The sequence below is a fragment of the Cuculus canorus genome, chromosome 4, assembly GCF_017976375.1.
Source record: "Cuculus canorus isolate bCucCan1 chromosome 4, bCucCan1.pri, whole genome shotgun sequence".
NCBI classification, from domain to species: domain Eukaryota; kingdom Metazoa; phylum Chordata; class Aves; order Cuculiformes; family Cuculidae; genus Cuculus; species Cuculus canorus.
Genome location: NC_071404.1, coordinates 74,033,012 through 74,177,190, shown reverse-complemented (window position 1 = coordinate 74,177,190; position 144,179 = coordinate 74,033,012). Strand labels below are relative to the sequence as shown.

At 42.1% G+C, this 144,179-nt stretch overlaps 2 protein-coding genes and 1 long non-coding RNA gene across 16 annotated transcripts; 1 reads left to right on the top strand and 2 right to left on the bottom strand.

The window, feature by feature from the left end:
- Positions 1 to 1,620: 1,620 nt before the first annotated feature.
- NDNF (neuron derived neurotrophic factor) lies at positions 1,621 to 45,650 on the bottom strand. 7 transcript variants are annotated; one of them, XM_054065224.1, is made up of 12 exons: positions 44,636 to 45,650; positions 43,419 to 43,505; positions 42,969 to 43,116; positions 41,847 to 41,911; positions 37,052 to 37,168; positions 34,152 to 34,216; positions 29,751 to 30,005; positions 26,037 to 26,191; positions 9,172 to 9,315; positions 5,964 to 6,152; positions 4,820 to 4,944; positions 1,621 to 3,729 (listed from the first exon to the last, which is right to left on the bottom strand). In XM_054065224.1, the coding sequence occupies exons 10-12, from the start codon at positions 6,149 to 6,151 to the stop codon at positions 2,336 to 2,338; spliced, it is 1,707 nt and encodes a 568-aa protein (XP_053921199.1). In that variant the 5' UTR covers position 6,152; positions 9,172 to 9,315; positions 26,037 to 26,191; positions 29,751 to 30,005; positions 34,152 to 34,216; positions 37,052 to 37,168; positions 41,847 to 41,911; positions 42,969 to 43,116; positions 43,419 to 43,505; positions 44,636 to 45,650; the 3' UTR covers positions 1,621 to 2,335. The 7 variants fall into 7 exon arrangements, with proteins under 7 accessions (XP_053921199.1, XP_053921196.1, XP_053921197.1 ...); XM_054065222.1 differs by lacking the exon at positions 9,172 to 9,315 and having other exon boundaries at positions 1,622 to 3,729; XM_054065223.1 differs by lacking the exons at positions 9,172 to 9,315; positions 34,152 to 34,216 and having other exon boundaries at positions 1,622 to 3,729.
- Positions 45,651 to 65,769: 20,119 nt separating this feature from the next.
- LOC128852017 (uncharacterized) lies at positions 65,770 to 78,061 on the top strand. The gene is made up of 3 exons (XR_008449628.1): positions 65,770 to 66,611; positions 67,431 to 67,593; positions 76,881 to 78,061. It is a non-coding gene; the product is annotated as an uncharacterized LOC128852017 (long non-coding RNA).
- Positions 71,913 to 142,465, bottom strand: QRFPR (pyroglutamylated RFamide peptide receptor). 8 transcript variants are annotated; one of them, XM_054065232.1, is made up of 13 exons: positions 141,978 to 142,436; positions 129,864 to 130,022; positions 129,226 to 129,287; positions 128,227 to 128,462; positions 126,563 to 126,660; positions 121,935 to 124,747; positions 121,428 to 121,520; positions 120,653 to 120,829; positions 119,418 to 119,607; positions 117,046 to 117,156; positions 109,359 to 109,502; positions 91,601 to 91,686; positions 71,924 to 71,958 (listed from the first exon to the last, which is right to left on the bottom strand). In XM_054065232.1, exons 1-6 carry the CDS (start codon positions 142,315 to 142,317, stop codon positions 124,344 to 124,346), a joined length of 1,299 nt encoding a protein of 432 aa, XP_053921207.1. In that variant the 5' UTR covers positions 142,318 to 142,436; the 3' UTR covers positions 71,924 to 71,958; positions 91,601 to 91,686; positions 109,359 to 109,502; positions 117,046 to 117,156; positions 119,418 to 119,607; positions 120,653 to 120,829; positions 121,428 to 121,520; positions 121,935 to 124,343. The 8 variants fall into 8 exon arrangements, with proteins under 8 accessions (XP_053921208.1, XP_053921206.1, XP_053921204.1 ...); XM_054065233.1 differs by adding an exon at positions 119,189 to 119,319 and having other exon boundaries at positions 71,913 to 71,958; positions 120,653 to 124,747; XM_054065230.1 differs by having other exon boundaries at positions 71,922 to 71,958; positions 121,428 to 124,747.
- Positions 142,466 to 144,179: the final 1,714 nt, after the last annotated feature.

The window sequence follows — 144,179 nt, the reverse complement described above, 5'->3', positions numbered from 1 at the left end:
AGAGCAATCTAGCTACAAGGAATAAATAGAGCTGGAATGGTGATGAAACATATGTTTTCAAGTAAACATCATAGTAGGCCAATGAAAGGCATACTATTCCCCCCCCAAAAATGGTAGCAGTGAGCAGAGAAATGTTTAAGAAATACAAGTGCTGCCTTTCACTGAAGGATTTCGTAGGTTTTTTGGACAGTGAAATGTAGGAAAAGTATGTCCCTGGCAACCTAATATTGCTACCACAGTCTCATTCTTGAGGGATTCCCAGCTGTAGTCATTCACTGCTCACCTGTGCCCTGGCATAGTAATCTAGCAGGTGTGTTACTGAAACCATTCACTTTAAGAAATCAGAGAGATGTTTTCAAATGAAGAGAAGAGATCATATCTGGGGAAATCTACATTTCAATTATTTGGTTTATTTTATAATGACATAAAAAAAGCAGGCATCTTCTGATCAGCCTTCATATGGTATCTGTCTCTTTCTTGGACAACGGTCATGGCAAACTCAGCATGTGGAATGGTGTAGGAGCTCACACAGCCACAACACCCTGCTGCCACCCACCAGTCTACAAACTGGAACTTGCTGGGGGCAGCAGAAAGGACAACCTGAAGAGCTCAGCACTACAGAGCCAAGGAAGACTAGAGCTCACCCCTGCAGGGATGGAGAGTTCTTGTTTGCCCTGTGAGGGGCATGTGCTTTTGGCCTTTATGCAGATTTTGGTCCCCATCTTCAGAGCCCTGAGGGGGCTGCAAGTACAAGAGTCACAGCAGTGAGACATTTTGTGGACAGTCACCTAAGGAAGAGACAAAGACTGTCCTTTGAATAAGGCCTGACATCTGCTGCCTGACTGATAAATATGATGGGACCAACAAAAAAAGGTCTCAATTACCTGTCCTCAGGCCCTGACCCATACTATAAGATTGGGACTGAGGCAGTAGGTATCCTGCTCTTAGCTACTTGAAATGGTCTAGTTGCATCTCAGAAGTGTGTTTTCCATTAAGCAGCTCTGTATGAGTTTTTGAGTCAATGAAGCTGACATGAAAAAACCAAATAATTTAGAAAATATGAGATCCAGACATTTGATATTTTAAAGAAATAGACACAATGGAAATAACTGCAATTTAAATGCAAGTATACTTTTTTCCTTAGCACTACCATTCTTGTCGAGGGAAAAAAATAATCCTCTCAGCTTATTTTTACTGCGGTCAAAACCAGCAGCATCCAGAAAGCAAATGTTTTCAATGATAATCTAACAAAAATAAGAAGTGATGCTCTGGTGTGTTATTTGTTTGAATTGTCTGGTCTCTCTAACTCAGACTGCAACCTACTTATGAAGTTCTGGCAGCACTCAAATCCACGATGAAACAGGATCCACTATCACATGGGACAACTGAAGCTCCTCTGTGCTTGTCCTGCTCCTTTAGCACTTGGATTACTGCACACCCAGAGTACGCCACAAATACGCCTCCTTCAATGGCCTGCGCTCCCTTGTGGATTTTAACTGACTCAGTAACAGTAGAGGCTCTCCTACACTCCAGGCATCTCACCTAAAAAGATCAAGAACAACAAAAGAGAAGCATGTCCTAGCTGAATTCAGTTCAAGTTTCAGCATGCCTCTTCTGTCCCCAAGCCTGTTTGCTCTATTAGCATGTCAAGAAAAAAGAAACAATATAGAATCTAATATTTTTAATTTTATATACAGGGATATAACATTATGGCAACTTTGTACATGAAATACATACAGTATTTAAACATGAAAATCATCTAGGTAAGAATTTACATTAGCAATGAAACTGCTTCGTGTGCAGCCCAGTTAATATTTAGTTTAGATCTGTATTTTACTGGGGAGAGTATTTAATAGTTTACAATCATAGAAACATAAACGTTTAAAACAAGACTCTATAAAATAATTTACAGAAACCCTACCGCCTACACTGAGAGAAAGGGTGTACGTCTGTGAGTTTTCTGCATGAATAACAAGGTGGAAGAATGATGTATCTCAGCCTTTTAGGTATAAAATAATTTAGAAGCAGTTCATGCAATATGGAAGCAAAGGAGTGCCAGTTCCTTCAAGGTTTCCTGCTACCTTGCACATCTACTGAGCATCACATGTGGGTCACCGGACACAAGATAATACTGTTGGCCAGATGCTGCCAGAGAGCACCAGCCGCAGTTCCTTCAAACAATTACTTATGTAAACATAAATATACAAGTCGATATCTTTTCTACACAGTACAAATACAGGCCACAACTTCTCAGCTGTGCAAGTAGTCAATCTGTATACTGGGAAGCAGGATAATTTTCAGACCGGAGTTCCATATATTTCTATGTACAGGGGCACTAACAGAACCTCCTTGTTTTCACTAATTTGCTCTGATATTTCACAGAATGCCCACCGTGCCCTATCACATAAACGTCCAGCAGGTAGGACTTGCCAGGCTGCAGGCCTTTGATTGTCTCTGTGGTCACTGCTTTCTGGATGTTCTGGCTGTGGAAGTATTTACAGAGAACCTTTTCTGACTTCTTCCTCGTATCTGGACCCAAGCACTGGTTCTGCTCTCTTTTCTTCTGCTCTTCATTGTAGTTATCATCCACTTCCCTTTTGTAGATGCAGAATTTGTTTCTCTCCTGTGTACCCAGCCATGCCACAGTGACTGAAGAACACGTGCGGAGCTTGTCAAAGGCTTTAATTCGTGTGTCTTCAGGAAGAGAAGGAAATGACTGCTTGTTAGGCCTTGTTGTAGCCAGGATCTTCAGCATAGAAGCACCTTTTTTGCTTCCTTTCAGCCTGATGAGATATTTAGCTTTTGCTTTTCCCCTAAGCTGGAACTGCCGCACACCTTCCACGTTTTGAGACAAGAGAAGTTTTCCGTCTCTTCTAACTTGGATCTGAACAGCATCCAGGCATGAATGAACAGAGAAGGTGACCTTCTGGTGAGATGAAACAGGAGCAAAACGTAGAAATTTGGCTCCCCTTCTCTTGATGAATACATCTGTAACTTTGCCATCCTTCAGTTCCACTGTTTTCTGTTTAGCCTCCTCCTTTGTTCTGGCAAAGGTGCCAACATATGCGGTGCTCATGTTAGTGTTGGTATTTACTGCAAACATATCAAAATAGTACTGTGTATCAGGCTTCAGGTCTGACACTGTGAAGATGTTCTTGTTCCCAATACAAACTTTATGCAGGTCAACTCTTGGCTTTGATGATTGCTGGCGCCCAAACTTTGATGATGATTTTAAGAAACCACGTTCTCTGCCAGAGTTGTTATCCGAGGGAAAGCCAAAAAGGGCAAAGTCAAATGGACTGAAATCCAGACCTGGTTTTGGAGCCATCATGAAGGCATCATCAGAACTGAGCTTGGCTTCAACAGCACAGAGGCTTTTGAAATTGTGTTCCTTATTGATGACTATGCAATACTGAATTGGCTGTTTCAGTAAGGAGGCGGTGGGGCTTGGTTTCCATGCCAGTGTCACTGTTGTACGTCCCAGAGAAGTGACATCGATTCTGGGATCATAAGGTAATTCAGGATAAGGTTGGTCTGATTCTGGAGTAGTGGTTGCATACACTTTAAAATGTGTATCTTTCTCTGTCGACAGCAGATCTAGTTGGTACAAACCAGAGGGAGAACTAGAGGACACAAAGTACTCGACATCGTTGCCTTTGTAAGAGAACAGCTCTGTGCCTTCCTCATTAGTGATCTGCTGTTTCTGTTGCTCAAGAGGTTCTGGTTCACCTAGGTTATAAGCAAAGAAAAACATTTGTATAAACACAATCTGTGAATATGAGACAATTCTTAACAGACACTTCTACATCAAATTCAAAAGTGATATTAGGAGGAAATGTTTTCCTGTGAGGGTGGCGAGGCCCTGGCACAGGTTGCCCAGAGAAGTTCTGGATGCTCCCTCCCTGGAGGTGTTCCAGGCCAGGATGGATGAGGCTTTGAGCAACCTGATCCAATGGGAGGTGTCCCTGGCCAGGGAAGAAGGGCTGAAACTGGATGATCTTTAAGGTCCTTTCCAATCCAAACCATTCTATGATTCTAAGATCTTCTGAGGAAAATAATTCTGTCAAGTCAGAGAGGAAACTGGTCCAGCGCTCAGGTTAAAAACAAATGCAAAAGGAATTGCACCTGACCAGTACTCACAGAGTCTTGTGAATGGTAGCTTTCATTTGCTTACTTCAGGCACCCAACTTAGAGATGCCATACAGCGCCCCAGGGGGAACTGTCTTTGCTGCCTGGTTTTGGGCTTGGGCCCTTAGCTTTGGTCCTCTGACTCATGCTCTGACTTTGTGCCTAAACCCGGTAGGGGCCAAAGGGGTGTGTGCCCTACATGCAATGTAACATTTAGCACTCGTGTGAGCAGCTCTGGAAGCCAGAGGCCCTTTCTCTTCTCAGTAGCAGTTACATGTTTAACTGCAAATAAACTCCATGCCTACAGATGAGTCCTCTCAAAAGGACAAGCTCAGCCCTGCTGCAATGCCAGCCCTGTCTCTCCAGTTCTTATCTTGTGTACACAGCTCAGAGCAAAGCCCTCGTGAATCCCAGTTACTCTAAGCAAACACACTTTGTTGTGGCAGCATTCGGTGCACTCTGTAACTATAACCTCAGCTTTTACATTTTTACAGCCCTTTTCCCTGTCACGCTCTCCCCACTGCCAGTTTCCTGCACAACAGCAGGACTGAGGCTGAAGATCCAAACAGCAGACCATAAAGATGGCCCTGCTGCAAGACTCAGCGTCACACTGGGACTGGTCTGAGTGGTTTTGAATCCATAAGAAATGCAGGTCACTGAGGTACAAGGGAAGTCGTTGGTCATTCGTTACCTGAACCTTCTCCGCTGGCTTCTTCTGGGAGCTCTTGTACGCTCAGTTTCCACTCCAGAGGGGCATCGCATGGTGTCACTGTCACTGCCAAGGGAGTGTTGTCCTCTTCAACCACAAAGAAATACCTAGAGAAGGTTAACAGACCCATACATAAATAAATCCTGATGGCAGCCAATCACCTTGGGACCGACTTGACATGATCAAGGTTTATCTTGGTGAGGCAACAGAGACAGAAGTGGTACTTACAAGCAAACGTGCAGAGGGAATATGGAAAGGCCAGTAGGCAAGAGCTAAGGAGGTGAGGGGAGTCTCCCACTAACACAGAGCTGCAGAGATCACACTTTACTTGTCGAGACACAGAAAGGGGGCATCCGGCCTTCTGCCCTCCCCTCATCAGCTTCACTTTTTTACCCTTACACTAACTCTGCACAGTATAAATGGTCACAAAGGATTAAACAAGGGAAATAGGATCTTTCCTAGAATTTAGGGATATGCTCTTCAAAGCAGGACACGAACTTTATGCTCTGTCCAGGCAACAGCCCTAGAAGCACACACAGACACATACACCTTCCGCTGCCCTCCCACACCCCAACAAGCACCACGTCATTTATCATAAAATGTTTCTCATCGCTGAAGCCTTAAGGAGGGCTGCGATATGAGGAGGAAAGTGGCAATGCCAGTCTTCCCTGAACTCTTTGGAGCCTCAGGTTCTTCCCCAGCCTAACCTTAGTATTTTCTGACTCGTGGTTGAGGTTGGGAAGTGAGGAGTTCAGATCAGAATGGCTTACGCTGCTTCTTTAAAGCACAAGATGAAATAACAGAGACAAGTGTGGTGGGGTGAGCCTGTAGTTTCTAATTTCCTTCCCACTCCCTTCGCCTCCAGACATTGTTAGTGGCCCCACTTCAAGGAACTTCTGTAGTCTGTGGGAGCTCTGGGCTTGTCCCAAAAATCAAATAAACTGGGATAGACCCTCAGTGGGGAGGCCAGCTTGGGATAGAAACTCTCATAGCTACTTACTTCACCAGACAGAACACTGGAATTTGTATTTTTCTGGTTTGGATCCAATTTTTATTTCAAAAGAGCCAGCAAATAAAGCTACTATCTTCAAAGTACAACTTCCTTGCTTGAACTTGGCAGAAATACCTTTTCGGGGTGTCCCGGAAGAGGTAGCTGCTAATTTCGGCTCCATCTGGGATGACTGATGAATCATGAAAAAATGCTTTGTCCCGGATCTGCATTTGGAAGAGCTCCTCATCTCTGGTAGGGAACTTCTGGGGCCTGGAGCTGAGCGGCAGCAGCAGCAGCAGCAGCGGGCAGCGCAGCAGGAGCATCCTAGAGCAATGAGAGGGAGTTCCACCTGAGGAGGGCTGCACCACAGGCAGCAGGAGCTGCCATCAGCTTGTCCCATGCTGGTGGGCAAGACCATGGTGAAGCACCACTTTATTAGTGACCTGCAGTCATTGTCTTGGCTAACTGCAAACTTGTGTGGCTCTTATGGACTGATTTAGTGCTGAAATGCAGACATACCTGTAGAAACATCGCCTACGCTTTATGCTTTCATAGCATCGTTAAGGTTGGAAAAGACTTCTAAGATCATCAAGTCCAACCTTCAGCCCAACACCACTGTGCCTACTAGACTCAAAGTGCCCTGTCTACACGTTTTTTGAACACCTTCAGGGATGGAGTCTCCACCACCACCCCAGGCAGCCTGTGCCAGTGCTTCACCACTCTTTCAGTAAAGAAATGCTTCCTAATATCCAATCTAAACCTCCCCTGGTGCAACTTGAGGCCATTTCCTCTCGTCCTATCATTAGTTACTTGGGAGAAGAGACCAGCACCCACCTCACTACTGCCTCCTTTCAGGGAGTTATGGCTTTGCTGGTACCTTCACTGTGCTGCCATACAAACATTAGGAATATATATTGTAAAGACTAAGCTTGTATCATCACAGCACTTGGATTAAGTATGCAAATAAGATTTTTCCTTCTTAAATTGCAATCAAAACACAAGCCTGTGCACTGGTTGCAAATTGATTTCTCTCCCTCTCATTAACAAAGAGCAAAATCCTTCCACATATTTTGGTAGAGCTACAGTCTGATGCTTTGCCATAGTGGAACAGCGCTCACTGGACATGGGAGCTCATGTAAGCACAGAGCAGATGGAGGGTGCATCGACTTTTCTGGTTGAGATTCCAAAAATCCTTTGAAAAGTAAATATTTCCAGTGAAATTGTTCTTCATAAAAACAGTGAATTAGGAAAACATGTGATATAAATCCACACATATTCAAAGCACATTGGTATTAGCATGCAATTCAGCAGGGCTTAATCCTTAAGCCTGATGGGAACTGCAAAACACAAAAGCAGTGAATCCCTTACAAATTAGGCATAATAATTCATAATCTCAGCCTTTCATTATTATGTCTACAACTAGGTCAGTAATGATTACCCTAACATATACAGCAGGGCAGGCTGGAAATCTCCTTTCAGTACAGTAGATGATCTCATATGTAACAGCTCTGGTATGGGAGGGTGGTAGGGGGGGAAACAAAGCCCATTTCTGGTGCAAGTATAAGGAGTTTTAATTGCTAAATGATAGCATTTTTAAAAATTAGAAGAAGAAGTTTAGACCATTTCCTAAACTGTGTTAGCCATTGGTTTTGGGGAGAAGCATGATAAAAAGCTGAGCTGGCAGGAACAGTTTTATCTGCTTGTTACTTATCTGAATGTGTGCTCATGCACCACTCTTTGTCATGCATTGTAAATTAGCTGCAGCTTTATAACAAACTCTTTTTACCTTTAAGATCAAATCTGCTGTTAAGATGTTTTTTTTCCCACTCCACTTGACCTTGCCTTAATCTTTTATGTAAAAATAGCAAACATAAAGCTTCTCAAGAAGCAGCATGATGTAGTCTTAGCCATAATAAAATTGCTCTTCCCCCTTCAAGCTCTTCATGAAAATACAAACAGATGCCCCTGAGGGAAGCCCCAGCAGCCTCCTCCCTCCCCCTCCCATGTCTTTACCTTCCAAAAACCCTAAAGGAGCCACTGGAGTGCAGTGCGGTCACGACACAGGACCCTCCCACTTGCACCAGGCCCATCTCCTCCAGACCTTTGGAAGCTTTCAAGTCCCACTCCCTGACAGCCCCAAAATCCCCACATTTCCCTTCCCGATCTGCTTTTCATGAAAGCAAGCAGCCAGCAGCCTGCCAACCTCTGTCCCTCTCTGTATCACATCCCTGCCAAAGCTCCCACAGGTGGGTGCTGGCATCCCAAATGTGGGAATTTGCACAGGCAGCATGGGGTCTTGTCCTCTTTTTCACCTCCAAATCTTCCCAAATCCTCCCTCCCTGCTGCCTCTAGCTCCCCTTCCACATGAGCAGAGAGGAGGCTGTGGCATCCGCCTTTGCTCTGGTGCATCCTGCTCCCAGGATAGTGAAACACAGCAGGACACGTGCAGGACAGCAGGTGTCCTGACAGCAGCAAGGCTCGCAGAGGGCTATTTTCACCCTTATATTGCTTCCTTTGCCTCTAACGTTATTGTCATTTAATTGCTCCTTCACCAATGGCACAGGTCCTCTGTGCTCACACCCCCTGTGCTTCCTCTCCACTGTCCCAGGCCCCACTACCTCAGCTCATTCCTGCACTGCTTTCTACTGTTTTCTCCAACCTGTGCTGTCCATCTCAGTCCTGCCCTTCATCTCTCTATTTTTCTCACTGAAACCAGCCATGCAAGAGGGAAGAGAAATATGTAGCGAATCCCAAAGTAACCCTATAAGCCACAAGTGACACACGCTGAAAACCTCCTTACCAGAATGCAATTTTATCTTTGCCTCCTTTTGCTCGTGCAGCATTCTCCTTCCCTGGCCCACCACATAGTCCTACATTTACAGCTAGATCCTCCCTTTCTGAGGTGGAAAACCACAGGAAAGATGAAAGCAAATGCTTGAGGCTCACCTGGCAGAGTTTCCTAGGTGGGCATGGAGACTGGAGAGGAGCCTCATGCCCCCTGTGAGCGAGCAGCAAGCCCAGTGGAGAGCCCTGTGGCGAGCTTGCTGGTCGATGGCCGCGCCACCCTGTGGGGAAGCCCTGCCTGAGCCAAAGCTGCCAAAAGTTATTTTGCAGTTGGAGAAGGCTTTGCCCTTATTTATTCAGTGATAACCTGGTGATAGCAACACAGGGCCATGGTCCCCCTTTGCAGGGCTTGTAACACTTCATGCCCGGTGCTCACAGGTCTTGAATTGTGCACTTTGTTATTGTTTGAGATGTTTAAATAACAGTTTGCTGCAGTGCTCTGCCCTACAGAAGGCGACGGAGTAAAGGGCTTTACCTAAGACACAGAATTGATACTTACAGTTAAATCCTGATTTAGGTCAACCAGCATCTGTCAAAGTTTATCCCAAACAGGTCCTGACTTCACTTTTGATGACAACAGACATATTTCCTCCAATTCAGACTGAAGTGTTGATACTTATCAGCAAAGTGAGTGACATTTGACCTTTTGGAGCAAAGATCGTAAGTCAAAATGCTTGCTGGCTTGAGTCACCAAAGTCAGCAGAAACCTCCTCTTGCACAAAGCAGGATGAGTTCCGTGTGCTCTAACACGCTGTTTATTGATTTTTCAGCTATTATCATTGGCCAACAGGGAAGAAATTCTTTCCAACTTAATCACAACAGTTACCACAGATTATTTGGTTAGGTAAGAAACTCTGACACTTTCTGCAGACAGCGTCCTCCACGTGAACCCCTTGAAATTTCAGTCCTGTATATTCCCATACTCAGTTCCAGAGCAATGTAACCTCTATTAAAATAAACCATTCGTGATTATAGGACTACCCAGGCTAAGCTTCACTTCTTAAATAATTTCACTAGCTAATTCACTTTAAAAACTCTTGTGGGTATTGTTTCTGTCCCTGTTAACCATGACAGTGTAGCAACAACCTACAGATTTGTCTCTGATTTCTTTATCTAATTCTAAAGACATTTTGGCTTAAAAATAACTACAAAAGACATATTAAGGTTAGTTCTGTGATCGCTGCCCAACTTCGGCAGGCAGCACTGGCCTGTCCAACACATAAAATAGCTTGCAAAGTTGTCAACTGCTCCTGAGAAAGAAAAGCGTTCCAATCTTTGTTCCTTTAGAACGGAGTATGGTTTTGAGTGCTTTCACTTTCACTCATCCACCTCAGAGGCTAAAAATGGGCCTGATTTTCACGCATGACACATTCAGAAGCGGGACACCCCAGCAGCAAAGAGGCATCCAAAACTCACTTCTCAGTTTTTGGAACCGTGCTGTTGGTGTTATACCACCTTTTCACACCAGTTAATAAACTGATTTCAGTTCTTGCAGTTCACTCACAATACTTCGGCAGAGATGTAAGCTAAATCCTCTATAACTTGTGCAAAACATCAAGAGGGAAGCAAAAAACCCATTTATTCATCTCATGTTTCCGGGCAAGTTCACCGCTGGGCAATGACTGTGACAGAGCCCTGCAGAAAATGCACTTGCTAGATGTGAGCACTTGAATTCCTGCTCTCCCACCCAGCCCTCAGAAACTTTCAACAAACAATTCTCTTGTCTGGCTGTGCCATGCTCTGAGCCAGTTTCATTTTCAGCAGCCAGGTACGAGCTGAAGCCTAAGTGCTGCACCGTAAAGCCATACAAATTATGTTAAATATGTCTTGTGATTTCTTTTTCTCCAGCCTGTACCACCTCTTGAATGCCTTTTATTCCCTTTTCTAAAAGTTTGTCTTGTTTTCTTTTCTTTTAAACTCTGAGTCAATATTTTATTGATATATTTCTGCTGACTGGAGGGATTTGCCTGCTGTTTATCACTGCATTTAAGAGAGCGCCAAAATAAACAGTCCTAAGTGAAATAATAAGCACTGGTTTCCTTCTCCAGGATTGCAAAAGTGCCCTCTAATGGCCCATCTTTACCTTTCACTTTTTCCCCCAAACTTTCTTGACACTGAGCCTTAAAACCAGAGTGCAAAGATGAAAACTCCCATCCTGCATCTCCCATCTCATACCTCTCGTCCTCCCTGGAGAGGCTGATGCCAGCGGCTCTAGACCAGAAACAACAGCACCACTGAAAACATCCTTGAGAAAACATGACTTGATTCTATATTCCTTCCTTTTCAAAGGACAGTGGGGGAAAATGTTTTCTTTTTTCTCCCTTTTCTCTTTCTTTCCCCCTTTCTTTCTTCCCTCTTGCAGACTGACCCACTTGAGGGAGCAGGAGCATCTAGGGAGGCCCCCATCACCTTCCAGCTAGATGGGGACGCCCAGTTTTGCCTGCCAAGACACCGAGCCCAGGTAGGCTGAGCAATGCCAGGGCATTGTTGGTCAGCACTTCCTTCTATTTTAACCTGGAAGGTAGTCACCAGGCTGCTCACCTGGTCCTGTCCCCAGGTGAGCAGCTCCTGGGCTGAATTACAATTCATTCCAATCTTTTTAATGATTTCCATTCCATGAGTCTCACCCAAGCTTTGCAAAATTCCATGTACACAAGCCCTCTATCTGGCCTCTAAGACCCTTGTGTAACAAACTTCATCTATATGGAAGGCCTGCAAATACCCAATTATCTGCAATTATAAGCAGAAACTGAGAGGATAACGCAATTTGCAACTGGCTTAGGTGCCAAGCTGGGGGACAAATTAGCTGGAGCTGTGGCAGCCCCTCTTCCTGCAGGCTGTGGAATTGATGGGGTCGGCACATCCTCAATCAAAGCCAGAAACAGATGGCCTCGAGGGTAGATAAAATCACCCCATTTTTATTTCACTGATAAAGCCTCTGGTATGTTCTGTCTGCCCTAAGCAAGCCGCTTTTTTTCCCAGCAAAATAAAGTGGTTGTGCAGGGTGTATGTACCCCACGAGGCATCAGGGGCTCCCCACTTACACCCCATCACAGAAATCCCACCCTGTGAACCGAGAACTTATTCTCTTTGGCTGTTTGGGATCAAAGCAGTTGCGTATTCCTGTTTGGGCTTCACTGCAGATGTATTTCATGCACAGACACTCACAGGAAGGCTCAATGTCACCGACTACACCTACACTCCGTAACAAGGGAGCACAAGTATTGGATTCACCACGTGCAACGCCTATTCACTAGTGATCTTCAAACGCCTTGATCTATGGAAATCATGCGCTTTGTCTCTGCAGGTCACAGAGACCTGTAAAGGATTTACAGTAACAAAACAAAACAGATCCGGGTTTACCTGAAGCAAATAAATCTGGAATAAATAAACCCCAATGTTTAATTACAGGGAGGGAAAAGTGTTTGACTGCCATTTAATAAGGACAATTTCAAGGCCCAGCCTGCTACGGTGTTTTGTGTTCCATTTCTTCTCTTTTTATTTTATGGCTACTTAACTTTTTTCCCCTCCTTACGTCCTATTTTTAAACTCCGGTGTGCTGGGTTTTCTTTTTTTTTTTGTTTACATTACCCATGCTGCATCTCATAATAACTCTGTAGATTTATTGACATGAGTTAAGTCCAGCTTTGGAAATAAAAGGGCACTGTATGACTTCTTTGAGTTATTATAGGAATGCTGCAAATAAAGAGGCTGTGAGCTTTTCTATTATACACTTCATTTCCAGAGATACAGAACACAACTAGATCCACCTCAACATACAGAGTTAGCATCTCAGTAACAGAGAGGTTGAAAAGCACCTACCAATTTCAATTGCAACACAATTAATTATTTTTAATGTGAAAAAGAGGGAAAATAGTCCCTTTGAAATTTTAAGTATTTACTGGGAGTTGCTCAGTTTGTTTGTTTAGGGGAGACGGGAAGGGAAAAGTGAAGGCCTGCCATTTAATACTCACTGTTCCCTAAAGGATCTGGAAACTGTTTGGTGTGCTTTTTGTTTGGGTTTTTTGTTTTAAAAAGAGAAGCACGCCTGAAAACTTGCTGTCTGGTCCTGCCTGTGGAAAAGCACGAACCATGCAGGGCTGGGGGAGCCTTGCCAGGAGCCCCTGCCAGCCTCTCTGCCGGAGATCTGCACCAGCCCAAAACCTTATCCTACGGGACCAGGCAGGATGAGGAAGACAACCCCGACAGGGACGCAGGGGTGTAGTGCTGACTGTGGATCATAAAGAGAAATATTTGTGTGTAGCACTGCAGCCGCCTCGACGTGGCGGCTCCTGTTGGCAGGACCAGCTGTAACTGGGAGGGCGGGAGCATTTACAAACCTGTAATCCATGGATTAAAGCTCCCTAAGTACGCACAGACACGATGGACTATAATGGTGCCTTTGAAGCATTTAGGGTCCACTGTGTCAATAATCTGTGGATTACCCGACCGCCTCTCACAATTGCAATTCAACCCACGATTTTCCATTGCTGAGTATTGTTTTAGCAAAGCAAATCACAGTAGTATGAGGAAGAAAATCCAACTAGGTAAAATTAAGAAGGTATGGAAATAAGGGTACATTTCCACCAAATCTTAATGAACAACAGTGGTAATAAACTACAACTTAGGGGAGAGGTTAACTCCAAAGGGGTAACATTGTAAAATGTGGAGCTGGCTCAAATTAAAGACGTTGAAAAGCAAACATACTCAGGGAGATATGGTATCAAAAAATCAAATTTTACATGGACTGTTTTGTTTCTAAACTGAGCCTTATTTATTTTTCCACTTTTAGTGGAAACAGATTCAACTCTCATTACATCGAAACGGTCATCCTGGAGCTGGTGGTAGCTGGATGCTTCAAAAAGCAGCTGAGCCAGGAGATGCCATTTGGGACACTTGAGGAAATGCCTAGTAGTTTTTCTTTTTCTAATCAGAGGCCACATACCAGCGCTTCTCTCCTTCACAGCCACCTCGACCCATGCGACTGCGCGGTGAGTGTCAAACCCAAACAAACAGCGAGTCCCCAGTGACCTTTGTTACAATGCTCAGTTGTTCTCTTATAGCTCCCCTTGAGAGGGGATACCAGCAGCACGGGAAGAAATGATGGGCTGAAGCACTGGGTGGGAGCCAGCTCCACTGCTCCTGGCCACTCCGACACAGGCTGGCCTATGTCCTTACCAGCATATCTGCTCATCCTCCCAAGCACATCCAAAATTCCCAGGAGGTTGGATGTCGCTCACGGAGAGGGCAAGCATCACAGAATGGGTGACTGGTACTAGCTTTTCCAGAGGAAAATCTCCTTTCAGATGCCCCGCTTGGATAGGGGGAATTTTTTCCATAGTCTCAGCGGGGTTTGAGCCCCAGGAGGAGAAATAAGATAAGGCAGAGAAATCTTAGTTTGCACAACTCGAGGCCATTTAATATAACCAACCCTGAATGCCACGCAGCTCTACCACCAATCTTTCATCGCAAGAACTGGAGGTGTTTTATAACAGAGAGTAATTATTATCCCCTTGTTACAAGCAATAAAAGTGGGGCAGCGACTTGCCTTGTTCAAGGAAATCCCAATATAATCCCTTCCTTTAATCATAAAACAATAGCTACTTTCCTCAGCCAAGTCATTCTGCCTTCAGCACAGCTCTCCGAGTCGACATTTCTGTCTCTCCATAATGAATTTCAGCAAGGGGATTAGTGGGGAGGAACACATATGAACAATTACAAATTACAACCAACACAAACATGTTGGTATTTGGTACAGAGTTTCCCACTGTTCCTCTGGAATACTTCTGAATGCATTATGAGCAAGTGCCCTTGCCAAAACCCACGAGGGACAGGGATGACTGAAATGTCAGGGCATGATAAACAGCAGGAGCAGAACCAGGGTCCGTGCATCCTGCCGTCACATCCTCAAACTGACAAGGCTTACGGCTGGAGGTCAGAAAGCTTCGGAAAGCACTAGAACATCAAACCAGTCATTAACTGCATTAACTACCTAAGGAGTTAAAGTTGCTTGAGCAATTCCTAGGCCCTGGGGAATACCGCTCGCCTGGCAGCTGCCCACAGCCAACAAGGGGTTTGTGAAAGGGGAAAAAACAAGTGGCTTGCACAGGGCAGGGAGCTGTGGGAGAGGCAGCGACAGGCAAGGAGCTGCAGGTCACTGGTGCGACTTGCAAGGCAGGAGCACGGACAAGCTGAGCCTCTGGCAGCTCCAGCAACAACTGCAGTAATTACACTTTATGGAAAGCTGTGCTGTAAGCACACTGAAATTGGTTGTGTGCTTCTTTCCTTCTACTTTTTGGTACATGATTAGAAAAGGGAAAATTGCTGACTATTTTGAAACACTTTTAAGTGCACAGAGGCTGATCCCCTTGACCTTTATCAGACACACAGTTTTCTGCCGTGTCAGAATCACCACCACAAATGTACATAGGGTTACAAAACCACAGCCAGCCCAAGTACGTTAGTATTCCTGCCCGATCCCGTACCTCTACATGCAGAGTCTTCCTGCAACAGCCACTCAGAAATTATCATTTGCAATTTTACCCCATTTTCCTTTTCACTGCCTAGGGTTTCTTGGTGCTTCCAGGCTAAACAGTAGCAACCCGTAATGCCTGCAATAGCACAGAGAGGGACAGCAGCAGCTTTCCAGAAAGCTCTCTGGCAGCTGGAAGCAGGACAGCAGCTCCAGTAACAACTCACTACAGTGCTCCTGCCCATGAGGTGACTCTCCAACCCCCAAGGATGCAACTGCATCCACGTGTTGCTGCCAGGACGGTGTCCTGCACTGGTTTGCAGGGGCAATGGATATCCTGGAGCAAAGACACAGCAACAGGAACTCAAATGGAAACTGTAGTGGGCACCAAATGCAGTTGAAAGGTTGGATTCTAGGTTTTTCAATCCAGTAACACTCATAGTTAACCAAATATGGGACGAGGAGAAAGTACAATTCATACGACTGGAGAAAAAGTTATTTTTATTTTATCTGTGCTTTCCTGCATTTTTCAACCATATCCCTGTTTCACTTTTAGTTACACCTGAACCATGTAAGCCAGATCCTCACGGGACTTCAAAGAAACTATGACTTTTTCTACCACATCAAGATTCTAGCCCATATTACTATGCTTAAGACCACAGTAATACACGTTATGCTGATAGGTGATCCCCCAAATTTCTAATTCCTTAATTATCATCAGAATCCTTACTGAATTTACTGTCCAAAATTGGATTCAGTTTTAATATTATCTCTCTTCAGCTCTAAAGGTATGCAAAGGAAATCTTGGACCCTCCAAGTCCTTAATGAACCCTTAAGGTGCTCCCTCATAATGATTTGTTGCGTATCGCAGTAATTCACAGATGCTGTGTCTCATTTTCCCGAGTTGGAAAAGGGTCACTGAAAATATGCAAACATTTGTCAAGTGTTTGAAAATGGAAAGTATCAAACAGTAGTGCTAAAGAAATTGATATTTACATATTTCTACCAGTGTGCTCAGCGTTCGAGCAGGCAGACCTCAGCCACAGTTAGAGCAGCAAAGACTTTCCAAGACCCAGCATGGCTATCACCCCCTATGCTGACCCCCACCATCCCTAGAAAGCAGCACACACAATTTCTTAGTCACACCATTAGCTCTGGTGCCTTGTTCAGAGGCTGCAGTGGCTGAAAGCACAGGATGGCCCATCGCAAGTGAACCCCATCGCAGGGAGGACCATCAGCCTCACCACTTACACTGTGTCCTTCAGAAAATTACCTCTTTTACACACCCACTCTATACACTAGGGATGAGAAAAAGCAGGAATGCTCATGCAGGCTGAATTTTGCCTACCAGCATTTATTTCCTTAGCATCTAGCTTTAAAAAAGACAGAGACTCCTATAGAATAGAACTCAGAAAATTGGTGAAAATTACTAGTGAAGGACTTCAGAGACTTCACTTTGTCTCCAGAGAAAATCCAAACTTCTGCTTCTTACAACAGCCTGGCCTTTGCACGGCGAGGTGGGTGAGATTCATCCTGATCAGACCCATGTGTGGAGGCTCCAGTCCCCAGTTCCTAATCTTGCCACCAGTCACTGTGACAAATAGCATCAGTTCCCAATGTTCACAAGTGACCAAGGACGCTGGCAGGTGGAAAGTGCCTGTATGGTACAAGGTGGCTCCCAAGGTTACTCAAGGCTGCTGCAGCCGCTGAGAAGGGGAAGAAAGTTTCAGGACAAGCATGGCCAGGCACCAGAGGAGCTACAGACTGCCTGCGTGCCTGCCCTGAACCACTCAGCAGGCACTGAGGGGCACTGCTCAACCAACATCACTAAATGTCTCCAGAGCTAGTTGTGATGGAGAAAGGATTTGCCTCCAGAGGGCAAAATAAACGCCCAGAGAGACAGTGAAACACCACCATGGAGATTGCTGGCACGCTCATCTGTCTGAAGACATTACAAGACACTGCCAGTCCAACCACAGCCATCAGCCCGTCATACCAAAGCAAGGCAGGAGCGTGTTAGGGAGCTGCCAGTCTCTAGGCGGCTTTCTTGTACTTCTTGGGTTTTCTAAGTGCTGGACTTCTGCATGACCAGACTGACAAGTCTTTCCCAAGCGCAAAAAAGACAGGCACTCTGAAGGAACGTGCTGGAAAAGTTTCAAACCTACCAGGGTCAACTGCAGAGCTGTGATAAGGGATCTCAAAAACCAGATTATTGAAGGAGTCGGTTTCAGCTTCACTCTACTGCTGGGCCAGTGTTTATTTGTCCAGGCTGGCAGGCAAAAGGTTAGTCCTTTATCTAGTTACTGCGAACAAAAGCAGAGGGAACACATACGGGCAGACAGGTCAGACTGTCATGGGTGAGTGAACATCCAAACAACTCCAAAACCTTCAGGCCTTCTTATGGTAACCATACATCCTAGCTTGACAGCAGGGAATGGAAGGGAAAGGAAGGGAATGGAAGGGAAGGAAAAGGAAAGGTATTCCTGCATTCAGAGGTGGCTGAAATGCATGCCAAGGACATTTCCTTTCCCAAAGAGGGAAGACATGGTGAGAGCTGTGGTGGAACCCAGAACTGCTTTCTAGGGTTGCTGCAAGATGCTTGCATGAGAGTTACTGCTAAAGGACAAAGTGCCATTTCAATATCACCGGTAATATTGCATTGTAAGCCACAAAAAGCTGTAAATTCAGGACAGTATTGGCGCTTTGTCCCCTTGAGGCATTTCAGCAGGCCCAAGAGGTTTGGGCTGGAGCTGGGCGGGGGGTGCTGGGATGATGCCCTTGGGTCCCACATGCACATTTCACAGAGGACTGCAAGTCGGGGTCCATGCAGTCCCCACACCGAGCTCGCAGCGCTGAGTGGAGACTGCCACGAATCCAGTGAGCAAAAGGCTAAGCCAGAAGCACATTTTTGGACTATTGGTAGTATGTCTCACTGACGTGTATGAATTTTGCATGTTCTAGTTAAAGCCCCAATTGCCTGGATTTTTCTTATAAACACTTTGCAACTGCTCTTTCTTAAATAAGTGGGAATTAGAACACACTCCGTAAATTAACACAGCACATTTCCTTCCCTGAGTCTGCCATCCTGCTATCACACACTTGCCAGAGATGCCTTATACTCTTGCTTTTAAAATACCTACTTAATTCAAATGTTAAATTAAGACAGATTCACATGATACAAAAGGGTCTTAACACCTACTTATTCTTCCCAGCATGAATTTTTTTTCAACTATTGTATTATAACAGGATTATAAAAGTTTTAATTGACTGATGTTAAATCTTCCCTGCAAAATCGTTAACTTTAATAACCCCTAGGACTATTAGATTTTTATTCGTTATTTCTTATTACTGAAAAATCAGTTTGAGAGTGCCTCTAGAGTCTTCCCCAAATAGGGGTAAGATCTTATCAGTCCTACAAATCATACTCAAGTAAGTAATTCTTTCCCAGGAGAAAAAGCCCACAGGGAATTAAATGCAGATTTAGTAGCCAAAGGAAGAGAGAGAATGGGGACTAGAAACTGTTAACGCTGCTCACTGATGTTCTCCTTCAAATCCAGAGAACAGTTGGCAGCTCTGAGAGACTTGGCTTTCCCGCACCATCATCATCCCGATCTGTAAACTGCTTAATTTGCACCAGGTTTCTGGATTTCAAAATGCTGAGACACGTTTAGGCAGTTTGACTATAAAGAAATTAGCGGTAAATTTGCTGCACCTAACCAAAGTAGCGAGAGAGAGAGAGAGAGAGAGAGAGAGAGAGAGTGCTAGCTCATGTCTTCACGATATTCTGGTTGCTTTGTAAAAACTATCTACCCTTTTAATAATCCCTGCAGACACGTGCAAAGAACCTGTGATCCCATCGCGCCTCCCGCCTGCCTTCCCCAGCCTTTGCAGCGGGAGCTGGTCTAGCGCTGCTCTATTTTGGTACTGAGCAAGTTAAAAGTGAGAAAGATGAAAAGCATCATTTTTCTCACGCTCTTAATAAAGTTTCAACCCCTTTAAAGTTACTTTTCCTTATACTAAAAAAAAAAAATAAAATATGCTCAATTAGGTGAACAATGCTTTTCCCCCATAAATCACCGGGGAGGTGTTGGTCTCCGTGGTGTGTCACGTTGTGAGCGCGCGAGGGTCACGCTGGAGGGGCACTCATATCCGGACCCGAGGAGGGGGGAATGAAGCAGGAAAGATAAATTATTGCCTTTTGTTTTTTCAAATTTCCAGGTGCTTGCAGTAAGGACCCACTGCTTCTTATCTCAGCTGTCATGCAAGCAACAAACATCGCTCCAACTACTGAATTTAATTACCCTAAAACAGAACGGGCCCAATTTGGGCCAAAACCCAAACAACCCCATCTGCTCTTGAGCCATCTGTGAGAAATGCAGACAACGTGGCGTTCACCTGAGCCCTTGCCCCTGCCCGGGTGGCAAAACACAGCCCAGCCCAGCTCAGCTCAGCACAGGACTCACCTGCATCCCTCTCATAACTCATACTTGTGCCTATCAAAGTTGTGGACTGGTGGCTAGGTTCTCAGGTCATCGTGTTGCTGATTACTTGAACAGTATTTAAAACCCATCCTGTCAAATGCCCCTGAGAAGATCACCACGTCTTTGGTGAAGTTACAGTATCAGCTGTCTCGCATGTGAACTGAAAAAGACAATACTTCGCCTGCCTCTGATGTATCCCACGCGACCGATGTGCTCCCCCTGGGTGCAATCAAAGCCATCTACGCAGCCACGAGACTTTCGGCTGGTTCCTGTTACAGCTCTGTGTTAACATTTATCTTCCACCCCTTCAGTGGGTGTCCTTGCATACTGCAAATTAGAAAATTAATTCCAAAAGAGCAAACTTCTTTTTAATATTTACTCTCTCTCCTATCATTTCCAGCTTAAAGCACGTTCTCCTGGAGTTATGATTTATTACCCTGACCTATTTCCCGATCTAAGGGCAAATGCTTCCTCTCCTAATGACATCTTGTTAAAGTTTTCAAACATAACATCTCCTCAACCTTCAAAGCTCCTTCCATCCATCCGTAAGCATTAGCTTATTTGAGTTGTTTTCTCAGGCAGAAACTACTCTTGTTTGATCCGATAAAGATTTTTGTTATAGAAGTGGGATATTCTTAGTCACGATGCAAAACACAGTGAGGAACACAACTTCTTTACTCTGCCTTTTCTCCGAGGCCATGCTCCCTCACTGCACTGCTTGTTACTCAGCAGTGCTCAAGCAGCACTGGAGACCCTCCTGTCTCTTACCTAAGAAACTCTCTTTCCTTTAACATAACTCTGACTTATTCTCCTTTCACTTCTGCCCGTACAGTCAGTGACAGCAAAATACAGAGCTCTCCAGCATTCGGTATCGCTCTGGGCTCTCTGTAAGCAAGGTAAACATCGCTCTCCTGGGCTGTCTACACACTCTCACCCAAGCCTTTTATTCCAAACATGTATTTCTTTATACATAATTAGCGGAGGTTATCATCCTCGCTGCTGAGCATTCTCACCAGTATGCGCACCCTTTTGTAAGGACTTGCAAACTTATTTTCTTCCACGAAAGGAAGCCCTTCTCTCCTTCCCTCAGGTCTAACCTTCTTCCCTGCATTTTATAATCAAACAGAAAAAGAAAGCATAACGTTCCCCTGTTATTTTACCTCTCAGGAGCGGCTAAACTGGTAGCCCAGAGCAGCAATACAGTCTTCCACATTAATAACATCAGCCCCATTGCATGCGCTGACTCAGAAACGTGCAGTTTTCATTAGGCTGCCCTTAATGCAGAAAACGTGCGCGTTCGGCAGGGTTGAATGGAAACCTGCCATCCCTGGTGTGTCCATCGGTACAAATTAGTAAATCTGCCTCCTGCGAAAGCAAGCTGGGCTCTGAAAAGATAAATACCCACTTAGTGAAACAAAATAAAACCAGCTCTAGAAAGACGCAAGACCCTGAAGGAGGATCGAAATAGCCCCTTGAAAATAGTGAAGTAATAGGCTTACAGTTTTATTATCCGTATAAAGTTTAGTGACTTCAAAATGAACGCGAAGCCAAACAAGACTTGTTATCCCACTAAAATCTGTGCTGTAACTGAAGCCAGTACCCAGATGTTCTGTGGTAAAATTCGCTGCTTCGCTGCATAAAAGCACCACAAACCCTGACATACAGTCCTGGATTGCCTTTATCCAAACCTACTTAGATTCTGGATTATTTTTCTAGCAATCTTTTAAACTGCCATGGGAAGCATAAAAGGTGGTCTCCTACAAAACCATTTGGTACCAGCTTGAAACATAACCACTTGCAGAAATAAATCAGGATTTCTTTTTAATAAACTGTTTATTACCAGCCTTACAGAACATAACTCGCAGAAGAAAAAGCAGCGTCTGAGTTTAATAAACATCTCATCTTTATATATATATATAAAGGCAGAAGACCCTGACACACTTCAGAGCAAAACATCGGGCAGGCAGGCTCCATCCAGCCCTACTGAAGACACAGGACAGGGAGTGGAAGGCCACCGTGCAGCTGGAAGATCAAAATCACTTTGTGCAGCCAAGGTGAGCCTCTGCTCCGACGGCACCACTAACCCACCCATAGCCTCCAGGAAAGGGTTTATCCCTTCATTTTTAGGAGACTTTTAAGTTGGAGAAACCTTCAGAGGACAAACTTCCTAAGAAGGACAAACTTTAGGTGGACAAACGAGACTTGAAGACACCATTTCTGCCCCTACATGCAGATTTAGTGTAGGAGACAGGATGTTTGCAGGCAGCCCAGGCTCTTGCTGAGCCATCTGAGAGCAGCATGGCACCAACGGAGACCTGGGGCGCCAGTGGGTCGTGGCACAAACAGACCCTGCAGGAGGAGAAGAGGGCACGTCAGATGAACATCGCGTATGTAGTGAAGGCATTTGAGCCAAACAGGGAAGGCAGCACAGGCGTTACGTGATTTTGAACAGCTTGCTTGACAGTTTGCACCATATTGTATTTATAAACATCGGGGAAATCTAAATGCTTTGCCTTGGCATTCAGGAGTCATCCACAACAAAACAGCCATCCTAACCAGCTCTGCCTCACCTCCGTGACACCCTTCTTAAAGAACTTGATCTCCGTAGGATGAGCATCCCACACAGCATTCAAATTCCCTCTCGAACTGCACATCTAACCACCAAACCCGAGCTCCCCCAAGGGGGTTGGGGTGTGAGGGAACTTGCCGGCTGATGACATCAGTGGCACATCACACGTGTGCCACCGCCTGCCAGGTGTGGCTCGCACCAGGTCACAGCTGGCTGCTCCAGCAGGCGCTGCGGAGCACAGCGCTTCCCCAGGACACGTGCATTGTGTCGCCCCATGGGCAGGGCAGCACTGACATGCCGCAGTACCCACCCTCCACAGCAGAAAATCCATGGGTTTTCACTCCGGGACTGTGCAGAAATAGAGACAGTGTGATGTAGCCCCTATCCTCATCATGGAAATGTGACAGGGCCGAGCGACATTTCAAATCATAAAGCTTTCTCAAATTAAGAGGAGCTCATTATCTGCCAACACAGAAATTCCACAAGGAACAGGTATCATTCTCCTCACAACAGGATGGAACACAGGCACAGGATCCCAAATCCATCCATAAGGTACCCACATGTGATGCACTACTGCACTTTTTTACTTACTCACATTTTAAATGGTGGAACTAGAACACAAAAATCTCTCAGTGTTTTAGAAAAGTCCTCTCCTCCTTCAAATATTAACAAGTTTTAAACTGCAGTCGTTGCTCTAAGAGGTCACAGAGACTTTCAGCAGTACTAGAAAGCTGACCTCGGCAGCTCTCCTCTTGCAGGTATGCATTTTGCTACGAGATAGGAGAGTGAGAGCATGAGGATGAGGCATTCCTGACAAGGAACAATCCAAAATGCCATTCCTAAAATAGCAAAGAATCAGCGATTTTCAAAGTAGGCTGAACAGAATCACAAAGTTTTTCTCCCTGCTCTCTCATAGCACAGCTGAGGATGCTGATGATGTCTAACACCTAAGTGCCGTTTTTACAGAAACCAGGTTATGGCTAAGCTAGCGGTGCTCTGCCAGGGTCACAAGTGTATAAATCACTCACTGCCAACTACCCAAGGAGGAATTCACCCTCACGTTGCTCTCACCTCTCCTGCTTTTACACAGATACAACTCCACCAGCTCAACCAAGCATGAAATCGGTGCACCGAGGCCGGTTGCCCATCCTAAGACAGTGCTGGAAGGGGGTTGCCTATGCAGCCTGACTGTAGGATGCTCCGCTGCAGAGACAGTACCACGTTTGTGTCACTGAACATCGCCTGCTATCTGCTCACAAACAGCCAGCCAGGCCTGGGAGAGCTGCGTATTTACCCTGGGGATCCTGCCTCCCCTCTGAGCTCGCCTCAGGACCAGCGGTACCGTTTAAGCGCTTCAATTACAGCTCACAACTAGATGCTAACCATCTTCTTTGGTGGGGAGGGAAAGTCCAAGGGACGCTACAAGCTTCACAACCTGCTGTCTGAAAGCAGCTTGACAGAGGCTGCCTCGCTCATGTAGGTGCCCACCGGGATGATTCCCAGGGCAGCCCTGGGCAGCGCGGCACAGGCGAGATCACGCTTATCCCTGCCAGCCTGGAATCAGGGCACGTTACCACTCAAGTGTTAAATACATACAGAACAAAAAATGGCTCGGAGAACCACTGCAATTCAAATATCTGCGCCAGCCTTTAACTGTGAAGGTTTAAATCCATAAAAGTTCTATCTGCAAGTGATTAAACAACGCTTTGTAGCCATTGTCTCTGTGCTGTCGGAATGAAAACACGATCCAAGCTGCACCCATGTAGCGAATCTCAGCACTTGCAACCCATCGGTGAGTTTTCCATCTACTTTTTTTAGTAGCCACTTCTTCTCCCCCCCCTCTTTTTTTCACTCAAAAAAACCCGGTACGATGCTAGGGAAGAAGGAGCCGCTGCCTGCCTGGCACCCACCCACCCGGGGGGACAAACGAGGGCTCCCGGCGGGGAGGGAAAATGCAAAAACGGGAGGAAAAATGCAAAAACGGGAGGAAAAATGCAAAAACGGGAGGAAAAATGCAAAAACGGGAAGGAAAAGCACCAGGAATGTTAAAGGGTGAGGGATTCGAGCGGGCAGCATCCCGGGAGCGATGCCGCAGCCGGAGGGACCGCAGGGTGCCGAGCATCCCCCGCACCGCTGCCCCCGCGGGGTCCCGCAGCCGGGGAGGGGGCACCGCGACCCCGACAGCGATCCCGGAGGGGGCGAAGCTCCACGGGCGGCCCCGCTCTCCCCTCCCCAGCGCTTACCTTGCGGCGTCGCGTCCCGTCCCGTCCTGTCCCTGCCGGGAATGAAGAGGGGGGGAGGAGGAGGGCTGGTTTTTAGGGGGGTGGCTTTTCCCTTACCCCTCCAGCTCCAGCGGGAACAAGGCTGCAGCGGGGACTGTGTCACGCACGTCCCTTTATAGCCTTTCCCCACCCCTCCCCGCGGGTAAAAAAAAACCCAAAAAACAAAACAAACCAGAAAAAATAAAAAGAGGAAAACAATAAAAAAAAACCCCAACAGAGAAAAGCAGCCGGGAGCCCCGCAGGGCAGCCCGGGGCGAGGGCACAGCCCCTGTGTGGCCTCCTGGGAAGAAGGAGAGCTCGGAAAAGTTTGCCGGAGCGCAGCGGAGCGGCAGCAGCGTCTCCCGCAGGCTGCGGGCGGGCAGGGATGCCCCGGGGCCGCCCCGCCCCGCGCCGCCCCCGCCGCCCCCCGCAGCCCACCCCGAGCAGCCCCGGGCGCTCCGGCGAGGAGGGGGCTGCGGGGCATCCCGGCCCCGCGGGAGAGCTGGGAGTTGGAAAAGCCTCCTGCGATTTAGGAAGCGGGTCTGGAAGCTGCCTGTGCAGCCTCTCGCCTTCTGCAGCGGTTGGTTTTGATCAGAGGCACCTTTCAGGTTCGGGGAGAGAAGGACACTCATAGAATCAATCATAGAATCATAGAATCAATCATAGAATCCCCAGGCTGGAAAAGATCTTTGAGATCATCCGGCCCAACCCTACCTGTCCACTGCTAAACCGTATCCCTGAGCATCTACCTGTCTTTTAAATACCTCCAGAGACTCGTCTTACTCCAGAGATTTGTCTTATTACCTGGGAGCTGCAAGGAACAGGCAGAAAGTATACTTTGCCATTTAAAAACAAACCCCTCTCTCTTTTTTTTTTTTTGTTTCTTTTTCGGTACATCAGTGATAAAAACGTCAAGTGCTACATAAACATGAAACAAGTTATTACCGATAGCAGCTGACGGGCAATTTCCCTGAAGGTAAATGTTCCCTACTTAACAGATTTTGGGATTAAAATCATTATATCACAGAATGGTTTGGGTTGGAAAGGACCTTAAAGATCATCCAGTTCACCCCCCCTGCCATGGGCAGGGACACCTCCCACTGGAAAAATAAAGCCTCCTTTTTTGAAAGACTGCTGAGCAAATCCGACAGCGAAGCCTCAGCGGAGGGATGCAAATTATCATATTGTGCAAGGTGACAATCAGCTTTGCTCTGCAAAGACACAACCCCCAAAAGAGCTTCTGTCTTCAGGGACACGTAACTGTCCAGACCTCTGCTAATTGCCATTAATTACTGCCACTTACCTCTCACTCTGTCAACACACAGAGTAGCCGAGTGGCTTGCTCTGCCCCAGGGTCTGCTCACAAATATAACTTCGCCAAAAGAAACCCAGGATTAAGAAAAAGAGCCCCATGGGAGCCCCCATCCAGTTATCTGTCTGTTTTCTCGTCCCTGTTTTTACGTATTTCCCAGTTGTATTTATTGTTTTCAAGTAGGTTCAAGGATAGGAGTTTGGGGAAGGGAGAAAAGCCACAGAAGTTTAGAATTAATCTATGCACGTTTAAGGAGAACCTAAAAATACCTGGTATTCACACACAGGATCCTGACTTCTTCCTTTCTAGAGGATCGTTTGCCTCCAACTGCAACAGCTCAAGTAAAACAGATCTCAGCAAACTACACGTGCTCCTCTTCCGCTGCAGAAGACGTGGAGATTCAATCATCCAAAAATGGGAGAAGCTGATTAAATAAGAAAGCCAACATTAGTTAAGTAAACCCAGTGCAACCTCACTATTTTCCCCCACAAGTGTTTGGAGTGGGCAGGAGCCAGCAGAGAAGGATGTGCTCACGTGAAGGCAGGCAGCTGCCTTCGGTTATGCTTCGTGGCACCACAGTGTTCTGTATACCCTGCAAAAAATGGCTGGCTCTGGTTTGTGGTCATCAGAGGTAAAATATTGCTACCCAGGCAAAGAGCTCTTGAGACTCTGTGCTTCACACACACAGGCAAACCGATTATTTTTAACCCGAGGACAGTTTTAGTGCTATTGTTCTTAGAGGGTATTACTGGTTGAGATTTCAGGGGAAGCAAGATGACATCCCTGGGATATTATTTACTGAGGTATGCGAATACTGACTCCTCTGCGCGTAGATAACTCTTGTTTTGGATGCTTGCAGTTCTCCTTCTATCACAACTGTAAATCTCTACTGTGATTTAAAGCACAGCACAGAGTGACTCCCAACCAGAGGAACCGTTAAAGCATGCTCAGAACAAGATTCGCCGCTCTCAAAATTTTCGAAGTACAAATATATTGAACACAAATCAGGAAGGCAGATTTGAGATTTAAATGCTGAATATGACACGGACACCTGGGCAGTACTAGGACAGCCAGCGAGATAGAAACTAAACAATGAAAGCCCCAAATATGGAAAATTCTTGTGGGTAGGTGATTCCTTTAAAATCCATTAAACAGTCCCAGATACTACCCCAGCGCTTAGGGAAATGGTATTGAAATGCTGCCCCTTGAATCCAGAGATGATTCATGTTTGTACATCTTTCCAGGAGCAGGTGCCAGGCATGGCAGTGTACGACACCCAGCCTGAGAAGGCTATGGCTGTAAAGCGGCGTTCTTTATGCCAGTGCAGCAAATCCAAGAAACTAAATGGGGAGAACATCAGCAAATCCCCAAAATAACTTGGCTTTGGGCACCCATATTGTCCTTCCTGCCTCTCAAAGGCTTCCAGAGAACTGAGTTTTACCAGCAATAATGGGTGCAAGAAGGAATTTGAAGCTAAATACTGAGGAGAACCAAATTATTCATTCACATGCAGTCACAAGCTGTCTGTAGCCGTGGATCATTTACTCGAGGGCTGAAACTATTTTTACTCAAGTGAGCAAATAAATATCCAAAATTTGGAACATCTGTAGTTGGTTCACAAAGGCGACTGTAAACTGTCTGGGTAACTATTGCGCTTTTTCACGGTTTTACCACGCTGGGAAACCCTAGGAGAGCAGCTGGATAGGTGCTACCAGAAAATAAGATGCATGTGATATATTACACAGAAAAAGGGGAGGAAATGTTTAATAAGCTATCCAGTGAATACATCTGAATAATAAATCTTTCCGAAACAAAAATGGAAACGGGCAATTGGATATTCTAGGAGGAGAGAACGAGGGATAATTCATCATATAAATAATTCATTGCAAATTTTAGCACTCAGTGGTGCTGTGCATTTGGTATGGGGGACAGATGACACTGTGTGTGTTTGCATGTGTGTGTTTAATTGCACGTATATATAATATTTCTTACCCAATTACGTGGTTCTTATTGTGATGCAGATCTGAAGATCCGTTATCATTAATCTATCAATTAACATTTGTTGCTAGGAGGGTATTGTTATTTATTAACCTCAGAAACTGAGATGCTAAACTGGACTTATCAATTATGCCTCATAGGCCATGATGGGTTTTAGTTATGCAGCATCACACAGTGCTCACTCTCTCAGAAGAGGAATGGGCTGCGTAGCAGGAGCCTCCAGAGGCACCGAGGAAGCATCTGGCTCCGTAGCTGCCGCTGCCTTCCCCAGCGGAGCAACACATGAGTGCCCAGGTGGACTCCAAGCAGCGACAGTGAGCAGGTAAGCGATAAAACAGAAATCACTTGCTGTAAGCACAGAGATGATGCTCCTACTTTCAGTAGAAATGCTAGTGCTGCTTCCTGGGTTTCGCTTGCCTGAGCCACAGGTTTCATCTGAGTAAGAGGTCAAGTTTTTCTTCTTCCCACCAGGCGGCAAGCAGGTGATCTGTGTGAGAAGCAATGGCCTTTCAGGAATGGCCAAAACATCAGCATGTAAGAATGTCTTCCCCTGGTGCAGTGCTGCTTCACCAAGCAGAGCCCAGGCCGGTAGGCAAGAAGCAGGGCACGCAGCATGCTTCCACCAGAAACCCGGAGCAGCAAGAGGTGTGAGCATCCTGCCGGCTCCCTTCTCACCTCAATTATGGTTTCTTGTTTCAATAAGAGACGTTTTCTTTACCCTATCTTGAGAAAAATCAAAAACATGTGCAGCAGTTGGCGTGCAGGTTGCAATTTAACTCAGTATTTTTCCTGCTTCATTGAAAAGTGCTGATGGGAGAAGGAGAAAGCGAGACTCCTCAACAGCACAGCGTGGTTAACACAATTTCACGACACCCTGTTATGTGCCCTCTAGGTTTTACCCAGCTGTGGTGTAAACTGATGCATTGCCGCTGATCCCAAGAAATTACACATTTGGGCTGCCCTTAACTCATTACTTGCCTATTTTATCCAATTATGTTTTAAGTATTAAGTTAATCTTTAACATCTCTCGGTGTTGACTGTTTTACATCTCCAGTGCATTCTTATTAATCTTACTGTTTTGTGGACTGATTAACAAGATTTTTTTGCTCCAACAACATAAAAAAAACCCACAAATCTAAAATATGGTCTGAGTTGCCAGCACTGCCACTTCCCATATTTTCATTGGAAAAGACCTGCTGTTAGACACCACTGTGGCACTCATTTTATTTTGCCCAATTTGATAGAATATTGTAAGTGAAGACTAAAGATGAATGATTTTACTGTAAAATCCCAAATCTGCATGTGAAAAAAAATGACAAACAGAGCTCTTGTGCTCCAAATGTTATTTTACTCACAACTTTGTTCTGAGAAAAGAAAAATGATGTTATTTCATAGAATTTAAATAATCTAATCTACTTTCCAGATAAAATTGTTAACAAAGCATTGATTTAATCTCAAGTGCCCAATAGACTCCTTAAATTCTTATGCCAAATACCCATTCCTCTAATTAAAACAAATGAATTTAATAAAGAGGAAAAACATGATAATTAAACATATTCTGAAGCATAGGCTACTTTGATCTAGAACACTCACCTTTAATTTTTATGATTAAGTATTCTCACTACAGACACAGCCCAGACCTGAATTTGTGTTCTATTCCTGCCTTCAAAGAATAATTGTTTTAGACGTGTCACCGCAAAGTGTTTATTCAAGCCATTATTTTCAATCACAGCATCACACACTCGCACAATGGAGCGACAGATTTTTTCCTTGGCAACAAGAATCAATTGTTAATATATGGTACTTAAAACCAAACGCTAAGAGTTTGTTTGGCATTTAATGCTTCATGTGTCCTAAACTTCAGCTGTCCAAAGAGCTTCTGCATGAATGTGGACAAATAAGACATTCTGCTCATCAGAAAACCTCAGTGTAAAAGTAGTAATTGCAATTTTTAGGGCAAATTTGAGGACCCAGTAAGTGCTTACCTGAAATAAAAAGACTGCAACTTCTGTGGCAGAAAAATAGAACAGAGTTGAAGAACCGATTTGGGGTTTATCAGGTGACACTTGATAGGATTTGCCTTCACACAGGGCAGTCAAGGGGAGCCTGTAGTGTCCCAATTCCTTCCAGGCCACTGAAAAATACATGGCATCAACCTCCTCTTCTCCTTCCTTCCTCCCTCAAGATGGAAACCAGCCATCAATTTCCTCATCTCCCATTTCAAGACTGCATCTTCCCTTCTGTTTAGCCAATGACAAGAAGAAAAAAAATTACAAACTCAGCAGAAATACCCTAATCACCCTCTTTTTTTTCCCTTTGGGCTTTGCTAAGAGATTCCGAGGTGAGTGTAACATGAACATGCTCAGAATTCTTAGCATATTTGTATATTTACAGCACCTAATGTTGCTGTGCGCAGTAAAGTCTGGTTCTCTCTTGATCGAATAGCCCTGAATAAGCGTTGGCCCATGCCACTGGGTGTACGTAAACAGCAGACACCCATGATTCCTAGGAAATGCGAGTATGCTATTTACTTAATAGAGAACATGAGAATCAAAGAGCAAAAGGGAAATTGTCAGTCATTGACCAGATGATGCTGTGGCTGGGAGAATTCGGAATATATCGGAGCTAAGATTTGATTCTCCTTAATTACTGATAAGGACCAATGAAGAAACAAACTCTTGACCTTTCTCCTCTGAGAAGCAACAGGTTTCAACTTTATTAATTTTCTAAGTCTACACTACAGCCTGCAACAAGAGAAAAAGAGGTTAAAATAAGAATGGTGCAATGTGTGGCTATACTGTAAGAGTACAACTAGCCACCACAGAGCACTTGAAGTATACATCCAGCTACGTTAACTCTCGTATACTCCTTTTTTCTTATCTAAGTGTACCCGATAGCACCCAGCAACGAGCAGTGATGTTTTGTGTGCTGGCATTCACTTATACAGAGCAGAGGAGGGCTCCAGGCAACAGTGGGACGGCGAGATATAAAGTGGTTCTTCTGAAGGCATTATTGAAGGGAAGTTAATTCTGCACGATTTAGAATAAAAGATCGTCTGACTGTTTTTCCTCTCACAAACTCGTGGTCTGAAGCAGTAGGCCTGCTTTGTGTTGTCTGAAATTAGAGGCCATTTGGTATGAACATATTTTTTGGTTGGCTGGTGGAGCTTAAAATAAATCCGACAGCAAGTCAGTCAAATACAGCTTTACATTACCCTCAGGATCTCCCTGGTGCCATACGGATAGCCACGTTGGATTATGAAGAACAGAGGTGGGCTGCAATGATTTGATTGTCTCATTAGAAGGTGAAATTAGTGATATTCATTAATTTTGCTTTCCACAAAGAACGTGGCTTATTACTGCCTCACACTGCAGGGAGCAGAGGCCAAATCTCATTGCTGCTCGTACCACCCATGTTGAAGATAAGCATAACGTCCTCATAGCCAGAGTGTTTACATTGCTCGGTGATGTATTAGTGTCACTGTTTGATTACATGAATAAGAAATGTGCTTCTAAAAATGTGTTTTTAAAAGCTTTTCAGGCACAAATCTGAGAGGTGACACGCATACCAAACTAGTGTGATCCCCGTAGCAACGTTGTGTAGCCGGACCTCTGAAGTCACGGATTACATCTTTCAAAAAACTTCCCAGTCTAAGACATGCTTAATTCTGCTTTCTTTGCTACATTCCAAAGTTTTATTAACTCTCTTTTAGGTAAATAAGGTTTAATACTTTTCCTTCTCACACTCCAATCATACTTTTCTCTCCACCCCCCTAAATCATTAAGCAAGTTTTCCGGTGCTTTGATTTTATATGGGTTTAATAGCTAAGGGGTGTAATTATTACAATTAAATATAGGAAGCATACTAAGGGGCAGAAAGATTTGAGGGAACGAGTGCTAAAACACTTCTGCAAAACAACAAGAAAACGAAAACATCAATAAATGCCTCAAGCACTTCAAGCTGCAAAAATACATTTCCTTTTTCTGCATCTTTAGCATCGAACATTTCCTGTTAAAAGCGACCGCTTGGGAAGCCAGGCTTGCTCAATTCAACCCCGTTACGCGAAACAATCCAATAAAACTGAGGTCTATGTCCTATTTTCTCAGCTTCTGCAGCAGCCTGCCTGAGCTTTATCCTTCAAACAAGAGCTCCATCTGGTGGGCTATCCCAAAACGTTGAAGCATCCATCCAGCCCTCGTTGGGCCTAACTCAGGTGCCCCAATCTCTCATGGGAATGTCTGCCATAACCTATATCAGGGGATTGATTTGGTCCTCAGGGTCACACGCAAAATTACAAACGCCCCCCACGAGAACTGATGGGACCAGCCATCCTGCATCAGTGCTTTGTCAGAGTTGGTCTTGCTTTGGTCCACCCTGACTGAGTGTTCAAAGGACAAACAACCCAAAGCTCACCCTGCCTGGCTGTCTGGCTCTTGCAGAGGAAAGGCGTAAACCGATTTGTGTCAGAGAGAGTCTCTGACTTTCATGCTCTTAAAATAACCTTTGGATTTCTCTTAAATGCATTTTCTGATATTAAGCCTTCAAACATCCCTGTGCAAACACTATCGCAGCCTTTACTGGTGGAGAAAACAAGACACAGGGAGACTAAAAGCTACTTCAGTTTCATAAGGAGAGGCACCTAACACCCTCTGAGACATCTCTGGGGGTCCTATTTGGCCATAGCTTCCAGTACTGAAGGGCACAAGCCTCCCATCTCCAGGACTGTATCTGCAGATGTTCTGGATACCCAGTGGCACCTCAGATGGCACTTGATGATTGTCTTTACATAACATGCTGAGCCAGGCACGCCTTGTTTCTTGCCACACGGCAAAGAGGTGGCAGGAATCCAGGAATCCCAACCCCTCAGCACCTTCTCCAACTACTGCACCCAGCTGCATTGATGCAGCACAGCTCAGACACCACAAAGTTCCCAAGTTTGCACTTCAGGTTGTTACAATAGTTTTTAATCCTCTTATTAAATACCGGATCCTGTTAAAGATATTTTGCTGAGTCTAAGTAGGACATCTATTTTAAAGATCTAGAATTGCTTCCCATTTCAAGTGAACAGATGATAAAGATCAATGCAGAAGATTAGAAGTTAATTGTAATAAATTGCATCAGCCAGGAAAGCAAAATTTGAAACAACACAAGACCAAAATGATAAAGAACACAATTATGCAAAGCTTAAACCCCAACACCTTATATAATGGGAGAAATTTGTCTCTGACTAAATTAAACAGCATGTGGGAACGCACGTAACTTGTTTGCCACCAGAAGCACTCGCTGTGTTGTCTCTTGTTGGAGTATCCACAAATTGGGCTGGGTAGAAGGATTCATATGGCCATGTGAACGGCTTACGCATGGCCTCAGCTGTGCAGGTGTAGTCAACACGCTCCACTAGCTTGTCTGCTTTTTCATAGTATTCATATGTTGTGAGGAGCAAAAGGCACAACAGAGAGCCTTTCTGTTTACAATTTCCTTGTAGCTAAGCACATTGAGGCTATTCAGAAGAAGTTATTTGCGATTCTTGATAAGCCCAAGGACCGCTTGTTAGAAGATGGGCAATTAACAGAAAAATGCTAGAAGAGAACTGAAGGTTTGTGTGTGGTCCTCAGAAACCCCCCCTGGGAGAGCTTGTCTCGAGACATTAAGAAACCTGTGCAGATGAGCTTCCTACCAAAGCCATAAGGGCCAAGGAGGAATTGATGAGATACATTTATTCAAACTTTCCTCCCATTTTTACACCACCAGCTGGAGGAACACAGGGACTCTCTAAACCAGAGAGTCAGAGTGGAAAGAGCACCCCTGAATTAAATGGCTGGAAATACATTTGGGGCATGACTATTCCAAACTGAATTGTTTGCTTAAAGACAATTATTTTTCTCAGCACCAGCTTTAAGGGTTTTCCTACAAACCAATGAAGTATTTTCCAACCCCAGTTTCTTCCCTCACCCCTCCACACAGAACTGGCATTTATTGTCTGTAAACATTGCTTTGCCTGGAATGTTACTATGATCACTGCTTAAACCATTACAAGAAACATGCGGGCAAAAAACGCACAAGCTCCAGGTTTCTTAGTGGAATTTACTTTCTCCTAGGGTCCATGGGTACCATTTCTGTTTTAAATTCCTTTTTTTTTTTTTTTTTTGATTCCTCTTTTGCTGCAGTTTCTGAGGATAAGCAGAAACCAAACTTGGAAAAGGAGATCCCTGTGGCAAACCCCCTGAGATTGAAGAGCATACATCGCACTGTATACAGTGTTTGCCCAGTGCTAACAGCTAACACAGGCACAGAGGGCAAAGCCAGGCGATGCCTTTCTGTGTAACCAACAATTGATGCTACCAGTTGTCCCAAGGACAGTCCTGAAAACTAAGGATATCCCCTACCTGGAAATAGCCACAGCGCTGCTGAGAGAAGTCTGCCAAGGGTACAGGACTGCTTTCTCAGGTTTCTGAGTGTTGGGACAGCAAAGAAAAAGGGAAAAGAAACAGAGTTTTAAAACCAAGCAAAAGCCAAATAAGAAACACACAGCTCAGAAGCCACTTGTTTTCCCAATCACCATCATAATCTTTGAAAGCGGGATAAGATGCAGCACACTTGATTTCAAATATTTTACTCCTGTTGAGAAAGAAATGGGATGATGGAGAACTAACAAGGGGAACAATATGAGCACCAGCTACAGCTTAGCCCCAGCAATGCAATGCCACTTGGCACTACGCAGACAAGGCAGCATCCTCAAGTACTGCTTCTTAGGCTTCTCTTTTCCAGAGAAGATAGCATGGTTTCTTTGTGAAAACATCAAGATGATGATGGTCATGTCCACAAAAATCTCATTGCCAGATTAAGGGAAGATCAGCATCAAAGCACTTCAGCCACGCTAACTTCAGCTGGGCATCAATGATGACATTTCAATTTATTGTCTAGATTACCCGCCAGTCCATCAACTCATTTATCATGCACTAATTTATAACATTCTCCTGCTTTATTGATAAGACTACTGATTTCCTCTCAATAAGAAGACCTTATAGCGACCTTCCAGTACCTAAAGCGGCTACAAGAAAGCTGGGGAGGGACATTTTACAAAGGCCTGTGGTGATAGGATGAAGGGAATGGCTTTAAATCAGAGATAAGAAGATTTAGATTAGACATTAGGATGAAATTCTTCACAATGAGGGTGGTGAGACCCTGGCCCAGGTTGCCCAGGGAAGCTGTGGCTGCCCCATCCCTGGAGGTGTTCAAGGCCAGGTTGGATGAGGCTTGAGCAAACTAATCCAGTGGGAGGTATCCCTGCCCATGGCAGGGATGTGGAAACTGGATGGGCTTTAAGGTCCCTTCCAACCCAAACTATTCTATGATTCTATGAATTGGCCTGGATCTGGATTACAAATGCTCTACATTTTATGGGCTCGTTCCATCTAGAGTCAATGAATCTCCCTCATAGCAGGAAGTCACATAAGCAGTTGTCTGGAGAATTTCATCATCTCCGAGGCAGAGATGAGTCTGTACAGCAGTGACTAACTATATTTTGATATCAATATGCAGACAAAGCTCCCACTGACGAAACAGATAGCTTGGAGTCCATCTCCTCAATATATCCTCATTTTTATGTACACATACATGAATGTGCACATGCATTACTGACATTTTTATATTTTTAATTTACTGTTGTGCTGACACACAATTTCATCAATGAATGACTACTAAAAATATAAAAGATAAAAGCCTCAGTTCCTTAAGTATAGGAAAGCACCCAGCTTAACTTTATACATGAAGTTACACTATCTTGATGCGCACTGCCCTTGCGATACCTCTTCAGAGCGCTGAATAAAGACTGAGGTTTCTTTCACTGAAACACCAGTCAACTGGAAACAGCGGAAAAGCAGCCTACCATGTTAAGTGAGCATAACCTTATGTAACCCTGTCTGGTGTCATGACCATAATGGAAATAAAGATGGATCCCTTTTACCCACCTATCTGCCTCTTGTGGTTTTAACAGACAGCCTTCTGAAAGACAGCCGGCCTCATACAGAGTGAAGAGTATGAAATGAAATACTCTTATGGAAACAATACATATGTAAGAAAAATGTCATAGAATCATAGAATGGTTCGAGTTGGAAAGAACCTTAAAGATCATCCAGTTCCAACCCTCCTGCCACGGGCAGGGATACCTCCCACTGGATCAGGTTGCTCAAAGCCTCATCCAACCTCGCCTTGAACACCTCCAGGGATGGGGCAGCCACAGCTTCCCTGGGCAACCTGGGCCAGTGTCTCACTACCCTCAGCATGATGAATTTCTTCCTAATGTCTAATTTCAATCCTCCCCCTTCCAATTTAAAGCCATTCCCTCTGTCCTATCACTCCATACTCTTGTAAGAAGTCCCCAGCTATCCTGTAGCCCCTTCAGGTACTGGAGGGTACTGTCTGGTCTGCAGTGTAACAACCACTCAAGCAGAAGTTGTCTGCATGCCTAACTCTGCAAGTTTCAGACCATCCAGATTGTACTATCAAGGAAAATATCACACTAATGCCATAATTATCCCGAGTGCCCACAGTGAGTAACATTCGCATCCCACACTTATTCATTATAGACTGCCTCTCCGTCTCAGAAAAATCTCAACCTGTGCAGCCAGGGATTGGGGTGAAACCGGCAGCGTGGCCCTGGATCACTGAAGCTGGGTCTCCTCGGGACAGGTCTCACCTGGCTAAGGTCCTGTATGGATTCTCTGATGTCTAATAAGACAAGAGTTCACACTGAGATTTCTTTGAGCTAAGACATTCCCCTGTCTTGTACGTGCTCACGCCCTGGAGACCTGCTGTCTTCCCATTAGATTTGACTGCAGCTGGAATATATAGCATTTCACGGATGTTATAAAGTCCCCGCAAAGGCCTGGCACACCTATACATGTGCTCTGAAGTACATGCACGCATGCAGCCGGTGCAGCTTCATAAATGCTGCTTTGCAGAAAAACAGGGAAAGACCATGGACATGTTCTTCCTGGGTCCCCTCGTCTCCATGTAAGGATAAGGCCGGGTCGTACCTGTGTTTGGGAACTCCTAAAAAATAATCCACTCCCTGCAAGGAAGAGCTTGTGCCCTGCACCATGGAAATGAGCTCTGTGAGGTGAGAACCCAGGACAACAGCTTTTATGCTATACTTTCTCACTACAAAGGAAAGGTGTTTAGATTGCCAGGAGTGGCTTCTCAGGCTTGTTTAAAACTATGTTATTTCAGACAAATGCAGCCCTCCTCCTGGCTGCGAGCACAGCTCTGCTGCAGAGACACTGACCTTGCCGTCCTGCTGAAGCACTGCATGCGGCTGGATGAAGGGGACCGAGGAGAGGAACGGCGTCCCATCGCCACTCCAGCAACTCTCACAGAGGTGCACGATGAGCCCTTCCGCAGCCTGCGGGCAGAGAGGAGATGGTGGTTTAGCTCTGGAGGCCACTCATCCCGAAAGGGGAAACAGAATTGGAACAACAGTAGACTTTTGTATGAGTGGGGCAGAGTGCTTCAGAGCCCAATTGAACTGTTCTAGTAAATGCAAAGTACTCTTACAAAAGAGCAAATAAAAATCAATGGAAATGCGCTTTCCCCCTCACCAGCGTGTAAACAGAAAGCCGGGCTGAGGCAGCAAGCAGATTCTGCCAGCCCTGAATACAATGCTTCATTAACACAGGCAAACTTCTCAGCCTGGGAAGGCTTAAAAATCAGTGCCAGATGAAACTCTACTTTCAGGTTATAAAGAAATCTTCATTTTCTTGTCCTATAACGCTCTCCCCTGGGCACACAGCATACTGACTCTTGTGTGCCCGAGTTAAAAGTTTTAGCAATCCTTCTAGGTTTCCTTCCTACAGGAAAGAACACATGTATTTCTATATCTAGCTCTTACACTCAGACCTTCATAAATGAACATTTATTTTCTGTGTCTGTAATATGAAAACACAAGTACATACACCAGTACAAACTGGGATGTGTTCACGTTTGCATGAATATCACCATCTTCATGCACAGTCCTTAGACCACCTGGAAGAACCTGAGTTATCTACACATTTTTCCTACAGGGCAAGGAAAACCCGTGCAGTCTGGCAAAGTTAGAATTAGCTTGGCTCTGCAGAGGTCTACTGGGTTTCTGTTATCCCTGGAGGTGTTCAAAAAAGGTATAAATGTGGTGTTTATTAGGCACGGTGGTGTTGGGCTGATGGTTGGACTTGATGATCTCAAGAGTTTTTTTCCAACCTTAACAATTCTATGATTATATGATTCTATGGACTTCAGAGGCAAAAGTTTCAGGGAACAATCTGTAGAAGTTCAAAGTAGCCTGAAGAATTTAAGGGAGAATTAGAAACCTGCAACTGAAATGTAGTATTTTTGAGAACAATTGACCAAGACAAATGACATCAGCTTAGTAGTCATGAAACATCAGTGTTACTCCCTCCTAGAACACATAAATTGAAGTGCAAGGTCTGTATCGCCTTCTTCAGAAGCTTAATCAGAAGATTAAGCTGTTCTAAACCAAAATGAAATATCACTCATAAACAACAGTGAAGTTTGCATACAGAAACTAAACGAAACTGGGCAGAATAGGCTGAAATAACCAGAACAAACAAGAAGCTCATAAGGGATGCTCCTTCCTTATTAATATCCTCCCTGGTACCACTCTGGGATTTTTGTTTGCCTTTCTCGCATCTCTTATCTGTGCTTCCAGATACAGAGACTCTCACAACACGCTATAGCTTGACTGCATTCGAAGTGAAAACTTCTATTAATAAGAATTCAATGATTTGGAAAAGTTTCCTGGCGCTACATCACCTCTCTGAGTCATCTTCCAATGGGAATTTTACTTTGCACAAACATCCTTTGACTCAAAAAATACGAAGAGATGCTTTGCTGTGACCCCAAAATAAAGGACTTCAGAGGAACGAGCATGAGAAGCGGAGTCTGTCCCAAGCATCTGTGGAACAGTAGGAAGCTACGGTAAGCTTGTGAATAGTAGCACTGTCTAAGGCTCCCCACGGGAATACTGTTAAATTAACAGCACATTCAGATTAATTGCTTTTTTTTTTTTCTTGGGGATTTTTTTTTGGTTGCTCAACAGGTATCTTGTAATGCAGAATTGCAGTTCACAGAGGTCACCATGTAATGCTCCGGGTTTGATTTGGTGCTGAGGTTTTCCGGTTTTGCAGCTTTTTCTTTGCTGTGTTTCAAAGTCGCGAGTTATCAATTTATCAGACAGAAATAGAAAAGCAGCTACAGCGTTCGGACCCAACCACACCTGAATCCTCCGGGAAGTCAGATGTCTCTTTAGAAGTCACGAATGGTGAGATAACACCACCACACACACACACACAGATTTTGAATTTTAATTGTCATTATTAAGGATTAGGAACAGTCCCAGTGAGCAACCAATTTTGCTAGCATTACTGGGCCAGACCCCAAGGATGCTCTGAGCAAACTGCAGTGTAGTATTAATGCCTTAAACCTGGCTTCAGCGAGTTCCCTTCCCTTCTAGAGCGAGTACATCCAAGTCTCCTGTTAGGTATCCCCACGCTCACTAACTCTTCACAACAGGAGAATGGTAACAGGGAGTAAAGTAATCCCTCTCTTGCTCTCGCCAGTATAAGACAGCATTGTTATATCAGTTCATAACTGATCGGCTTTTTCTCCTCTACAGCCAAATATTCATTCCTAAAAGAAAGCTGAAAATATGGGGAGATTGACTGTCCCTCCAAAGCTGTTTTAGTGTCTGAACAGGTCATTTATGCAAAAAGAATCTTATTTGAAACACCTCTTTGGTGTTGATAACAGTGTTTTTCTGGTGTCACTGCCAGTCCTTCTGTGCAGCACAACTAGGATTGTTTCTGCTGATACTTTATTTCTACAGATTCCGTGTTGCATCACAACTACAAAAGACAGACTGCAAATTTGGCATTGCAGGGAAAGAGGGAAAAAGAATAGGAATTACAAAAAGAGCAGCTCTTCTGTTAATCTTCAGAAAAGTGCAGCTCTTTCCCAACTTTTGGCAAAAGGAAATAATCTGGCTTTATCCTTAGCCTTAAGTAACAGGTTTAAGTGCCTGCTCTATTTAATCAAAGAGATAGCTGGTTTTGTGAATAACCTGCAGAGAACCCAAGTGTGTGCCAGCTCTGCAGAGTAATGTCGTTGCCTTAAATGGATTAACTTGGGATTTACACAAGTAAGAGCTGAGAAACAGGATGCTTGAACACAGGAAGGCACAAAATGAAAACTTCCTCCAAGAAAATTTAAACATCTGCCTCTCTTCTCTCAACTAAACCACATAATTCAATTAAAGAAACCAACATGGGGATGAAAATGCCAACAAAGGAGCTTTACCCTTTGTCAAAGCTGTACCTTCTTTCTTAATCGGGTCACACAATACAAACATAAGCGGCACACATCCTGCTTTCGCTCCATGAGACTTTCCTTCTTGAGATCCTTTCCCTTGGCCATGGGAAGAGCCCCAGACCTCCCTTGGTCTGATACCTCCCATTAGACCAAAAAAGTTGCAATCTACGGTCTTAGTCTTGCAAGATATTAACTCTTACAGCCATCAACAGCTCCTCTCAGGAGCTGTGCCCCATGCCGTAGCCTACCTGCCTGCCCTCGCTGGCCTCAGTCCTGCTGTCCCCACCACCATTGCACGGTCGGTGGTCAGCGTGGACCTTTCGCTCTCCCATCGGCAGCCCCTGAACAGGAAGCACCTGGGTGTCCCCTATTTACAGGGCAGGTGGAAGCGAGGCCGTTGCTGCCGTCAGTGAAAACACACAGCATTAGCCAAGCATCCTGCCTCCTGGTGGGAAAGTGTTTTATTAATCAGAAAAATACTTTCCACCCTGTGGTGTCTTGCAGACCTTTAAACTTGCATCTGCAAAAATCAGATAAATCCTTTTGTCATTCTCACAACAAAGTTCAAATACAGAAACCATTTTTAAAACTTGAGGATTTTCGTTTTTTAAACAAGAGAGAGAACTTCAACCTGAGTAGAAATATTCTCTACACTTATCTATGGATAAGGCAGAATCCATAGATTCCAGCTCACTAGGGTAAGGCTGCATTCCCAGTCTATTATTATAGGAGGAAAACCAAGAGGAGTTGGAGCAGCTGAGCTTTGTTTGACCAAAAGGTATTGTCATACAACAACACCAGCTTCTTCCAGACTACAGAAAGAGAGAGGGGGATCAAGACCAGGATGACCGCGCACCTCATAACCCTGATTCCTCTCGAAACATGTTTTAATGGGAAATGAAATGCTGACAGAGCAATGAGTATGACTTGGAGCTAATGAAGTGCAAGTGTTTGGGTAAGAAACCAGAGCCAAAGGTAGAGTGCATTCCTTCATCCACAGTATTCACCGTGTATTTCTAGTTCTACTGTTGATACGATTCATTTCATCCCAGAAGAAAATGTTTTCATTGATGATGTGTCCTTGCTATAATTCATGAGATTATATAAAATTGTGTAAAACTTTGCATTGCAGCGGATAACACATCAGACCCTCATAAGGGATCGTAGAATGGCATTCTTTGCTAGTGGATCTAGCGAAAAAAGCCTTGATGTTCTCCTAGACGTTACGAAAAGACAAACAAGATTCTGCAATAGCAACAGGATGTAAAAGCCGGAAGGCAAGAGGAAAGGTAAGAAACTGGGAGAGCCCGAGCAAATAAAACGTTATGTAGGAGACGAATGAGAGACAAAGTTTCATTATTTGGACAACAAATCTAATATTGATGCATTAAAATATAAAAAAACTAGTGAATGGATTCAAGGAAGACAGTAATGTGAGCCAGGATTTCGCTTGTAATCTATCAAATCATCCTCAGCTGAGGTATCGAACTCTTCTATTACAGAACAGCAGATGTGTGTATTTGGGACATCTCCCGTGCTTTGTCCACAGCATTATCATGAACCCACATCCTCTTGAATCTAAAATTTCTGAGGCCATTGAAACAGCTCCCAGCTTTTACCAACAATTTCAAAGTAACATTTTTTCCTTCCTAAAACAAATGACAGCTTGAGACTAGGTTGGAATGCTATTTAGTGATTTATGAAGAAAGGCAACTTACTTATCACCAGTGAAATCTTCATATCATGCTACACGTTATTTATGTATAAGAATAGAAAGAAGTATCTATAGAAATAGAAAAGAATAAGCATTAGCTTGACTGTCAGCACTTTGAGAAGAAAAAGACAGTTTTAAAACAATGTACACTTTCGACAATGCACAGAGCTTAAAGTACCTGGGAAGTAAAATAGTGGGGAATCAAACAAAAAACTTCAAGTGAGCAAATTGATGGTGTCACATCTGCTAACAAAAACAAACAAACAAACAAAAAACAGGGAAGAAAAAAGAAATAAAAAAAGAAAGAAGGATGGGACAAAAATTCCTCAAGCTTTCAAATATCTCATTTGTGCTAATGACTCCAGGAGTTCAAATGTGCTCAATTTTAATATTCGATGATTACTGTTATGGTAATCAAAATATCATTTAGTGAATCTAGAATATCATGTTGAAAATCATGTAAAAGGAATTGTAAGCAGATAATTTAACTTCACACAGGAAAGCTTGCTCTCATTCACAGAAATGAAAATTTTTCCACAACATTTAGTCGCAAGCAAATGGTAAAAGTCCAGTTTAGAAGAAAAATCTACAGAAACCCATGCCAAAACACACATAAAACGTTCTCTGGAATCTGTTATTTAATAAAATTCCATGTGTCTATTGGATGTTATAAGTGCAGTGATAGAAGAAGGGGAAATGTTTTAAGCTGAAAGAGGGGAGATTTAGATTAGATATTAGGAAGAATTTTTTTTCCTATGAGGGTGATGGGACACTGGTCCAGGTGTGACAGGGAAGCTGTGGCTGCCCCATCCCTGGAGGTGTTCAAGGCCAGGTTGGATGAGGCTTTGAGCAACCTGATCTGGTGGGAGGTGTCCCTGCCCATGGCAGGGGGGTGGTACCAGATGGGCTTTAAGGTCCCTTCCAAACCAAACCATTCTGTGAGTTTATGAAACTTGTACCAGCACACGTGCTCCCACCAGAAGTTACAAGGCAGGACACATTCGTCTTTCTGCTAAACAAGTGAAAACATCCTCTTAGACCGTTGAAAAGTTTTGACAGAAAATCAGTTTATGCTCCTCTTTATGTTTCCCCAAGCCACCATGAGAGAAAATCAGGGCGTACAAACCATGGCTGTAGCTCATTACTGCTGTTACAGGTTCAGTTATTCAAACGAGTGTCTCATCCAGTGTGAGAAGAAAGTTACTCTCTGCCTATGAATTTCTCCTCTTTCAATGTGCACCATAATTCAAACGTGACCAAAACCTGAGAAGTTTCTACAAGGAAAGGAAAGAAAAAAGAGAAGGCCTTTCACAATCACATTAGCCCCTCCTGTGAAATTGGTCCACTCACCACTGACACACAAAAATATTGGAGAAAGCAACGGAGAAAGAATCAGATGGGAAACATGGCAGGTGTTTGGAAAATAAAACGTATAACAAAGATTGGGAAATGCCAGAGGGTTCTTTAAGAGATCAAAGGAAAAACTAGGAGTGCTAATACCCAGTCTCAGCAAAGCTCAAGGAAGGAAAAATGCCTATTATGAGTACTACGGTTGATTTTAACTAAAATAACTTACCCCCTCTAATTCACCTGGGTCACTGCAGAAAGCACATCCTTGGGGATTTCTGAGTCTGACAATGCTAATTGAAATAGATGACAGCACCTGCATTCGGGAAATACTTCATTACATGAAAAGCAAGAGGAAAATCACTGTACAGGCATTCTATATGAATTCTTAAGGATATAAATTCTCTATCATATAATACGAGGAATACCCCACCCTCAGCATGATCAGGATCTGTGTGACTCGAGGTTCACAGTCTTGTGCCCAAGCCAGGCAAACATTAGAAGCCTGTGACTAAACAGAGAAAAATAAGATTGCCCTGCAAACTCTGTTTTCTTACTGTGAATGGTTTGCGTTGAATCATCCGCTTGGGCCAGATAATGCTTGCGCAAATTGTCAGATAATGAGTTAAGCACCACAAATGGAAGGCACGAACCTTTATGATTAGTTCGGGAAAACATTGGAAATGAATGAAACGGGGAGTTTGTTGCCTCCTACACCACCCACACAGAAGCCCCTCTGTTTTGAGGATTCACAACATCTCTGAGTGGGGAGTGCTCTGCCCACAGCACTGGTCACCTGCTGAGAGCTCGCATTGAATTAGGCTACATTATAATTGGATTTTCCGAAGGCACCGCATTAGCATTTTCCATGATCTCACCCTTATTAGCCAAATCACTAATCAGGAATAGTGCGGCTATATTGTTTGCTGATTAAACTATCTGCTGCTATAGTGTCTGTTAAGCCAGCTCCACATTCATGCAGAGATAAAAACTCCGATCTCTCTAACAGAGGCTCGGGAGTTTATTCTGCAGCTAATGTTGCAGGCAAACTCTAATTTTCTATAGTCCATGAAAAAGCATTTTCTCTCCAGAGGCCGGTTCGCTCAGCGCTTTGCTTGCGTTCTTCCTGAGCCTACATTATAACTTAGGAGCGTTGTTCCTTTGATCAGTGCAGGCAAAAGCAGCAGCACTATAAAATCTAACAGCTGAAAAATCCTTTCCCATGGACTGTTCCCCATTGTGTCCAAAAATCAAATGCTAAACATGTTTAATCCTCTAAGGTTATTATTTTCATGCACAGGCCTTTGTATGTGGATGGGAATGGAAATACCTGTTCTAAAAGCAGAAACGACACAGGCAGGTGATCTCATAACTGATGACTCTGTCTTTGCACAGCTTAGAAAACTGTTTGTGGGGGAACTTAAACTCATATTAACTACTTCTGACCTGTATCGAAAGCACGCAGGACATCTCATGCAGACTTATGGTGCAAAAATCTCTGTTCTTTCTTTCAAATGGGATCCCAGAAGGCTCCAGTACCTGTCTTCCGGAAGCTGCCTTCTTAAAAGCCTGAAGGAAGAGACAATCTTGCAAGTAGATTATCAAGTAATCTTTCCCAAACATCCATTCACCACGATTTTCTGAAAGCAATTTCACGGTCTAAATAGAATTTAATTTAAAAAGCCAGGTTTTATTCTCAGGTTAGGTGTTACATAACGATGTTCTGATTCATTACAAGTATCATTTGGAAATATAAAGCCATTTTCCCTGAGAAGTTAATCTCATTAAATATTTCCACTAAAATTCCTCTGATGCAAATAAGTACATACAGAAAAAAACCCCTGTGATTACATTTTTCATATAATTCTGGAGCCAAAATAAAGGAGAGATGGTCTGTACTCTAAAAGTGGTGGTAGGCACCTTCTACCTGGCCTGACATCAGCAGTACCCTGCTTGCAATTAGACAGATGTGTTAAAACAGCGAAGCAGATTTCCTTTTTACCAAACAACCAAGGAAAAGAGCACAGAATTGAAGATGGTACATCAACAAATCATTCCCTGGAAACAAATAAAAAAGACTATAATTCTCAAATGAAAAAATATCGCAACACTATTGGGCTTATAAGTTCTTGAATTCAAACCAGATGTGACTGTCTTTGAATCCTCAGCAATAGCTGTATCTTTTTTTCTTAAGGCTTTATAACTGATTCTCATAGGCAGCACAAAGAACATCTTCAGAACAAAGGGTAATAACGCTTCCCAGCAGAGTTTAACTGGATCCTGAGGATCACTAGCCTGTATGATCTGCTTTTCTATTGTCCTCGCAGGGATTTCACCAGGCATAAATAACATGCACTGAAGAGATAAGGAGCTAAGGGCAAAAAAAACCAGAACAAAACAGAGTAATGAAGTTGCAAGACTAGCTTGCAGCCTTTGGTCTACACTTCTCCAGGTCATACGCTGTCAGCGACGGGCTCCGTTCTTCGAGGATGAATCTGCAAAAGTAAATCAAGACGAATCATTTTGACACTGAGAAACACAACTCGTTTATGATTAATTTCCCCGTTTGGTATTACATTCACAAACATCCCAATATTGTACATCATCACAAGTTTGTAACCAATCCAATACAAACGGCAGTAAGCACGAAGCAGCAAAATAAGGTAGGTATAAACAGAGCAATAATGTTTGTTCTCTCGGCTTTCATCTAGTCCTGTCGATGCAGAGCAAACAGTAGGGTCTGAAAACCTAAAGTCCCCATGTAAAATCTTTCTAGACCTCTAAAAAGAACGGCTGACATTCAGCGGTGCTCAGAGGTACACATGAGCTTTATGCACCCAAGAGACTACCTCAGCATGACAGAGGGAAGAATTAGGTAGAAGTACCTACAGCTAAATAGGTTCAAAGATGTGTTTGATAGTAACTCACTTGAGCTAGGAAAACAAAATGAAATTGAGGAAAGGAAATATTGCCAGTGTAACACATGCTTCCTTCCTGAAGTTTCAAAAGATTCTGGAAACGCTGTAACGTGTCACTAGTAGCACACGCACACAAGGGCACACAGTATTTCACTTACAAAAGAAACATTAAGAGCGAAGTATTTCCAGCAGGGTTTCGAATTTGCCTAGGAGAATTGCTACGCAGCTGCTATGCAGCAACCCCATCACTCACTTCCAAACCCACAGTGCTGATGACATCCAAATGTATAAGAAAGAAAACCTGATCCAAAGGGTCCACATTTGTAGCTAGAGACGAAAGGCAAACATGACATAAAACATGTAGTTCTCAAAACCAAAGTGTTTCTCATCTAGGACGGCATTAACCATTCAGAAAACCTCCCGAATATTTTGCAGTATGGGCAGACATCAGAGCCCAGCACAGAGTACTTTTACTCTTAAAATAGTCTAAAAATAAACCACGCAAAGGATGGGGAGGTTCAGATTAGATAGTAGAAAAAATTTCTTCAAGGAAAGGGTTACAAGGCCCTGGGATGTGTTACCCAGGGAAGTGGCTGAGTCACCATCCTTGGAGGTATTTAAAAGATGGGAAGATAAGGTACTCAGACATACAGCTGAGTAGTGGACAGGTACAGTTGGACTCAAAATTTCAAAGGTCTTTTCTAACCAAATGATTCTATGATTCTAAGGTGAACTCCATGAGGGCAAGTAGTACTTGGCTGCTTCTTCAACAAGGAAATGGCTTGGAATGAATTTTTACATCACTTCCTTAGATGCCCAATGAGGAACTAAGGATACGTTCAGGTACCAGATGAATACTTCATCGAGTTACTAGGAAAGATAATGATTTACTGGAAACAGCCACCATGTCACCTACAATCAGCAGACAACCATCAACACCTCCTTTCAGGCAAGATCCCTTAGATGCCAGTGTGTGTGAAGCCATTTAAATGGTTTCTGAATGACAAATCCTAACATGTACTTTCGCAGAAATAAAGGTATCAAATCACGCAGCTATTTAAATTTTATATCCTGTTCCTCTTCACTTGAGACTTTTCTGCTCAGTAGTCTGGAAAACTACGACATGTTCTGTGATCTTTAGCTCAAGCTGACTTTTAAAAGCAATCCCCTTCTAAAAAAGGCAACTTCTTATGATCTGGAGTTAGAAATTAAAGGTGTGCTAACAGCCTTTTTATTACATTGCAGTAGCAGAAACCAAGTTGTATCCGTAAAAATCCTGAAAATAATCACTTTGTTATTCCCAGTGCGGATGGCAAGCTGCTAATTAAATCTGTCTTGACTACTTGGAGCACTGATAATTCCTGATGTAATGTATGCGCTGAGGACAGGCTAATACCAAAAATGTTTAGGGTCTGGGATTTTTTCCAGGAAAATTAAGATGTCAGTTAATTAACTTTTTTTTTCTGCCTGGTTTTCATTGAAGACCTCCACAAATCCATTTTTCATTCTTTCATATTTCTCCCCTCCCTACAGATGTCATTATTTTCAGTGGAAAACCCCACACTTCTCCCTCCTCTTCTTCCAATTAGCTGTAATTATAACAACATTAGCAGTAAAGTAGGTGCCTCAAGGGCAAAAATCTGGAAAGCAGCAGTGTGGAAAGGAACAAGAGATGATATTATAATGAAAGTAAGCAGACACATCGTGCTTCTTCATGTGCTCATGTGGGCATCCTTAGGGCTTTGCAGGTTGATTTCTGCTTTCCCTAGGCATGCCAGGTGGCGACCATAGAATGGTTTGGGCTGGAAGGGATGTTAAATATCATCCAGTTCTAACCCCCTGTCATGGGAAGCGAAGCCTCCCACTGGATCAGGTTGCTCAAAGCCTCATCCAACCAGGCCTTGAACACCTCCAGGGATGGAGCTTCCAGACTTCTACAGCTTCTCCGGGCAACCTGTGCCAGCGCTTCACCACCCTCACAGGATAAAATATTTGACCATCTGGTCTTGCCTCTCCTGCAAGCCTCCAGAGCTACCCCTTGGACTGAGAGGTAGGGGAGGGGCTATGCTTCGGCTTTTCCCTTTGCCTGGCATAACTGGACCAGAATAAAAACATATAGTCTTTTTACAGGTCAAACAAATCCAGTGGTTATATCCGATCTTCTGAAGGGGTAACTGGGGTCCTTAAATACATATACCAAGGATCTTTCTGCCAAGAAAAAACATACAGTAAGATTAATTTTGAAAGTAGAAAAGGCAATACATGCCAGCAGTTGTGGCATGCAAAAGGGTTCTTTCTCTGAGTAGGCTTTGAGCAATAGACCTCTTTTCCAGAGAATTTTTCATTAAAAAACTAGGTTCAGGGAAAATCTCCAAAATCGATCTTTTTTTTTTTTTCCAACTGTCTTTTCAATTTTGCACAGTTGGATAAGGAAAGAAGTCAACACTGCTTGCCAAATAAAGTGACATTAATCCTCCTGCCTTGCTCCTTAAACAGAAAAAACAAAACCCCCCAAAATCCACAACCAAGAACTAAAAGATTGGGAACCAGTTCCAAGAAAGCTAAGTGACAGAGCATGGACACACTTAGGAGCTAATGTCCCTTCAAAGGCAGCATTGCTGGTCAAACAAGGCTAAGCTGCAAGAGTTTAAGTGCAGTTCAGGATCAGGCTTTCTGCACAGTACCTGGGGAGGGACCAGCCCAGAGTTGGGCAGAAAGACTTACTCCCTTGGAAACACACTGCTGGTACAGTGAGACATGTCATCTCTTCATCATCTTCCTTAATCTCGACCTGCCTCTCACTGCTTACCTTCCCACACTGCCCTTCTCTCTTTATGAAGGAAAACACCTTTGCTTTTTTGCAAGCCTGATGATTTTCCCTCATGCCACTTTGCAGCGAGGTGGTTGCCCTCTGAGGACTCCCTGAGTGGTCTTTCCCTGCAGTCCGATCTCCACTGCAGCCCACCTACAGAGAGTGGCTGGACATCAAATGTTCCTCTCCATTTCTTTGTCCTCTGCCTTCTTTCAGCTGGAGTATTTCTTGTTTGGGAAGACATGGAAAAGAAATACTGACATTCACAGACCAGCTGAACTCTGGTATGAGTTATCAGGGTTTTTACGCAGTTTAACAAGAGGTGTAATATGAAATTTTCTGGATGCAAATAGGAAGAAAATGCTACTAAAATCAGACCAATAAACCTGCATAGAGCCCACACTCTCCTCATTGCAAACCGCCTGTTGAATATTTCTGGATTCAGTTTGGATACCAGTGGTAATGTGGAAAACCAAACTCTTGATGAGAAAGCAGCATGAAAGAGGAGGAGGAGAGGAACCAGGTTAAACCTTCACCATTCTGTGGCCACGCGGACACACAGGTAGCAGGCAACCGCATCCTGCAGTGGTGCCTGCCATGAAAGCCACCTCACACTACAGATATTGCGTTTAGTACCTGTTGAAATGTGAACATGCAAGGGTGTGGAATACATCAACTCGCTAAACACATCATCAAGGACAAATTTCTTTTCCCCATGCTTTGTGGAACATTATATTTTATGTGATTAGTAATTCTTCACTGTCCCATGGAAGCCCCGGCAAATCAAAGCCGTCTCCATGCTTACCAATGTAGATGTGTGGGTTTTAACCTATGAAGCCTACTAAAGCCATCTCCAAGGCCCCAAAGCCAGAGGGGCCCGAATGGATCTTTGTTAACTTTTAAGTAAACTTTCTAAAGCCAGAGATGTGTTTTTAGAAGTTGAGTGGCTTTTTGCAGCCAGGGTGATCATTGAATTCTGGTTAAGGAAAGCAAATCAACAATAAATGGGAGCAATTGTGGACAAATGAGAAAAAAAAAGTCAATAAAAGAACTTAAAACTTGATTACTGAATCAAAAATACAAAGAAAGGCCAAGTCTTATCCAGAGAATCCCTCCCTGGATGCCAGAATTCCTACATAGAGCCAGCAGTTCTTGTTTTACTTATTTAGGCATACAGAGAAGTAAAAACCTTAAGTAAATGTAATCAAACACACGAGCCAGGATTGCTAATTCTGTTTGGTCACTTCCACATATTGATTTACACGCATTCCTACCATCACATTTCCACACTCTAAATAAACCGAGGCAGGGATAAGGTACCCAAGCACGCTGGGGCATCGCTCTGAACTCTGTATTCAAGGGCGTGCTGGTGTGATTTCAAGGCTGAAACTGGTTTCTCAAGCCGCAGCAGCCGCCCTGAGGGAACTCTGGGAATAACTGTCTCTCTCTACAGAGCAACGTCAGCCCCGTATAGCACAAGGGCTACAAGACCCTTCCCTTCATCCAGATTCTTAACTGGCACTTGCTTAGCTGTAAAACAGAAAGGTAGATCACTAAACTCAACTCTTTATGCTCTTTTCAGTGGGATTAAATCCTTAAATGGCCCCCAGATACTCCAGCTGCAAAACACAGAGAGACACAGGTTGCTTCACCAACGAGAAGCGTAGGGTAGCTCTGAGGTGTTTTAGTCAAAGAATCAAAGACTCTCACAGATTTCCGATATCTTTAAAATAGGCTTTTTTCATGGCATATCACAAAAAATATTAGTTACTCAACTCATTTCACTTGTGCTTCGCTCTGAAGTTAAAACCTGAGACCTGTATTTTGTAATTATTCCTTAAGAAAAAATATCTAGTGTCAAAGGAAAATTTGTTCAGTTGAGGAAAACTTAAGGGTTTTCCTTAGAAATATCAACCTACTGGAATAGCATTCCTACAGGAAACTGCCTCATGCATAAAAGTTGCTGCATTGTTGTTTTTCTATAATGAAGCCCTATCTCAGAAAAGATAAGATTTATTGATTAGTTTATTACCTAATGAGGAAAAGAAAGATGAAAAGTGAGACTTGGGAATGCTGCTGCACATAGTAGCTCATTTAAACCCACCATTGTAATTAGCACTCATACAAACCAGAACAAGGAAATTGGAACATCAAGAATACTTTCATCTCATATTCTTGGAGAGTCTATCTTTGAATCCTTTCTCAAAACACATAAATGTAGATTTGATATAGGTGACTATATATAATATATATATTGATAGTAAAAGCTGTATTTCTCTGAGATGAATGGCTAATAAAATAATCCTTGTTCTATCAGCAAAGAATAAGAGCCCTAAAGATGTTAAAGAAGACATCCTACATAGCACTATGATGGGACTCATTGAGAATCCCTCTTCACGGAGACTGAAGAGAAAAGGGAAAGGGAAAGTGCCCTACTCGCTGTCCCATTGAGGAGGAGTTATTTGGATGTTCCAGATAATGAACTGTAATAGAAAGACAGACCAAGGATTTCAAAAAAGTTTTTCAGAGAGCCAGAAATCAAGCTATAGAATCAACTAGCATAAAAGGAAAACTCTGTCTCTTTAGATCCTCCCCGAAGTGCACTGCCTTGGACCACAGCTGCAGCTGGTGGCCGGACTTGTTTCATTCACTGTTATAAACATCCTCCCTCTATTATCTGGTGCAGTAAATCACTTTAAGTGGGAGGAACTACAAAATTAATCTCCTATCCTCTCTCGCAGTTGCAGCACTACTTTCCCTATGACCACATCAGAACCCTCTGAACAGTTCCCATGCAATTACGGGAAGCTCATCCTCTGTTTCATCAACCTATATTTCCACCCTACCCTCTCTGCTGTGCAAACGTGGATGACAGGAGCAAAATTGTTCCTCTGTAGCCATCTTTTTCTAGATGTCACAAACCAGCTTTTGGTGATAAGCCCCTGCCACCCCACCAAAGGGCAGACACACGAAGCACACATGCTCCTGCACGACGCTCCAGCAAATTTAGCTGGTTCCCGTGCAACACTGTAAGGTATATCATTCATCTGAGATGGTATCTCTACAGAAGGGCCATGAGATAGGAGAAAAGAGAAAACCACAAAACTTTAGGTGCCATAATTCTCAAACATCTTTTGCGTGATCTGAAACAAGTACTTTGAAACACTCGGGAACTTGGCATGATTTCAAATCCAGGTACAAATTCTTCGCTATGAAGGCGAGGCATTGGAACACTTTGCCCAGAGGAGTCGTGGATGACCTCTCCCTGGAGGTGTTCAAGGCCAGGTTGGACAAGGCTTTGAGCAGCCTGATCCAGTGGGAGGTGTCCTGCCTATGGCAGCGGGGGTGGAACTGGATCAGCTTTAAGTTTCTTCCAACCCAAACCATTCTATGGTTCTATAAATATTAAATACTCCTGGTTTCCAAAATATAGCTGGCACCAACACTTTGGCAACTAATTAATTTTGTCCATTTATATGATTTTATTTTCAGAGACATTTGACAATTGCAATGAAGCCAAAAGATGCAACGTAGATGGTATTACATCAGAAACCTCACTTGTGTTGCACATATACCAACCTCAGCTCCCTAAGGCAAAGCTGTCACATAAGCACTCAACAGATAAATAGGAAAGTTTACTCTACATCCCTCAAAGGCCCCTATTTAAAAAAATACATTTAAAATATGCTCTGTACAGCTGTTGTCTTACCATTTGCCTTGTGCTGCACATCTGGCGGAAACTGGTCAGGAACATACCACTGATAGTCTGGCTGCATAGAACAATAAAACATTATTACAGCAATATGGACTTCATAGACACTTCAAACAAAAGAACAGTGACATGATAAAAATATAATTGTGCTGTGGGGCTTTTTATTAGTCATACAAAAGTAGTTTACAAAAAAAAAAATCTTATATTTAGCTTTGTAATTCTACTGATCGAGTCTTTCAGCTTGGTTCCTTTTTATGGCGTGGTTAAGATGCTGCACTTATTGGAAATACCGGCATAAACCTTTCTAAATCCCACAAATCAAAAGAAACATTAACAGAAACAAATCAGATTTTAAAAGGGGTAAGGAATAAAGTGCACCAGAAGATACTAGCAGGCATCACATTCTCTGTACTAAATAACCGCAGAGAAATCTGGTACAGATCGACCCGACAGGTGAAGCTGTTCCAGTCTGAATATGTGTAACATCTGTAACATGTTTCAGGGTGACAAAAATAAGCCATTTAATAAAGTTCTCTCCCCTCATCTCTTCCCCACAGTTTAGTGTTGGTGTTACTATAACTCTAGCTGTTATCAAAGAACCTCTTGAAAATACTGTGGGATGGGGAAAAAATCCCATCTTTCTTACAAGAGGAAGTACTGGGAACACTGTGTCCGTGTAAATAGTTTTGTCCTGGGAAATCCTCGAAGAAAGAAATACTGCACTATAGCTCATACCACACACTGTGATAAATGACTAGCAAATTACTACTAGAGGAAACAGTTGAAGTAATATCGTCTGTCTGGTTTAAGTAGTACATGCAAGTTTGTTAAATCCCAGGTAATTACTGCTTCAAATTAGTCAAACTAGGAAAATAGCTGTTTTGTAGAAATTACTCTGACAAAATCCTAAGTAGTCCCAAGGAGACTTGCAGATTCAACTTGGAGGGGAAAAATTTTACCTAAAGAAGTTGTGCCTAAATTAAGATGCCAAGATGAAGATGTAGATACAGAAAAGAGATTTAATGTTTAAGTATGCTGTCATTCGTAGTTACCCAGCAGCAATCACTCTCATTCACTGTCAGGAAAACAGGAGTTGTCCTATTTTCACTTAAATTGTGCCATCCACAGGGATTATTAACTAATTCTGTTCTTGTGGGCAAACAAAACAGATTTTGATATAAGGCAAGACTCTGCTTTGCTTTGAGCACAGATAGTTTTTCCACTGACGGCTCAAAATACACTTATTTGCACCGCTTTTTAGAATTTCTGCTGAATTTTCTGATCTACTCTACTCTTTCATTTGTACATAAACTACGCAAACTTGAATGCATTTCAGAGACGAGGTGTATTTCATGTCAGACTAAACAAAATGTTCCTGCTAACCACGTAAAAAGGAATGAAAAGGTGCGAGATATAAAAAGAATGAAAAAGCAAAAGCACAGACTAAACACACAGGGTTGTGTACGTTAACTCAGGACACTCATTAAATTCTAACACCTTTCTTCATTGCTAAACAAATTGCCCAGGGAGGTATCAAAAACTCAGAGCTGCAACGCTGCACTCCCACAGACAAAGAATTTCAAAGACAACTCAGAATGAAACTGGGAGTTACAAAGCAACCAGGCAAAGTGACCCCCGCGCTCCGGCAGGAATGGCAAAGTTGTAAACCCAGTGATCCCTCACAGAATTAGAAACCCAGATGATGAAAGTTCAGGGAGAAGAGCCAAAATAATCTGGGACAGTGTCCAAATTGCAGTGAAAAACATTCTGCAATACTTCCAACTCTGATAAATAGGCAGATAAGCACACTCCTCAAGCATAGAAATTACTTGTTTGACCACTTGCTTTTCCTTTGGATTTCTACAGTCTGAAAAGCCTTAGAGGCATTTTTGCAAAAAAAAAAATAAATCAGCTATACCTTCTCAAATAATGAGCATCTTTCCATATGAGACAGCTTTATAGTCAGAAAAAGATATTGTGTACTTAAAATGACATTCACCATGTTTAAATGCATTCTCGCTAGATGGAAGCAAGCACAGCCCACTTAGATAACCCAAAGCACTTCAAAAAATTTCATCCTTTGAAGCAGCATTTTCCTTAAAATAGGTAATTCCCCTGCACAACCTGCTCTAGTGCAAGCTATTATTCACGCTGAGGAAGACAAGACCCTGTTGTGTGCCAGGGAAAAGGCAAATTTCCCCATTCTCTTAGGCACACTCAGCTATAACTTCCACTTTTGCTGATATTTTGTATTATTTCATCTATTTGACAATACACAGCCTTGCTTGGGGAAATTGCATTCCTGAAGGATTCATAGCCAGAGCCCCTCACCTTCTGTAGAATCTTATTCCTCATGTAATCCCATTTCACAGCAGTCTACCAGGGGGAAGATACCGCTGGATACAAGCAACAGCATCTGGGATTTTGCCCTTCTAGTTTAAAAGCAGCGATGTTAGCCCTGCCAGTAGCTTGTCTACTGCCCCAGAAGGTGTACGGGAAACTGAGATTGTACAGTCTGGCTACTGTGGTTTTGGACAAGAGTTATACTACCTATGAATACAGAAACCACAAGCAAAGAAGACTGAGAAGCCATTTTTCCAAGAACAGGACCAGAGAAAGAAATACCCAGTGTAAAACATGGAAATAGGACATATTTGTCAACAAGCTTTCTTAGACTGAATAGAGGGAAGAGGCCAGAATAAAAGTGACCACAGCTACGTTCTCATTTTTGTTACTATCATTTATGAATTAGAAATGGGCTCCAGATCCATTTTTATGATTTTGGGTAACTACATAGCTAGAAAGGGCTCTGAATGTGTGTCGTGGAAGTAAATTAATCTAAAAAACAGCAAGAGTCCAATCAGCCTTACTTTTTTAATTAAGGAATGACCACCAGTATCATTGAAAACAAATGTTTAATAACCCCCTTCTTCTTCTTAGTGGTATTGCAGATAAACAGTATTTGCCAAAGTAAATCTAAAATACATTAAGGTTATATACTCAGAGTATAACTCATCAACCATATATTTAAATTGCTGCAAGTTTTCCTCTTTGTTTACAGATTTCTGTTGGTCATGCTTTGATTTGCACACGGCAATACTCTATGCAATTCGGTACTGAAGATACTGGAACAGCAAGGAAGAAAACACAACTATCATGAGAAAGATCAGCATTTTGGGGCAGATGGGAAGGGAAAGGAGACTGTAAAGAGATCAGAAAGGCTGTTCCAGACCTAATTCTAATCCCAGTACAAAATCTTGATCTGGAACTGATGAGAAACTGGGAACTGGTGAAGACGGCACTGTAGTAGCACCACGTCATTCTCTTGTGGTCACCGTGCTGCGAGAAAATCAGAACCCTTGTAAAATGGAAGATGGTGGGATCCTTACTGAGTGCTGTTGTTGCTCATGTGTCCTGCGAGACGCTGGATGTACTCGAGGATCTTGATAGTGAACAAGCAACCCACAACTCCCATAATTGACACATGGCGAGAGGAAGAAAGGAGGTGGGTAGTTGGGCCTCTCAGATTGCACTGGGAGGTCTTTTGTCTGTTAAAAAGTAAGAAGAGCAAGAAGAAATGCATTAGTCGCAGGACAAGATGACCAACAGAATATTCACTTACAAATTCATCAGTAAGAAGCAATGGGGAAACTATCCTCCTCTCTCAGCACGGGTCACAACGCTGCTAATTTAAAACCTTCAGACTGTTCATGTTTTAAAAAGGTATTTAAGAAAGGTGACTTGTGGCACACCAGAGTCTTGACACTTTTTATGCAAGAAAATATTGGTTTCAAGATATGGCAAACACATTTCTGGGTGTTTTCTATATTCAAGAAACAAATTTTCACTCCACATAGTAGCTCTGAACAGTTTAAGGCAGAACTACAGGGACAGGCTCTTGTATAACATGAAAAATAAATAGTTTTGGTAAAGGACGAAAGCTCGAGACTTGGGTCTGCCTTTTCTTAGGCCCTCTATGTCCCTGCAGAGTTAATGGGAATTTGCCTAAGGACAGAGCACAGAGGGGTAAAAGATGAGTCACAACTAAATAATTTGACTTAAGAAAAAAACCCTAATAAATATTCTGTATGGTTCCTCTCATGTTTAAAATCCTTCCCAAGCTCTGTTTAATCAAATCCCAAGGCAGGAAGAGACAAACAAGATGATCTCAAGTGTAAACTGTGGATGCAATGCAGGGACAGTCGAGTGGTACATACATATTACACTGCACCTGTACAGCCCTTTTGGGTGTGTTACACACGTGCAGTGCTGTTGGCATTTCTCCTGATCCAGAGGACTGAGGAGAGGTGGGAAATGTCTTTTGGTGCCATGTGTAGTCCCCTTCTTCACTGTCACTGCTGTGAGAGGTTCTCACAGTGTCTATTGACAAGCTGGGGTAATGCAAGAAATTTAGTCTTTTATAGTCTCTAGAAAACACCAAAATATATAGAAATAAGGTGTCTTTGAGTACTCGTCTTCTACAAAACAAAGTTCTTCACCTTATTGAACCACCCAGGAACAGTTTGGTGGGTGGAGGAAACATACCTGAGAGCTATCACATGCAATGCTAACAGGTTTATCCTGGGATGGCCTTGGTGGCAAATCACAGCATTCCCTCTGGCACTGCTATTTTCACACTCACATGAAAGGCTTCCAAGTACCCATAAAATTAGTGGCAAGCCTGGGGCCTTACTGCAGCAGTGCCCTGCATCGGCAAGGATGCCCAGCCTGCTCTCTTCTCCTGATAAAACCAACGAGGGGCTCCTGACAGCACCCTGTCTCTCACACTATTGCAAGACCTAACCAGTACCAATGTGTGGCTTGGTTGAGAATAAGCCAATATTTCTGTTTCACAACCACGTTGGGGAAGACAATAAATCATCACAGAACATTTTGGTAATTGGTCATTCTTTTAAAACATTGCACAATTTTGTCAAGACAGGAAACCATGAAATTTCATCATTTTTAAAGGGGCTTAAGAAAGCTCAGCATTTTGCATGCCATGATTTTACTATGGCTTCCTGAATGTCTATGAACAGAATACTGACATGACTGTGAAGAGGTAAAAAAAAAAGATGTTGCAACAAAAGACATTGAAGTGACTGCCCAGCCAATTTGGAAGGAGACAATTTTTTTTTCCTCAGTGGTATTAACATCAGTCTGTAATTCCACTGCAGAGGTCAGGATTAATTACAGAAGCATTTTATTTCAAAAGTTAGTTTGATGTTACAACTCTTATATCAAGTGCCAGTGAAACAATCAACTGTCCTCTGGATTTGGTTTTGGTTTCCCTCTGTCCATTTTAAGCTATGTTTGAAGTTTTTGCAATGAATACTCCCTTCATCTACTTAATTTGGAAGTCATCTCTAATCATTTCTCATCTCTTCCTGCATTGCTTCAAAATGATTTCATCCCAGGTGGTGACCTCATATAAAGTCCAATGTCAATTAAGGGAAGCCAGAAAGCCTTGGGTTGTGTGGAAAGTGAGAAAATAAATATAAAAAAATACACATATCCCGCCAATGGTAACTTTCTATTGACTCATACCTGAGAGTTTAGTTTATTTAGTTGAGACTGTAATCTCTCGTTGATTTTCAGCAACGCTTCTTTCTCCTCATTAAGTCTCTCTCTGTCAGATCTCTCCTTTCTGAAGTCTTCTTCATATATTTGTACCTGCAATCATTATGACCCAGTATGTGAATTTCAGCACAGCCACAATAGAAGTTTTCATTCATTTTGTTGCTTGGTTGGTTTTTAAACACTGGCCAAGCAGTGGGGTGCATTCTGAAGGGATCCCCCCCCCTCCTTACAATCCTACAACCAGAAGTATCCCTTGGCTTCTTTATAAATAATGCAAAATGACAAGCAATGACTGCTCTCCAATGGCATCCGTCACTCAAAATGGTCACGGAATCACAGAAGGGTTTGGGTTGGAAGGGACTTTAAAGCCCACCCAATTCCCACGCCCCTGCCATGGGCAGGGACACCTCCCACTGGATCAGGTTGCTCAAAGCCTCATCCAACCTGGCCTTGAACACCTCCAGGGATGGGGCAGCCACAGCCTCTCTGGGCAACCTGTGCCAGTGCCTCACCACTCTCACAGCAAAACATTTCTTCCTAATATCTAATCTAAATCTCTTAAAAAAGTCCACGGCTTCAGTATTTGTAGACTCTAATAATCTGAAAGGCAGATAGCAGTTATAAATATAATAAATAAGATAGCAAATACTAACAACATCAATCTTTTTAATGAATAAAAAGTAGCAGGACAAACATTTTTAGCAAGATAGCAGCACTTTTTCCAGTTTTCTCTTCAATTACAAGCACTTTTAACTGCCCCCTGCATTCCAGATACAAGCAGTTGGCATCCTGGAGGAGGTAGGAAGTGCTGGCACAGCATGAAAAAAACGGAGTTCTAGAACGTAGTCTGACAGAACGTTATCACCTTATCCAACCTAATGATGAGCCACCATCATCAAGTAATGCCCTGCCTTTTTTATAACCCACTGAACACCACTGGCCTTGAGCCTTCTCTGCTTTACGCCTTTTCGAGCAGCTTTACTTCACCCACTGCACTGTCTAATCACAGCGTGGCCCAAAGGATAAATCTGTGCAGAACACGCGATAGTATTCAGACCCATGGCCACATATTAATGACCAGAAGACTTGGACTAGTCAGGACTGTCAAGGTATTCAGCTGGAGTCTGGCTGCAGCGCTATGGAAAATAAAACTATAGGAAGCTACTGTGCCCCAGATATTAGGTTTCTAACTGTACATGTCAAAAATAATGGGTCCATGTCTCTTTCATCGGCAATACTGGACTTCTAATCCATCCTCTCAAACTGCAGCCCAAGGAACCTACCTGTCCCAGGGTACAAGCAGAGGGGAATGTCAAGTGTACAACTCAAAATGGAAATTCAGACGTTTGACGCTGTTCCTAGAAGATAAGCTGCCTTTCAAATACTACAGGATGCAATGACATAACCCTTTTTATATCGCCAGGAATCACAGTGCTTCATACAATTAAAAAATATCTGACCATCCCACGCACGTGTAGCAAGCACATGGATTCAGAAACAAAACACAGATTTGCAAATTAATTCATGTTAAGCTGGCTGGTTTAATTCTTCAGCTAATGGGCAGGCATCCACCTGGTAAGAAAGAGTTTGGTGGCACTTCTACTGATAAATAATAGCAAAAGCACATTGGGGTTGGAACCACCACCAGAACTTTCAGATGTCCTTTCTTGTCCTCTTGGTTGGTCACTAAAGCTTGCTGACCATCTATTTCCAAAGAACTTGCTCGCCATGGCTCACACCCTACCTGTCATACAGATCCAGTTTTCTTTTTACTAACAACAATGCTATGACTTCACAGGAGGACTAAAGATACGTTAATACCTCAGGAGAAGAAAAAACTCAACATAGGGCTCTATAAATTATTTTCACAACTTGCCTGTTACAGCTAAGTTTTGCAAGATTTTTTTTCAGACCATATGGTCCCTAGTAGATATACCCCCCTTCCTGAATAATACTGTTTAAATGGAACAATGGAAATGTGTGGCCGTGTAGGGACGCAACTCCACAGCTTGTGCCTGGAGGAGGCACGCGCAGCCCTGACCCTCTAAAGAAAAGGCAAAGCTGTCACTTGCAGAAATCTAGGTCTCTTGTGTCCCTGTCAATTTACACACTTCTCTCCTCAGTATTTCCTTATTTCTTCTCTCCTGATTCCCACTCTGCTGTCCCACCTCCCTCCTGCTCCCCAGCTGCATGATCTGCTGGAGCTCCAAGGGAACCATTTTGTCAGTTTTGCCATACACTCTGTTGCCCTGAGAAAGAGGTGGACACCTCCCGAGAAAGGAACAAGTTCATCTCTTCTATCACAGCCAAGGATGGCTTGATGACAGCCAAGCTCTGGTGAGACTCTGTCACGTAGCTGTTTGTTCCAAGAGTCCTTCCTCCGTAGAGTTAGAGCCTTCTGCTCCATTTTGTGCAGAAGGAAGTCTGGACTCACTATACTGATTTATACAACTAGAAAAAGACATTCATAAAATGGATACCCCATGAGAATTCTGAAAAAAAATTGGTTTACTCTATTTTATTGTGTAGAATGAAATAACTCATTACTGTACAATCAAGTGCAGGATTTTATTCTCCAGCATGTGGCAAGCATTACATTAGAGAGCAAAATCTGGCTTCGCTGTCAAACGTGACAGAAACAAGTATTTTATTCCCACTGAATGAAATTCCCATTCTGATCACATCCATTTGTGTGTCAATAATGTTAACCCTAACACTGTCCAGGATGACAGACCTAAAATGTGAAGTGATCTGAAAAAAAAATTATCTATATTTTTAAACAGATGCTTTTATATGGAAAGGAAAAGAGTGCACAAAGCACTTGAATTGCTCTGAAGAAAGTTTAAAAATAATAAGTATACTTCTCTGTAGTGATTGCTATGCAGATTTCAGATGCAAGCCTTTTGTCTTACAGTTTGAGAAACTGCAATGAAAACACTCCCGTTTTCCAAGACTAGGATTCTCAGATAATTCATTAAACTTTCAGTTTCTAAGGAAAAAGGAGTAGAAGACAATCAGTACTTCATGCAGCTTAGCATCCCCTCTGGATGAAACTGAGCCCTTAGCAGAGAGCTGGCAGGACATCTCCTGGAGTCAGGAGAGCTGTTCTGCTGCTTCATGTCCTACTTACGTCCTCACTCCAGTCCTTTGCAAGGACTTAATTTCACTGTGATGAGAGCATCTTAGGAAACACCATTTGAATGGGCTACGACTAAACAGGTTCTCCCTTTCCAAAGCTCTACATAGCAAGTCAACCAGGCACAATTCTTGGGAGAGAAGGCAAAATTATGTTGTATGAAATCCATCCAGGCTTACTTCCAGCTGTTCTAACCTGCTGTCTCAGAACTTCGAGTTGGGTTCTCATGTCCTCAAGGCTGTTCTTGTCACCCTTCTCTGAAGGAGTCCCAAGAACAGGTGAGCGCTGCTTTTTCAACACATCCACAAGGGCCTGCAAGACCAAATTGCAAAATTAGTACGCAGATATTCATCACATCGAAAAATAAAACCAACAAACTTACAAATTATTACAATGTTTGCTCTGTAAATAAACATATTAGAGTGAGTCACAAACTTGGGGGGGGATCTTCCCTTCACTTGCAGTTGTCTCATTTAAACCTCATGAATAACATATACGCATGACTTGCTCCAAAGTTTCAAAGTGCCCACACCACATCCATGAACTTGAGACAGTGTTGTTTACGGGACTGTGCTGTTACTACAACCAATGAGCAAACAAACCCCCCAAGAACATAAAAGCAATATTCAAAGCTGGCCAAAAAATATGACTATAGTAAAGCCTGACTGAAATAATTTTTGCACTAAGAGTACAAATTTCTTCATCTGGAACCGAAGTAAACCCTTCAGTTGAAAGGAAGTTCTGTAGTCTCCACAGCTTGTCACTAGAGGGAGTTATGAATACACACACTATGCTATAGTAATGCTCTCACTCTATTTTCCAGTCCCTCTATTTTCCAGTCAAATTCTGCCACAGTTCTTTGCAGATTTTCTTTCTTTTTAACAGCATTATACAGCTTTCCCTTGGACTGGAATAATTCTTAAATCACTCTTACTCCTCTCTGTTTATAACTACATGCTACACGTACATATTTTTCTTGACTCTAACAAAAATATTCAGTATTCTTTACTTTTCAATCTCTCACATAAGATACAGACTCTACATCCATTTTAGAAATTTCAATGATCCCCAGCTCTTCCTTGCTGGTCACACCCCATTCATGCCATAAGGGAAGGAAGAAGATAATTTGGAGGCGGAAGAGGCAGAGGGGAAAGTGGCCAAGCAGGAGAACCGGTATCTAAAGTAACCCAAGCATTAGTATTAATTATCAAATAGTAAAAAAAAAATAATTAAAAAAATAGCATTTTCCATAGAAAGCACAGAAAAGAAAAGGGAGATTTTTTTACCTGGTGACCTACTGTCCCTAAGAACTGTGCAGAAAAGAGATTGGTGTAACAGTGGCAAAATTTGTGTGCCATGTCTATACAAAAATAAGGTGGAACGTAAATATGGGAGGATGAAGATACAGACAGCTTGCTGATTAATCCTCCTTTTGCCCCTTTGAGCCTGCTAATCCTTTTAAGGATATGACATCGCAGTGCTCTGCACAGATAGCAAAACAAATAATAAAAACAAGCTTTATATTGGCGTTTAGATTGGCCATGGATCGTGAGCAGCAACAAGGTATAGTGTCAAAAACTATTATGGCACTGCAACATCACTTTCATGCTGCAAACATATAAGTCTCTATCAGACTCCATACTTTGAGTACTCTGGATGGCTGGATCAAGATGTGATGAAGCCAAAAGTGAAAAGGTCAACGGACTTAAAGTAAAAAGGTTAATGTAGTTAAAAACAAGTAGCAGCATCTTCTACAAACTGAGAACTAAGCAGTTTAAAACGACTGAGATGAAAAAAACATGCATATTAGCACATATAGATATATTTTGACAGACAAGAAGAGATGAGTTAAATCAGCTAAACTGTCCTTTAGTGAAAATACAGTTGCTCTGTAGCTGCAGTGAAAGAGCAAGTACTCCTGGGAACAATCATATTTTCACTAGAGGACAGTTCTGCTACATGGAAGGAGCGAAGAATTCCAGAACAGCATTCCAACAGAAGCATAGTAGATGGTGCTTAAGTATCTTTAAGGAAAAAGTTGTTTGATGTTGGACAATTTGTAAGAACTTCAAGTCATTGGTCTTGCAATAGCAGGGGACTAGAGTTAAAAGAGCAGAGAAGGTCCCTTCCCGAATTATGAGCATTCATAACATGGGATTTGAAGGATATATATACACATAGAAAATCAGAAAATTACTTGTGGAAAACCGTTACATTAATTTGATATTTCATTTAAAAGAATGGTCTGTTTACCCATCTGTCTTGGTTCCAACCACATGGTAAGTTAAGACACCAAAATAAAACATTGAAATCAGTTGTTTTACAAGTAAGACCTTGAATTAAAGTTACGCTGAGGCTTTGAGCAAGTCCTGTCAATGCATATCAAAAAGACCTAAAGATCAGATGTTCTGTCAGATTTTTTAATATGGCAAGATTTTCTGCCTTGACTTTTGCACATCACAGCCCATTAGCTCGTATGTTGCATGAAGCTGCACACAAATGGTACTGCTGTGCATTTCCTCAGGAAGTGTTTGTGGTTCACCATGAAATACAAAATTGTTAGAAAACACCCACTGCTTTATGTGATCGTTTGATTAATCAAAGTTACATTTATTACTTTCCCTCAGTTAAAACAAAAAAACCCCATCCCATTTAGCTATTTTATTGCAATTTCCTCAATGAGAAATAGATTCACATAATCCTTATATGTACGAATACTTATTTATGCATGTATATCAAAGGTAAGACAGGAGCATGGCTTGTGAAGAGAAGCCATTAGTCTCCAACACAGAACACAGGTAAAACATCAGTTTTTAAACTGCTTGATTTTTTTTAATCACTGTGTTTCACTGAATGCATACGGAAGCATTTTTGTGCCATTTCCCTTTTGTTCCAAAGAGGGAGAATGTAGAAAGAGCTACATATGACATGCAGAGAGGTCTCATAGGAGAAGCCAAAGATTCTCCTAACCTTCTTCTTTGCCATGCAACCCTACTAGCTGCCAAGAACAGCTGGCACAGGTATGACCTAAAGTAAGTTCTTGGCTGTTTTCCCAGATCCCAAATGGCGATCATGAGCTTGCTGCCATGAACAGGTTGCTCACCCAGGATCAAAAAAATGGGCATCTAGTAGTGTCACTGCTTGACAGAGACCCTAGAATTAAAGAGGTCATGGTCAGTGGCTCACTTTTGTTCATACCTTATTGAGACGACTTATTTCACACTCATAGTGTTCTTTCTTTCTGATCATTGAGGCGTTCTTCTGCTTCAGGAGCTCATTCTCTTCCTTCATTTCACGGAGTGCTTCACTAAGAACCTTTGTTTCTTTCTGGGATGCAAAAATGCAGAGATATGCTGCTGAAATGCAGATGGAACCATTTTTCAAGAACAATTCTCAGAATATCTGCTGTCTGGCAGATGTGCTGCATTTTTGTTGTCCCAAACACAGCTGGGAAGGGAGGCGACAGGAAGGCGGATAGTTAGTAAAACCCAGATATGATAAAGTCTGTTGAAATTGTTTTGACCACTCAGCATATGATGAGACAGAGACAACATACCAGACTAAATCCCCGTTCTCTACAGTCTGTAGTTGCACAAAGGCATGAGAAAGCCAGCAACAACACCATGCGACTATCACAAACCTGTGTTACTCTTATGTACTTGTATTGTAAGGCCAGGGCTAAATGCTGATGGGGTCCCAAGTCATTCCCAGCGTCATACAGCATAAAAGACAAAATCAGGTCTCACTACCGCATAGTCTGAGGGCTTTTTCCACTACGTAGAGACACTGAGGCAGGTCTCAGCCTGCTCGAGAATTACAAAGCCACCAACCACAGCTTAAAATCCACTTTGTTTGATCCCATCACAGTTGTTGACTTGAACCCCTTCTAGTGTGTGTGCCCACACTGTTGCCACTCCAGCAAACTACCAGGAAGATGTCCCTACTTGCAACAGGATTTACACACTAAGCTTTCTAGATGGTATTACAGGAACTATTAGGACAGATTTGCCAAACTTGAAGTTTGATTCTCTTCCCCTATGGCTTTCACCACAGCTATTTTCAATTTACAGTGAGGGGAGCTAAGATCCAAATCAGACACTGAAGCAAATTGGATTCTGTAAGAGACTAATGGACTCCTCACTGGCCCACTTTTGCCTTCAACCAAAGATCTTTAGACACATGAAACACAATGTACTATTCCACAAAATTTCTAATATTCTTCTGCAGCTGCTTTATACGATTAAAAAAGTGAGATCCAACAATCACATGCACAGGACATCATATAAATGAGTTTTTTTTTCTGTGCTACAGGCACAGCCCTGTGCAGCCAGCTCCTAGGCATTTATGGTTTGAGCTGATGAGAACTGCATCACCATGTGCTAATTGCTCACACAGGCAACTCTATTTTGCTTTGTTCTAAGTTAGCTGGAACACTTTATTATCTCCCAAAACTGGGCAAGATTAGCAGAGTATCTCTGTGTTAAGTATTGGAACTCACCTAGGAGCTAGCTCAAACTTGCATGTGGATGTATGTCTGAGGAAATTAAAACCAAAAAAAAACTTAAAATCCATATAGGCTTTTAGCTATGCTCTTCTCACCACCTTTGCTACCCTCTCTTCCTAGCTCCTAGCACACATTCCCCTCAGAGGCTGACACATAGTCATTTATATCTATAAATGGCACTGCTTATTCTTAACCCTGTCCAGCAGAGGATAACTTGAGCTGGCACAGCTGCTGACATGGGTGTTACAATCCTTGTTGCTAATTCAAAAATCTCTACTTTTAGCAGCTACTTTTGCAAAGGTGTACATCTCCTGCATGGCATCCAAATAGTAAAGAAATTCAGAGTGAATAAAAGCTCTTACTGGCTGAGTATACAATTTGTAAAGAATCTGCTAATCTAAGGCTGAAGTTCCATGCAGATCAACCTGTGTTCATAAGAGATTTTTGGATTATATTGTCATTTAGTTTATTCTTAATGTATGTAGTAAAGAAACTGGAAGACTGTACTGCTCCTCCTTACCTTTTCAAAAAAGTAGCCGGGGCTATTTTTCACAGCTATCGTACACTAAAGGGCAGGCAATAAAAACCTTAGTAACGTGACCAGGAAGACGGACTGTCTCACATTTGCTCACTCGGAGAAATATAGGCAGCGATTCAGCAAGTACAGAACGACCTAGTTTGCTTTAAGACACGTAAACCAGCCTACTGATTGGAAATCAAGCACACGCTTAGCTAAGACCATATCGTAATTGATAAGCAGGTAAGATGAATGTTCTGCTTATGAAGATAAAAGCTAAGGGCTTTGCATTTCTTTTCCTGCAGCAGCTAACTTATATCTTATCTGAGCCTGGAAATGATGCGATTGCCACTTGTACTCAGGTTTCTTTCACGTTATCAAGCAAATAGAGAAGCCCGACTTCAGCTGTCAGAGCACCATCCAAAAGCTTGTACAAGAGGTAATGAAGTGCATGATACCATGAAGGAGGAGAAGAATGGGATGCACCACTTGGTGGTACTTGTAAAACAAGGCAGAGAGGTTTGTGTGTATATTGGGCAAACATATGCCGATCGCTCTGGCTTGGTGGTTTTACAGTGGTGGGAACTGAGCTCAGGGATCTAACTTTAGATACAAATGCCTACACAAGAGCCAGTGCCTTGGGAGTCCTGAGAGACGTGCCCAACCACTCTCAGGGTGAGACGAAGGCTGCAGAGCCACTGATCAGCCCGGGCACTTTCAGCCCTAATGACTGCACTGACTACATCACTAACATTTACGGGGTGCCGAGATAGCTAGCACGTGTATATAAGCCTATATCGTCAATAAAATGTAGGTGTCTGGATCTGAATTAATTCCTTCAAGTATTTATTGCCAAGCACCGTGTAACATCTGCAATGATGTTCCTATTTCATTTGAAATCACTGTAGCATTTTCATTCACAAGGAAATTCACTCTAAACTGAACAGCAAGGAAGGAAATCTCGGCAGTATTCATTTCAATCTGCCCTTTACTCCCCCCCCACACACACTAATATCGTGCTCCTGCCAATTTATATTGAAATGACTCTCTCTATATACACAGTTCTGTGATCAGAGAAGAAGATCAGCTGCTGCCTTGGGTACAATACTGAAGAGCAGTCAACACCACAATCTCATCTCACGTCTGTGCAACAACCCACACCCTGCCACTCACGAGAAGAGAAAGAAGAAAGGCAAAACAGTGTTCAACACTGAGCCCAACCAAGGTAACAGAGTGCACCCTCCTACCGCTTCCTGCAACGGCCTCTCTCTGCCCAGGGCTTGCAACCTCTCATCTTCTGGATGCTGTCGATGTGTCTCTTTCTCCAGCTCACCGACTCTCTTTTCTGACACGTCCAGTTTTGCTTTCATTTCTGCCAGCTGAAAAGCAAGAGAGACTATAGTTGGCTGACTGGGGATCCTGAAAGGCACAGCGCCTCCAAGGTACCTTCAAATCCTCAGCTCTCAGCAGATCAGCATAAAGTAGTGGATCTGGTTGTGAGCAAAGTCCTCAGCTACCAATTTTCCCCTCCCTACCTCCAAGCGTGCAGTGGACTCTTAATGATCCTGGGCAAATCCTCTGTTGGTGTTAACCCAGTTGGGTCTCGCAATACTTTGCTGCCAAAGGACAGCTACCATGAGTCTGCCCCTCCAAGTGAATTTTCCATTTTACTGTACTTTTTTTATTTCATTTGTGCAATCTGGACTCCCTCTGCAGTGGTGCACATCCAAATGATCTAGCCAAAGGCATAAAGTAGTCCCATATTAAACAAGGAAGAGTCATTAAAATTCCTCTTCTCTTTTGGGAAAGGAAAAAAGAAAAATGAAAGACATGAGCTGGATCTCAGTAAAGCTTACTGAGAAATATTAGAAAGAAAATTTTCCTGATAAGCACATGAAGTCTTTCTTCAAACTTCCTTTTCACAGACGTGAACAGGAGATGAGAAGCATTAGTCAATGAATCAACCAGGTTTTTGGAATACCAGGCAAAACTGTAAGCAGCCAGCTTCACTAGGCAGCTGATTATAATGTCTGCAGCAAAGATGCCACACAGCTGCAAGCTAGGAATAAAAGCTATACCAATGGGATTTTGACAAAAAAAAAAAAGGAAATAAAAAGCAGTTATTAACAATTTTTTCTAATGAAAAACTTTTGTACAGAGTAGTTTTTTTCAAAAGCAAAAAAGTGTCTCTGCTTACAGAAGGTAGCATTCACTGAGGATTTATCTGAGAGCATCCCCGTTACAGAGAGCCCCGTGAGTTTCTGGGCTTCACAAGAGATGGGACAAGAATCAACAGATATGCAGTAACAAGATCAGTGCCTGAGCACACCATGCACTGCAGGCTAATTTCCAGTTAATTGTGCTCTGAATTTTTATTACCCTGGAGAGGGCATGAAGATCTCTGCTCTTACATCCACCCTGGTCCCTACTATTTTAGAGAAGCCCTGCTTCTTTGGCTATTTTGTCCCGCTGAAGATTGTACAGAAATTAGCTTCGCTCTTAGGTGATGAAGCTTTCTTTATTTGTGAGCTAAAGACTAAGTAAACACAAAGCCTTTCCCTCCTAAGGTATTTGCTACATCTATGGCCGGTCAGTATTTAAGCACAGACTTAACTATCAGCAGGTGGCACACACATTCCAACGGAAGTAGTTGACATTGTTACCTGTTTTTTATAAAGCTGCTTCATACTTCTAAATTGATGATCCCATTGCTTGTTCACCTCCAGAAGCTGCAGTTATAAGGAAGTGACAGTAAATAACCTTTATTTCCACACTGTCAATAGATTAAAAATAGACTGGCCTAATCCTCCAGCTATGAGTGTTCACAGCCTCTTCATTATCTGCCCAGTCCATTTCAAAAAAAGCAAGTAAAAGGTTTGGCAAGCTTTATGGCCCATCTGCCAGTGCTTTGGTAGTTCAGCTAAAGAACATGAACGTTCAGCAAATAACATTCAGGAAACAAATATGCAATAGGCTACAGGTGAATCATTTGCAACGCTGTACAAACACCAAGCGGCAACTCCTGAATGGCCAAGGACTTATTGCTAGTTTGCTTTAGGTTCCATAAGCATATTTCCAATTGGAAGGTCTCTGACTTCAAACATGTGAATGGAAGACTGTTATTGACTGCAGCTACTACTGGGTGTAAACGCTGCTTGCCTTTCTCAGTCCCACTAAACTGAGCAAGCATGCGTGTGTACAGTGGGAAGATGGGCTAACACAAACATTTTATTGGTAGAAATAAAGTCAGCGTGCATGTATTTTTATTGGAAAAAGCCAAATATGTTCCTCTGAAGCATTCTGCATTGTAGGTTACAGGGTCATTGCTAAGGATACTCAGCAAAAGAACAGCTTCCAGTTTGCTGCTACCTGTGACCAAGACACCACTGGCTATTACTCACAGTGGTCCCTTACAATAGCAAACAATAAGAAAATTTGCCCTTTGTGTGCCATAGAAATCTCTGCTCTTCTAGATTCATAGCCGCGTTACAATAAGTCATCATTTGTTTTTAGGAACAGTTCTCCAAATATAACTCCACTGAGCTTGGTAGAGAGAAGTAGGACAATAGGAACTAGTTTAAACGTAACTGTTTGCACACTTCAGGCTGTGAAGAAATGCAAAGCAGAAAGTCTCCACATAAAAACTGTCTCACAAGAGCACAAGATGAAATTCCCACAGGAAAAACACAGGCCTTGCTGGACTGGCAAGTAAAACCAACTGCAGCATAAACACAGCAAATAAGTATAAATAAGCATAAATAAGTAACAGTGATAATACATTCAATGATTTCCCATCCCAGGCATAGAAATCATATTGTAACGTCTGTGTTCGAGGTTACATCTGCAAAGGTTAAGGATAAACTTAAGATTACCTCTCGTCTCTGTCTTTCCAGTGAGAGGATGTGTTGTTCCAAAGAACAGGCTGAAGTCATCTTCTTTTTCGTCAATAATACATGCCTTGACTGCAGAAAAGAAACGGTCAATAATGAATGCTTTTGGCATCCACTCTTCAAGTCAAGATTATCATAAAAAACTCCCACCCACTCTGCCATGTGCATGTAAAGAAACTGAAACAGCAACATTTTCTTATGTCCTGCTTATATTTCAGTACCTTTACACCTGCTGACAGCAGATTCTAAACTGTACATCTGCTTTAATCCCGCTCAGTCTGTATTTTAATTGAAGCGTTATGCAAATGGACACGGAAATAAACAAAACTATGTCTATTTGTACCATCTGAGACACAGAACACAAAATAAGACTTTAATCATCTTGCAGATGGCAACACAGATAAGTAGCACAAGCCACAAAAGCTGAGCATAGCTGAAGTGGGCATAAGTAATTCCCTTCATTTACAAGAACCAGAATAATTAGTAGTGCTGCCCTTGGTAAGTGCTTGCAGGCCTAAGGCCATAAACTGCAGCACAATGGGTTCAAAACAAGCAGTACAGAAATGAACAGGCCGTTTGGGGAAATTAGGAAATCAGTCGACGATTGTTCCATTTTTTAAAAGTGGGGAGTTTTGCCCACACATAGAAGCTAAACCCTCTTTTTTATAATGGCAATGTTGTACAGCCTTATTTGCAAGGAGTTCTTATGGATTGTCATGAAAACAAACATGATCTATTAGATCTACATAGATAGATATATCTCAAAAGAATTGTATGGGGAAAAAAGACTACTAGCTCATAAAAATAAAACATACCAAGTTCAGATACTTGCTCGGGGATTTTTTTTCTCCTTAAATCCTCATCCAATATATGAGAAACTAAAATAAAAGTATGAGCACTTCTGAGGTCCCAAACCTCGTGAAATATATTTAATTTCTTCAGCTAGAGAACTTAATGCCCAACAGCATTGAAGAAGTTCAAAGAATAGTTTTGGTGTGTCTTTTCACAGACAAAAATCCTGACCACATATTTGCCCCATGGTCGGTCCCGCTGAGATCTAATGCGGAGCACTTGACTTCCATGCCAGAAAACACTTAATCTCTCTTCCTGCATAAGTTCATCAACGTGTTTAATTTAGAGTATCTGAATGTTAATGGAGTTCTTCATGGGTTGAATTGTCTTCAGAACCTGGGCTTCAGGCGTGTATTTAAGTTCATTTTTAGGAGTCCTATTAAAGTGACTAGGACAACTCTCAAATCTAACAGCTATATTTACACTTCGCACCAACTGGCCTGAATACTGCTCATAGAAGTTGTTTAGTCACTAAAATGAACCACTTTCCAGCCTTCGTTTAACAAGAAATTAAAATGACCAGATACTTATAGGCAGGGATAAAAAAAAGCCACAAGGGAAGGCTTTCTTCCTAAGAATGCCATATCCAAAAAAATTTCTAACATTTCCTTCTACTCTTAAACAGCATAAATCATTCAGACAAATCTACTGGAACACAAAACCTGTCAACCTGCAAAGTGACACACATGACAGTTGCACCAGCTCAAACTGTTCCCCTTAATAGGGCAGCACTTCGGAGGACAGCCAAAACGGTCACTTACTTCTAGCGAGTCTGCTGGAGCTTCCATGTCACTCACACCTGCCCATGCGCATCCAAGACGGCCTTGAGCATTTGTTTCACTCTGCGTCTTTGGAAAAAGAAGAGCAATGAAACATATTTTACATTGACTAAAGAAGGAGGAGAATTGCAATAAGACCCAGAAGATCCGCAGGACCTGTAGAAGTAGCTGAGGTTCAGAAATAAGTGGTGGAATTTTGGTTTTAACCTTTTCCTTCTTCCTGGCTGGGGCTTTCCAGAAGGGCTGAAGCACGCTGCCTATGACTAATATGCCGGGCAAGACAGCACTCTGCTTAGTGTGCATGTAAATCACAATCCACTGGCCAGTTCACTCCCAAGAGAGGAAGTTGCATGTATAAGGGAAGGAAGGGTCTGCTTTTTCAGTAAATAAGAGGACAGAGTTTTCTATCCCTGCTTCCAGTTGTAAATAAGGACTTACGCAAGTATCACAAGTATTAAGTGATACTAAGACAGAGTGAACTTGTCATGATAGAACAATTAGCGAGTCATGTTTGTAAAGGAGAGATAGCGAAGACTGTTAACAGCTGTGGGAAGAGCACATCCATACAAAACCTAAAATATTTAGGGGAAAACCATAACTGGAAAACTGAATTCCTTTCCCTGAAGGAAAGCTGCACAAAGATGAAGATTGACAGGTGGTGTTATTTTGCCCCTAACGACATCGTATTTGAAGTTATAGTTCTTACCTTATCTAAGCATGGATCTAGCTTCAAGCCATTTAAGCCTTCACTCGAGTACTCAAAGTACCCAACGCTTCAAACTTGTGTCTTAGCTTCCCATTTGGAAAAAGATGTTAAATCCTACCAAGTTAAACTCACAGGAATGATTAACAATGAAGAGGCTTCCACAGACTTCCATGCACGAAGTCAGGACAAAGTGCAAAGTATTGTCATCTTTAGTCTTGGAATTTTGAATAATGATGGATTTGAGAAGGAAGCATGAAAGAAAAATAATTTTCCTTATTGTGGAAAGATCCCTGGGTCTGAGGCTTTTTCAGCAGGGGCAGAGGCTGCTTATTTCCTTTTCAAGGAATGGAATGAAAGCTAGCCTATGAAATTTAACATAAAATAATACAAATGTGTGAGGGGTTTTTTTTTTCAAATTCCAAAAGAGAATTTAGACAAAGCAAAGTAATCCTGTGGAATGCTGGAACTTAACAGCCACATTCCAAATCTCTGGGTCATAATGTGTGACTAGGCAACTCCCCTTTTGCAAGATACAAATCCCAATTTGGAAGAAAGCTACTATTTTATAATGTTTGCATCTGATACATATAATCCCTACCCTGAAGTCTATTTATTTTTTCTGGTTTATGGAACAGCTGGAAAACTTATGGGGTATAGAGAGAGAAATTTTTCACGGTGAGGATGGTGAAACACCAGCACAAGTTGCCCAGAGAGGCAGTGGAGGCCCCATCCCTGGAAACATTTAAGCTCAGGTTGGCTGGGGCTCAGAGCAACCTGATTCACTTAAAGATGTCAGGGGAGTTGGACTGGATGACCTGTAAAGGTCCCTTCCAGCCCAAACCATTCTATGATTTGTATGATTCCACGAAATTAAAGAACAGATGTAGAATCTAAAATATCTTCACTAAAATATCAAGAGTCATCCTGCCAATCAAAAGAAGAAGAATTTCATCTGTACCTACAATAAAACTAGTCTTCGAGCACATCCCTCTCAAGTACTGCACTAGTTTAGTGATAACAGCAATTGCAATTTCCACAACTCCAATTTCCACAACTGCATTTCTTGACATTTCTGTAGCGACTAATATACTGTGAGAAATAGGAGCCAGCGATGCTGAAGTAATGAAATAAACTAAACCTCTGTATCACCAAAGCAAAGTTGAGTGACGCGGCAAGGCCAACCTCTGGGAAACAGGCGAGCAAACAGGCCAGCTTCAAACATGAATGAACACACTGTGCTACCTGAGGGAATGCAGTAACAGTTAAACTGTAAAATACCCACAGCAGAGAAGGAAAAGGAAGCAACACATTTTAAAAATAAGATCAAGTATTCTAATGTGATAAAATCATAGAATGGTTAGAGTTGGAAGAGACCTTAGAGATCATCCAGTTCCAACTGGATAGGAACTAGATCTTAAGGGTGACAAGAACAACAGTCCTGCTCAGTTGTGAGAGCAGCTCGGTGGGAGACAGGTAACTTCTTCCCTCCCTGACAAGCACTTCTCTGTACCGATTGCAATGTAAGTCCCATCTGGGGTACTGGAAAGAGAAATCTCAAACCTATATAAATAGAAGAAATGTCAATGATTAGGGAACAAAAGCTCAAGCTCTTGAGGGTTGGAACTAGACGACCTTTAAGGCCCCTTCCAATCCAAACTATTCTATGATTCTCTTCAGAGATGGTAGTATTTTACCAGCAAAACATGGGAGAGGGTAAAGCAAAATTATTTGTGTGAAAACAGTTAATAGCACTGCAAAAGACAACATTTATTTTCTTCGGTATCGGGCAGACAGATACAACGTTTGTTTATCAGCCTATTGCTACACAATGAAGAACAATTTAGTTGTAAAACAGCACTTCAGAAATCTGAGATATATAAAAATCCTTGAAAGAAGGACTCTTTTTGACAACTATCAGACTTCAGAAGTCTAAAAAAGAAAAGCATTTTAAAGATATTTATACGTGGTTTGAAGCTATTGTATGAAATGTATAGTTTAAAATGGCTTGGAGGAGTCCAGTTGGAGACCAGACTGTAAATGCAGTCACAAACCTAAAAAACTGTTTACAGATCCAAGCAAACTTGCAAAAAGTTGTGAAAGTTTCCCAGCATGTAAAATATAACCAGACTAGTTAAAGATTTTGGAGGAAATTTAGTCCTGGTGCTGCACGGTCACAGGAAACTCAGGAAGCTTCACAGGAAGCAAAAATAACAGCTGAAGAGGGTGTCTGCAAAGTGTGAACAGGTCTGCACAAACCACCAGGAAAGCGGATTCTGGAGGAACACTCAGCCTCCGCAGCACTGCCCAAAGGCAGTGTACGTTTGCTAAGTGCTGCACTGTTCGGTAGGTGCCTACAGGAAAGCAGAGAAGATGCCCGAGGAGAAGGCTAGCGTGCCTGCTCTGCACAGTGGGAAGGATGCCAGCAGCACGCTGTGCGGAGAGGCCACCCATGGGCACTGACAAAGGCAGGAGCTCCCCAGGAGCTGCTCGAGCCAGGCCTGCAGCCACGGGCTGCAATGGCATCTCAGGTGTGGGCAGCGGGGCTGACTACACGACGCACACTGCCCTGCAAATTAGCACCATCTCTAACTCTACAGCAAAGAGCTTGTGAGGAAAGTCTAGCCGCCCTCTGTGGCCACAGACAACTAAAAATCAGATTTTATAGGGATGAAATCATACCAACTTTAGCCACTAACAGGCAAAACGAAGATTTGCGAGATGTGATGTAACAGCAGTGACAAACTGCTCAGTAAGTTTTATAAATCCCAGAATAATGCTTGCATGAACCTTAATTTCCCTGATTATTTAATCTCTTCCTCTTTAAATGAACAAGTCAGTCTGTGTCATGGCATTTACTGGTTACACTAAGCAAAAAAACCATGAGAAAACAGACTGCAGGGAATGTCCTCTGAGTGTAGAAATACAAACTTGGCAACCTTTCACACTGTAACTGCCGCTGACTTCTCCTTTAGCACGTTTAAAACCACATCATACAGCCTCCCTAAAATACACAAATATGAAGGCCTTTATCTAGCTGGGGTCCATCGCACATTTTAGAGCAAAAGTCTAAGTAACTTACAATGTATTTTCATCCTTTTCTCATCCCTTACTTCTGCAGAAAGTCACTGCCTGTCCATGTTCCTTCTATCCATCCCAATGGAAGAAATCACCATTACTGCTGCTGCTGGGCTGTGATGTGTGACTGTAGCATCAACCACCACTAAACATAAAGAAGCTTTTCTTTACACTTCAGCATAGTTCAAGTAAACACGGAATACAAAGCAGAGAGGCTGCTCTCCAGAGGAGCAAGAGAAGTTTGGTAGCTTAAGAAAATGAAGAACAATCACTTTCTGTCTTTGGAGAGCTGTTATCTGGCTCCTCCTAGAAGAGCGGTTGATAATCCCTTTTCTGTATGTATTACAAAAGTGCTTCTTTAATGTCCACGTGAGTGCTGTTTCTTGACTTCCACTGCTCTATCCCTATTAACATGATTAAAAACGTGATTAAACATGATCCCTATTAACACGAAAAACCTGACTAAATGTATAAAGAAAGGACTATAGTGAGGAAACTCGCTTGACTAACACTCTGAAACATTCTGTAATGTCTGTGAATCATAATTTAAAACATTCAAATCCTTTTGATCAGCATGAAATCTTAGTAGGACTTTTACCCAACTTTCCCCCAATCTTCACTCTCCTTTTTTTCTCTCCATTCACAGCCTATGAAGGACTACCCTTGGCATGTATGATTTTGTCCACGCTACAGGCAATAGTGACAAGAGAATTGGCCGTGTGTTTTTCAAAACTCATCAGACAGCTCTGACCATCACGACAGATGGTGCCTGTTTTATCTTTCATTTTTGCTCACACCTGCCTTGTATTACTTTCAAGACTGGAGTGAAGGTGGAAACATCCTCTTTTATGGCAATCTGTTTGAGCACACTCAGGGAAAAAAAAGTTTCAGGTACTTTGGAGTGTGGCTGCTGGAAATGCCTGGCAGGGAGCTGGGAGCCAGAAGCTGCCATAGGAAGACTGCTTGAGGAGCAGGAATAAGGTAATCAGCTACAGAAATAGCTTCCCAGGAAGCAATTGGGACCAGGAAGGATTTGCTGCCCTTCAGAAACTCACTGAGTTACCTCACAAGTGACAGCACACAACCCTGCCTACTTGGAAGCCTTTTATTAATTTCTATTCTATTTCTATGACATTCTGTAATTTCTACTAATAGCAGCTTTGAGGTTGGGGTTTTTTTTCCTACTGTTTAAAAATGATAACTATTTTAGTTTGTATTCTAGGAAGACATGACCTTTCCGAGTGCAAAAGCCTTTTAGTCATCTTTGGGAACGGGAGAAAATTCAAAGCCTTGGAACTGTGGCCAACACTGAATCCTCTCACAAGAATCAGCACACAGGAAAATAAAAGTTCTCATTTTCAGAGAGCTGGACCTTTATTCTGGGAAGGGCTTCTCTTACATTATTATGAAACAGACACTCACAAATTAAGTTAATGAAAGTTATTCGTCACTTCTGAAAACTGTCAGTTCAGTAACTGCAGTGAAACCAAGAACTACTGAAATGCTCGATACAAGTACAAGTGAACCTTTCCTTGACAATGACAGTAAAATCATGTTGGTTCTATTTTCTTCCCAGCCAATCAGGTATCTGCTGTGAGGTTTTTTGGTGTTTTTCTTGTTTGTCCTTTTGTGTTTGTTTGGGTTTTTTTTTAATTTATTGTACACTGTTCAGCTGCAGAATTGTAGAAGCTGGATTTACTCTGAGATTACTTATGTTAAAAATTCAGTGGCTTCTAAAGAGCCTTCTGTTTGCTTACATTTCGATCAAGCTTTGCTTTTAGCTTTATTCCTGAAGCTGTTATTATGCCAGCAGTGCTTGCCACAATATCCATTGCAACCCCTTTTCCCATTCTGGTGCATATAGTGAACTGGTAAAAAAATGAGATATTTTAATTGAAGAATTAAATCAGCTCTTAAATCAGAAGAAGAATCTACTCTTCCTGCCTAAACTTGGCCCACATGCTTCACCCAGAGAAGTGCGCAAGAAAGGGATTTTCCCTTAAGTAACTCAGCTTCAACATTTTCTGCTGTTCAGCTGGAGATTCACTCTGACAGCAAAATATCTGCAGATGTAAACGTGTGCTAACCACAAGGGCATGGCTACTCAAGAACCTAAGCCTCTGTAACCTTAGCCCTGACAATGAAAACTCAGTTTCATGGATCAATAATTGGATGATAATTTGCTACTGTAGCAAACAGGCTATTTTAAGTTTTGCAGTATAGCTACTGCAAGTACAGACAGCTCTTAAATGAAAGTCTTTTCTTTCTCACTTGACAACCAAAACAGCTCAGTTGCTTTAAAGTTTATTGAAGTTTTTTTTTTTACCAATCAACTCATAAAATATATTATCTGTCAACTTCACTTCATGTTGACACCATTAATTATTTTAGTCGTTATTTGTCCCTTACTGTTTGATACTGTTATCCTTACTGTTTGATACTGTTTGATACTATTCTCACCTACCCAAGAAAACATTCTTCTTGTGTGGAAAATCTAAAGGAAGCCCTAACATGCTGAAAACACTCTGCATGAGTACTTTTAAAAATATTTGTATTTTGATGCATAATATTTAGTCTTGTTTATTCCAGTTGAATATAATCAGCTTTATATTTGAATTTGAAAAAAAAAAAGATGCTGCGTTTTTCTGGTAAGAAATATGTTTCTTTGTTTTCTTATATTAAAACAGAAAATTGCTTGATCCTTTTGGCCTTCGGTTTCCTTCTCTGTATAAGACAGAACCAAGAACCCTTTCCTCCCTGAGGCACATTTTGAGGACAGGCATTTTCACAGGACCAGAGGTTGCAATCTTTCTCGTTCACATACACTCCTGCTGCACATTGCAGCAATAAGTGATGGTACAGAAGACAAGGGGAATAAATAAGAAGGTATGAAAGGGCAATTATCAATTATTCTAATCAGTAAAAATGTCATTGTACGTTTCCCTTTTTTGGTCAATGGCTCTACAAAAGTAAACACATTTCATTAAAGCGAGAAGAGCTTAAGTCTGTGTAAAACAACGACACCACACTAATATGTCACCTCTTATTTCAGCTTAACACTTAAAAAAACCCAGACAACTTGCTCATCTAGACAAACTAAATAAGGAGACACTCAAGTCCCTTATATTAGACCAATGAACCACATGGGGGTGTCAGGGACCCGAGTACACTAATAGGCTCTAATTGCTGTGACCTGCCTGTAAGGATGTTTCTTTGTCATCTCTTTTCCCTCACCCAGAGCAGGGAGCATTGTGACAAGCTGCAACTAAAGTAACACAGACAAAGGAATCATCGGCTGTAGGATGTTCTGAGAATTAGTTCAGTCTGCAGACCTATGCTTTCTTTCTGTCAAATATCTGTCTGTAAAAACACAGTAATATTAGGTATATGAATGGAAATAAAACCCTGGTTAAAAAAGGGAATTTGTTTACAGTCATTTCCAGATAACAGTCTCAAAAGCAATTTAAGCTCAGAAGGCAATACCGTTTTGCAGCATGCAATTTACACTCTTCACTCCAGAAAAAAAACAACCAAAATGGAATAAAAATGACTTGTTGGCTCTGCCAAGTAGCTTCCTGATGGATAACCAGCACTACAGGGAAGAGTACATTTCTGTACTGTTATTACCTCTTCCTAATTCCTAAATGCAGAATTTTCCTCTCATTTTATGTCTACATCTGCATTTCACAAACTGACATTTTCTAGTTGCTTTCTTTTAAACACTATTTTATAACTGTCAGAACTGAAAGTACACTAGGTTTGTTAAAAATATTACCTCCTTTCCCGAAACAATCCGATGCAGGCTCTCCTAACATCTAGCACTGAGGTTGTTGGAGCTTATCTTCACAGCTGTCAAGCTGTTACTCACTTGAAGTTCAAGTCAAACAACAGCAAAGTGAAAAGCTGTTTGACTTAAAAGTATAAATAAAAAGTAGCCAGTGTATTTCTAGTGTGGAAATATCACAAAACGTCCTCCTTTAAGCCATGAAAACCACACACCCCCTCCCTTTCATGGGCAAATAAGTGCTATAAATGCAAAATGTATTAAAGCACTACAGATAAAATACTGCCACGGCATTCTATGTGAAGTGCTGAAGCACTCCAGGGAAACAGTCTAGGTGAGCATATCCTTTCTTTTTCTTCCCCACATCCCCCAAATGCCTTTCTACATCTCCTTTATCTGGAGGGAGCCTAGCATGGGGACCAGGTGTCCCACAGACCATTGGTGGCTTGCTGTTCAGCCCTGTAACTTCATAGCTCAGTGCCACTTTATTGTGCACTGCCTTCTGTTTCACCTTGCTTACTTCCCTCCTGGGGCCGGGAATCCCTGTTTCTCCCTGTGGCTTCTCTCTCACTCTTTCTAATCCCACGTGGCTGACCTGGGGCACCTCCTTAGGCTCCGTTTAGCTTCATGCCCCGAGGTCGTGAGTCATTTTGGAGATGGCGGTTTACCTGTGAAGGAACTGTGTGTAATTTCAGATTTCATAGAAGAGAGTCATCTCTCCTTTTCCTCCTCAGCTATTTCCTGCACCACGCCTCAGGGCACAGCTTTCAGAGGTTTCCTTCCCCTCCTACCCCAGCCTGGTACGGGAGTCACGCAGGCAGGTAAGTGTGTCATCCCTTGCAAGTGGATGGTATTCATGGCTTAATCACTTCTCTCCTCTCACTCCTCCCTTTCCCAGCGCGCAGAAAATGGGAATTTCCTCTGTCTTTTCACTGCACAATAAAAAGCAGTTTGACATTTCAGGGGAGAGGAGGAAAACTGAGAGGGAAACCTAGAACAAGTTTCTGTCATGGTTGTTAACCACTGCTTCGCTGCAAGCATAAGACAACCATCTTAGCAGGTGGCTTACAATTTTCCGTTTGTAATACCACAGAAGTTGTGGGTTTGAATCATCATTTTTCTTCTTCTTCCTATTTATCTAAAAGCCTTTCTGACACTCCCAAACATCTTTGTCCCACACCTCTGCTCAACCTCAGTCAAATAGGAACTACCAAATGCAACAACCTAAAGGGATCAAGGAATAATGGGTTTAAACTAAGAGACGGTAGATTTGGACTGGGTTTACGGATGAAACTTTTTACACTGAGGGTGGTGAAACACTGGAACAGGTTGCCCAGTAGTGGATTCCCTGTCCCTGGAAACATCCAAGGTCAGGCTGGATGAGGCTTGGAGCAACCTGATCCAGTCAAAGACGTCCTTGCTTAGTGCAGGGAGGGGACTAGATCACCTGTAAAGGTCCCTTCCAACCCAAAGCATTCTATGATTCTATGAAATAAATGTCAATGCTCTCGGGGTATACAGTTTTGTGGATCCGTGTCTTCCAAAAGACACAGCTGGCTACAGAAGGTGGCACTTTGAATATGAGTGGGTTTAGTTGACTTTTTAAAGCACTGCAAAATAGATCTTCTCACTCGCCCTTCCTCATAACAGAAAGCAGCTACATCAGAAAAAAGAATGGGTAGCAAGTTCATTGCATCACTTCAGAAATCAAGAAGTTTCATGCATAATCAAGTCACCAGGGGAATATCCCTCAAATGTTCCTTCCTGGCAGATAAATATTGCAAAAGCAGATTGCATTTACCTTAAAGTTACATGAAATCTTTTGAGGGTTGGGACTCTCTTGGGCAAGAGGTCCAGGGTCCTTGCACAACTGGGAAGCGTTATTCTTCTCAATCAGGTTCCTTATTTCAACATCAAGCTCTTTACTCTCACACCTGCTTAGGAAGAAATAGCAATGATAAACTTTACATTAGAAGTTGAAGCAGAGAGACAGTAAATTTATCAGCTGTCTTCTGAATGGGACAACAGAGAGAGCAGAGCTAGTCCTGCACCCAGGTCCTGCTACCGTCCTTCCTGGGATGCACGCAGTGTCACACAAACAATCTCTAATTAATTTAAAATATTTTAAGTAGTCCTTATGAATTTTTCTATCTTGTAATTTTACTATCTTGTATGAATTTTTCTACAGTCATGTGCCTTCAACCCCATCCACCTGCAATTTCAAGATTTTTACATTCAACTTCAACAAAAATGCAATCAGAGTGGTTAAATTAGTTTTGAACTCCAAACCCAGGTGCTCAGTTCACAATGTTCTAGGATGGCACAATTTCTTGTAAAAAATTGCTATGTCGTAAACACTAAAATTCTATTTGTTTGGTGGGAAAATTATTTTCTCCTAAGGACAGGCAGGACTTATGTGCACTTAAATGCTTTCTCCAAATTCACAGAATTAACAAGCAATTAGAGCTGATTCTCTCTATACACTACAACAGTTGAACGTGATTTTCAGAGAATGGACTGAGGCATGATTAAAACAAACACCAAAAAGTCTTAGACCAAATCTAAGTTTTCAAGAAATACCCATGACTTTTGCAAGCTCAGACCTTCATTTCCTAATCAGTCTAAACCAACTCTAAATATAAGTAATGTGTGACCAGAAAGTAAACTGCAAGGCTCGGAAGTATTATCAATCTCTTATAGAAAGACTAATTCTTAATTTAGGCAGAAAACACTAAATTCTTCATTTGAACTACCAGAAAAAATAAAAGCAGTAAGAATTAATCAGTTATACTTACTGTGGTTTAGACAGGCAATCCACAAGGATTGCACTTCAAGTTCCAAGGAAACTCTTGAAGGGCAATAGATAAAATTATCCAATAAACAAATCCACCTACCCTAATCATAAGAGTAAATAAACGTGCTGAATTTCATACTGATAGTATAAAATGATTAATTTTATTCCTGATATTTACAACACAGAGACTATAATAGAAACGTATTTTCATTCAGCATGAATGTAAAATCACTTGCAGAGGTACTACAAGAAAATCACAACGATAGCAAATAAATAAAACTCAAGAGCTTTGTTTTGACTTGGGGCCAATTGTTGGACAAGCTGGAATTTCATGGCAGTTTCCGAGTTGCCATGAAGCCTGCTTGCACCAAAAAAGTAGTTTCATGGCAAAAAAAGCGCTACTTGGATGTGTTTTGAGAGCTAGACCTACAACATAGGGAAACTGGACTTCCACACAAGCAAGGAAGACCAGGCTTTTTTAGTGCTGGAAGGTCCAGAAGCACTGGAAGACATCGCATGATTTTTCATCTCTGCAGAAAGATATTTCTTCATACTAACCTTTTGCTTCTTTATACCAATATAGCAACTAGTGTGAGTTCAAACCCAGCACCCAGCTGAAGAGAGTATTGTCTTTTGTTAGACCACTTTAGCCAGCCATAGCTCCTGTTCAAAGCCGTGACTATTGACAGAAAGACCTCGATGCACATTTTCATGGACCTCAGAGGGGTGCACAGCAGGCTGCAGCTGCTCTGAACACCCACGGCACTTTCAAAGCCTCAGCTGTGCGTGGGTGGCAGGTGAGCTCCGACAGCATGGGTGCACGCAGCTCGTGAAGAGAACTACAGAAGGAAAAGAATGAACCTTGCAAAAGAAATCCAGCCCTCTTCCATCTTGCCAAACATTGCAAAATTTGGGATAGGCCATTGTAAGTGGCGCTTTTTTTTTTTAAGCAATTCTGTGCTAAGGCTCCCGGACAATAAATTCTCAGGGAGCAGCACGACCAAGCTCTCTGCTTATAGCCTTCACTGTTTTATCAGCCACAGAACGCAAATTTCACAATGTAAGTAGCAACACCTCTGTTCTCTAAAGTCCATTTCCCTGGAAAACAGCATCTTCAGCTCCTTCAGACTCCTATGCCTGACCCGGTGTAAGATTGCTTTGTAGAATGGTTTGAACTGTAAGGGACCTTAGAGATCATCCAGTTCCATCCCCCTGCCATGGTCAGGGACACCTCTCACTGGATCAGGTTGCTCCAAGCCTGGTCTTGAACACCTCCAGGGATGGGGCATCCATAACTTCTTTGGACAACCTGTGCCAGGGCCTCATCACCCTCACAGGAAAACATTTCTTCCCAAGATCTAATTCGAATCTCTTATCTTTCAGCTTAAAACCAATACTCTTCATCCTATCCCTGCACTCCCTAATAAAGAGTCCTTCCTGTAGCCCCTTTAAGGACTGGAAGGCCACTATAAGGTCTCCCTGGAGCCTTCTCTTCTCCAGGCTGAAAAACCACAGCTCTCTCAGCCTGTCCTCATACAGCAGGTGCTCCAGCCCTCAGATCATCTTTGTGGCCTCCTCTGGACTTGCTCCAACAGATCCATGTCCTTCCTGTGCTGAGGACTCCAGAACTGAAAGCAGGGCTCCAGGTGAGGTCTCAAATATATGCTGTGCAGAGCACTTAACACATTTGAGGACGCTCAGAAAAACTGAAAAGCCACAGCACGGAAGCAGTCACTCATGGTGTAGTTTTAGGAAAAGTGCATGAAATTATATTTACATAGTAAGGGAGAAATTATTGCTGCAGTCTCCTTAGAGGCCCTAGAAACATGGCAAAAGGAAGGGAGAGGTTAAATAAAGCAAGGTGAAACATTACAAAGCAGTATTGAGGGATTCTGGACACAGCTGCTGAAGTCACAGACCAACATTTTCAGACTGAGCTTTCAAAACTTCGGTTTGGCTGTGCTTAGGCAACCAACCAAAGGCGGAGTAGTTGCTCTCCTCTTGCCTGGCTCCACACACCTCCTGTGCGAGGTCAGCAGAGTAACCAGCTTACTGCTTAGGTGAGAGAAAAAAAACACTACAAATGGCTTCTGGTAAAGGTATTTTGCTCATTGCCCAGTGCTGCAGTCACACATCCTCCTCCCGCTGCAGCAAAGCCAGCCAGAGCCTAACTCCTCTACAGCCACTTTCCACCTTCACCACCTCTCCACTGCAAACTACCACCCAGCCAGTTTGGTTGAAGCAGTCAGGGTTTCTTAAACTCTTAAAAGACAAATAAAGCAGCTTTGAGTAAGACAAGTGTTCAAAATAAAGGAGCAACGTCTAGATGCAGAACTGAGGACAGCAAAAGATGGGCAGCAACCTCTGCCAGGGGTGCAGCACCACGCGCTCAGGCAGGCTGCACTTATCTCCGCTGCTGGTTCAGCCACAGCGAGAGGAGATGAGTGACCGCAGGTTCCTGAGATCAGAGCATGAATCATGCTGGGAAATACCCCCATAAAGATGGTGGGTTGGCTTTAAATATTTCCTTCCAGCCAGGAAGTGTTCGTTCCTCTGCTCCCTGTGATTTGTCTGGCACTGTGGCTGTAAATAATGTTCGCCTTTGGCTGCTCCCATTGACACTGCATTCTCGTTTTGGGGTTCAGGAGTTGCTGCATAAGAGCAGGGACAAGCTGTGCTGGGGTAAAACAAAGGGAACCACAAAAGACTTGAATCCCTACCAACTGATTGCTGCTCTGCAATATCCATGTGTTTCAGCATCATCATGAAAGTCACACAATTGACCGGATTTCTCTGCGCATTTGGTTTTCCCTCAGTTTTTAGACTGAGGTCTTCTGACCAGAAACTATTATTGTGTCTATCTGTGTTTTTATATTGTCCAGTTCCATAACTGGAAGGATATATTTATTGTGATGTAAAAAGTTATTCATATCCGGTGTATAGATCCACTTTATAGTCTGAATCTTCAGAGTGCACAGATGATCCAAGTGCTTGAATACACTTTCACAACACCGATGATAAGGAAACCACCCGAGAACAAGAGAGCTCTTGATGATTACCGGAGCTTTGCCTGGTGAGCTCTAGAGGGCACACAGCATTTAGCTTTTGCAGAAAGCAATTTTTGCAGAACTGCTTTTGGTTTTTTGAAGTTTACAGGCATGTTTCTGCACCATTAACACCCTCACTGTTCTAACTTGTTGCCAACCTTCTCTAAAAATAGGTATTTCAAGCTTTAATAATTAAATTACACAAACAGGCAATCTGTTAGGATAAAAAAAAATCAGAAAAAAATGAAATCCATTCAGATGTGGGAAATATGGGCTCTTCTGTTTTGTAAAATAAATCTTCAGAGAACAGAGAATATTAAGAGTATCTTCATGGGGTCATGTAGGACAACGTATAGCCTTTCTATGTGCTTTCTAAGGTACGTGAAGATATAAAAAATATACAACTCATCCTACTTACGTAGAATGCTGTGCTTAATGTACAAGCCAATAAAAAATAGAGTATTAATTCCTCTCTGTACACTTTAGGTTAGTTGCTTATTTTCCTTTTTCAGGAGAATTAAGATATTTCACATGAAAGCAGATCCTACATATGTAATGAAGGAAGTTGGTCTCTCAGCATAAGCTTTAGCAGCTTGCAGGAAAAGGGGAGAGACCAACCCTACTCCTAATTTCCATGTCATATCTGAAAAGTAGTAACCAGGGTCCTTCTAGCCATGTCCTCTAAGAATAAGATCTGTTCTCGTTGGATTGCAAGCTGCCATATCCGTGCAGGATTTCACTGCTAGCCATTAGCTCTGCTCTGCATTAAAGCTATTTTCATTTCTTTCACATATTCACCCAGCTGCCTCTCGAATGGGTTTCACTTTTTGCCCTGTAGCACAACTTTGCGCCACTTCAATTTCTAGGCTTCATCGGCTTTTATAATTAAATATTTTACAGCAATTCAGTTTTTCAGATGGCAGCCAGAATAAAAATTGTGCCCAGCTCATGCTTTGTATGTGAATGGAACTGAAGTTCCTACCTAGATCAACACCACCCAGCTAAATAAACTACGCTGGTCAGTCTGTCCTCTCAGGGTTAGGCAATTCAGTGCTGGTTGTGCATGCATAGGGAATTATATTAAATTATGCATGTAACTCAGCCAGAGGAAAACCTATATGTGGCCCAAAACTCTCCCTAAAGCCAGACTGTGATGACACCAGAAAGGAAGCATGAGGTGTGGACACAAGTGGCTTCTAATAGCGTCAAGGGCCCTCCTTGCAGTCCGTCTTTTCCCATTCAGAAGAAGCAGCAGAAGACAGAACAATTCCCACTGATACATGCTTTCATAAGGGAGCAGGAGCTCCTGATGGCCTGCCCCATGCTCTTTTGATAAGCCACACGCTTTGGGCTTAGAATCACAGAGTCACTGAGGCTGGAAAACCTCTAAGATCACCAAATCAAACCATCAGCCCAACGCCACCATGCCTATTAAACCATGTCCTGAAGTGCCACGTCTACACAGTTTTTGAGTGCCTCCAGGGATAGAGACTCCACCAGTTCCCTGGGCAGCCTCTGCCAGTGCCTAATATCCAATCTAAACCTCCTCTGGTGCAACTTGAGGCCATTTCCTCTCATCACTTGTTACTTAGGAGAAGAGACCAACACCAGGATTGTAGCAGCAGGAGTTGATAGTAAAGAAATAAGTGTTTATCAAACGGCCGGGTAGAAGCCCCGTGCAGAGTCCCAGCTCTGCAGCTGGTGCCATTTGTGAGTTCTTGGCTTTCCCTGGTTTTAATTGGAAACTGGCATTATTAGTTACTAATAGCAGTTATGTGGCAACACTGCATATGCCTACAACATATCCTAAGGCATTTATTGCACTAATACCAAAGGCTTATAACTCTATTTGAAATAATAATTCCGAAGCTGGTGTGCTGGGGTCATTCTCCTGTGACTGGTGAAAGCACAAATATAAACCACAAACAATTGTGAAAAAAGGTTTTAAGCCAGGATTTACAGCCAGACGCCAACAGCACAGAGTCATACTTTTGACGGGAAATGAATTCTAGAGTCTAGGGGTTAAACACATGCTTCATCCCCTTGGGTGGGCATTAGGAATGTAGGATTCTTGCTTGGGTAAGCCTATGGAAAGAAAAAAGATCCTGCATTTGAATTATGGAAGATAAACTGGTTTGGATAAATTTAAAAACATGGCAAATATCAAGGCAAATTGTTTCAGCTAATATTTCCCTTGTTTATGACAACACACTTCGTTTCAGATAAAGGCCTTCAGAATGTGGCAGACAGCAAGACTGGAATTAAAGAATACTTCATCTAATTTGAACTAGAAATTGACTTAAAATAGGAATAAAATTCGGCATATAATTCTTTAAAATGACAGTTCATCTGAAGAACTAGTCTATTCTTTTATGTTCCATTTGATTTTACAGGACTTTTGCTCCCTTTCAGCTCAGTTTTGTAGAATTGTTATGTTTTTTACATTGAGATTTTTATATTAAAATCTTACCCAGTTAACACTGAACAAAAAAGAATTCCCAGTCCAACAAGCAATGGGAAGAACACAATTTTACCAACCAACCAAAATAATTTTTGTTACAGAAAAGAACATTTTGCAGCCTTATGAACTCTTAACAAGTTCAGTAGATTCTGAGCTGATAGAGAATAGTTACAATGTGGTGCAGCTCCCCAAGGATTACTAGTGCTATTCCAGTACTCAACACCAAGTGAGCGGATCTCCGCTCAGAGTTTAGGCTTGGGAATTTGAGCCAGATCTCTCGGAATTCAGCTTCACTAGTTCTACGTTCCACCTCACATGTACCACTACAAAAAGCAGTCTATTGGGCATAAAGCATACTACACTGGTACAAACACAAAAAGAACACGTGCCTTTGATGATTATGATATACTTAAAAGGAAATTTTCTGGGGAAAAAAGGCAACACATTATTTCTAACTATTTCCAACTTAATTTTTTAACTCAAGTTGCATCAAAAAAAAATTCACCCAGTATTTCAAAAGTATAGCTGGAAAAGCAAGCACCATCAGTGGCTGAGATCCACCTAGCAGAAGAACTGCATTGTCTTCAGAGTGAGATGTCCCAGATGTTGCGAGTAATGTGCTGGCGACGTTGCTTGGGAGGCAAGTGTGAGATTAGATATAATCTTACTACAGCCCCAAGCAGAGAGCTATATAAGGCAAGGTGTATGATAGGGGTTAAAACGTGTACATACAGCAACTATAGCAGAGAAAGCACTTAAACTTTCGCTCAAATCTGATGCAGCCAAAACATCTGCCTATCACCCCATAAACGTCCTACACTTCTGTTCCCTTTACGACAAAGGAATGGAGCTTTTAAGGCACATTTAATAGCCAGCAGCTGTTTGGCTGTCAAATGCCACATCTGGAGAAGCTGTGCGCTGTTAATGTGAACAGAAACAATTATTCTTTAATAGTTTTGCTTAATTTTAGGAACTACACAAATCACAACAACAGAAGAGGTGCATGTTCTTAATGGAAACACATCTGGTTTCTCTGAAATTAAGCCAAAAGAATAAAAGGGCCAGTGATTAACTGAAGCTGCACCTATAATCTGTTCTGTCTCAGCAAAGAGAGAAGTAAGGCTACTGATACACAGGCACTTTGTGCCTCCCAGACCAAGTATTCCCTTCAACAAATGTGCAACATGCAAGAAGACTAGGACTCGCTGGTTCACCTTAAATGGCACGTTATTTATCACATGGTGTTGCTCCCCTTCGTGCCTGGAGGTTCCTGTCCTTTAGGACTGGGTTACAATGCTGCCGCCTCACTTCTGTACCCTATACTGTCCATACATCACCAATCACAGAAGAACGGAATCGTAGAACGGTCTGGGTTGGAAGCGACCTTAAAGATCATCCAGTTCCAACCCTCCTGCCATGGGCAAGGACACCTCCCACTGGATCAGGCTGCTCAAAGCCCCATCCAACCTGGCCATGAACACCTCCAGGGATGGGGCAGTCACAGCTTCTCTGTTACACCTGGGCCAGTGCTTCACCACCTTCACAGGAAAACATTTCTTCCTAATACCTAATCTAAACCTGCCCTCTTTCAGTTTAAAACTGTTCCCCCTTGTCCTATCCCTGCCCTCTCTGACAGAGTCCCTCTCCAGCTTTCCTGTCACCCCCTTGCAGTACTGGGAGACTGCTCTAATGTCTCCCAGAGCCTTCTGTTCTCCAGGCTGAACAAGTCCAACTCACTCAGCCTGTTCTCATATGGGAGGTGCTCCAGCCCTCAGATCACCTTTCTCCTCTCCCTTGGATCTTCTGCTTAATTATACTACCAAGATCATAATTGAATTTCTTCCTGATGGACAGTATTTGGGCTTAGTTCAAACCTCAGGAAAGCCAATTAAATTATTTTCAACAACTTTCTCTGGCTTTAAATGAGCCATGAAAAAATTATAGATGACTGTCCCTCTGGAGAGGCAGTAAACAGAGTACTGTCACTCAGACTCATCACCCAGAACTCATGTAGCTGCATGTAGATCACTAGTGGAAAGGAAATTGAAGTCTTGCCATAAAAAATCAATCAAACTGAAAGCTTGGCCAATCAAAACCACCAAGTAATGTGTGTTTTCTGAGCAGACAAATTCCCTTGCTGACATGCACACATGCCAAAAGCTGCTGGGAGATGGCGGGGAAGCGTTGAAAGAACCAAGCCCCAGGAGTTAAAAAAACAAGAAGGGAGAAAAATCTAGATGTTTTCAAGTGCTTACTCCTTTTCTGTGAAGACCAATAGCCAGAAAAGCCTGCACTCTTTTTAGGGCACTCTCCTAGACTCAGCAGGCACCTTTTTGACATTGTCTCCTTCCTGCAGCCCATTCTGGACTGGTTGCTTGCCCCACAGATACACTGTGACTGGCTGCTCTCTCTTAAGTAACAAGAGTCTGTTCAGATCTTACACATACTCATTCCCGGGGAAAGCCATGATTCTGATGCTATTACATAGCTGACATTTGTAACAAGTATTTTAGACCACTACTCTTTCTTTTTACAGATTGGGCATCACCACAAAGAGAACAAAACCTAAGCACAGTTCCTTTTGCCTCCTCGTTCAGCCTTGGCCAGGATGTGGATGCGTCGCCAATGCCTTACTGACCCGGGCTCACAGCTGGGTTGTGCCCTTGGAGGTAAACAAGTCCATGATTCATTTGAGTCACCATCTTCTACACAAACCTGAGATATTTTCAGTGATCTACTAACAGTGCAAGCAGAATAAATAAATCAACATCATTTGGAAAGACAGCCAGGAAATCTAACGTTCAGTAGCTGACAGAGGACAACCAGCTCTGTCAAGTCAAGCCAACGTCTTGCCTGTATTAGCTGTTAGGCAGCTAAGCTGAAAGGCAGAGGAAACTTGCTGCACGGCTGTCTGCGGCACAGGTCCAGGGCTGGGCCAACAACAGGCATAAGGCTCTGCCAGGGATGTCATCGCTAGATGGGAACCTGGCGCCTCCTTCCCTTCTCAGAAAGAAATTACATAGGCAGCAGCTCACAAGGTCTTGAATAAAAGGGAAATCCCAGTCTGCAAGGGATTTCAAATCCAGTTATTTCACAACAAACTAGCCCGGGAAAAGAAGGGCAGGGTATTCCTTGAGCTTCCCCAAACAATCTACAGTTACTGTAAAACATTTTTTCTCTTTATCTCTCTCTCAAATCCACACAATACATACAACACTTTTCAAAGTTGCCTTTTAATCATTCCCAGCTATCTAAAATGTTTTCCTCTTTTTTTTGGCCAGAGGGTATCTTGCTGAATACAGCAGTATTCACTGAAGCATTCAGCACCATTCCTTTCCTTAAAGCTCCTCATTACTTGACAGTCTTAGAAAGGCATTGCCATCATCACAGCCTCATTAGAGGCTGTAGCCACCATGTGACTTCTATATCCTACAGTACAAGGATATCCTGCCGTTATCAATAGAACTAGTTTTGGTTCATAAAGAAGCAGGTAGGTATTTGAAACTCACCTAGACAAGCCCTGAGTAACCTGACTTAACTGCCTTGAGCCGGAGGTCAGTTCAGGTGACCTCCAGAGGTCTCTTCCAATCTACACTATTCTCTATGATTTAGCTCTTCTCAGTACAGAAAAGTTGCATGTTTCACTTATTTAAATAGAACTGATATAAATCTCCATAGGACAGATTTAAGCAGGAAAAAAGTATTAACCTGAGTCCCTGGAAGGTGAATTGGTTGACATATGCAGGAAACACTCAACTAAGTATTTTCAATAATGTAATGTAAATTAATTTTTAAAAAAAATAAATAAAAGAAGTCCCCCATGTAAAAGTAAGGTAGTTAATACCTTTCCATGTCAACACACTGATGAGGGCACAATTCTAGATGATCCGCTGCATCTTTATTCTTCCTTTTGAGCTGCTCACAGTGAATCTATTTAGAAACAAGGAGGAGAAAAAAAGAGACTTAAGGGGAAATCTAGCAAGAAAAATTTAAGTACAGAGTTACAATGAGATGCGATAACCATGTATTGCCTGCATTTGTTTTCCATTTCATTTACCATAAATGGCTGACAAGCAAGCCAGGAATCTACCTCCTCCATCCCAGAATCATCCCCTCTTAAGTCCACCACTCTGTCAGGGACAGTTTTGCAAGGACAGGCATGATAACAATCTCCAGCTGCAGTGGCAAGAATCTATCCAAAAAGCAAAGCTGTTAGCAGTTGCAGGAACATTGGAAGTGTTGCAAAAAAGGCTTTTATTATTCATCCTTGAATAATCAATTATCTTAACTATGCTGGAGTTTGAGTATGTCCTCACACTGACCAGAAAATTCATGTGCTTCACAGAAGCATCCAAATTTAGAACCATAAACTACTGCTCCAAATTTAGAACCATAGAAACATTAAGGTTGGAAAAGACCTATAAGATGATCGAGTCCAACCATCAGCCTAGCACCACTATACTTGCTGAACTATGTCCCAAAGTACCACATCTATGTGAGCCTGCTCTAGATCACCTGGAGAGAAAAGAAAAGGAACCATGTGAGTTACGCTGCACAAGTGCGTTGTTCAAGAACTATACAAGCTCCTAACAAGTCTCCCTCTGGTCAGGGCCAGCGACTGTCCAGCACTGCACTTCCAATGAGAAAGGAGAGAAGAGAAAAACATCACTCTCAGAGAAAAGGGGACACATCACGGCAACTGTAAGGAGTCCACATTTAGATATTCCCTTTTTAGTGAAAACTCCAAACGGGAAAAAAAAAAAAAAGCAGGCTTTTTCAAAAAAAAAAACACCTCTCCATCACAAATAGGAGAACAGATGGCACAAAGGAGGGAGGCAACAGCAGCTCATCCAGAGGAATCATTCTGCTCCTGTGCTGCAGGCTCATAACAGCCCTGGGGATGTTTTTTCAGACTATGCAGGACATCTCTAGATCATCAGAAAAGGAGCCCAGAGGTCTTATCTTTCTCTTGAGATCAAAATGACAAACAATAGCCTTACGACAGTTGCTGCAATTGGAAAACTGGCAAGTTTCATAACGCCCGTTGTAAGGACACCAGTGTGACCACTGAAATAAAGTGCTATTTGCTATTTATAAGCAAATAAGTTTTCAATTACAAGTCACTCCCTTTATTGGTAACATCAACTTAATGTGAAACCACAGCTGAACATTTTATAGAAACCATACTCCATCTATGGGCAGAGCAGAAATACAAAATGAAAGGTTGCCAGCAGAAGATCTGAGGTGTTTGGCATCCCTCCCCTCTCAGAATTCCCATTCCTGCAGGCATTTCACACATTTTAAATGCATCTGGTAATCACTAATTACAAGGATCCTATTAGGAAAAAATGTCAATTCAATTTCATGTGAAACTTGATTCCAGCTTGTCTGACTTTTATGAGTGTCTGTTTAATCATAACAAAAACGTGTCGACGTACGGAAAGCTGTATTTGTTTGATTTCTATGGGAGCTGCAGACACTGGGGACTAATGAGAATTAAGCCTTATTTTGGAGTGTCTAAACCTGGCTTTTAGGTGTCTAACTTAAAAATACCAATTTTTAATAGCGTTGACCTAAAATGAATACTTCCTACCACCACTGAAACAACAAAAACTAAAACAAAATGACTAAATGAAACCTGACCATACTTGTCTGAATGAAAAAAAACAACCCACAGAGTTCAGAATTCACAGAATTCTCTGATTCATCCCACTGGGCTTAGACCTTTCAACAGTCTCAGGTGCATTTGCCAAGTTACGCACAGTACTGCCGCCCATGTGCTGAAAAATGGGCCACATTAAAGAGACAGAGGTTAGATGAAACTGAAAAAATGGCTATTTTTTCAGTGGGCAAAATTCATGCAAGAAGCAAAGTTTTAGAAGACTGAAAAGATGAAAAGCAGTGAATAACAGAGGGAAAAAAAAGGTATTTATTTATTTGGCATGTTACTCCCTGGCTCTGCATTGACAGGATGGCAACCCATATTCAGGGGCCCACAGGGAAGGGGTGCTGCACGCTTCCTGCAGCGCTGGGATCGCATGCTGGACACTCCAGATTTTCTGTGGCCCTGCTCTGCCTATGCAGGGAAATGGACAGGAAGGAGCTGCTAAAGCAAACAATTCCCACATCACTGCATGGCCCATTTGCGCATTGGGCCAAGGCAAGCCAGTGGTTCTCCAGAATTCCTACTGCTAACACCTGCTGGGGTGGGGAGTCCCCTCCCCTGTGGCTCCACAAGGTCCACCGTATGGAGCTCCTGGCTCTTAGTTACAGGCAGATTTTGCAGCATGTCCCTCAGTGCTGGGCACCTTGTCTAGGGATGTGGTGGAGTCTCCTTCCCTAGAGGTGTTCAAGAAGCCTGTGGAGGTGGCACTTCGGGACGTGGTTTAGGCAGGCACGGTAGTGTTGGGCTGATGGTTGGACTGGATGATCTTAGAGGTCTTTTCCAACCTTAATGATTCTATGATTTAATGCATATCTATAAAGCCAGCTCAGCTATCAGAAGCCATTTCTTTATCGTAGCACGGGAGTGCGTTCACCCACTTCTATCCAGTCCAAGATATCAGAAAAAGTACCAAAAAGTCTCTGTAGTCATAGCTGACATGATCCACCCAGCTGAGCGTGGTCAGACTAGTGCCAACTAAACACCATTGCCACCTGCTTCCATCTGCCTCCACTGTCTCCCAAACTATTGTTGTGCAAGGGGCTGTTGATGCAGAGTAACGGCTTAGCCTTTCGTTTCTTATGGGTTTTTAAGTAAAGCACATCAGTTCTGAAAGGCACTTTTTTTTAATAATAATAAAAAAAATCACCTTTTACTTTTCACAACAAAAAATTTACTGTAAAGACTTTGACCTGTGTTGGCAGCACAAATTGTAAATCTACAGCTACGAATCTGAATAAAAGAGATGCCACTAGGTTATTGTGCCACGTGCAAGTGTTTATTTTTAAAACAACCATAAGTTTTTATAACTATAATGTGCAATTTAATGCTGCAGGTTTTTATCAGATCAGACAAACTGAAACCAGGATGGATAAAATTCTGCTACTTCAAAGAATTAAGCCTCTCTAGAAAATACAGGGTTATAATGGTCATGTAAAAGAATTGCTCAGAATTACATAAATTTTCTGCTTTCTGTCAAGGCTTTTAAGAACAGGAACACCGTGAAATAAAACAGGATCAGTTTTGCTCACAGATTAATGGGTTTTCGTAATAATTGAAAGCGTTCAGTAAAAAGCATGCAAAATTTATCAGTCCTCCAAGCCCTAAGTATACTCAAATAGGCAAAACCTCCACCCCCCTCCTTTTTGGTTTGAGTATTAATTTGCATTAAAAAATAAATAAGTTTTCCACACAGGAAAAATACATTTGGAGAGACAAAAAACATTGTTCAGGAATGATGACGAGACTCATTATTTCTACTGAAATCTTAACTATAAAAATAATCACAGACAGACAGGAACTCATCACACTGGAGTTTCAAACTGTTGCCCAAAATGTATTTCACCAACAGCTGCATTGTAAATGTTAATCCTGCACTGCTCTTGCCCCATTCTCCTTTTCTTTCTCCAAGTGTAGTTCTACCTAAGAGCATTTTATTTTCCCAAACCTTTGCTCATTTTCCCTAAACCCACTCTGCAATTCACTTGTTCTGCAGTTGTACCAAAGCAACATTTGTTGGAATGCTATGCAAAAGGAATGTCAGAAAAGAGCCAGGCTAAGAGAGGCAGAAAAGGGAAAGGAGATTTTTGTCTTGTTCTCTTTTTCCTGCCTAGATTAGCTCCTGATGTTTCAACTCTATGGTTACTGAGCCGAAGCATTCAGGTTAGAAAAGACCGTTAAGATCATTGAATCCAACTATAAACCCAGCACTGCCAACTCCATCACAGAATCATGTCCCCAGGCACCTCATCCACATGTCTTTCAAACACTTCCAGGGATATCCCATGCACTAGCATACTACTCCTCAAATGGGGTGGTTAAAAGGTGAATCTTACCCATGCAAAAGCTGCTCCTTGCTCATTCCTTCCTGTGAGGCCGTACCTCACATCAGAAGCCACCAGCTTCACCTGCACCACGCTGAGGCCAAGGTGCAGCTCGACCCCTCTCTGCCCTCTCCAGGCCCTGCTCCCCTTCTCTGCCTGCTGCCCAAAGCAGTTTTCCAGCTGCTGCCCATCTCAAACCCTGTGGCTACAGGTCGGGTTGGCTGCCACTGTCCCCCTCATCCCCTCAGGACCCTTCGTCTCCACAGGCGGTGGTGAGAAAGGAGGGCGAGGTGTGCACACAGGGCACAGTTGGACTCAATGATCTCAAAGGTCTTTTCCAACCAAACAATTCTACGATTCTAATTTTACAGACCACCAACATAAATGGACGTACTGTGACAGCAGAGGAAGCAGAAAACAGATAGCATGCCAAAAAAATGGAAGTACATACTAGCAAATAATAGCAAATAATGCATAAGTAATAAACCCATTAACAAGTTATCTTTTTGTATTGCAGAAGATCCAGGGCCTGTCATAGCCAAGCTGAGGAAACTCACTTCATTTATGCATTACCCCTACTGCAAAACAGCTCCAAAACAAAATGGAACATATATAATCATAAAAGCTGTTGACGAACAAGCCAGCAGGTTATACATTATCTGTGTGTAGCTGTTGTGTAGGAGGAGTGGGAGTGAGAAGTGGATTATTACTGTAAATGTGATCAAAATGGAGGAACAACCAAAGAAATAAAAAGCATTTGATGAACCAGACCCTAAGCAACAACTCACTGAAACTGATCTGAAACAGGACTAAAGCCTTCCAGGTTTTTTTGCTCTGAAGAAGTCAAGCCTATAACTTCCCTGTAATCTCCTCCCTGCCCGGATATCCCCAGGTTTGTTACTTGTGATAGCACTAGGGTGCAGTGCAGCCAGCCTTGAACCAGCCATTGCGCTACACGCCTTTCTGCTTTTGCACCCAATGCTCTGTGCTGAAAATGCAGCTTCAGTCATGTAAATGCAGCACAAGAAAAAGCCACAAACACAGCAAAGTCTGCCACTTCTCTCCTCCCCCGGCTATTTCCTGATAAAGTGCTGAAAAGTTAATATTAGGCAGTTTGTAACCAAAATTTAAAAGCTGAAGCTTCGTTTTTACCGAAAATAAAGAGTAGTGATGCTCCTCTGTTCCGTCTCGCCTGATTTGGTTCAGATAAAATGAAACTGGTACCTGCCCTGTGTGATGCAGGAAGATTTAACGTCAAATACTTAAAACTGCCCTTACCATTAAGTTCAGTTTCCCTTTAGCTGGGGTAAAGGTAGGTTCAGAATCACCGTCACCCCAAAGAACTTAATTCACAGGTGCCCTCTCACGAAGATGTGATATCCACAACTTGACCGGCAGTCTATTTATGTGTCTTGAGACAACCTCAAACCATGCAGCAACCGAAGTAAATTAAACTCCAAACAACAGAAACCCCTTGAAATGGATCAGACCTAGGAATGAGCAAATTAAAGGCTGAACACACCATTTCAACCCAGAACTGAATGCCTAGCCTTTGGCATACAGCAGACGGGACTCTGGAGAGGCTCTGCACTGCACGTTCTTTGGCTCCAGCCCAGGAAAAGGAAACCTGCAGCGCAATCACTGCATTTGATTTGTTGTACTGGATGTAGCAGGTTGACTTCACACGGGCAGACAGTGCCTCTTCTGTCCTAGAACTGCTGGTCCTCCACTACTGGAAGTGCAAAAATGCTTCCAGTGACATACACAAACTACTTTAAGTGGCGGGTACAAAACACTGTTTTAAACTACATTGTTAAAAATAATTACATCACTTTTTCTTAAATTAAAACTGAGGACAAAAAAATTCCGGTGTATTGTTCTCTTTGGAAATTGGTCCATTTAACATTTTCTGAACATCTTTGGATTAAGCATCTCAAGAATTACATATAAAGTTGAGAAAATTATTCCATAATGAGTAAAAATCCCTTCTTCGAGTGGAAATCAGTGGCACAAATGTTACCAAAACTCAATCACCACAACGCCCAGGGCTCCGGGTGATAGACTTCTGCATTTGAGCTTACTGTGTCAGTCATTCCACACAGGCATCTGCACAGATGAGTTTAAGGCATACGAACTAATTTTAAAGGCTATGAAGACTAAGTTCAGTGACAAAAATATCACGGCAACACTTACAACATGCAAGAGAGAAGAAAAGTGATCGAACTTTCTTGTACAATCCAAACCAAGAGAGGAAAGATTTAGGATCCATCAAGTCCAATGACATTGGAATCAAGTTTCTGCAGTATAAAGAGGCAGCACAGTAATAGAATGGTCATCACTCCAAGTACAGAGCGCACGTGGCTGGGAAGGAAGAGAGGCTGTGAGGAAAGTATTCAAGATATAGGCAGATCTACCCACAAAAATTGTGTAACTACAAGAACAGTAGTTTAACAGTAACAAGGTAAGGAGAATCTGATTTAGATGAGGAATGCAGCTCCAACTTATTTAAACTTCATGCTCTCCAGTCAAGCTCCAAAATCCCAGGACAAAAGAGAAAAAAGAGTTGGTAGAAAGGTTGGAACAGCCTAACAAGCCAGCTGCAAAAAAATCTTGGCATTGCCTGGCTGGCAGGACCACCAAACCTAAGCAACTCAGAAATACATGTTGCTTTCCATACATTCTAGTGTGCCCACTCTTCTGGAAACGCAGTGCCGCTGCTGCTAGAAATTAGGACTCTGCTCCAGCATATCGTGGTGTTCTAAGGATGCAGAAGCAAGTCAAGGGAAGACGGCCCTTTCAGAAGCTCTCTTTCTCCAGGCTTCTAAAGAGTTTCTTATGAGATTTTGTAATCCTTACAGGTTTACTCACAATTTTTGCTTCATTTTGAGAGAGGGGAGGTAGAGTGGTCTGGAGTTCCTACAGCTGCCTTAGCATAACACGTACGTGTGCCCTCTGGCAGCAAACATCACTGGTTCTGAAAACAGCAGGATTGCTTCTCTAAGACAGATAGAGGTACTGCAGCTTTAAATTTTTATCAAAGTGGTAATTAAAAAAAGGAGGGGAAAAAGCACATGCATATTTGTTTTCTTCTCCCTCTACACCAACCCCACCTCACTAGTTCTCATAGCTCACCTCATGTATACTTATTAATCTGTGACATACCACTTGAAATTTGTAATACAGTGGCTTTAAGTATTCTTTACTCAGCATTGGAATGCATAATTTCTTTTTCTGAGACGCAGCATTGGAATGCCAATTTACGGCAACAAGGCAAGCAAAACACCAACTAGCCCAGAGTCCCAGCCCACCCTCAAATGCTATGTGGATTGTAGAAAACAATTTGTAACAGATGTGGATAAAGGGTCTGTCTTCTAATGATGGACCCAGCTAAAGGAGTCCTGTGCCTCCTCCAGTTGGAGTCAGCAGCACAGGGAACACTCCAAACTCCACAGAGCAGGTAAAACTTCCAAAGGTCTCAGTAGAAATGTTATCCTAGGAAGGAATGTGGGTCAAATCCAGCACAGGTGCGCTGAATCTTTGTATCACTAGATCTGCCCCCAAATGTTTGACATAGCCTTAGTTCTCTAGATGGCAATAATCCTTCACTATTCCTGTACCTTTCATTGTTCAGCTTTGTGGAAGAAAAGAAAGGAAAAGAACTCTGCTATAGCTGTTCTACATAAAAGTTATGATGATATTAAAAAGTGATTTAAGAAAAAAATAAATATCAGGTTTTGGATTTGAGGTCTCTTCGGTGAATGGCAAGGGCAAAGAGACACATGACTTCATTTTGAGGATAGGCAGCGACGCACTGATATGAGCTTCAAATTAATGCAGAAGTTACTCACCATACTTAGGGAAGGTGTTCGTCTCTGTGCTGCAAGGTCAGGATGTACTAATTCTCAATAAAGGCTCTCTGAATCAAATGAGAACTACGTGGTTTGGAGGCAAATATATATATCTATCTCAAGGTTTAACCTACACCCCAGGTTTAGGGAAACCCCTTTCTTAAAGTCATTCTAACGTTGAGAACATACTCATATCTCTCAAACAAACACAGCCCACACAGATCTACTTGAAAGCACTGTTTGTAAGAGACCACAGAGGATTCCCTCTCGTTCTACAGATTACCATGGAACAGTGACACAATGGTACGCCCACACCCCAACAAAAGCTGCTCTGTGGGAAAAGCAGAGGCCTAGCATGGTGGAAAAGTTGCATCAATTCAAAAGGTACAGAACACAAGTATTGATCTAGAAGTAGAATAATTTACTGTAAGGGGCAGATAGGCCAGGGACCCATTTCTAGGAATGCATTTTAATTAGAAGTTATTCTTAAAGGTTTCCCTACAGAATAAGCGCTCGGTTCAGCTGGCCACAACCTCCTCATCAAAAGTGACATTCAGCTCTCCCCCCAGTCATATCTGATTTTCTTTCTGAGGAAGAAGGTGGATAGAGGTGAAGACTGCAGAAACGTCTTCCTTCCACCCAGTCAAGAAATGATGCAGCATTTTCAAGAGTACACTATTCATTTCAGGCTATAGTCCACCACACACAGAGTTGATTAATCAAGTTTCACAGATGAAAAATATTAACATTGTCACACTACTACCTAGAAGTGAAAGAGCCCGGATAGATATGTTCAGAAAAAGGTTCTTCTTTAACCCCAATTCTTTTATCAGTTTCGGTTTTGATGACAACAAAACCTCTGCAGTTTTGCACCATGCAGTAGAAACCATTCTGACATTTTTAGGAAACTCCTGTTGTCTTCCGGGTTGGAAACACTAGCGATCCACTTGCCCTGAGGGCATTTTTGTCATCATAACAGAAATATCACAGCTGCTCAGTAGAGCAGGGTGGATCTTTTTCTGTCAAACCTTTTACACTCAGTTTCTCACACACACAGACAATAATCATTTGCAAATCTGTACTCAGTTCACTGCAGTTTTGTTGAAACAAAACTGTTCTGGAGGTATTTGCAATTATAGTAGAGGAAACGGACCAGGGTCAGGATGTGGGAGACCAAGGTTCAACTCCTTCCCCTGCCTTTCCCTGAAGGGAGTTTAACTGTGTTTGTACCCCCTGGATAAATGTTTTAACTGCTGGAGTTGCAGGGGGACTTCTCCAGTCTTCTGAATAATAGTCTTCCTCTACGTACAAAGTATTTACTGTTACTTTGTTGGAGAAAATGATAGTGACTTTAGTTTGATGGTTCAGACATTTACCATCAGAGCTCAGATTTACTGTCTGCTTGGTTAATAACAAAAACAACCCAGTCAACAGCACCATATCTTCCACCTCTCAGAACAGCATTCTATTCACTCAGTTTCACATCAGTCACTTTTTCTTACTCTGATCTCTACCTTAGTTTTCTATAAGCATCTAAAAAAAGCAGAACAGTCTCCACAGGGGAGGTCTGCACCAGCAACAGCTCAGTAGCAAACTGCTAGAGCACTATCTTGGGATGTGAGCGGCATGTACTCAAATCCAATCAAGCAACAAAAGAAATCAAAGTCAAGAGATACACATCTGAGGGAAATGCTTTTTCCACTGGATGACTGAGTAACAAGGGAATAGCATCACTGCTTCCTCAGCAACGCATTCACACAGAGCACGGTGAATTTAGCCTTCTATGACTTTGGCTTTCACCACACTCAAACACAGCTTTCCACTTTGGATTGACTGATATGCTTAATTTCTGTGGGACTAGAAATAGTTCGGGGAGTTGTTGTCGTCACTTTGTCATCCTCTGTCAGCTCAGCAACAATGATGGGGCTAAATTAAAACTTTCCATGCGTGCTGTTCCTGGGTTTAATATCTGCCACCTGTTCAACTGCACCACTGTGGTTTTTGCCAGGGAGGCCAGGAATAATCAGCTTTCTCCTCATCTAGGAACAGGCAAAGCCAGGATTGTTAAGTCTTTAAGGTCAGGTGCTTTCTTATCCGAAAGGCTACACGCCATCCCATGAGTTAAGAGAAGTGACCAAAGATGCCACTGTTTTCTGGGAAGCGCTCCCTAAATAAAATGCAGAATGCTCACAAATTTTTTAACTGGCATCATTCTGAGCCGCTGTCATTCTGTCACACTGGGCTACTCGTAGCACCTCTCAACAGCGATGCCTGAAGCACCACAGGGAGGGACGCGCTGTTCAGTCTGCTGCAGTAGCAGCTGCCTTCTTCAGATACGGAACAGCGTTCTTGCTGCTTCCAGAGAAGAGATGAAAACGTAGGCTCTTCCTTTCCTATCAACACCAGCTTAACCACCACCTTGACTCAAACAATTATATAGGTTCATTTTTAACTCCTGTAAATGTTAGTGAGATGAAAGTAGTGACATTTTCATCACAGCAAAGCAAGCACAACAAAATGTTTTGTGGAGGCAGAGAAAAGTAGTCGATGGAAAAACTGAAGGGGGGACACTTTCTCTTAACCTCCAGTGGAAAATTGTGGGGGTACAGCAGAAATCACAGATGCAACTTTTTACCTGACCTCCCCACTCCCCCCATTCAGAAAAGGAAAACCCCTTTAGCTACACCATACATAACTGAATAATGGAGCAATTTCATTGCTCTCGTGCATACCCACGCCACTTATCCAAAGAAAGTCCAGGTTGGATGGCTGCCATTCAAATTATTTTATTGTCCACTAAAGAACTGTTTGTTTAGGGGCTTTCCATAGGGGAAAAATAAGGAAATGAGTTAGAGAAAATTTAATATAATGCAAAGACAGCAGCTTAAAGTACCGGATCCTGAGTGACTTGTAAAGGGCTTAATTGCCACATAAGTATTATTCAGGAGAGGAAACACCACCACAAAGAAGAAAGGAGACTGGGGAAAAAAGCAATTTTGAAAGCATTCGTGACAGTTTGGGACTCCAGCATTCTGGAGAGGAAGCTGAAGACAGATTTGCTGTCCAGGAACTTTCTGAGATTTAGTTTTAGGGTTATACTTTGATACCACACTTGGGGCATTAAGGATTTGTTCTGCTGAAAGACGACAGAACGCTGTCCTTGACATGAGTGTTACCTGCTGGCTGTTTACAGCTGTCCTCCTCTCATTTTTGGTGCATGAATGAGAACTGGTCCCACAGACTTGGGTCTTTGTCAAGCTAAAATATTCTGTTCTGCTTCACTCACGGAAACAGGTTCGCTCCTCTCCTCTTTTTTTTTCAGTTATGTATTTATTTATATATTTATATATTCTTTAAACAGATTCATGTGCCCCAGATCAACAAGCAGCAATATGATACAGCCGGTCCCTACTGACATGTTTTTGAAGTGAACTGAACAGTTAAGGTACCACTCATCTACACTTCCTACAGAATTGAAACACATTTTTGTGCTCACAGAAGTGACTTTTCCAGGGAGGAAGATACTGCTATGCAGTTCTAACCTAAATGTTAGTGAAACACTTCAATTTTTAGTTTGGACTCAAGTAATTTTTGCCTAAGACGTACTAAGAGTCAAGGTACTTCCCACCCATTTTTTTCCTGCTCCCTGTGCAGCTTCCTGCTTCGGCACGAATAAAAGACCACCCAGAACAAACTCTCTCTTCCTTAAGTATTAATTGGAAATGACACAGCTCTTTTATGAGGTCTTGGACAGCGATTCAATTAATTCTTTATTATTACTTAAATATGCTCATGCTCTTTCACTGGATTTTCATGAAGATGTTCATGAAATCGATACCATGTCAAGTATAAAAACAGGCTTTACAGTGGGCGAGCAACAGGTTCCAACAGAACATCACTTCCATCACATTTGTCAAGTCCATAAACTTTAAGCACACAGCTTAGCGTCAAGGAGGCTGGACTACAAATCATTTTTCTGGACAATAAGGCTGGTTGCTCACCCCTTGGTTTCTTCCTCCACAATTTTACTGAAATATTGCAGTGTTTAAATTCTGATCCAAATTGGAATTATATCTAATTTTAGGCAACATCTGAATCTTCCCCAAAAGGGATTTCTCTTTATGCATAAGCTTTGGAAAGTTTTCTTTCCTATCCATACACAGTCTAACCTGCTTGCCAATTAACAAGAGAGAAAAGTCAGCCCTGAGGCCATACTAAGTTTCGTACTCCATACATCACTGAAATTTTAAGGCAATATTTAGTGGTTTGACAGAAACACGACCTTTACCTTATGGTGAGAGGGATTTTTTGGATGAGGCAAAGCATTTCCACCCAGATTCGGGGCCTGTTGAAAACTGCAAGCTGCAGACACTTTTCTGCCTTCGCTATTTCTTGGCTGACCTAGAGCCATAAGACCAGGGACAGAGTCTGGAGGGGTTATTTACCTCATACTACTACAAAATAGCATAGAGAATTTTCTCAGCAAGATAACCAACCACAAAACTAAGTTCCTGGTCTCCGATTTTCTTCCCAGCAGGAAAGGGAACGCAGTGAATTGCTATTTTCGCCTGGAACAGTGGATACCACCACAGAAAGGGCCAAGAATAGACTGCAAGATGATCAAAGCTAACTTCAAGATCATGGAAAGGATGAAGGATTATCATAAACCCCATTGCTGCCCGCCTAAGCATAAGGCACACATTCTTCATGCTGATCTGTTTTTCTAGGACAGATGGTATAAAAATGTGTGTTTCGAAATAGATCAAAAACCCTCTACAAAAAGTAGCCACTCTCTTTAGGATATTTGCTTGTCCCTCTATGTAGAGTATTAGTGGAGTTCAAGCAGAGCAGAGGTTTAGGTCACATTAACTAGTTAAGTATCACTTTAACAGGGTATAAGTTGTCAAATGAGCACAAGAGCTACATGATTCTGTGTTAAAAATGAAAGGAAAAAAATGAAGTAAGGTCTGAAGTACCCAGTGAGAGCCAGTGTTTGCTATCAGCACAGATGGCCAAATAGACAAGGATGCCTCCTTTTGGGTTTGCAGCTGACCACAGGCAAACAGAAGTGAAGGCATCTCATAGGAGGTATCCTGGTTGTTGGTGGACAGAAAGAAAGGCACTTGGAGGAAGATAGGGGTGACTAGGGGTGACAAGCCTATTGCATTTCAGGTGAGAACTGTCCTCATTCTCAGCTTCTCGAGAATGATGACCATTCTCAGACTTTTGATGACCTTTTCACAGCCACTAATATTCAAAAGAATGAAGCAGAAGTCTTCCTCCTCCCCATAAAGCATTTGAATCTATTTTTCCCTTTTTTGTGAAATCAAGAGTAATATCTACTTACAACTTTGCTATATGGTTGTGCAAGAGAGCTCTCAGTGTCAGAAGCCAGATCCAAATATTTCTAATTCAGCTCTCTGCCACAGAAGCATGCAGACACACACACAAAATTTATAAAGGCAAACATTCCTATACATTGTCCTACAAGAACACTGCCTTAGAGCTGTTTCCTGTTACCAAAAGAAAGAACTATAAAAATGAAGGAACTCTTGATCTTAGGCTGCTACTTCCATCTCAAATGACCTTAATTTTATGGAAACTGTACCCTTGTGTTATTCAGATTTTGCTCATAAAACACAGACAGAGGCAGTGTTTAAGCACAGGGGAACAATCAAGAGAAATGTAAAAATTCTTTGAACAGCAAAGAAAAATGTTGTTAAAATGAATAATTTTTATAAATGATGTCAGGAAAAGCCATTTGCTGCTTTGGAGATAAGGTCTCTCTTTTCTTCTTTCCTTTCCCCCCCCCCTTAAAAAGAAAAGAAAGAAAACAGGAGACAAGTGCTTGGAGCACTAGGATGCTGTAGCAAACTACAGTTTTACTTTCCCTATGTAATTTCCTGGCAATTACAACCTAGAAGAAAGATTAAATACTGAAGATTATTTTATAAAGCGGGGATACACATCTACTTATTCACTATAACCTTACACCAAACCTTTGCAGTACCTCCCCGTGCATCCTGGTTGTAAGGAAGCCTTAAACCACAGCAGACAGTCCAATAGATACTCCATTAATACTCATAAGTCTTTCAGATATTAGAAGCATTCACGTTTAGTTCAATCTCATTTCCTAAAAAAATCATATTCAGCTTTTACAAACCAAAGATGGATGTTGAAAAGCAACTGAATACATATGAGAGGATTATTCAGATAAGACATTCTACCATAGACAAAAAACAGTAATGGTCATAGAAATAAAAAGAACACACGTGACTGATTAGACTGTGAACTTCTAATAAAGTGCCAAAGGTGACCTTAATTGTCTACGAAGAGATCTCATTACATAAATCGGGTGCTATTTTCAAAATTTCTACAGGATGCATGGAATCTTTTCCCTTTTCAGAAGAAAGTGACAAAAGTACTCAGGTCCAAATTTTCCAAATGAGCCAGACTCCATGCTATGCATCTATACACCATATGGAACCACCAAAAGCACGCTCAAACAGTCAGCTCACAGTAATCATGTTTTATGTAGGCTTAAGTCTGAGCCAGACCACAGACGTAGACTCCCAACCTGACTCCTGCGAGCAGTCAGCTTGGGGCACCACTCTGCCAGTTCACACGAACATCTCTGCTATGCAGTCAGGTCTCTTGACCCTGAAGACATGAAAAAAATCACTCTATTAACCCCTAGTTTTGACTCCCACCAGACCCAAGTCGGTGTAGTACTGTGGTGGCACTTAGTTCCTGCTCAGCATAACACGAGACAGGTCTGCACTGCTGGACCCTGAGACACCCTCACCTGCACAGGGTAATGGGGAAGCCCAGATTTACTCACCAGTGACCTTAACTGGAGAAGCCTGACCTGCATTGGCCAAGCTGGTCAGCTTCTAAAACCAGAGTGTCTCCAGAGGCACCCACCTGAGTGCCTCCACACCACACTCCCTCAGTTAGCAGTAATTGTGGAGCCACTCAGCTCCTTTGGTCCTGTTACTCTAAAAGGATAACAGCCACACAAATCAGGCATTTTAGGTCATTGCTATGAGATTCTGAGCCTTAAGGACTTCAATATCTTTGAAGAAAGGTAAACTCAAAAGCCTTTGTGGGGGTGAGGAATGGAGCGGTCTGCGTTCACCCATTCATCAGTAAAGACACTCCTCCCGCAGTTAGGAAACGCCTCTCTCCTGAGGTCACTGGTTCAGAGTAAGGCCCCTTAAAAGCATCCTTCCTAAGGAAATCCCCTCACCTTCAGTTAAGAGGGTTTTTTTTTAAATGTTCTTTCTCTTAAAGCATTAGTCAAAGATATTGGAAATTGTACATCTTTGTGGCATTTATTAACTTATTTCCTTTACAGCAATATGCTGTAAAACCCATAGTGAGACTCTCTTTAAACTCGAATGTTACTGTGGGGCCTTCAGCAACTTCATCATCTTTTTCAATGCTCAATAAGCACCATATCTCAATCTATAACCACCACCTTCCATACCTTAATATTAAAGACATCGATGCAATTTGCTTTTAAAAAGTGCCTTTTGTGGTTTGTTTTTTTTTTTTCATTCTGAATCAGCCTTGAGTAAAACTGGAATTGCTGAGTTCTGTTTAAATGACAGATAAAACCAGTCCAAAAGCAGCAGAGAACAAGTTATCTCACCTAGTGCACTGCGTGGAGGTAGCTATCACCAGCAGCATGAAGGAGTCTGGATTACAGCCTGCGGAAGCTCTCAAGTAAACTATGAAAAAGGGGAAGGAAATCCAGAGCTGAAAGGGGGAGGAATTCAGAGCATGCACCTGGATTGTCAGCATATCTCTGCAGACATGAGAAGGCTGGAACAAAGGCAACTGCAAACTGAAATTTCCATCTCCTGTGTGCACGCAGAGATTTGAAATGCGATCAAAACTCCAGCACAAGAGCTGCAGCAGTCACTCCAGATAAAAGAAAGTGGCAGATGATGGTTTCAGAAGACTGCAGCTTAAAGCAACATGGCCTAAACCATCAGTAATAAAGACAGGAGGACAGTCAAGTTTATAACAAAATAAGTAAATTCAAAGCAATCTTCCATGCACAAAAGAAATGTTTGTAAAGCAATTCAGTTTTGAATCCATACTGAACATACACACATACACAAAAAGCCAAACCAGATTGTGCTTCTTGCTGAACAAATCTTAATATTCATTACACGGCACACAAACTATTATGGTTTGAGGTTGTTGGTTTGGTTTTTTTTCTGTATAGAACTTCAGAAATACATAACTGCTGAATAATATTTTCAGTTTGAGATCGGTTTTGGTCTATTGAACTTCTATGCTGCTTATTTCTTACTGGCATTGCCATTAATCCCTTATTTAATAAACAATACTGGCAACAACTCCCCCAAACCTCTCTCTTTTTTAAACTACAACCTACGCAATGGAACAGGATTATATTTTAGCAATAATACAATTTTATAGTTGGAATCCCCTTCAGTTTGAAGCAAACAGCAGCAGTGACTCATTACAAGGCATTTAAGAAGGGGATTTCCTGCTGAAGTGAAATATCAATGAACATTACAGAAATGACAGCAAAGAAGGAGCCCAAGGATCCACTAAGGAGGCAAACCGATCACAGAATAAAAGCAATGGCTAGAAGTGCATGATCCAAACTGAATTTGTTATTCTAAAACCGAAACTAGAAGACATTCTGAAATGCGAGCCTTCATTCTGAAACTCAGCTAAGCCAACGCAAAGCTGCTTTCATCGGTCTGCAGCGGTTTTCTAGTTTTCACATCATCCTAGATTCTGGCAGAGACAGAACCATCATACACATTGCCTACAATATTGTATCAACACATAATTAGGCTTCGGTTAAACTACCGCACAAGAAAATAAGAGAAATATGATATCGAGCAGCAAGCCATTACCCAATACCCGGGCTCATTCCATGAGTCAGAGCGGAGCAGTCTACAGCTTTCAGTAAGTATGAAGGTCATTTTTGCAATTACTAGTTCTAGTAAAGATAAACTCCCACTCACAGTGAAAGCAGGAGGATGGTTATAAACTACGTGGGCTGTTTCATGCGTAGGCTGTACAAACTGGGGGCGCCTTCTGCCATGAATAGGCAATGCCAGCCAGTAGGATTTTTAGTAACTGGGTGATTGCCCCGTGCTTGAGGTTCTCGCAGAGCACTGGCAAACCAATACGTCTGCAGTGGCGTCATTTTATTGGAGAGGAATATCAACAGACAGAAAATAAAACGGGGGGGTTATTCTGCCAGTGAAACGCAGTGCTACCTCACCAAGTCTCGCCCTCTGTCAACTTTCGTACAGGAGGCCTCAGAAAATTGCACCGCTCAACATACCTACCACACTCAGTTCTCCGACAAAAGATATTACTGCTGACTGAGTACAGCTGTAGTTAGGTATCATCTTTGTACTGAACTCAGCTACATAAGTTCTATTTCTTTATTACAGAAAGATAGGAACAGGAGGCAATATCTGAAAGTCCATCTGTTTTCTGCCTCTGACATCTAACTGCACTGTTAGCACAAGAACAAAACACCAAGAAATTGAGCAGCAATTCAAAAGTCTCACGTTCAGGCACATGCCTGGCACAGAAAGTAAGAGGTAAGCAGGCAGTGTGAAAAAATGTTAACTAAAAGGAAAGCAATTTGAGGAGTATCAAACAGCTTCATTTCTCCACAGCAGCACCTGTATGAAAACTGGCCAACACTCCCACCAACTTGTTTGTGAAATCTTAATGACAATATAAATCAGAAGAAATCAAACTCACCCCTTTGTACGACTGTTGTTCTTTTATAGTAAGAGTTTTGTGCGTGGCTTTTTAATAGAACAGGTCCCCTGTATTGACCTCTCAGTTCAGGTAGCAGAGACCATTTTCTACTTCTCTCCGGCTCAGATGGACCAATGGTTGCATCTAGAGAAAAGACACAGAAACAAAGAAAACTATCAATGGACATTGACTGAAGGACAAATCACACAACCCCATAGAAGCAGAGAGGCCTGGGGTGGCTAAGGAAGGGAGAGGAAGGATGCCAGAGACACGAGGCATGCAAGGGAAGGAGAGGCTGTGCATTTACAAACAAAGCAATAAAATCAGTTTAGTGGCACTATGCTAAGTGCTATGTGGACGAGAACCCACGGTATTTTCTTGAAGTCTTCAAACCTTCCTCTTCAGTCAGTCAGGGACCACGCTAAGTTTACATTCACTACACTGATACCCAGGCAGATAAAATATTCTGCTGGGCAAGAAAGAGATAGCAAATATTTTTCAAATACCTTTTTTTTTCTGAATACCACATAAATATTCACTAGAAGGAGCATGTTTGTGTATCTAAATATGAACTACACCATTCACTACAGAGATTGACATGACTTTGCCCTTTGCATTTCTTAGTTCAGTTATATCAACTACCCCAGTGACGTCATGTACTGATTTAAGTGTTAAAAGGGAATTCTGCTGTTTTTCAAAACCCCTACTGTGCTATATTTGTCATGACCTCATTTACCATCACCAGCAGGGATTTAAAATGTTCCTCCTGTGTCAATGACCAGCTGGAGGCACGGAGCTCCACCTGGGGATGGATAAGGAGCCAACCAAGAGCTTATGGGTCAAGATCAAAGGGAGGGAAGGGACAGGTGACATTACTGTGGGGGTCAGCACAGGCCACCCAATCAGAAAGACCAAGCGATGAGGCCCTCTATAGACAGATAGACGCAGCCTCACGTTCACAAGCCCTGGTCCTCACGGGGGACGTCAACCACCCCAATATCTGTTGGAGGGACAACATAGTAGGGCATAAGGTACAAATACATTAGGAATTAAAAGAAAAAAAATCACAAAAATTAGTACCAAATTACCCAGAAATAACAGCAGAGAGTAAAAAGATATTCTCTATGTAATAGAAAAGCAAATAAAGTAGAAATGTAGAAGGCATGTTCAGTGAAATCACAGTATTTGTCTTATTATTTTATCACCACAATTAATCTTATCCTTTATGAGCATTTACTTTTATTTTAAAGAAGGGCTTACACTAGATATTTTCTTGCTGTATGCAGGTATGCCACATGCACACAGGATTCCACTATTTCTGGGGTACACCAAATTTGACTCAGCAAAACATTCATTACCTTAAATATTAGCCTGCAGAAGAAATAACAACTGGTTTTACTACTCATTGTCTTCTCTTTGCTGGCCAGGTTTGCCTCATAGCTGGGCACATTTGGATATAGAGCACCTTTGGGAATGGGCTTTCTGAACCCCTGAACTGAGAGGTAAAGTCCACTGCTACCTTCACTGGAGCAGAAACAAACATCTAACTGTTATTTTTCATCTCTCTAGCTTGCCTCGCAGAGAAAAAGGGCAACTTTCAACCTTACAGATTTAAATGACTACTGCTAGTTCTCAAAATCTAGGAAGAACTTCAGTGGCACACAGCCAGTGAAGATGGAACTGTGACAGTCATCATTAAAGCTGCTGAGCTACTAGACTTCATAGCTAAGCTAATTAAAAGGAAGTTACTCTTCCTCGGTGCAGCTGAAAACAAGGACACAAAGTTGATGAAGTACGCTAAAGTGCTTTGAAAAGTCAAATACGTCTTCACCCACTCTTTTTTTCTTGTTCTTGCCTGCATTATGTTTACAGTTTCAAGGAAAAAAAATAAGCTTCGGTGTCAGTTACAGTCCACACAACCCACTTATTTCAGATGCATTACCTCTATCATTTTTTATCACTCATTATAAGACCAGTCTGATTTGAAGTACTGCTGAATTAGTAGCTGTGCTTCAAACAACGTTTATCCTTATCCTTACCCTTATCCTTTCACTTTTGAAAGAAAAAAACCCCAAAAGTCGGTGTCAAAAATCAAAGGTCAAAAGGCTGTTTACAGAGTTTCCACTTCAACTGCTGTTTATGAAAGATCAGTTAATTTTTTTGGTCCTTTTTTGTTCCAGGGAGCAGGATTGAGGGTCTGACTATATAAGCAAAGAATTCAGTAAGAAGAGTAATTATTTTCAGCTGTTCTATTAAGAGTACTATATGTGCCATTGAGTCCAAAATCCAGGGCAACAGTTAATCTAATTAAAATCTTTGCAATCTAAGACAAAATTTAGCATTATTAGTCTATTTACACTTACTATTAATAATATAGTTAAGATCCGCATATACAAACTTTCTAGTACCTACTAGGGTTTTTTTTTGTTTGGTTTTATACTCATGCTTTCAGTGTCTCTCTCTAGATCCCGAAGGCAGCAGCACTAGCCTTCATCATTATGAAGATCATAGAATCACCAGGTTGGAAAAGACCTCGTGGACCATCGAGTTCAACCACTCCTATGTGCCACTAAACCATGTCCCTGAGCACCTCATCCACCCATCTTTTAAATACCTCCAGGGATGGTGACCCCCCCCCTCCCTGGGCAGCCTCTGCCAGTGCCCAATGACCCTTGCTGTGAAAAATATTTTTCTGATATCCAGTCTGAACCTCCCCTGGCGCAGCTTGAGGCCATTCTCCCTTGAAAAACTACAGATAGGTGCAGTTGAACCATATCCCAAGCGGAGTATGTGAGAAACTTTTTGCCCAACAAGCATTTTAGTTTATTTGTTCCTCAAAAATGAGTTATAGACAACTTTGTGCAACATCCCACAAGGTGTCACTAGAGATGCATCAGCCAAAATCCTTCTCCCATCTATCTTTGCTTCCCCTTCCTATGAAGCATGTTACATGCTTTGAAAACATGAAAAAAATGAGTTAACATCAGGCAGACACGTGCTTCCTTGTGCAGTGCTATCCTTTACGTTGTGGCCTATTAAGCAGCTCGGCAATAATCTGAACAGTGAATGAAGTACAGACGTGTTTATGGAAATGCAAGTCCATATTAGACATCTCCTTTTAATGAATGAACTGGCTCAATAGATTTGCAGCAGGTTTTCATGCTTCTAAAAAGTGGGATTCAGCAGAAGATGTGCTGACCCCCTTTTGAGGCTCCTGATATAGAAAGAGGAATAAAATCAACCATCAGTTCTGCCTCAGTTCATTTTGCATTTCCTAGAAAAAAACAACTAACTTATTCTGCATGGATGAGTCAAAATAGGACTATTAAGTAGAAGCTTTATGTATTTTATGCAGAGGTAGTTTCTCAATAGCTTAGGGCCACCTGACATAAACCACATACCAACAACTGCAGCACAGCTTCTAGGAACAAAAGTTCCAGGAGCATTTGCAATCTGTAAAATATGTTAAAAACCAGGAAGCAATAAGACAGCTACTACAAAAGCAGTGGAAATAAGATGGCATTGCCCATAACCATTGACTGGAACAAGTAAAACTGAAATGTTGTTGCTTTCCAATAACATCTGATCCAAATTTGTACCAAGACACACTAGTAGGGCTAAAGCTTCCTTTACTGCTGGCTGTGGTTTAGAACCTCTTTATACCTGATGAATGAATGAATGGCTTTCTTGATATTTTTCTCTTTATTCTCAGAACTGTCTAAGTTTACTTTGGACAGGAAAATATCACATGATAAGAAAAGTACTATTTCCTTAATATGCTCCTTCAAAAATAAACAGTGTTGCCTTTCATGTGATTATCAAATTCTTCCATTCATACCAGCTGATTACTGTAAATTCAGCAAGTTCCTTTGCAAACAGACAAACCAAACCCACTTCTGTGGCTATGTCCTCCTGTGCTCCTCCCCCTTCGTCAGTAAAGTGGGTTTATTCCACTTCAGACTTTATTAGCATACAACAAGTCTTTGAAGAACTTAATCATTTCATAAGCGTGGTACAAATTATGACAAAGACTTCCCACTTTTTCTTATGGTTTGCGTTATCTTGGATAGTCAGGATTCTTATCCTCTGTTTACACTCTCAACGGGTTGAAATCGTAATTTGTTCATTTGCCCTAATCTTTGTGGAGCTTTAACTCGACAAGACTTATATTTTCCAACCGATCTTGATAAGCTGCTAAATTTCTTTCCCTATACAGGCTATTCTTTGTGTTCTTGACTTTAATAGCAATGTTCCCCACTCCCTGTGAGACTTTAGATGCTTTTGTGTGTGTATAACATGTTTTAATGAGTATCTGTGGAGACTGTAATAAAAACAGATCACTTTTTGAGATCCTTTACATTTGTTAAGTTCACCATTTCAGAACTAAGATTTCTCCCAACTGCTCATAAATAACTCTTTACACCACCACCACTCCCATTTCCCCTTGGCTTCTCCCCACTACATCACCAAATCTGGGAAGCACCATGTCTAGAGCTACGGGCCTTTTAGGAGACCCCAGGGAGTCTGGAAAGGAGTCGTCTGAAGGATTTCAGAGAGCCTTGATCACTATTTTTCTGTGGATCCATTCACTACTTTATGTTTCAAGTGCTCAGTTTCAAAACCAAGACAGACCTAAGTGTGACATACATTTCTTCTGGAAAACAGTGTTCCAAAGCAAAGGGGATGACTTTCAGGTGTTCTTTTCAGAAAGGAAAACCTAAAACATCTCAGGTGAGACTCAAAAAAAACCCAATAAGACCAGTTTCTCTTGGATTGTATATACTGCTGATCCTTTGTCACTTAACAGCTCCAACCCCCTAGCACAGGATTTTTCCCTATATTTGTTTCAAACTGTGGCTAAGATTAAACGACCTAATACTGTAACTCACTTGTATCAGAGTAGACCTATTTCCTTTCCTGCCACTGACACCCTCTTTCTGCAGGGAAAATCACAATATTTAAGTTTCAAGGGTGGATTTAGATGTTTAAGCGGACAAAAATCAGAAAAGCGTAGGCTTTCAACTTCAGTATCGTCCAAAATACATCACAGCTACATTAGCCTTGTGAGGAGCAGCACAGAAACCTTAAAGAAGAAATTAAGGAAACCCCTTAAGAAATTTCTTGTCACAGGCAGCTCTCACTGGGAACTGAAATAAGAGACACAGTCTTTATTAGCACTATCAGAAAGAGCTGTGTAATCAATGCATCTCAAAGCACCGTTGCATAAAGGAAACAAATAAACCCAGCACCTCTCTCCATGTATCTTCCTCATGCCAATTCTAGGGAGAGGGCAGCTGTCATCAAATACACGCTTTCATATGCACGATAGCAATTCTCTTAAGAGTGAGGGGTCTGGAAGAACCAGCCCAAGATGGCTTTTAGTGCGCAGCAGCGGTGCCACCTACAGCCCAAGTGAGGCCACAACACAACTGCATCCAGCTGCAGAAGGAAGAGATTTTTCAGGCATTTTTTGCCAGTAATCTGCTCTTCAAAATTCAAGTCTGACTGAGAGCACAGCCTTAATATGATATTTAGAAGGACACTGTTTTATACTTTACCCACAGAGGTGCTACGCACTTTTCTATCTATTTGCTCTCAGACTGCGTGGTCTTTAAGACTCTTCAGCCAGGGACCAAATGGAATAACAGCTAAGATAGTGCTTAACAGTTGCATCTATGGAAACCATATGTTAGAACAAAAAGCAGAAGAATATTTCATTTCTGTTGTCCCACACACACAAGACACTACACAGAGCATGTTTTACAGACGTCCAGAAGATAATTACTGGACGTTTTAGAAGGCATAGTTCAGCTGTCATCTGTCCCAGCAAGATGGACATCCATGCTTGTTATTTGAAGCAAGAAAAATCAGCTCTCCCAGTGCAGCTGGCAAATCACTAAGAAGCCTTAGTTCCTAGGAATTAGAAATATGTAGAGTCAAAGAAATAGAATATGTAAATAGAAATATGAAAGTAAGTAGCATTAGAAATGGAATGTAAATAGAAATATCTGAAGAGATATTCAGAAATAACAATACACACACTACACACAAGCCATGAGGAAGAGAGCATTAATAAGCACCTGGAAGACTGAGCTGATGCAAGCTACATTTTCTTCAGATCCTCAGCGGGCCAGATGGAAAGGCAGAAAACATCTCCTCTTGTTTATACCAATCACGTCAAGTGGAGCTGATCTATTTTACCACAGGGGCTGTAACAATCCTACCAGTGCTGCCTGGCTCTGCCCACACCATGCACTGCCGAACACCTCTCCACACCCATCTAACAACCTTTACCATCATTACAAGTGCACTCAGGCCTCATGACTGACAGCTGCATACTCTCCTCTTTGTGGATCTGCAGCTCCTCTCATAAATGCAAACCTTCTGTTAGGTAAGTGCAGGTGTCTCAATAATTACAAGTTTTCTTACCATATACAAGCCAAATGCAACCAATACAGTCGGCAATGTCTTCCCAAGGGTGCAGACAGCCTGAAACAAGGACTGGAAATGCAGCTTATACATCTGACAGCCTTGACGGAATGCAAATTCTAACACACGGGACTGTTTCACTTCATCAAAATTCAATGCCTGCTTATTTTAATTTGTATAAAAGAGATAAAGGAGACACAGGGAGCTCAAGGAGTTGCATCAGGAAAAGCAATACAGCTGGTGAAAAAAGGCCAGAGACTAAGTCAAAAGTGAAACAAACCAATGAAGTGAGAAAAGGAGGACTGAAGCACAAGTCTGAAGTTGAATCTTGACTTCACACTAAACAAAGTTGATTGTTAGAAAAGGGTGATCTTAAGCAACAGATAACTGCAAAGTTCAGTGAATCTGTGAAAGCCCAAGGTTCCCAGGGATGTCACTGGAGTATCAAAAAGCAGAATACAGCAAGTAGTCCTCATACAAACTGAAAACTATAATTCACCCTCTTCACTGAGTGAATCCAATGCAGGCCAGCTAGCAGCCTTCTCATTCTTCACAACAGATTCCAGACACTAGGGATTTCCATTTAGATGGAAAACCATCTAAAATGAAGACTAGGTAATTTGTAATCTTGTTAAAGATGATTTGTAGAGCAGAACTTTCAAAGTACAGCCAAGTTTATTTTGTTCTTGTTTTGTTTTTTAATCTATTACCCAATTCTAGGTTATCTACTTCAGAAATTTCATTATGCATACATATTTCCATGCAAAAAGAATGCCTCCATCTAGATCCCAACTCTGTAGATATTCATTAGGAAACTTACTTTATCACAGTTATACCCCTTCCTCCAAATATCCTGAAATTAAATCTGCTCCACAGCGCAAAGCACATAAGCTCCAACGTGACAAATATTCTTCTCAGCGTTCATACTGCTGGCCTTTTGCCGCATCTCTGTTGAACACTACTTCTGACTGTGCTGCAAATAGTAGTCATTCAAGTTTGTTTTATACTGGAGTTTGTTATTTGTAAACTCTACTTCTTGCTCTGAAATCAGTAGGAATTTTGGTTCTGACTTTGGCTGCCAGCAGGAGCTCAGTAGTCCAGGTATCGGTAAGCAGAGGCAAATTGTCTTTAGTAAAAATTTAAGAAACCTTCAGGCTCCTTTCTCACTCTTAAATAAGTTTTGCTGCAGAGGTCAGGTTATGATGCAATGAGGATTTAAATCAGTAAGTTCTTGGAGGTATGAGCAAAGTAAAAGTACCTTCAATGTTCATAATGAAAGAGCTCTGCTGCAGTATAACCAAGACCAACTTTGCTAGATGGACTGAGAGCTTCAGGGAGTCTATCGGGAAGAGTTCCAAGTGAGCACAGCCTAAAAAGGTAATTAAGAAACAAAGTTATGTTTAAAAAAAAAAAAATCTATTGACCTTTTTTTGTCTTACAAGTAAGATTTACTTTTTCTACAATAGTTGTATTGTAACTATTTGCTTTTTGTGAATAAAATATTACTATTGTAACTTTATCAGTGAATATCTGCCAGTTAAAAAAAAATAAAAAAATAATAGCTTGGACATTAAATAAAAAGCCACTCAAGCTCTTTTCCCCCTCCAGTGGGATGGATGCATAGGTCAATACACTTCTGCTTTATTTATTCAGTCAAGAATTTATTCTTCAGGGCTGGAAAATACAGATCAATCTGGTAGAATTTCTGCTTGAACAAACTGTTGAAACACAAAGCTAAATGAAAGCCACACACATGATACTACTGAAAAACTATGTCTGATCCTCTAAGTTACATCTACATACATCAGAATATTTATCAAAGTGGCATAAATCAAAATAGAAAGGACACCTATTTCAAATGGGAAAATGAAAAGGATTTACAAATCAGCTACAAGTGCACGGAAAAAGCCCAAAATCCTGCTCACGTACTTCCAAGACATAACAAGAGAATTGTGGACATCTTGCCTTAAATTTTAAATTATTTAAAAGGCGGATAGTCTAAATAAGAAATTTAATGTGATTAAAGCCTTAAGTTTAAGATGTAGGAAAAAAAGTCTAAAGTCTGAAAACCAGAATTTACAGTTTGTAAAGGGCATTAAAGTACACATTTATACTCACACATTAACAGATTGGTTGCTGACTCCAAAATGAGCACTATTTCCCCCAATAATTCTGCTCGATGGGAGGAAATGCACCAATCTTTGCCTACAGCTGCATCTGATCAAAGAGTGCCTTAAACACTAATTTACTCCAGTGTGTTTTTTAAAATGCAAGCATCGTAAATATTTAAGCACCATTTTTTAAAAGAGACATATTCATGCCTCTATAAAATGAAATCTGGATGAGGAAGCTCCAATCACTGCAGCCACTTACAGAGAACTCATTAAGGGAAAAAATACCACTTCTGGCAAGACAGACCAAAACCCAGAAATCTCAGCACAGGAAACACGACTCTTGTAAGCAGCCGTAATCAGAAACTGGTAAAGATAGGATCACATCCCAATAGCAGCATTGGAAATGGTAATTGAAATCAGAATCTATTACAGGATCAGAGAAAATCTGCATAAACTTAGAGCAGGATTTCACATCTTGACAGTTTTGAGGAACTAGAGACACTTGCAATAATTCATTAACTAAAAATTAACAGCATTAATTCTTTCTCATCTTAAACCACCAGAGATTTTTAAAATAACTTCATAATCCATCAACTTCACCGGGGCTTCAACAGAGGAAGTTAATGACCACTTGAATTTCCAGCAAAGCTGCTGGAAGCCAGTTTTGAAGTGTCAAAGCAGGACTTTCACTATACACAGGAGTCAAAAATAATTTGTTTCTGAAGAAATATATGCAGTCTAATTATCTGTTGTGTTTCTGCATAAAATCTGTGTTTTTCAGAAAGGTATAAGCTTTAGAATGCTGTTGTTAGTCAGAATTCATCTAAAACATAAAGAACTTGCTTTGAAAACCTATGGCTTTGAAAACACTAAAACATGAAAACCTTTAAACATCTCCATGGCAGGATGCAGAGAGAAATTATTCTAATCCTCCTCTTTCACCTGTTTCAGGAAAACCTTCTCTGGTTCTCACTGGGTAAGTTTAATGCAATTGGACTGTGCTCTGAACGCTCTGTTTCCTCCTCACTCTGGCAGAGCTCCTGCTTTATTCCACTGCTTCCACTTGGAGAAGCATCAGAAGGGCAGTTTTCACTCTTCCCAACCTTTTGCCCTGTGCATTTAGATGCTGTCCCATTCGCACAACTGCTGCCTGAATAGTTTCTAAACTTTCCCAACTTTTTTAACGTTCACATTATCCCTAATCTACATAAAAATATAGCCTGCCATGATTATCTTCCTATCCCACCTCTAAGTCAGCAGCTCTACTAAATCCTTTCATGTACTTACTCCTTTTTTATTTATGGGCTAGAATAATCCACTTCTCATGTTCAGCACTCTTTGTGTATTTCTCTCACCTCTCAGGTGTCCCCTCTCTACTGGATCACTTGTTTTAATAGCTTCTGTCGTACTCACAGTCTCTGCAAGCAGCATATGCAACCATTACGTATCAGCAAATCATGTAACCAGCATATAGACATGACTAACACGTTGCCAAGCTAAGAAACTATATACTTACCCCCTTGATGCAGGCACATCACACTTGCCTGCTGGCTTCATGGTCATGTTGACACCTGGAGCAAGGCTGCCTCCCGTTACTCCTTGGAACAGGCTCATATTGATATTTTTTAATTCCAGTCTTCTAACTCTCAATAAAATCTGTCCCCTCACGCTTCAATTTGAACTTATCTCCGTGAGTTGCCATTACTCTTAGAAAAACAACAAAAACATTGCAATTGTTTTATGACGTGGCTTTACAACCCGCACTCTCAGCTCAACAGTTTCAGCAAAGCTAAGCAAAGGACTTGTGTCTGTGCTTCATAACCCAGCCTGGGATAGCTGAACCCTGGGCAAGTGTTTCCACCTGCTTACACGTGCTTTTCAACAGCCCATCTCTGCTTTGCTCATGTCATCAGCCTTCAAACATTTCTCCACCTTTCCCTTCAACACCTCCCTTATATTTAGGACTCGCTTCCTTTTAAATCCTTACTATTTCCTCCAAGGAGATCATTTCTCTTTTAAGTATTCTAACAAAGCAAACTGGCTTTAGCAAGAGATAGGCATTTTCTTCTTGCCTGAGAACCAACAAATTGCAGATTTACAGTTGATCTACATTCACCTTTTTTATGAAGACTACACAGTACTCCTCAAAATGCTAAGCATAACCCAAGGTCTTAAACAGCTCACTGATCATCTTTAAAGCTTGGGTTTTATTGAGAATTTGGCTGAGGATGTTCTAAGCACACACAGTCAGATTGAGACATGACATCTTCTCTGCTACTATATGTTATCTTTGCTTAGGGAATAATCAAAGCATAAACTTCAAATGGACAACTCCTGCTCTGCACCCAAATGGCCCCCTCACTCAGTACCACAAATGTCTTATGAAAACATGGAAAATGCTACAAGGGAGCTGCAAATTCTCTCTTTAGTTGTTCATCATCTTCAGACTATTTAATGCCTGCACACCATTGTATCAGCCCATAACAGCATGAAGTCATCTCAACAAAAGCACAGTTCCTGATCTATTCATCACTAAGTATTACAGCCCAATACCATCTGAAGCTTAAAACCATACGCACAAATGAATTCATCTGATGCCCTCTGAAACTAATCCCCCCTCAAAAACAATTTCAGAATTCTGCCAGGAAAAGATCTCACTTAATATTTATCTTCTCCCTACCGCAAAGAATGGGAATTCTGTAGCAGAGAAATTGTTACAGTTACTGAGAGGATTTATCCCCTTTCACTCACTTTTTTCGTTGTTTATACTTTCTGATTTCAGTGGAGCAAGATCACACATCTGACACTTCTTCCTGGTCCATTCATATTTCCAGAGTCTCTGTTCAGTTCACTGTGTCCTTCAAGGTTCCTTTCTTCACCCACATGCCAGTTCCCGGCATTATCTCAATGCGACTTCAAGGTTTACAGCTGAAAATAAACTAAGTTTCTTTTTAATTTGATCAAATCAAAGAAATAAGTGATTCATAACTAAGATATTAGAAAGAAACTTTTTTTGAGGAAGCACTTCTACTCAAAGAACACAACACTTTTGATAATTATTCTGAGTTTAGGGCAATGAGCATGGTTATCTTTTCTGTTCTCCCATAAAACCATTAGCCAGATTTTTTTCTGATCATATCCACCATGCAATTCTGTTAATATAAGATGGGAACAAGCAGGCAAGCTGGAAGGACAGCAAGAGACAGGTTTCTAGCCTGGACTGACAACTGACTCAATTCAACATGATTTGTTTCTTTAGTTAAATCGAAGTTGAAGCTCTGACAGGTTAAAAAACAACGTGGGCAAAATCCCGGTTCTGCTTAAGTCAATAAAAGGTTTTCTATTCCCTGCAGCTAGGCCTTCTCACAAATTATACAGCTCTGAGAAAACTACTGTGTCAAAAACGCACAAATAATAGAGTTACCATTAGGGATGGAATGAGAACTGTCTTTAGTAGTTTGGTTTATATTTAATCTAACAGTAGCCACATATATCTGTATTGAAACATTTATGATTTCTCTCCTACCAAGAGACTGGAAGGTTTTTTTCCCCCCTCTCTCAACTTATTCTGTAAAATCCTTTAAATCACGTCTCTCAGGATTCCAGTAACAGCTGGCACCTGTAACAGGACAGGAATTTATTCACTTAAAAAGCATATACAAACTTACATGAATCTTTAAAGATAGAAAGACTCAAGAAGTGAAGATTATAGCAGATGCTCCCACTGCAAAATAGTATCAGCAATGCAAAAAGGAATCTTAATGAAAAAATTAATATAATATTATAGTAGTTACTTGTTGACATAACATTTTAGGAGACAACAGAAGAAACAGATAAGCTGAAACAAAACCATAATATACTTGTAAGTTTTTGTTAAATACCTGTTAAAAATTGTCACTGAAATTAGCAGTGCAAATAAACAAAAAGCTTAAAATAAATTGTTTTTCAGTTACAAATATATCATAACACATAGTTCTCATCATCAGCCAGATAAACCTTAGACCAACTGAGGAAAATTGTAATAATAACTCACTGTTAGCCCCTGATCTCCAGGGCAAAAAAGACCAGTAGAAGACCCTTGTTCTAGAAAGACAAAAGACAAGCTACGACAGAAAGGAAAAAGGAAGTCACAGTTGTAATTGCAGGCAAAAATTGCTGTCACAGCTTACAGCGCTATTCAAAGGCCATGCCTGGTGACTATCTAAAGCAGAACCTGACCTCACCCACGCTGTTTTACATACACAATGCTCTCCAAAACTGTTATTTTATCTAAGGTATATGCTTATGTAAATAGGAATGCTCTTAATTTCTGGCTGTCAGGAAAAGTCAGGTCATTGCACGGAAATGTAACATATACAATATAAGTAATATATACGTAAACAAAGACTATGTCACAAACCATTATCAGAATGCCTTATCTCATGGAAACTTGTAAAAGTTACCAAAGGAACAGATTCCTTCCAATTTGTCTAAGAGTAATTTAGACTAAGTTTTACTTTACCATTGTCATGATTTAACTCCAGCCAGCAACTAAGCCACCCACAGCCATTTGCCCCCAGTGCCATGAGGGAAAGAACTAGAAAAGTAAAAGTGAGAAAACTCATGAGTTGAGATAAAGACAGTTTAATAGGTAAAGCAAAGGCCACGCACACAAGGAAAGGAAAATAAGGAATTAATTCACTACTTTCCATAGCAGGCAGGTGTTCACCATCTCCAGGGAAGCAGGGCTGTCACATATAACGGTTACTCAGGAAGACAAAGCACCCCTACTCTGAACTTCCACAACTTCTTTCTTCTTCCCCCAGCTTTATAAGCTGAGTGTGATATCATACAGCATGGAATATCCCTTGGGTCAGCTGGGGTCAGCTGTCCTGCTGTGTTCCCTCCCAACATTTTGTGCAGCCCCAGACCACTCCTAAGTGGGGTGGGGTGAGAAGCAGAAAAGGCCTTGAGTCTGTGCAGCAACTGCCCAGCAGCAGCTGAAACATCCCTCTGTTATCAACACTGTTTCCAGCTAAGTCCAAAACACAAAAAAGATTAACTCTATCCCAGCCAAAACCAGCACAACAATGAAGCATAAAGTAGCAATGGAAAAAAAATCTTAAAATTTACTGTCAAGGAAGGTCCCTCAGGTAAGGGATGACAGAAGAGAGCACCAACATTTCACAGGCTATTGAATGATCTAAACAGACCTTAGCTGGAGTTGGAAGTTACGCATTTCAAAGCCCATTTATGGGATCAGATCACTGTGGACCGTCCCAGATCAGGTTTCCCCTAGTCCACACCTGTAAGCATCCTTTCACAATTTTTGAGTTAGACCCTCTGAGAGCAAAAATGTTTAGAACTTACATGGATTTCAACCCCATAACGTACTGTGAAACCTAAACATAATAGAACATTGAAACCTAAACATAATAGAACATTGGCCCCGTTCTTAGTAATTAATCCAGTGATGATGGAGAGACAGAAAAATTAGTGCATGCCTTCAGATAACTGTCTGGTCAAAAGACTGTGATATTCAATTGAAAGTCTTCCATACAGTCCCAGCAGGCTCTGGACACGACCTTTTTTTCTCTCCAGAAAATGGCAACATCACACTTTCAACTTGTAAATGACATACCCAAACATGACTGTAAATTAAAGTCATGTGTTTACTCTACAGACCACACCTCCAGCATCTGGACACTTTTGTACAGCATTTTTTCACCTTCTGAGTTTTTCAGCAGAACACTGCAGTTTACAGGGCAGTACACTGGCATTTAAATTTGTACCCAAGAATTAACCTGTAAAAACAGCACACTAATTATGCATGCATTACTAATCTCTAATATGCTTCCTGTTAACAAAATCTGAACATGCATGCAGTGTTTAAATCTTAATCTCTTCAGAATTTAATCCCTGCTGGCTCTTTCATGTACTTTTTTTCCAAGAGAGAATTGTATCTCAGTCTTTCTTCCTGAGCTCACATCTGAAGCTCTTCTATCCTTAGAGCTGCAGAAAGCAGATCTTACAACATTAGACCCGTGTCAGATTTGCAAATTGTCCAAGTATGCACTCTCTGCACAGTTCCTGTCTTCTGGCATTCAGCTGTGTATGATCTAGCAGTGTGCCAGCCTCCAGACACAGAATAAACAGAGCAAGCAACAGTTCCTTTGTTTACCTAAAGCAGAGGGCAAACAAGCCCTAAGTCAGTTTTGGAAGAAAAATGTTGTGCCTTTTTTTTTTTTCTGGAAATCATAGAGTAATACTGTTTCCTAAAGTTTTACTCTTCATCCTTATAAAATATACTACATTTTCTCAACCATTATCCCAACGTTATAAGAATCCACAAAATATTTTCCCCCTCATTTCAGCATACAAAGTAGAAAACTACTTTAAATGGCTTATTCAAAGTCACCACATACAGAAAATGCTTTTTTCCATTCTCCAAACCTTTGCGATGCTACTGCCCACCTCCTAATGCAGAAGGCATAGTAAGCTCAGAGCTGAATAAGGCAAGATGCCTTTTCAAATTCCTTTTTGAAGCTGGCTGATCGCAGAATTTGACTTCAATGTTGCCATCGCTGAATGCCTCCCTCCTGGCTTCGTCCAAGTCAATGGGATCTCTTTGAGAAACACTTGCTTTTTGACGCCTCATAGTAATCCCCGACTTCCCGAGGTGCCTGGCTGGGGATGCATTTTCTTTGACAATGCAGAAGCAGATGGCAGACAAAAAATTCTTCTTGAAGTTTTCATTCATGAAAGCATACACAATGGGGTTGCAAATAGAATTGAAGAATCCTATAACCTGGACAATTGCAAAGATCATTTTTACTGTCACATCATCATACTCCTTTTCAAAATTACCTGGAAAGGAAAAAGAGAAATACGCTCTAAGCTCAGAATGGCACAAATGCCTACTACTTAGTCTATTTGTATCCAGTCTGGCTTTAGAAGCTTTGGTTTAAAATCAACAGAAGACCTTGCTGGAAGTTCTCAATACTAGCAACATGGTTTCATTAGCAAGGAAAGGCTGACATCAACCACACTGCCCTCTACATATAACAAATGACAGAGTCATTCAAAAGAGGCAATTTATGAGCCAAAAAAAGTTGCCCACCGGTCGAGCAACAGAAAGCTTCCAATTTGATAAGTGCAGTCCTTGTTTATTCAAGTTGTTCTGGCTCTGTGTTTCATTTGTATAAGAACTTTAACACTAGTCCCCATCTTCTCACTAACCATACATGGCTCCTTTCTCTGTGCTGACACAGACCAACTCATGGAGGTTAAAATGCATCTTCTTGGTTACATCTCCTACTCTTTATTCATTGAGATCAGAGGACTGAATTCCTTGAGTTCAAATACTCAGTGATCAAACTTTGGATAAGTACTACAAAGGTTTACATGGCAAGTAAAATACAGGCCTTGTAGCACCTGAAATAATTCCTGAAATTAGCAATGGAAGAGATCAAGCATTTCATGGAGCATTATGGGCAACCTTCAAGGGACAACACAATTTTAATATTTACAGCCTCCACACTTCTGATTCGGCCCAGGCATAGACATCATTTCGTTCACATGACTACCAATTTTCCTGCTACAACCTTCTCTGTGACAGAAGACAAAGAAACAGCTGCTGCCTTTGGCAATTAAAAGTACAACAGCTCTCAGTCCTACACAGACCATGCTGCACAGTCTCACATGCTATCCCATCTACCCATGCAGGAGATGAGAGGTGAACAGTACAAGACCCCATAGAAGAGGGCAAATAACAAAAAGCAAAGGCAATAAGCATTGAGGACATTTCCAAGCAAGTATCCAGTCCAGAACACTGAATAAGTTCAGCTAAGCTTCATTGGGAGTTACCTCTATGATGTCCAGTATTTATATTTCCAACATGCCTACCTCATTAAAACCAGGGGAAGGGATAAATATTTCATAGCAGTTTAACTCAAACTTCAGTGGACTAACTCACAGCTTAACTGGATACAAACAGAAGTCCTCACACATCAACTTGAAATTAAATTTTAAATAAAGCTACTTGTTCAAGAGGTTTTATATTTAGAAATAACTTCCACCTTCCAGGCAGGTACTTCTGACCTTTCAGCAAAAACAGATAGCATGACAGACATAGAACAAGAATCTACAGAGACATGTTCACCATCCTAATAGTCAAGTCCTGCTTTTTTTTTTTTTTGTACAGACTAGCAAACCTTCTTTTCAGGACTGGACTACATGCTGTACAAATTGAGAAGCAATGACAATCTCCTTTCTAAAGAGCTTACGTTCTAAAGGAGCTGTTAGAGAGTTTGGGTTTCCTCCCACCCACCCTACCACAAAGTTCAGTAGAGTTTACAGCGGGACACAACGATTATCTTTTCCTCCCTGCTATGTGAATAAAAAGATCTGGCTGACACACAAGTGTATCATCTCCCACACACTACAGCTGACAAGAGGGTTTTTGAAATGTACTCATTTTCCACGAGCACTGCAGAGCTGTCTGTCACTTGTAGACTTCAGAGTAATTCATCTGTTGTTGGCTGTGTGTCTCTATCACAAGACAGTGATCCAGGATTTATAAGCCAGCAGGATATTCTACAGCTGAATGCTTCAGCAGCACTAGCTTTTCAGAACCTATAGTGCCATTACCAATTAATCGTACAACACGTGGCAGATACTCACTGTATTCTATCATCATGTGAATCACATGGAAAGGGGCCCAACAGACTGCAAAGAGAAACACCACTGTCACCATCATAACAATTGCTCGCTTCTTCTTCCTGAAATTGCATCAAGACATTCCATACTGAATCACTAAGAATTGATTGGTAGGCAGATGTGTCTCTTCAAGTATGATCTGTAAATGTGTTCTGATGGTTGCAGATGCAAATAAAACTCTGGAAGAATGGTCAGAAGTACACAATTCCCTTTGAAACAAAAAGACGTAGCATCATAAGCGTAGCACGTCAATGAAGACCTTTTATTTCTCTCTTTTGAGAAAGCAATGCACTCTGCAGCTGCAGCAAGCAATGATATTAGCATATCTTGCAAGGCATTTTCACTCTATTCAAGCAGATGTAATTCCAACAGTAAGAGATGAGGGGCAACCCCCCCTCATGAAATTCTGTTAACAGCTTAAAAAACAAGAGTCCTTTAGTAGACCTGGAAGCACTGACCATACCTGCAGCACCTGATTACACAAAGAATTGACAAGCTAAGGTGAATAGGTGAAACTTCGCTGGTAGATGAAGTGCTGGAATACAAGCAAAAAACACACTCCCTCTCTACACTATAATATCTCACAGACTCAAGGCATATGTGAATTTATCGTCATCGCTAAATCGATACATAATTCATATAACTACATTTATAGATCCCAAGATGGATCTCCCACTTGAGCCAAAGCAGCAGCACTTCTCACTGGTAGCAGTTTCAGGATCTTCTCCCTGCTGTGTGAAAATAAGCTGAGGAGTAGCTGAAAGATTGCACGTCAGCTAAACTCCTTCGAGACTGCACTCTCTTTCAGTTCTAATTTACAAGGCTCTGCTTCCTTGGGCACTTTGTTAGACAAACAACTAAGGAATCATTTATCATTAAGCTGCTTGTCAGTTTTCTCCTTAGAGTTGATACTTAAGGTGATCCCAAGCAGAACTATTAGAAGTTGCTAGTGCAACAGGCAACAGATCAGTCGGCCAAAAGAAAGTAAAAACCATGAGGCTATATTAAGAGTAGACCATATTTAGTGCTAAACAGCAAAGTTGATAATTACTGGTTTTCACAATTTTTCAGATGGATCATTACCATCTGGATAGTCTCACACAAACACATCTGAAAACACTCAAAACTTTCTGGAAGCTACATCAAGTTAAACTGTACCAAAGTAATTTTTAAATTAATTCTGATTTTTTTCCCATATGCAAATTTAACTTATAATAGGATCATAAAGCACTGTTCAGAGTCTCAAAATTATATAAAGAACTTCCAATAGAAGGTACAGGAATAATGTAGCAGCATTTTCCCCAAATCATCTTCTAACTCACAGCTTACATCTTTTAAGAAAGCATTTCATAATATATAATATGAGGTTTTTTGAAAGGGCTCAATTTTCAAGGTGTGGCTACGCTATACTTTGAAAAAAATAATCCATTTAAGTTGCCTTAAATTTGGTACCTAAGAGCTAAATAACTAGAAAGTCCTAAAAATGTGGTCTATGCTTGTGGACTTCCCAAGGGATGAGGAAAAACAGATATTTCTTGTTTTTTCCCTGCACTGGTTTTCGAGAATTGTAAGGGAAAACAAAAGCTTTCTAGAAGTCAAAAGTTCCAACTGTATTTTATCTTACAAACCTTGATATTTTAGACATTTCACTCCCATGAATGGTTTGAAGAACTGAAGCATCTCCCACTCGTTTCTTAATCCAGAGTTCATAGCCAATTTTAGTGTATAAAAAAAGCATTAACATCAGTGGAAGAAGGAAGAGTATAACAAGAATAAAGGTCGTATATATCTTCTGATAAATCGGACTGGCCCATTCTTCCAAGCAGCAAACATACACTTTTTCATATAGAAAGTCATATTTAACCTGCAACAAGTATAAAGGAGATGAGTCACTACAATGTTTAACCCCAAGGGTAAAAATCAAGCACATTTGAATATTCCCTGCTCTTAATACAACCCCCAAATTCAATAGAGAGCCTTTTCAAAGCTACAAAATTCTTCCAAGCGCTTTCCCACATTGAGTGTTGGGTTAATTTGAGTTGACAAAGAAGTCTGGAGATGCTATGAGTTGCACCCCTCAAGAGATCTTATTATGCATTTTGCAAGATGAGTGTATAGAAACCTCGTATATTAATCACTTAAAAAAAAAATCTGTAAACATTCAGATTAACAAGCAGCAGATTCTGACAAGCTGTTTTTTTTCCTCCAGAGTTGTACAGTAACTCCTTAAAACTACAAGGGGCAGCTACTTGCATTTTGATCTAGGCACAGTTCTTCCAATTTCAGGGAACACTATGTCATGCTGAAGTAGTAATCTAAGCACTACACTGCTGTGTGCCAGTGCAGATATAAATCAAAAGGAAGCCACAGTGGAAGTCATACATATAATTACTGCTCTTTGACACAACTGGGGAGGGTAGACATGGTTAATCCCTGCTGGTAGTCCTTCCTCTAGCGTACGCAAGTCCTAATCTTTAGACTTTCTCATGCTGGCACACAGAATAGAATTCCACTTCTCTTATCCCACTCTCCTTTCTTAGGAGTTTATTTGATTTCATTGTTAATAGTACAAAAAGATCCAGCAAGGATTAAGTTTAAAACGTAAATTCCCATGTCACCTAGCTTACCTCAAGCCGTTGCACATGCCACATAGGTGACCCAACAATAACTGCCAGCAACCAGACTATGCCTGTAAACAAATACATTTTTAATACTTCGTACAGTAAGTTTTTGTATTAACACCTTAACAGCTTCAGCTTTAGAAAGTCAGGCAAAGCAGATAATTCAAATAAAGAACAAAGCCTTCTGGATGAGGCATAGATCAGTCAACATTCACATGAATAACAGCATGCTCTTTTGTTATCAGTTTTCTTTCTCTCAAATTAACTTAGTTTATTGGTATTCAAGTGCAAAGGGGAATTAATTTGCATTTGTGTTATAACGGAAGAAGCATTTGCAGATGTGACATTGCTTTAGCAGTGCTTGTACATTTTGAATGTTCCTTAAAAAAAAAAAAAAAAAAAGGCAGCCAAAGATTTATCAGTGTCTTGGTTAAGTACATCTTTGACTACAGACTGTCAGGTTTTTAGCCAGTAATTGCAATACATACAAGCACTGCCCTTAACCTATTTTATAAACTTACCAGCTTCTCATTAACTCTACCTCTGAATCACTGGTCTTATCAGTGTCTTCTGTTCAGTCATGCCATCTACACTGAATATTATTTCTCTATACAAATAGCTACTGGAGATGCCTAAAATCTTACCAAGCATCGTGAAAGCTCTTTTATTGGTGTATTGCCATTTCATTTTCAGTGGATGCACAATTCCCTGGTGTCTTTCCACAGCAATGCAGGTCATCGTAAGAATCTCAGTCACAATAGCAGTGGATTGAACAAACGATACCATCTTGCAAGCAAAGGCACCTGTAACAGTCAGAAAGTAAGATGTGCAAATGTTGCAGTTCACAACAAAGCTACTAATACCAGACTTCGTTACTAAAATACTCTTGTGCAAAAAGATCTGACTAATGATTTATTTTAACAGCTAAACTGAAAGTCATCTATGTACGTCATTTGTCACACGCAGTTTTCAGTAGTCATTCTTCCATCATAAACTAGTACTACATCTGCAAAACAAGACTGCTAAGGACATGCTTGATCTGTATCAGCCTGAGACTTATCCCTGTTTCACTTTTAACCAAGTCCTTTAACCTTTTCTGCTCTTACAAATACACTCCTTCTGCTCATTTAAATACTGCTCTATTCGTACACTTTGGCATCTAATCCTGCCAAGCGATATATATAGAGACCTCTAAGAGGCATACTGTAAGAGCAAAAATTCAACCTCTTCATTATCCTACCATTCTCCAAGTCTTGCTCTCTCCTGATTAAAACATTAAGTGAACAACTCTTTCCAAATAAAATGCAATTTCTTGCCCACATTTTCACAACTGTATGTGTCCCCATTGTATTTATGCACAACTAGCACAGACTTTCAGATTTCATTTCTACTATAGCTTCCCAAAAAGCACATTTTCACTTCTTAACATATTAGTCGTTCCCCATTCCTCATCCTCAAATCCCAGCACCTCAGAAACTATGGAGTAAATTATTCTTTCAAAAATCTTATGTTAATGCCTTTCCCAACCTACTTCTCATTTACTCGTTCTTCTGACCATATTTCTGACCATGAGATAATTTTGTATGTCCGCATTCTCACAGTTCCCTCACATTCTTCCAGCTCAGTGACAGCTACTTATTTCAGCCACAACTGGGGTTACTTCCCTTACTTGCCCATTAATTATACCTTTCCTAGAAACACTCCGTAAACTCAAAATAGCCAAAGGAATATCTGGTACCATTGTAAGTCAAGCTTTAAGATGCTACAAACACCTTAAGCAATAAAAGCGGAGACAACAGAAAGAAAACAAAGAGGAAACTATCAAAACTTAATCCTGCATTCCATGAAGGGAAGAGGGACCAGAGAAACTTCTGTCTGCTAGGCCAGGCTAAAAGCCACTGTATAGCTTACAAGAAGGAATTGCTTTGCTACTGGTCGCATCAATTCTAGCTGCCCCAAAAAATCACTTTTTCTGTGAAGGAGAAGGAAGGAGAGGGCAAAGGGTAAAGGATGGAAGACAAGTGCTTTCAATAACATATTAAGCATCAGCAACACTGTGAATCTGCACACAGACTGGGTTTAAAACAGAATAAAAACATACCACGCAGCCCTATTTCAAGCTAGTTGAATGAAATCTTAGCATGATCAGTAGGAACTGCATGGAAGATGATGCAGAGGGTGCACATTTGTTTCTCATATGTATTCTTCCAGGGTATCAGAAAGAGTAAGTTAAGACATCTTAACACTTTTTATTGTGTAATTTGCAGCTGATACAATTCCCCCCATTTCTTCCTTAGCTTCAACAAACACGAAGTATTATAAAATCCTTATGAAACATGGCCAATATTTTCTTACCTCAGCATCTCATCGGTTTCTCACTACACCCTATAAAGTGCTACACATGCAAGCACCAGACCCACTCAGTGAAATTTATATTCCTTCAACTATCGAGATAACAAAAAGCAAGCTGAAATCACACCTTCTCTGCACACAGCAAAAGGTGAATACAACCAAAGAAGAGGAACACAATCTCTGGCCATTTCTGAAAATCATCTTACTGCCGTGAGTAAAGCAGAGCTAAAATGATCTTCAGCCAAATCCAAATCCTACTCCTTTGAATCAAAAGGAGAGTTTCCACTATTGGATTCAAATTTTTTCTTCATTACGTTAGAAGTGACTCCCGACACAAATAACATGAAGAGAAAAGCAAAATTTGTGCACGAAAGAAATGTTTAAGATGCTGTTTCACTAAAGAAATTAGTTCAAGTGCTGGAGCTGTGGCAAGAAAAACTTTCACCATATGCTTTTTCTTACAGTTTGAGAAAAGTCAGAGTTAAATAAAGTCCACTTGAACTATACTCCATTACAGAAGTTTTCCTGTAATGCTCTGTTTCTTCACTGAAGTCTCAGCATTCCATAGTGTTCTTTGGAAGCAAAGAAATACCACACTATTACTCTCCTTCAGCAACAAAATGAGACAGCAACTTTCACTGAACTTACAGGAGTGCGGTGGGATTTCCAGCTTGTGCATAACTATTCAAAGAGTAAACAGAGCACCTGAGTTCACCTTCAGGATTTTCACAACCAGAAAAAAATACACAATACCTACAAACATGCATATTAGGGAAAGAGGTACTGAGGTTTAGCCCCCGATCCAATAACACATATACATTTCACTTAGTATTTAACCCATTTGTGTAAAACGAGCTTCACCTGCAGCAAGAAGAAACAGATGCAACCCCTTTCTGAAGTGCTCGTTAGTTAGAAGACCCTTCTGGAAAAACTGAGAAAGCAAGCTGATTTTTACTATAAGCAACACACATTTAAGTTTTGGGGGGAGAAAACCAAACAAATTATGCTACTACATCATAGTTTAAACAGAGAAATTAAAATAAGACTGAGACAGGCAAGAAACAGCTGTGTGAAACAGTAAAAACACAGCCAGCAATGTTTCCAGTGTTTGTGCCCAGACTTAAAGTACCAGAAGATTTAAGTTATATACTAGATTATGCCTTTTTTTCTAATCAAACTGATAAATATGTAGCTGGTTAGAACATGATTTGGAGATAATACAGTTTTACAGCTAGCACTACTCAAGTCTTCTTTCTAGTCACTAATGTGACTGCTCGATATTTTACTTAATTGTACCAGGTACTACATCCCTGTCATGATACACTTACCTGCAATAAATCAACATTGGATTAAGAATACAATGAAGTTCTGTATCTCCCGAACCATCTGAAAATAAGAATGGATTTGCTTTTATCTTCATGATAAAGGCACTTGAAAGGCTTTGCTATTTATTTCTTTTTAAACAACATATTCTTCAAAACATAGCTTCAGATCCTATCTAAAGATGAAGATTAGTGCAAGAACAGCATAGAAAAGTAAAGAACAAAAACTCACTTCAGTGAGCTCCAACCAAGATTATTTGTCTCAATCTTTATAGTGTTTTTGGAGTCATTAAGCTAATTTGCATTTGCATAAAGGAACTATTTGCCAAAGAAAGAAGTCACTTCATTTTAATGGAGGAAGGAAGGGAATGTGAAGTGTTTCCTGGCTCTAAATACACTGAAATAATGCTCAAAAAACAGAGTAAAGGACATTTTTTGTAGAAAGAATCTTTACAGTTTCTCTTGAGACAGACCAATCATCCACATAAACCTACAGCTGCCATCAAGAAAACAACCCCCCAAATTGTAATAAATTGATCAGAAGAGGCAAGTAGCCTGGGATGCAAATAAGAGATATTTGTCTTTCAGAGGTAAGAAAGAGATTTAAGAAACAGGGAAGTATGTATTTGCCTTCAAACCTATAAAGAAAAATGAACTAAGAAAGAATGAGATCTACTTGCTTCCAATAAATCTGACAGATCATCAATTAGAACAGTACATTGACTGCCTACAGGTAACTGCTGAAAACAATGCTGTCCTCCTGCACTTCAGTTACTCTGCAACTTCCATCCAACAGTTGTTAGCAAATTACAAACATCGAATAAATTACGCTAGAAAATAATGATTGATTAAGTTTCCCTGAGGGGAAAAAACTTAATAGATGCATACATTTAAAACATCTTCACATTTTAACTATTAACTGGCAAAATGCAACCCCCTTCTAGAAAAAGAGTGAAATTTGAAACAACATTAGAATTTATATAAACCAAAGCTTCTTAGCTATATTAATTACTAATGCCATATTCAGTATCAAGTGGAAGTATTTAAGCAAAGCTCAATCATTTACTTTTTCCCAAGCTGACTACCTTGTTCTAATGTTACTAGTTCTTTATCTTAAAACTATACAGCATTTAAATCATTGAAAACAAAACAAAACCATCATTTGCCTCTTCTTTCAGTGAAGAGAAGCACAATAAAAGCAGGCAAAAATATACATACAGCACATATAGTTCCAGCAGGATTTGGCAGCCACAGCCTACCTGACACATCTTAATGCTCACAGTCCTAGTCATCCAACTCTCAGAACATAAGTCAATCTACACAGACTGCTCTGCTTCCCTATCTATTACCGTTAAATGACTCAGATTTCTTCTCACAGGCTCCACTATACACTTCTTGAAGTATTTTAAATAATAATGTACCAAATATCTTGAACACATAAAAAAATGTTTAACTTTCCACAAGGTAAAGCTTACAGCAAACACTTCCAGTAGATTGTTGGTGAATACAGCACTACAGCATTTAATACTGACCATTTCCAATTATGAAAGAAAATCACTTGCAGGTGAATACTGAGAATGAAAATAACTAATTGCTTCTCTTTTTCAAGAAGCCAAGAGGTTCCCAAAAGTATTCCTTATTCACAGCTAAAAACTGCACAAATTATTCAAGCAATGATTATTTTCCCCAATGACAACACATTCAGAAGGCTCCAAATATAAATGGTATTCCCTTAAACAATTCTTCATTCCTTCGTGATCAGATCTTGTGCCTGTAGCTATGATTTAGCCATTTCACCACTCACTTAAAAGATTGGTTTTTCTTTTATTAGGGTAACAAAGGCAAAGTCCTTGAAACCACTCTCTGATAAAAGTTAAATTGCTCTGTCCTCTGTCAAAATGTTTTTGTCCAAGCCCTTGCACTCAATTTTCTTATCTCAGCTTGTAAACCAGTTCTCTCTGGCTCAATTGATGCAAGCAAGGTAAGTTTTCTTATATTTTTTAACTTCAGGGTAGCAATCAAGTCAGTCATCATCACAGCAATGATATCCTTAGGGGTCTATGCATTGTTATAAAGCGATTCCTGTGTACACAGGCAATTTGCATCCTTCACAGTCTGGCATCTACAAAGAACGAGTCACTCACACCTTATTGAGAGAGGATAAAGAAAAGGTATGAGGGTAGCACTGTGGTAATTAACGTCTGCTTTATAGTTAAATACAGCAGCTGAGATTAAATGTTATGGTGTGAACCCATGCAATTGGACCATGGACTTCACACAGCCTATACTTTACTTACGGATGTAAGATGGAGTCCACATCATTCCTCTATCCTGCAATTTGGAAGTGTGAACCACATACCTTGGGCTAGCTGGCCAAGGCATTCTACGTTGTCCACCCTCCTTCCTCTTCCCCGCCAAGGCTTGCATGCAGCTTCTCTGCCCGTGGGTTCAGAAAGCCACTGAAATGGGCACTACTGCCTTCAGGCAAAATTGGATCAGCAGCTTATTTCAAAATGCAGCAATAGGTGAGTAAACCCAAATATAAACAGGCAAAGGCAAAGATACAGGGTAGCTGTGCAGCAAAGAACTGCTACTAGAACACAAAACCACTGCAGTGAACTACTGTCTGCAATTGTGGTACCAACGAAAAGTAGTACAAGTACTAGGTTTTTTAGCAGGGATGTAGGTTAAAGATCCAGTCTCCAGAGAGAGAGACTCTAGCAGAGAGCAAAATAGGACATGAAAAATACATTCTTGATTCACTCCCTGCAAGGCAGAGAACACCAGGTATTTCTACCAGGAAAAACAACACAATAACCACCTCACATGAAACACTAACCAATCTATCCACATCCTAAAACTTGCTTTATTTCTTTGCCTGAACAATGCAACAGCAAACATTTCACATCAGTCACTGTGTTAAATATTTAGGTTAATTAATGATATGTACAACTTGCAGTAAGAAATTCCCTATGCCAAATATGTGAGTAGAAAAAAGATTACTTTTACCAGCATCGTTTTGCTGCTTTTAAGCAAAACACCTTGCCAATATATAATATATATGAAAAATGCATGCCTATTACTTGCTTTACCGAGGCATTCACTGTATAATCCTTTCTCAAACCATCTTCATACAGAACTTTTCTCCCACCTGTGCTCATAAACAAATACCCCAAAATACATAGAGTATGGAGAAAGAAAGATAAGGCAAGATTTCACCAATACAGGTAGAACTACAAAATCACTGTGCTTTTAACAGAGGCTGATCAATCCCAAGATATAACCTCTCACACTGCAGGGAGCAAACAAAGTGTGCTTGTTTCCCTGACCCAATTTACAGCAAGTCTGGACAACTTAAATTGGAAAGTTAGAAAAAAAAGCTTAGAAACAGAAGTTTCAAAGAAGAGGATCTCTTGTGTCCAGCTTTACTGTCTAGTATTAATCATACTGGTGCATCAGCAGTTAAAAGTATCTAGAAATTATTCAGTACCAAAGAACGTTCCAGAAGTGAGTAAGAGTGAAGAAGTTTCTGTCTCGCTTAAGAACTTGGAGGTATTTATGAATATCAGACACAAAGACCCTGGTGATCTCCATTTCTAAAATGTAGTTTTATCCATCATCAAGGAACGTTTATGCATTCTCATACAAGAAAGTTTTAGGGGAACACACTGCCTGGCATGAGACGTTTGGTGAAGAACAGAAAGCACCCTAAATACTCCACTGGGTAGAAGATGCCACTTGGTTTTCAACCAAGCCTTTACAGAAGGGGAAACAGCCACGTCAAGGAGCACCAGCTATGACAACAATGTACAGAAGAAGACCCTCCTCTCCTGAGTGGCAGCTGGAGGCCAGACAAGACAAGCGAGTGCATCCCAAATACTGCCCTGTGTTCAGCAGTGCCTCAGATGACTCACCGCTCTCTTAAGTAATAGGAAAAGCCACCCTCTGGCACCTGTCTTGAGAATATAAATTCTAAGTGATAAGATGCAAAATTCATGAGAAGGATGTAGCACAGTGCGAGGTCTATCGTAACCTCATGTTTTGCCCTTATCTTTTCCCAGGGCTATAATATTATACAACATTAAAAGAAAATCTCCAGTTGCTCCAGGCAGTTCTGTAACAATAAGGCTGTTACTCAGCTCATCAAGCAGTGTCAGAAAATAAAGTGACTCTTGCAATATTTGTCCCAGAGACAAAAGCCCCAATCTAACAATGCTGCCATCAGTATGACACTACAACTGCCTCCTGTCTATAGGATCATGAGACCAAATCCTCAAACGCCTCAGTTTGCACCCAGACTGCCTGTGCAGTATGCATTAACCTACCCCTCACTCAAATTCCCATTTAATCTTCTCCTTATCGATAAATATGATCCCAGTGATATTTTATGCCAAAGCCACAATTTTCACTTTCACATCTTCCACATTACAGAAAGATTACCTTGCAGGATTTTTATTAAATGTTCCCCCCAAAATTACAGCCATTTTAGTTGCAAATTATAAATTTGGAAATTAAATCATATGCTGTCACAGTATCACACTCTCACACAGCTGTAGAGATTCTTAAGAGATCAGAGTTAAAAGCGAGACTGATTTACCCATTTTTGGACAATACGGTGCTGCTCCCAGTTGCTGCCCACGCATAACTAGTAGGTCTGCATTAATACTGCACGATCACCGGGCAAAGTGAGGCACACATTCAAATTCTTGAAACTGTAGTTGCTAAACAGTAGCTAAAGTTAAGAAGTATTAATGAATATACTGTGGAAAAAGTCATTCCAGTGCTTTAGTCTTTCCCACCTCTGCCAGAAATCCTGAAAAATGTGACGCAGCGAATCTGAGAAACCTTCAGTTTCTAAAGAACTCTGACAAACACTATCTAACAGAGAAGCCATCCGCAGTTTGAATTACTTTACATCACCAGCTATTTGGAGTCCTGTGGTAAACTACGTACACTGGAAGTGTTTCACTCTTCACTTCAGAAGGATCAAAATGGTAGTTAGTCCTTCCTGATAGCACCCCGTAATGTCTTAAAAGGTAACAACCACTCTGAAACTGCGGCTGCTTGTTCTGCCTGTAGTGTCTAGAGTGCTTGCAGTTTTCCCCTCACCTCTCCCATTGTGCTGTGGGTTTCTGAAGGGAGAAAGAAGAGAAACACAAATGCACATACACGCATGGAAATAAAGAACCAGTTCCAAATCAAAGACAAGTACAAAACATACAAGTCTCGGTTCACACCACCAAGTACAGATGCCTATTTTAGTGATACAGGTGCACCAAGACACAAAGTGAGCAAATGCTCAGAAACCCAAAGATATTTCTAGCTTCAAATGCCTCAGGACACACCACTTTTTTCTGGCAGGGATATATTACATAGTTGAATCACCTTTTTCTTAACAGAGTGGGAGCTTGCACTACTCAGAGATGTTGCATTAAAGTGGATGAGAATAAGCTTTTTCAGACTACAAAATGAAAGGCAGAAGGGAAATTAAATCAGTAAAACTAGCAAGGAAAAGACTGCTCCCTGACTGGCAGGCTCTGATTTGCATTCCAGCTGTAATCTCTATTCATGCTTCACAGGGTAAGCCTCAGGAATCAGATACCCTTGGGATACCATCAGTTCACATCTCATTTGTTTTCCTGAATTTTACTTCACACTCCTCGCCCCTAACAGTGAAGGCTAGCACCCATCAATTATTTTATTTATTATGTCCTCCCAGTCCTGTGTTAGTTAAAGCTAATTATCTTACCAGGACATAAAGGCTGCTATCAAAGCCAATGCAAACTATGGATCCACTTGTACTGAAGGGCAAAGAGGGTACACAAAAAGTACACTAAGACCTCCAGAACAGTATACTTTAAAATACCCAACTACGCAATAAATGAAGGTATTTGTTGCAACCTTTTACACTCACTTCTTCTAGATTTTTTGTCAAGCATCCTCAGTAACAGAAGGTAAATGGAAACTGATACAGCCATTCCCCCATATTGTTCCACATGCCTGGGCTGTATCTGCTGTAATTCTAGTCTATAGAACATACTGGAAATAAATCTCCATGTCCTAAAGGCAACCTTCACTGTCTCCCAAAAGCAGAAGCACAGAAATGCTTGGAAACTGAAACATAAATGTGTCACTTTATGGACACCTTTTCTGCTCATGCTGAAATATTTTGAAAAATGCTTGAGTTTGTCGTTGTACAAGATGTTATCTGCTACTTTCTGCAAAACCATTCCACTTAGAATTGTCAAACACTGTTTTAAGAGCAATAAAAGGAACCATTTGCAGCGTTACTTCACCGTTGTATTTTGTAACTTACTACTTTGGAACTGGGATCCATAAAAATTAAAAGAATAATTCTTTCTAGGCACCAGAGAGGCCCAGAAGTTCTTCACATCAGCAGGAATAAACAATTTCCAAGATGTCATAGAATCACAAAATGGTTTGGGTTGGAAGGGCCCCTTAAAGGTCATCCAGTCCAACCCTTCTCCTCGCAATAAGCAGGGACATCTTCAACTGGATCAGGTTGCTCAGAGCCCCATACAACCTGACGTGCAATGTTTCCAGGAATGTGGCATCCATCACCTCTCTGGGCAAACTGTGCCAGTGTTTCACCACCCTCAGTGTAAAAAAATTTCTTCCTGATATCTAGTCTGAATCTCCCCTCTTTTAGCATAAAATCATTACCCCTTGTCCTACCACAACCGGCCCTGCTAAAACATTTGTCCCCCATTATTCTTGTAGTCCCTCTTTAAGCACTGAATATAAGCACTGGTATAAACGTACCGCGAAAATAATGCAATACAATTTTGCATGTTCTCTCACTCCCTTATTCCTCCAAGGACTCATTCTTTTTCCTCACAAAAGATTAAAGACGTCTGACTGCTGTCAGAGGAAATTAAGTTGAATAAAATCGAATGATATTTCACTTCCCAGAGAAATTTCATTACTTGAGGAAAGTACCGCAAAACTACCTCATCAGCACCACACAACACAGTTTCTCACACAGGCACTGCAACTTTTAACGAATCCAAGCATGGGAGTGCACTGGGTTTAACTCAACCCGAGGGAGTTGAGTTAAAAGTTGAGCCTTTTTTTTGACTTTTGGGGTTCCTGAAGCACACACCCAGACACAGCATCCCAGAACTGGGATAGAGGACCACGAACGCCTGAACGTGGGCAGGGGCTCCAGGGAAAGCGTTGTTTCAAGTTCTCACTGATGAGCAGCACGAAGGGCTCCGCAGGGATGTGTGGAAACAACGCTGCCCCCTCACAGCGGAGGGTTGACCCCAAGGGATGAGGGTGCTCAGGGTTCACCCTGCGCTTCTTGGCGTCACTTCAAAATGAGTGGGGAAAAAGAAGGGGTCTTCCGCAGAAGACTCGGGGGGGGGAAAAGGGGGTCCTCCACAAAAGGTGGGGGCTGAGGGGGGAAGAGGGGTTCCCCCACAGACCAGAAGGCGGTTCCCCAAAGACAGCGTGGAAGGAGACAGGATAGAGGAAGAGGAGGTCCCCTATGGACAGGGGAATAGAGGAAGAGGGGGTGCCTCAGGGACAACAGGGGGTGCAGAGGGAAGAAGGGGGGATCCCCACGGACAAAGGGGCAAGAGGGGAGACAGGGGTCCCTCACTGAGGGTGGGAGGGAAGGGGACAGGGAGTCCCCCACGAGGCGAGAGAAGGAGTCCCCTCATGGAAGGCAGGGAGTGGAGAAGAGGAGGTCCACCCCAGGCAAAGGGATAGGGGAAAAGGAGGGTCCCCCATGATGTCTCAGGGGGAGAGAGGGTCCCTCACAGACGGCAGGAGGGGACGGGGGGTCCCCCACAGGCAGAGGAATGGAATAGAGAGGGAGTCCCCACCGATGGCAGGGCAGAAGGGAGAGGGAGTTCGCCACAGACAGATGAATGGGGAGAGAGGGTTCACAGACGGATGGGGGAAGAGGGGGTCCCTCACAGACAGCGCGGGGACAGGGGGTCATCACGGACAGAGGTATGGGGGAAGAGGGGCTCCTTCATGGACAAAGAAATGGGGGAGAAGGGGGTCCCACAGACAGCACAGGGTAGGAAGGGCGTGGGGGTCACTCACGGAGAGAGGAATAGAGGAAAAGGGGATCTCTCATGGATAGCGTGGGGCAAGAGGGAACAGGAGTTCCCCCACGGGCACAGAGGAATAGGGAGAGAGGACATAGGGAAGGATAAGGAGAAATGGGGACCCTCATGGAAGGCAGGGCAGGAGAAGGGGGTCCTCCCCACCGACAGGGGAATGGCGGGAGAGGGAGGTCCCCACGGACAGAGACAAGAGGAGAGGGGCTCCCTCATGGGTAGAGGAATAGAGGGACAGGGGATTCCCCACAGACAGAGGAACAGGGGAAGAGGGAGTCCTTCATGGACGGCAGGAGAGAACAGGGGGAACCCCACGGACAGAGGAATGGGGGGGGGGGGCTCCCCCACGGGCAGAGGGATGGGGGAAGAAGGGGGTCCCCACGGACGGAGAGATAAGAGAAGAGGGGATCCCTGATGGGCAGAGGGAGGTGGTTGAGTCGTCTTCCCTGAGGGTGTTTAAGGGACGGGTGGATGAGGTGCTGAGGGGCATGGTTTGGGGAGCGTTAGGAATGGTTGGACTCGATGACCCAGTGGGTCCTTTCCAACCTGGTAATTCTATGATTCTATGGAATGGAAGGAGAGGGGGTCCCTCATGGACAGAGAGATAGGGGGAAAGGGTAGACGGCACGGAGCAGGAGGGGACGGGGGGTCCCCCTCAGGGACACAGAGAGATGGGGAGAGGGATGAGGGAAGAGAGAGGGTCCTCCACGGGCAGAGGGACGGGGAGAAACGGGGAGCTTCCAGACGGCAGGGCAGGAGGGAGAGGGGGGGCCCGCACGGACAGAGGGATGGGGAGGGAAGAGGGGAATCCCTGCGGATGGAGAGATAGAGGGAGCGGGAGACCCTCACGGGCAGAGGGATGGGGAGAAATGGGGAGCCTCATGGACGGCAGAGCAGGAGGGACAGGGGGACCCTCGCGGGCACAGGGATGGGAGGATAAGAGGGGGTTCCCACGGGCAGAGGGATGGGATCACGGTCCCCCCGCACCCACCGCCCAGCCAGTTGGAGGAGATGTTCTGCAGCATGGTGAAGGGGACGCAGAAGAAGGCGATGAGGAGGTCGCTGAGCGCCAGGGAGCAGATGAAGATGTTGGTGACGGTCCTCATGGCTTTGCTGCGGGTCACCACGTAGAGCACCAGGCAGTTGCCGAAGAGCGCCAGGGCGAAGATGAGCACGCAGATGAGGACGAAAGCCACCTTGGTGCGCCCGGGCAGCTCCGGGATGTAGACGAGCGGCTGTAGCCCGTAGAGGGCGATGAACTGCTCCCTCGTCACGTTGTTGTCCCGCAGGAGCCGCGCGAACTGCTCCGGGGTGATGTTGAGGGATGGCATGGCGCGGGGATAAAGCAGCCCGGACCCGCGGGGCGGCGGCGGCGCCGCCAGCTCCGAGCAGGAGGAGCCCGAGGCGGGGACGGGGCGGGCCCCGGGGGAGGGGGGGCTGCACCCCGAGACCCCGGCGGGTCCCGGCATCCCTTCCCCAGGCATTCACCACCGGTGTAAACGCTCTGCTGTGGTGATAAAGGGAAGCTCCATAAGAAAAGTAATTGTCCGAGGTTTTAGTGACTGAGCTCACTGGGATGCCGGGAGGCTCCTGGAGATCCCTTTCCCAGGCATTCACCAGTGCTATCACCACTCTTGTGATGAGGAGATGATGAGCCAAAAGGAAGGCAATTTTTCAAATTTTCAGCCACTGAGCTCACCGAGATGCCAGGAGGCTCCCGAGGATCCCTTTCCCAGGCATTCACAAGCAATATAACCACTCTTGTGACGATGAGTCAAGGTTCCATAGAAAAGTAAAAGTTGAAGCTTTTGGTGTGACTGATCTCACAGAGCTCCTCCAGGAGGCTCCTGAGGATCTCTTTCGAAGGGATTCACCAGCAGTATAACAGCTGTTGTGGGATGATAAGCAGAAGCTCCAACAAAAAAGCCATTTTTCAGACTTTCAGCCACTGAGCTCGCTGAGATGCTAGGAGGGTCCCGAGGATCCCTTTCCCAGGAATTCACCAGCAGTATAACCACTCACTCTGGTGTGATGACAAAGCAAAGCTCCAAAAGAAAAGTAATTTTCAAAAGTTCTGGCTGTTGAGCTCGCTGAGATCCCAGCACAGAAGACCCCTTTCCCAGACAGATGTTCCCCAGTGGTAAAACCAGTCTTGTGTGACGATCAGCTGAAGATCTGAAAGAGAAGTAATTTTCCAAACTTTCAGCCATTGAGCTCACTGAGATCTCAGGAGGCTCACGAAGGTCCCTTCCCCAGGCAGACACTGAGCAGTGCTATAACCGCTCTTGTGTGATGATGAGCCAAAGCTCCAACAGCAAAGCATTCTTCCAAATTTTCAGCCATTTTGCTCACTGAGATCCCAGGAGGCTCCTGAAGATCACTTTCCCACGCAGATATTCACCAGCAGTACAGCCAGAGGAGGTTTCACAGAACTTCATCCCATTCGACCAAGCTTGCTAGGCTACTTAGGTAAGGTTATATCAGATCCCAAGATGCTCTTAGCTAATTGGTGATAATAGGAGTTGAGAAAATGCCACTCCAGTTTAAATGTGGATAATAATGGGAGCTAAGTTCTAACAGGGAGGTCAAGTAGAAAATATGCATTGATTTGTCTTCCAGCCTGTTTTAAATTGCCCTTTCTGTATCCCAGGTATATCCTCTATGCACTTTGTCATAATACATTTAATAACAACTTGTTTCTAATCAGCCATATAATAGATTATTAAAGGGGATCCAGAGAAGGCAATAACAATGTTGGAAAGCATTCTTGCCACACTTCTCCCTCCTCACAGTAATTGATGCTTCATGAGGAATCAGCATCACCCGGGAGAATGCTGTAAAATTAGATTTTGAGCAGCAAGGGTGCTCCTTGCCCTGCATCTTTACCTGTACCAGGGAAGTATAAAGCAGAATAAAGAAAAGTCTACTGAAAACTGTCTATTTATTAGCTACTCCATTGCTGGCTTGCAAAGGAAAATTGGAGAGGGAAGATGTTCACCAACAAGTCATTCTTGGCAAAACGAATATTCTCAACAACAGCAAATTTTGTGATTTTGTGTCATCTTTGAAAGAAAATAGTTCTATGTGGAAGTCAATGGAGAGCAGTTCCTGTGCCTGCACTCTTACGTATGTATCCCAGTCTGCACAAGTCAGTCCTCAAACGCTAACGATTCTCTTTAAGATAAACCTCCCT

Bases quoted from the DNA above. Each gene is read 5' to 3' on its own strand.
- NDNF (XM_054065221.1), bottom strand. From the start codon at position 20,856: ATGGGGCTGATGTTATTAATGTGGAAGACTGTATTGCTGCTCTGGGCT. The intron at 4,945-5,963 runs GTATTTCTGCCA...AACCTTCTCTAG, and splicing joins TTCCGGGACACCCCGAAAAG to GTATTTCTTTGTGGTTGAAG. The intron at 3,730-4,819 runs GTAACGAATGAC...CTTATAACCTAG, and splicing joins AGCCAGCGGAGAAGGTTCAG to GTGAACCAGAACCTCTTGAG.
- QRFPR (XM_054065233.1), bottom strand. From the start codon at position 142,317: ATGCCATCCCTCAACATCACCCCGGAGCAGTTCGCGCGGCTCCTGCGG. The intron at 129,288-129,863 runs GTAAGATTTTAG...ATTTGTTTACAG, and splicing joins AAGAGCTTTCACGATGCTTG to GCATAGTCTGGTTGCTGGCA. The intron at 128,463-129,225 runs GTAAGCTAGGTG...TACTTGTTGCAG, and splicing joins GGCATGTGCAACGGCTTGAG to GTTAAATATGACTTTCTATA.